This window comes from Glandiceps talaboti, chromosome 16 (genome assembly GCF_964340395.1).
Source record: "Glandiceps talaboti chromosome 16, keGlaTala1.1, whole genome shotgun sequence".
Lineage (NCBI taxonomy): Eukaryota > Metazoa > Hemichordata > Enteropneusta > Spengelidae > Glandiceps > Glandiceps talaboti.
The window spans coordinates 15664337-15778456 of NC_135564.1; the positions used below are offsets into that span (position 1 = coordinate 15664337).

At 34.3% G+C, this 114120-nt stretch overlaps 4 protein-coding genes and 1 long non-coding RNA gene across 6 annotated transcripts; 2 read left to right on the top strand and 3 right to left on the bottom strand.

The window, feature by feature from the left end:
- Window positions 1-26064: 26064 nt before the first annotated feature.
- Window positions 26065-31859, top strand: LOC144447328 (uncharacterized). Its single transcript, XR_013482016.1, has 2 exons — window positions 26065-26225; window positions 27135-31859. It is a non-coding gene; the product is annotated as an uncharacterized LOC144447328 (long non-coding RNA).
- Window positions 31860-33430: 1571 nt separating this feature from the next.
- On the bottom strand, window positions 33431-68713 carry LOC144447051 (carnitine O-palmitoyltransferase 1, muscle isoform-like). Of its 2 annotated transcripts, XM_078136929.1 has the most exons (18): window positions 68508-68713; window positions 57117-57271; window positions 54531-54653; window positions 53201-53412; window positions 51871-51956; window positions 51317-51421; window positions 50791-50922; window positions 49362-49416; window positions 48457-48586; window positions 47794-47939; window positions 46563-46762; window positions 45029-45055; window positions 41604-41754; window positions 41035-41106; window positions 40480-40640; window positions 39839-39995; window positions 39181-39297; window positions 33431-38426 (listed from the first exon to the last, which is right to left on the bottom strand). In XM_078136929.1, exons 1-18 carry the CDS (start codon window positions 68630-68632, stop codon window positions 38211-38213), a joined length of 2370 nt encoding a protein of 789 aa, XP_077993055.1. In that variant the 5' UTR covers window positions 68633-68713; the 3' UTR covers window positions 33431-38210. The 2 variants fall into 2 exon arrangements, with proteins under 2 accessions (XP_077993055.1, XP_077993056.1); XM_078136930.1 differs by lacking the exon at window positions 45029-45055.
- A 3525-nt stretch (window positions 68714-72238) lies between these two features.
- On the bottom strand, window positions 72239-79335 carry LOC144447522 (isochorismatase domain-containing protein 1-like). Its single transcript, XM_078137569.1, has 5 exons — window positions 79207-79335; window positions 78317-78364; window positions 76833-76988; window positions 74804-74920; window positions 72239-72874 (listed from the first exon to the last, which is right to left on the bottom strand). Exons 1-5 carry the CDS (start codon window positions 79333-79335, stop codon window positions 72728-72730), a joined length of 597 nt encoding a protein of 198 aa, XP_077993695.1. The 3' UTR covers window positions 72239-72727.
- Window positions 79336-85794: 6459 nt separating this feature from the next.
- LOC144447164 (galactosylceramide sulfotransferase-like) lies at window positions 85795-87539 on the bottom strand. The gene is made up of 3 exons (XM_078137069.1): window positions 87475-87539; window positions 86213-87189; window positions 85795-85805 (listed from the first exon to the last, which is right to left on the bottom strand). The coding sequence occupies exons 1-3, from the start codon at window positions 87537-87539 to the stop codon at window positions 85795-85797; spliced, it is 1053 nt and encodes a 350-aa protein (XP_077993195.1).
- An 11338-nt stretch (window positions 87540-98877) lies between these two features.
- Window positions 98878-107586, top strand: LOC144447475 (ATP-dependent RNA helicase DHX58-like). The gene is made up of 9 exons (XM_078137509.1): window positions 98878-99243; window positions 100376-100552; window positions 101641-101892; window positions 102664-102741; window positions 103107-103200; window positions 103465-104408; window positions 104785-104916; window positions 105462-105593; window positions 106226-107586. The coding sequence occupies exons 1-9, from the start codon at window positions 98928-98930 to the stop codon at window positions 107137-107139; spliced, it is 3039 nt and encodes a 1012-aa protein (XP_077993635.1). The 5' UTR covers window positions 98878-98927; the 3' UTR covers window positions 107140-107586.
- Window positions 107587-114120: the final 6534 nt, after the last annotated feature.

Below are 114120 nucleotides of genomic sequence, written 5' to 3' on the forward strand. Positions count from 1 at the left end.
CCCCAAACTTCACATCTGTAAGTCACAATAGCAACAATTAAATAATCAAAGAGATCTAAAGCCACATCAATAGAAATACTCTAGTTAGAAGAAATAGTTATACATGAACTTAAGAGAGCTCTCGTGGATTTAAACTTCAAGTTATTGAGGTTTTGTTTAAATTTACTGTTAGAAGAAATAATGATACCAAGAAAACAGTATTCTCTTAGGCTTACATTGTCGAGAGTAAAATTATAAAAAATAAAATTTGGATTTCCTGTATTTACATATGACCTTGATTTCTTAATGTTGATTATTATTTTCTACTTTGTACAAAATAATGTAATTTAAATAAACAACTTTGCAACTCAACTTTAATTTCTAGTGGTAGAGACTCATCAGCATATAAAAGACAATTCAGAGACACACTTGTAAGTTTCACAGGGCTATCATTCTTGACAAAACAAGCTCTTTCCAAACTGGTGGATTCTAAATCAACTCTTTCCTTGTTTTTGACCTTCCTTTACCAATCTTAGACTAAAGTACTAAAATTTATTACAAAAATGTTCGCAATTTTCGTTTTAAACATGTACAAATGTAACTACATTTTTGTATGAGGACAGACACCAGAGTTATACCTAGCCTTACAAACTATGCTCTATTCCAAATTCATTCATGCTACAACAACACTGTCACTGTTTCTCACCTACTTCTATCCATCTTAGTCTAAACTATTAAAATTTATTAGAAAAATGTCAGCCATTTTGATTTTTAGCATGTAACTAGGAGACCAGACACCAGAGTTACCTAACCTTACAAACTATACTCTTTTCCAAATTGATTCATGCTACAATAACACTGTCACTGTTTTTCACCTATTTCTATCCATCTTAGACTAAACTACTAAAATTTATTAGAAAAATGTCTGCCATTTTGATTTTTAGCATGTAACTAGGAGACCAGACACCAGAGTTACCTAGCCTTACAAACTATACTCCTTTCCAAATTAATTCATGCTACAATAACACTGTCACTGTTTTTCACCTATTTCTATCCATCTTAGACTAAACTACTAAAATTTGATAGAAAAATGTCCGCCATTTTGATTTTTAGCATGTAACTAGGAGACCAGACACCAGAGTGACCTAGCCTTACAAACTATACTCCTTTCCAAATTGAATCATGCTACAATAACACTGTCACTGTTTTTCACCTATTTCTACCCATCTTAGACTAAACTACTAAAATTTATTAGAAAAATGTCCGCCATTTTGATTTTTAGCATGTAACTAGGAGACCAGACACCAGAGTTACCTAGCCTTACATACTCCTTTCCAAATTGAATCATGCTACAATAACACTGTCACTGTTTTTCACCTATTTCTATCCATCTTAGACTAAACTACTAAAATTTGTTAGAAAAATGTCCGCCATTTTGATTTTTAGCATGTAACTAGGAGACCAGACACCAGAGTTACCTAACCTTACAAACTATACTCCTTTCCAAATTGAATCATGCTACAATAACACTGTCACTGTTTTTCACCTATTTCTATCCATCTTAGACTAAACTACTAAAATTTGTTAGAAAAATGTCAGCCATTTTGATTTTTAGCATGTAACTAGGAGACCAGACACCAGAGTTACCTAGCCTTACAAACTATACTCTTTTCCAAATTCATTCATGCTACAATAACACTGTCACTGTTTTTCACCTATTTCTATCCATCTTAGACTAAACTACTAAAATTTATTAGAAAAATGTCCGCCATTTTGATTTTTAGCATGTAACTAGGAGACCAGACACCAGAGTTACCTAACCTTACAAACTATACTCCTTTCCAAATTGAATCATGCTACAATAACACTGTCACTGTTTTTCACCTATTTCTATCCATCTTAGACTAAACTACTAAAATTTGTTAGAAAAATGTCCGCCATTTTGATTTTTAGCATGTAACTAGGAGACCAGACACCAGAGTTACCTAGCCTTACAAACTATACTCTTTTCCAAATTGAATCATGCTACAATAACACTGTCACTGTTTTTCACGTATTTCTATCCATCTTAGACTAAACTACTAAAATTTATTAGAAAAATGTCAGCCATTTTGATTTTTAGCATGTAACTAGGAGACCAGACACCAGAGTTACCTAGCCTTACAAACTATACTCTTTTCCAAATTCATTCATGCTACAATAACACTGTCACTGTTTTTCACCTATTTCTATCCATCTTAGACTAAACTACTAAAATTTGATAGAAAAATGTCCGCCATTTTGATTTTTAGCATGTAACTAGGAGACCAGACACCAGAGTTACCTAGCCTTACAAACTATACTCTTTTCCAAATTCATTCATGCTACAATAACACTGTCACTGTTTTTCACCTATTTCTATCCATCTTAGACTAAACTACTAAAATTTATTAGAAAAATGTCAGCCATTTTGATTTTTAGCATGTAACTAGGAGACCAGACACCAGAGTTACCTAGCCTTACAAACTATACTCTTTTCCAAATTCATTCATGCTACAATAACACTGTCACTGTTTTTCACCTATTTCTATCCATCTTAGACTAAACTACTAAAATTTATTAGAAAAATGTCCGCCATTTTGATTTTTAGCATGTAACTAGGAGACCAGACACCAGAGTTACCTAACCTTACAAACTATACTCCTTTCCAAATTGAATCATGCTACAATAACACTGTCACTGTTTTTCACCTATTTCTATCCATCTTAGACTAAACTACTAAAATTTGTTAGAAAAATGTCCGCCATTTTGATTTTTAGCATGTAACTAGGAGACCAGACACCAGAGTTACCTAGCCTAACAAACTATACTCCTTTCCAAATTGAATCATGCTACAATAACACTGTCACTGTTTTTCACCTATTTCTATCCATCTTAGACTAAACTACTAAAATTTATTAGAAAAATGTCAGCCATTTTGATTTTTAGCATGTAACTAGGAGACCAGACACCAGAGTTACCTAGCCTTACAAACTATACTCTTTTCCAAATTCATTCATGCTACAATAACACTGTCACTGTTTTTCACCTATTTCTATCCATCTTAGACTAAACTACTAAAATTTGTTAGAAAAATGTCAGCCATTTTGATTTTTAGCATGTAACTAGGAGACCAGACACCAGAGTTACCTAGCCTTACAAACTATACTCCTTTCCAAATTGAATCATGCTACAATAACACTGTCACTGTTTTTCACGTATTTCTATCCATCTTAGACTAAACTACTAAAATTTATTAGAAAAATGTCAGCCATTTTGATTTTTAGCATGTAACTAGGAGACCAGACACCAGAGTTACCTAGCCTTACAAACTATACTCTTTTCCAAATTGAATCATGCTACAATAACACTGTCACTGTTTTTCAACTATTTCTATCCATCTTAGACTAAACTACTAAAATTTATTAGAAAAATGTCCGCCATTTTGATTTTTAGCATGTAACTAGGAGACCAGACACCAGAGTTACCTAGCCTTACATACTCCTTTCCAAATTGAATCATGCTACAATAACACTGTCACTGTTTTTCACCTATTTCTATCCATCTTAGACTAAACTACTAAAATTTGTTAGAAAAATGTCCGCCATTTTGATTTTTAGCATGTAACTAGGAGACCAGACACCAGAGTTACCTAACCTTACAAACTATACTCCTTTCCAAATTGAATCATGCTACAATAACACTGTCACTGTTTTTCACCTATTTCTATCCATCTTAGACTAAACTACTAAAATTTGTTAGAAAAATGTCAGCCATTTTGATTTTTAGCATGTAACTAGGAGACCAGACACCAGAGTTACCTAGCCTTACAAACTATACTCTTTTCCAAATTCATTCATGCTACAATAACACTGTCACTGTTTTTCACCTATTTCTATCCATCTTAGACTAAACTACTAAAATTTATTAGAAAAATGTCCGCCATTTTGATTTTTAGCATGTAACTAGGAGACCAGACACCAGAGTTACCTAACCTTACAAACTATACTCCTTTCCAAATTGAATCATGCTACAATAACACTGTCACTGTTTTTCACCTATTTCTATCCATCTTAGACTAAACTACTAAAATTTGTTAGAAAAATGTCCGCCATTTTGATTTTTAGCATGTAACTAGGAGACCAGACACCAGAGTTACCTAGCCTTACAAACTATACTCTTTTCCAAATTGAATCATGCTACAATAACACTGTCACTGTTTTTCACGTATTTCTATCCATCTTAGACTAAACTACTAAAATTTATTAGAAAAATGTCAGCCATTTTGATTTTTAGCATGTAACTAGGAGACCAGACACCAGAGTTACCTAGCCTTACAAACTATACTCTTTTCCAAATTCATTCATGCTACAATAACACTGTCACTGTTTTTCACCTATTTCTATCCATCTTAGACTAAACTACTAAAATTTGATAGAAAAATGTCCGCCATTTTGATTTTTAGCATGTAACTAGGAGACCAGACACCAGAGTTACCTAGCCTTACAAACTATACTCTTTTCCAAATTCATTCATGCTACAATAACACTGTCACTGTTTTTCACCTATTTCTATCCATCTTAGACTAAACTACTAAAATTTATTAGAAAAATGTCAGCCATTTTGATTTTTAGCATGTAACTAGGAGACCAGACACCAGAGTTACCTAGCCTTACAAACTATACTCTTTTCCAAATTCATTCATGCTACAATAACACTGTCACTGTTTTTCACCTATTTCTATCCATCTTAGACTAAACTACTAAAATTTATTAGAAAAATGTCCGCCATTTTGATTTTTAGCATGTAACTAGGAGACCAGACACCAGAGTTACCTAACCTTACAAACTATACTCCTTTCCAAATTGAATCATGCTACAATAACACTGTCACTGTTTTTCACCTATTTCTATCCATCTTAGACTAAACTACTAAAATTTGTTAGAAAAATGTCCGCCATTTTGATTTTTAGCATGTAACTAGGAGACCAGACACCAGAGTTACCTAGCCTTACAAACTATACTCTTTTCCAAATTGAATCATGCTACAATAACACTGTCACTGTTTTTCACGTATTTCTATCCATCTTAGACTAAACTACTAAAATTTATTAGAAAAATGTCAGCCATTTTGATTTTTAGCATGTAACTAGGAGACCAGACACCAGAGTTACCTAGCCTTACAAACTATACTCTTTTCCAAATTCATTCATGCTACAATAACACTGTCACTGTTTTTCACCTATTTCTATCCATCTTAGACTAAACTACTAAAATTTGTTAGAAAAATGTCAGCCATTTTGATTTTTAGCATGTAACTAGGAGACCAGACACCAGAGTTACCTAGCCTTACAAACTATACTCCTTTCCAAATTGAATCATGCTACAATAACACTGTCACTGTTTTTCACGTATTTCTATCCATCTTAGACTAAACTACTAAAATTTATTAGAAAAATGTCAGCCATTTTGATTTTTAGCATGTAACTAGGAGACCAGACACCAGAGTTACCTAGCCTTACAAACTATACTCTTTTCCAAATTGAATCATGCTACAATAACACTGTCACTGTTTTTCAACTATTTCTATCCATCTTAGACTAAACTACTAAAATTTATTAGAAAAATGTCCGCCATTTTGATTTTTAGCATGTAACTAGGAGACCAGACACCAGAGTTACCTAGCCTTACAAACTATACTCCTTTCCAAATTGAATCATGCTACAATAACACTGTCACTGTTTTTCACCTATTTCTATCCATCTTAGACTAAACTACTAAAATTTGTTAGAAAAATGTCCGCCATTTTGATTTTTAGCATGTAACTAGGAGACCAGACACCAGAGTTACCTAACCTTACAAACTATACTCCTTTCCAAATTGAATCATGCTACAATAACACTGTCACTGTTTTTCAACTATTTCTATCCATCTTAGACTAAACTACTAAAATTTATTAGAAAAATGTCAGCCATTTTGATTTTTAGCATGTAACTAGGAGACCAGACACCAGAGTTACCTAACCTTACAAACTATACTCCTTTCCAAATTCATTCATGCTACAATAACACTGTCACTGTTTTTCACCTATTTCTATCCATCTTAGACTAAACTACTAAAATTTATTAGAAAAATGTCAGCCATTTTGATTTTTAGCATGTAACTAGGAGACCAGACACCAGAGTTACCTAGCCTTACAAACTATACTCTTTTCGAAATTGATTCATGCTACAACAACACTGTCACTGTTTTTCACCTACTTCTATCCATCTTAGACTAAACTACTAAAATTTGTTAGAAAAATGTCCGCCATTTTGATTTTTAGCATGTAACTAGGAGACCAGACACCAGAGTTACCTAGCCTTACAAACTATACTCTTTTCCAAATTGAATCATGCTACAATAACACTGTCACTGTTTTTCACGTATTTCTATCCATCTTAGACTAAACTACTAAAATTTATTAGAAAAATGTCAGCCATTTTGATTTTTAGCATGTAACTAGGAGACCAGACACCAGAGTTACCTAGCCTTACAAACTATACTCTTTTCCAAATTCATTCATGCTACAATAACACTGTCACTGTTTTTCACCTATTTCTATCCATCTTAGACTAAACTACTAAAATTTGTTAGAAAAATGTCAGCCATTTTGATTTTTAGCATGTAACTAGGAGACCAGACACCAGAGTTACCTAGCCTTACAAACTATACTCTTTTCGAAATTGATTCATGCTACAACAACACTGTCACTGTTTTTCACCTACTTCTATCCATCTTAGACTAAACTACTAAAATTTGTTAGAAAAATGTCCGCCATTTTGATTTTTAGCATGTAACTAGGAGACCAGACACCAGAGTTACCTAGCCTTACAAACTATACTCTTTTCCAAATTGAATCATGCTACAATAACACTGTCACTGTTTTTCACGTATTTCTATCCATCTTAGACTAAACTACTAAAATTTATTAGAAAAATGTCAGCCATTTTGATTTTTAGCATGTAACTAGGAGACCAGACACCAGAGTTACCTAGCCTTACAAACTATACTCTTTTCCAAATTCATTCATGCTACAATAACACTGTCACTGTTTTTCACCTATTTCTATCCATCTTAGACTAAACTACTAAAATTTGTTAGAAAAATGTCAGCCATTTTGATTTTTAGCATGTAACTAGGAGACCAGACACCAGAGTTACCTAGCCTTACAAACTATACTCCTTTCCAAATTGAATCATGCTACAATAACACTGTCACTGTTTTTCACGTATTTCTATCCATCTTAGACTAAACTACTAAAATTTATTAGAAAAATGTCAGCCATTTTGATTTTTAGCATGTAACTAGGAGACCAGACACCAGAGTTACCTAGCCTTACAAACTATACTCTTTTCCAAATTGAATCATGCTACAATAACACTGTCACTGTTTTTCAACTATTTCTATCCATCTTAGACTAAACTACTAAAATTTATTAGAAAAATGTCCGCCATTTTGATTTTTAGCATGTAACTAGGAGACCAGACACCAGAGTTACCTAGCCTTACAAACTATACTCCTTTCCAAATTGAATCATGCTACAATAACACTGTCACTGTTTTTCACCTATTTCTATCCATCTTAGACTAAACTACTAAAATTTATTAGAAAAATGTCCGCCATTTTGATTTTTAGCATGTAACTAGGAGACCAGACACCAGAGTTACCTAACCTTACAAACTATACTCCTTTCCAAATTGAATCATGCTACAATAACACTGTCACTGTTTTTCACCTATTTCTATCCATCTTAGACTAAACTACTAAAATTTGTTAGAAAAATGTCAGCCATTTTGATTTTTAGCATGTAACTAGGAGACCAGACACCAGAGTTACCTAACCTTACAAACTATACTCCTTTCCAAATTCATTCATGCTACAATAACACTGTCACTGTTTTTCAACTATTTCTATCCATCTTAGACTAAACTACTAAAATTTATTAGAAAAATGTCAGCCATTTTGATTTTTAGCATGTAACTAGGAGACCAGACACCAGAGTTACCTAACCTTACAAACTATACTCCTTTCCAAATTCATTCATGCTACAATAACACTGTCACTGTTTTTCACCTATTTCTATCCATCTTAGACTAAACTACTAAAATTTATTAGAAAAATGTCAGCCATTTTGATTTTTAGCATGTAACTAGGAGACCAGACACCAGAGTTACCTAGCCTTACAAACTATACTCTTTTCGAAATTGATTCATGCTACAACAACACTGTCACTGTTTTTCACCTACTTCTACCCATCTTAGATTAAACTACTAAAATTAATAAGAAAAATGTCAGCCATTTTGATTTTTAGCATGTACATGTAACTGAGACCGGACACCAGAGTTACATGTACCTAGCCTTGCAAACTTTGCTCTTTTCCAAATCTCATTTAACAGAAACATAACTAGCAAAAGAAATCATGATCAAATACTACACCAATACTTTGACCATAAATATTTGCAAGTTTTAGAGTTGAACAATAAATGTATTAATCCTTTGTTAACTTTCTTATCTCTTACAGGTTTGTTACACAGTACATAACAGATGTCCTATTCAAAGAAGCTGTTGTTTTGCTCGTCTCTAAGAGAGAAAAAATAACTTCAGACTCTATGTGTAGTAAAACAGAAATTTAGATCTTAAATCAATTAGTTGTGCACAAGGACATGAGCTCTATTTTGAACATTTTTAATACAATTGAAATGAAGAGTGTGTGTGTGTGTGTGTGTGTGTGTGTGTGTAAACAACTTAGTCGAAAACTGCAGTCCGATTTCTTTGATACTTGGTGGTCATGTTATATTGGATGTCTAGTAGTGAAATTGTTCAAATGAAAATGATCACATCAGATATATGGGTTTTGGGTCAAAAATGTGATTTTTGTCAAAGAATTTAAACTACCAAACTACTGGGCAGATTGGCCTGAAATTTGGTGGGAAGATTCTCAGGGGTGTGTAAATTAAGATTTGTTCATGACATGATGTTTCCATGTGTAATATGCAAAGTAGGGCTTTTTGGTTAAAAACCTACAATTCCAAAACTACTCAGTAGATTGGGCTGAACTTTTAACAGGGATGTATCTGCCGGTGTATAGATGAAGAAATATTAAGCATATAATGATCTCATCAGTAACATCCAAATTAGGTGTAAACATGTAAATTGGTCAAAAATTTATATCTCAAAAAGTACTTGGTCAGGGAAACTGAAATTTGGTGAGATGGTTCTAGAAGTGTTGTTCTGCAGATTTCCTTTAGAATAGTTTGATACAATTGGCCCCAGCAACCATGACCATGGCCTTAGCAACAACCAAATGGCAGTATATTTTGGTTAAATAAGAACACCATCTGGTAGGCAGTTAGTAAACATTCAAAAAATGTATGCAAATATCCCTAGCAACAGTGGCCCCGCCCATGGCAACAGCCCAATAATCACATATGTGACAAACATAACATGGTTGGATAGGCAACTGGATAGTCATTCAACAAATGAACACCTATTTTTAGAATGGACTAGCATATGGATAAATATTTTAAAAAACTACAGTTGTGCTACATCGCCATTGGCAGTATTTTGGAAAACAATAGTTGTGCTACAATGCCATTTTATATTTCTTTTTTTCTAAATATTTTTTTTCATATCTGAGGTAGTTATGTTTTTCATTGTTCTCCATATGCTCTCTGTTTTTGGTTTCTTCTCATCAGATGTACAGTCATTACATTTTGGAAGAAAAGTTTTATATTGTCTTTTTAAATTGATGTCAGTTTGTGCATCCACCAATTCTTGCGAGACTTCATAATTTTTGTGATGTTACAATTTTTTTCCTGAACTTGTTAATAAAAAGGTTAGGGTCGGCAGTGAAAAACTAGGCAGGGTCAGATAACCGGAATCAAACAATTATTTTTTTTTATTGCTTTAAGAATTATTCAGAACATGATGATTCCATTATTGATATGCAAATTATGACTAAAATGTGTCTTTTTGGTAAAATAATCTTTAATTCCAAAAGTAATGAGCTGGAAATTAATTTGAATGGCTCTTGGGGTATATAGATGAAGAAGTGTTAAGCATATGATGATCTCATCAGTGACATGAAAATTAGGTATAAAAATGTGAATTTTGTTTAATCTTGTCTCTTGGCTCTCTTCGTTGGTGTAAACACACATGTGTTTTTGTAATTTGTACTTCAAGCACTTGTTAAATGAGAATGTTAAAAGACACAATCTTTTGTCATTAGAAAAATTTTGGATATTGCAAAGAGATATAGTCATATAACTTAAATCATGGATAATATTAATAAGTAATAAAATGTAAAATGAACAGAAAACCAGTGTGGACCTATATATCTGACAATTTTACATGTTATACACAGAGTGAAGCTAGCATGTAAGTGGTGAATGATTTCATTTTATTTGATTCAGTTTTATTTTTTGTTGTTGAATGAGACTGATTTTAGGGAGCGATCAGATTTTACGCTGACTGTTTGTTCACCCCACCCCTGCTGACAAATAAAAAAACACTGCCCCCCCCCCCCACATCTGTTGACAAGAAATATTCTTGTTCTTTCTTGCAATATATAAAGCTCTTTAGGCAGGAACCCTATGAGAAGTATGATTGTCTGTTCATAGCTGTGCAAAATATTCATGGTTTTAGTAACCAAAAGTTCTAGGATATCTCTTACATTGAGTGAACTATTATCATTATAGATTAATTCAGCTAATTATAAAGTACATTTTTAGAAATGAAATTAACATAATTATAAACCTAGGGGTTTCAGTAAGTTTCAAAGTAGGGAGAGAACTTGAAAAAGTGTCGGGAGAAGTGCATGCTATGCCCATGCGTGCATGCTATACAAGTGGGAGGGGGTGTCCCCCTCCCATGGTAAGATCTTTTGAAAAATGAACACCTTTTGGAGGCCATTTAGAGCACCATTCATAAGTAAAACACAACTTAGTTATATCATAAAAGTATCACTAATTTTAGGGTTTCAAAAGTTTAAATCATTTCAAGTCATATTGACACAAATGATAATGAAAAAAAGATCAAGTACAAAGTATAGTATAGTTTGTTTTATTTTATTACTTGCCCTATGTGGGCTTACCAAGTGAACATTTTGTTCAATACAAATACATCCACTGGGCTTATAATAGTGTATGGTACTGTACTATAAACTATACAAGACTATATACTATATACTATGCTATGCTATATACTATATACTATATTATACTATACTATATACTGTACTATAAAATATACTGTACAATACTATACTATAATATTCTATACCTATACTATATTATATAGTATATAGTCTAGAATGGTAGTCTAGTATAGTATAGTATAGTAGAGTATAGTAATGTATACTATATGGTATATAGTCGTGTAGTATAGTAGAGTATAGTATATGGTATATAGTATAGTGTAGTATAGTAGAGTATAGTATATGGTGTATAGTAGAGTATAGTATAGTATATGGTATATAGCATAGTATAGTATAGTATCGTATATAGTCAAGTATAGTATATAGTATAATATAGTATATTATATAATATAGTATAGTATATGGTGTATAGCATGATAGCATAGTATAATATAATATAGTATAGTGTGGTATAATATAGTAGAGTATATGGAATATAGTATAGTGTAGTGTAGTGTAGTATAGTATAGTATATCATATAGTATGGTATATAGTAAATTATAGTGTATAGTATAGTATAGTATATGGTATATAGTATAGTGTAGTATAGTAGAGTATAGTATATGGTGTATAGTAGAGTATAGTATAGTATATGGTATATAGCATAGTATAGTATAGTATCGTATATAGTCAAGTATAGTATATAGTATAATATAGTATATTATATAATATAGTATAGTATATGGTGTATAGCATGATAGCATAGTATAATATAATATAGTATAGTGTGGTATAATATAGTAGAGTAGAGTATATGGAATATAGTATAGTGTAGTGTAGTGTAGTATAGTATAGTATTAAATCAAGTATAGTATAGTATATCATATAGTATGGTATATAGTAAATTATAGTGTATAGTATAGTATAGTATATGGTATATAGTATAGTATACTCTACTATATAGTATAGTATACTATATACCAGACTATACTATATACTGTACTATATAGTATACTATACTATATTATACTATACTATATAGTATACTATACTATACTGCATGTATATACTAAACTATACTATACTAAACTATACTATACTATACTGTACTATATACCAGACTATAATGCTATATTGCTATAATGCTATGTACTGTACTATATATTAAACTATACTATATACTATGTATTTTATTATGCTATATACTATATACTATACTTTACTATTCTGCACTATACTATACTGTACTATACTACACTATACTATACTATAATATACTACACTGTACTGTACAATGTACTATACTATATTATACTATACTATACTATACTATGCTATATACCATAAACTATACTATTTTATACTATACTATATACTAGACTATGCTATATACTGTACTATATACTATACTATATTATACTGTATACTATACTATACCATACTATACTATACTATACTATACTATTCTATACTACTAGTATACTATATACTATACTATATACCATACTACCTAGTATAGTATACTATATACTGTACAATACTATACTATATTATTTGATACCTATACTATAATATATAGTACATATTATATATAGTCTAGTATAGTACATTATATAGTATAATATATAGTATAGTTATACTGGTAGTATAGTATAGTACATAGTATAGTATAGTAGAGTATATGTTATTTTGTGTAGTATAGTATAGTACATAGTATAGTGTAGTATATATTATAATATAGTATATTATATAGTATAGAATAGTATAGTATAGTATAATATAGTAGAGTATATAGTATAGTGTAGTGTAGTATAGTATAGCATAGTATATCATATAGTATGGTATATAGTAAAGTATAGTATATGGTATATAGTATAGCATATCATAGTATAGTATTGTATATTATAGTATATAATAGTATAGTATATTATGGTATAATATACTAGAGTATAGTAGAGTATGTGGAATATAGTATAGTTTAGTGTATAGTATAGCATACTATACCATACCGTACTATACTATATACTGTACAATACAATACTATAATATTATTCTATACCTATACTATCATATATAGTCTAGCATAGTATAGTATAGTAGAGTATAGTAGAGCATATGGTATATAGTATAGCATAGCAAAGTATAGTATAGTCTAGTATAGTATAGTATAATATACTAGAGTATAGTAGAGTATACGGAATATAGTGTATAGTGTACATTATAGTGTAGTGTATAGTATAGCATACTATACCATACAGTACTATATAATATACTCTACTATATACAGTACAATAATATACTATAATATTATTCTATACCTACACTATTGTATACAGTATAGAGTCTAGTATAGCATAGTATAGTATAGTATAGTATAGTGTAGTAGATTATAGTATAGTAGAATATATGGAATATAGTGTATAGTGTATATTATAGTGTAGTGTATAGTATAGCATACTATACCATACAGTACTGTATAATATACTCTACTATATACTGTACTATATACTAGACTATACTATCTAATGTACTATATACTATGCTATACTATACTATATACTACACTGCACTATACTATATACTCTACTCTAATATACTTTGCTATTCTATACTATACTATATACTAGACTATGCTATATACTGTACTATATACTACACTATACTTTACTATACTATACCATGCTATACTCTACTTTATACTAAACTATGCTATATACTGTATACTGTACTATATATTATACTATACTATATACTATAAACTATATTATACTATACACTATACTATACAATGCTATATACTAGACTATGCTATATACTATATACTGTACTATATACTATACTATACTATACTCTACTGTACTATACTATATACTATACTATACTATATACTAGACTACACTATATACTATACTATGCTATATACTATATACTACACATTATACTATACTATACTATACTGTACTGTACTGTACTCTACTGTACTATACTATATTATACTATATTATACTGTACTATACTATACTATACTATATAGTATAGTATACAATACTGTACTATACTATATACTAGACTATACTATATTCTGTACTATATATTATACTATACTATGCTATACTATATTATGCTATACTATACTATACTAGACTATACTATACTATATACTATACTATACTATACTATACTATACTATACTGTATTATGCTATATTTTACTATATACTAGACTATGCTATATAATATATTCTTTACTATATACTATACTATACTATACTGTACTATACTATACTATACACTAGACTGTGCTATATACTATATATTGTACTATATACTATACTATACTATACTATACTATACTATAATATACTATACTATACTGCACTATATACTAGACTATGCTATATACTATACTATACACTACACTATACTATACTATTCTATACTATATTATACTATATACTAGACTATGCTATATACTGTACTATATACTGTACTGTATACTTGTCTTTACTATATACTATACTATATACTATATACTAGACCATTCTATACTGTACTGTACTATATACTATACTATACTATACTATACGATACTATACTAAATACTAGACTACACTATTTACTATACTATGCTCTATACTATGTACCATACTATACTATAGTATACTAAGCTATATACTGTACTATATAGTATACTATATCATACTATACTATACTATACTCTACTATACTATACTATTCTATACTATACTTTACTATATACTATACTATACTATATACTACTAGTATACTATACTAGACTATACTATATACTAGACTGTGCTATATACTATATATTGTACTATATACTATACTATACTATATTATACTGTACTATACTATACCATACTATATAGTATAGTATACAATACTATACTGTATTATACTATACTATACTAGACTATACTATATTCTGTACTATATATTATACTATACTATATTATACTATACTATGCTATATTATATTATGCTATGCTATACTATACTATATACTATATACTATACTATACTATACTAGACTACACTATATACTATATTATGCTATTATAATATACCTAGTGATAATACTGTGCCATGATTCGCTAGAATCAGTCACGTGATAGGAAAATAGAATGACTACTTCCCTTGGGGAAATAGTCCCATCAATTTTTACATAGTCACGTGATCACCGCGCGTTCACAGCGGGTCAAAATGGCAGCTTCTGACGATGTCGTCTGCCACCGCGAGTTCACAGCATGAGGTATATTATAAAACACATATTGCCTGGCCTATATTCGGGCTATAGCACCCGTTCATTACCCCCTCGTGACTGTGAGTTACCAGAATCACATGCTATTTCCCTCGGCCTTTGGCCTCGGGAAATAGCATGTGATTCTGGTAACTCACAGTCCCTCGGGTGTAATAAACGGGTGCTATAGCCCTCATGGCCAGGCAATATGTGTTCACTATACTATATTATACTATACTATGCTATACTATATTATGCTATACTATACTATACTGTATTATGCTATACTATACTATATACTAGACTATGCTATATAATATATTCTTTACTATATACTATACTATACTATACTGTACTATACTATACTATACTATACACTAGACTGTGCTATATACTATATATTGTACTATATACTATACTATACTATACTATACTATAATATACTATACTATACTGCACTATATACTAGACTATGCTATATACCATACTATATACTACACTATACTATACTATTCTATACTATATTATACTATATACTAGACTATGCTATATACTGTACTATATACTGTACTATATACTTGTCTTTACTATATACTATACTATATACTATATACTAGACCATTCTATACTGTACTGTACTATATACTATACTATACTATACTATACTATACTATACTATACTATACTATACTATACTATACTAAATACTAGACTACACTATATACTATACTATGCTCTATACTATATACCATACTATACTATACTATACTAAGCTATATACTGTACTATATAGTATACTATGCTATATCATACTATACTATACTATACTCTACTATACTATACTATTCTATACTATACTTTTCTATATACTATACTATACTATATACTATACTATACTAGACTATACTATATAATAGACTGTGCTATATACTATATATTGTAATATATACTATACTATAATATATCATACTGTACTATACTATACCATACTATATAGTATAGTATACAATACTATACTGTATTATACTATACTATACTAGACTATACTATATTCTGTACTATATATTATACTATACTATATTATACTATACTATGCTATATTATATTATGCTATGCTATACTATACTATATACTAGACTCAGTATATACTATACTATGCTCTATACTATGTACCATACTATACTATAGTATACTAAGCTATATACTAGACTATGCTATATACTGTACTATATACTACACTATACTATACTATACTATACCATACTATACTCTACTATATACTAGACTATGCTATATACTGTATACTGTACTATATATTATACTATTCTATATTATACTATACTATGCTATACTATATTATGCTATGATATACTATACTAGACTATACTATACTATATACTATACTATACTATACTGCACTATATACTAGACTATGATATATGATATATTCTGTACTTTATACTATACTATACTATGCTATAATATACTATACTATACTGCACTATATACTAGACTATGATATATACTGTACTATATACTACACTATACTATACTATTCTATACTATATTATACTATATACTAGACTATGTTGTATACTGTACTATATACTATACTATATACTGTACTATACACTTGTCTTTACTATATACTATATACTATGCTATATACTATATACTAGACTATTCTATACGATACTGTACTATATACTATACTATACTATACTATACTATACTATACTATACTATATACTAGACTACACTATATACTATACTATGCTCTATACTATGTACCATACTATACTATACTATACTAAGCTATATACTGTACTATATAGTATACTATGCTATATCATACTATACTATACTATACTCTACTATACTATACTATACTATACTTTACTATATACTATACTATACTATATACTATACTATACTAGACTATACTATATACTAGACTGTGCTATATACTATATATTGTACTATATACTATACTATACTATACTATATTATACTGTACTATACTATACCATACTATATAGTATAGTATACAATACTATACTGTATTATACTATACTATACTAGACTATACTATATTCTGTACTATATATTATATTATACTATATTATACTATACTATGCTATATTATATTATGCTATGCTATACTATACTATATACTATACTATACTATACTAGACTACACTATATAATGCTATATACTATATAGTATACATTGTACTATACTATACTATACTGTACTGTACTGTACTGTACTCTACTGTACTATACTATACTATACTATATTATACTGTACTATACTATACTATACTATATAGTATAGTATACAATACTGTACTATACTATATACTAGACTATACTATATTCTGTACTATATATTATACTATACTATATTATACTATACTATGCTATACTATATTATGCTATACTATACTAGACTATACTATACTATATACTATACTAAACTATACTGTACTATATACTAGACTATGCTATATAAAATATTATGTACTATATACTATACTATACTATACTATACTATACTATACTGTACTATGCTATACTATACTATATACTAGACTATGCTATATAATATGTTATGTACTATATACTATACTATTCTGTACTGTACTGTACTCTACTGTACTATACTATATTATACTGTACTATACTATACTATACTATATAGTATAGTATACAATACTGTATTATACTATATACTAGACTAGACTATATTCTGTACTATATATTATACTATTCTATATTATACTATACTATGCTATACTATATTATGCTATACTATACTATACTATATACTATATACTATACAATACTGTACTATACTATATACTAGACTATACTATATTCTGTACTATATATTATACTATACTATATTATACTATACTATGCTATAATATATTATGCTATACTATACTATACTATACTATACTATATACTATACTATACTATACTATACTGCACTATATACTAGACTATGCTATATAATATATTCTGTACTATATACTATACTATACTATACTGTACTATGCTATACTATACTATATACTAGACTATGCTATATAATATATTCTTTACTATATACTATACTATACTATACTGTACTATACTATACTATACTATACTATACTATACTATACTATACTATACTATATACTATACTATACTATACTATACTATACTATACTATACTATATTATACTATACTGCACTATATACTAGACTATGCTATATCCTGTACTATATACTATACTATACTATACTATTCTATACTATATTATACTATATACTAGACTATGCTACATACTGTACTATATACTGTACTATATACTTGTCTTTACTATATACTATACTATATACTATATTCTAGACTATTCTATACTATACTGTACTATATACTATACTATACTATACTATACTATACTATACTATACTATACTATACTATACTATACTATACTATACTATACTATATACTAGACTACACTATACACTATACTATGCTCTATACTATGTACCATACTATACTATACTATACTAAACTATATACTGTACTATATAGTATACTATACTATATCATACTATACTATACTATACTCTACTATACCATACTATACTATACTATACTTTACTATATACTATACTATACTATATACTATACTATACTATAATATACTATATACTAGACTGTGCTATATACTATATATTGTACTATATACTATACTATACTATATTATAATATTATCTCGTTTTATTTCCGCTAGATTTTTAAATTCGGAATGCTGCAATTGAGTGTTGACCTATTTGTCTTTTAAGTTTATGTTTCGCTTCTGTGCTATGATTGGTCTTTTTGGATATAATTGATTTCATATGTCATTGTCTGCTATTACGTCCCAGTGTTTAGTTATTGCATCTCGTAGATGAGATCCGTTAATATAGAGACTGTATGTTGTGTTGAAGACCAATGGGATCTCATTTGTGGGTGTCCAGCGAGATATGTCTCACACTTGCACAAAGTGTATCATCACATGGCATCAGAAGCTACTGTATGTAGTTCCTGAAAATTGGATACTAGTCACTTTACATGTGGTATGTACACACATACTTTGCAGTCTGGCGCAATGCAGTCAGTTGTCGAAGCACTTGACTCGCCAGTTACACAAACAATCGACTATAGCATTCCAAAACCACCACCTGTGCATCTCCTAAAACTATTATGTGATTCTCACGAAAAACACATTTAAATTTAAAGGAGAATTCTACACACAAACATGCATGTGCATTGGCTCTTGGGCATCACCCGAAATAGCCGACATTCCATGAACTGGAAAGTCGCATTATTGAAATCTACACGGATAAAATATCACTCTGGACACATTTCAGGGGTGGCGTTTTCATGATATTTTGTGGCACCCAAGTTGAACTAAATAATCTGAGTGAAAAAATAAACCAAATACATCCAACTTTCAAATTTTCGTTGGAAAGCTCAGATACGGAAGTAACATATCACAATCCACAAATGTCAACGGCACCAATAACACAAAGTATTGGATATCAAAACTCATTCCAATATTTACACAGGTAATACTGCCGCCCGAACTCAGTCTTCAAAGGGTCCATTAAGGGTCAAACGATCAGATACATACGAACATGTAGTAACGAAAAAGAATTTCAAAAGAAAATTAAATTCTTCACCTGAAAACTGGCGAAAAGAGGCTATAATGAAACAGAAATAAATACTAGTAACCTGAGTCCACTATCATAATACTGGCATCTCTATTTGATGAACAATACAAGTAAACTCTGGGCAAACAAATACGGAAATACAACACTCCTCAATACTATACTACACTACACTACAATACACTACACTACACTATAATGTAGTATAGTATATACTATAGTATAGTATAGTATAGTATAGTATAGTATAGTATGGTATAGTATAGTATAGTATAGTATAGTATAGTATAGTATAGTATAGTATAGTATAGTATAGTATAGTAAAGTATAGTATAGCAATGTATAGTATAGTATAGTATAGTATAGTATAGTATAGTATAGTATAGTATAGTATAGTATAGTATAGTATAGTATAGTATAGTATATAATAGTATAGTATAGTATAGTATAGTATAGTATAGTATAGTATAGTATAGTATAGTATAGTATAGTATAGTATAGTATACTAGTAGTATAGTATAGTATAGTATAGTATAGTAAAGTATAGTGTAGTATTGTATAGTATAGTATAGTATAGTATAGTATAGTATAGTATAGTATAGTATAGTATAGTATAGTATAGTATAGTATAGTATAGTAAAGTATAGTATAGTATAGTATAGTATAGTATAGTATAGTATAGTATAGTATAGTATAGTATAGTATAGTATAGTATAGTATAGGAGACCGATTTTTGAATTAGAAGACCGACACTTGAATTAGAAGACCAACACTTGAATTAAAAGACCGACACTTGAACTAGAAGACCAATTTTTGAATTAGAAAAATACGATCGGGTCGACAAAAACTCACTGACCTCCCCCCTTTGACCTCTGGCGCTGAGGGAGTCCTTGGGGGTTGTCGTCCTGACAGATCGGGAGGTTTTTTGTTTCTATTAAGGCAACTTTTAGGTTATTCATAACCTTTGAGGTAATATTTCCCAGCTTTGAAAAGCTAACGTAAATGTAAGTTTTAAATGAGTTTCCCATGTCACATAAAAATGGGCCCGTAAAATTGGTACAGGGACATTATTAATATTGCATGTATAGTATAGTCACCGGTATGTCAGAGAACTTTAGGTGGTCATACCTAGGGTATAACAGAAACTGGAATCTGATGAGATGTGGTGATTTGTAGTGTCAATAACATGACGAGTAGAACAATTTAGATTAATTTCATTTATAAACTATCTATGAAAATTGCCATTACGAAACCTTCAAGTTTGCCCCAAACTGCAATATAAGTAAAGCATTGATTGTGAAACAGCCAAGCATTTACATAACATGTTCTGTAACTAGTGTGGTAGCTAGGTAATACATGTATATGTATATGTATAGTTATGTTTGAAGTTATAAGTAATATTAAAGAATTCATGTAAGAAACAGGGACAAGAACAAATATTGACATGTACCACATTTCAGACAAGGCTATATGCCATTGTAGAAAGGATGTTTTTCTTCAATCACAATTTAAAACACAATGACCACACAAAAACACAATAAAACACAATATCCACCTAAAGTTCTCTAACATACCGGTGACTTTATTATACATATATTAATGCCCCTATACTAATGTTACATGTCTATTTTATGTGATATAGGAAACTCATTTAAAACGTACATTTACGTTAGCTTTTCGAAGCTTGGAAATATTACCTCAAAGGTTATGAATAACCTAAACATTGCCTTAGTATCTCAAGCAAAAAACTCCATATCTGCCAGGGGGAAAACCCCAAGGACTTCCTCACCCCCAGAGGTCACTCATGCATTCAACCAACAATCAGATGCACCAACAACCTTTTTACTGTCATAATGGTATTAAACTTTTCTTAAATATGTTCACCCTATTCTAATTTGAGATGATATTGTCTTTTCAAGATGTGAAATGTTTGCCAAGATAGTCTAAAATTGCCTTAATCTCCAAATCTCCCCTACCAATGATACTACCATTAGATGTGCTGACCTTTATTACATGTATATAATGATGCCATTTAACTTTTTAAGAACATATTTCAACCCTTAGTGTAAGTTATAGAGAATAGTTTCTGATACTTGCTGTCTTGTAAAGCATGGATTAAGTTATTGCTTGAAGGGTCTAAATAGTGTAAATATTGGCTATAAGAGTAAAATTCCTCCAGGGCTTCTAGAGGGAGACCCCCTCAGACCCCCCCCCCCGCATGAGGTGGACATATCCCAGTCTCAAGCTCTTCCGCTCTTACTGTCAAGATGCTATTAAAGTATATTTCAAAAGTATTTCAACCCTATGTAGTTGTTTTTTACATGTTGGTGTTGTCTTGTAAGGCTTGGAAATTATTGTCTGAAAGGGTCTGAATAGTCTCAAAATTGAGGGAAAAAACCTCCAGGGGTTCTAGGGGGAGACCCCCTTGGAACCTTCCTCCCCCCCCATGAGGTGTACACATCCCAGTCTCAAGATCTCCCCCTACCTCTTACTGTCAAGATCCTATCAAACTACTAGTATATTTCAAAAATATTTCAACCTTATGTAGTTGCTTTTTACATGTTGGTGCTGTCTTGTAAAGCTTGGAAATGATTTTCTAAAAATGTCTGAATAGTCTCAATATTGACTTTTCAGAGTTAAAAACCTCCTGGGCTTCTAGGGGGAGACCCCCTAGGACCCCCCATGACAGCTGTACATATTCCCTTCTCAAAGCTTTCCCCCTACCTTTCACTGTCAAGATGCTATTAAACTCCTTTTCAAATATATTTACCCTGGGTAGTCAATAATTATAATTATGATAGTGCTATATAAAAACCCGGGATCTTATAAAGTAGATGCAAGACAGTCAAGCAGTCCACACTGAGTCACGATCAAAAAATACCTGTCACTCATGCGAATATCATATATGGGGGGGGGGGGGTCATCATGTTTTAGAATTAAGTGATAGGGGGGTCAGCCTGTTTTGGGTTTTACAGATAGGGGGGGGGGGGTCAGTGACTTTTTGTCGGCCCGATTTAAGAATCCACCGCCCCCCCCCCCCCCAGGCTGGAGAAACTGACCGGTCCCTATGAAAAGCTGAGAAGGGCTTGTTTCTAGGAATCCAATGAAAAGATGATTGAAAGGAGGAAAAGGAGAGGCAAAGAAACATGAATTCAAAGATGATTTTTTATTTATATACTTTTTTAAATCGACCGACCGACCAAAATTTTCCATGGAAAAAAACAAAAACATTTTTAAACATTAGGATCACCCCTACACACCAACCTTGGTGACACCAGGTCGAATAAATAATAGTGGGTGTCTTTGCGATTTCTTAGCTTTATAATGTTATTCATGTTTTTATCAGATAACATCTCTAGTTGATAAAGTTTTAAATCAAAACTATCGTCTTCTCTGTCTCTTTGTAGCTTACCAACTTTGAATTAATTAGTGCACAGCTAATATCCTTGATCAAACTGGTAGGCTATTTGGCAAATTACTAGTAACATATTTCCATAACCAGTGTAAATATCTACTAACTGACAAATGGTAATACACCAACCGTTAGTCGGATTGGTAGATGTCAGTTAGTGAACTATAAGACTTTTTAAGTTAACGTGAATGTTGGTGGCGCTATACTACTGAGAACGCATGAACGTACGTATAAAACATCTTGGTAATATAATTTTGTGTACAATGTATCTGGATGCGTAATTACCAAGTTGCGGCAAACATTAAACGCAAGACGCACATAAAGACCACCATGCAAATAAACAATAAACAGAGGATACATTGCATTTATTAATCAAACGTTAATACATGTCAACACAATATACTAGGAAATTCCCTTTCCCTGTCTATCTTTCTGTGTAAAGACTTTTTAAGTTTTACTGTTCGTCACCGTGGTCTCTGCATGGACGTACGAGTGGGGTGGGGTGCACGGGTGGGGTGGCACAAACAATAATTACGTAATCAAACGCTATATACATAATATATAACTGTCAGTCAGTCGACGTAGGAAGATTACGCAGTGGGGTTTGACCTTTACTTGCACACGACAGCGCATGACAGAACTGGTAACGCTCATGACTGTACCAGACACAGGAGTTGCTAATGATACTCGCAACGCATAGATCTGGTACTCGAGTAGTACATGTCTGGAAAGGAAGGCAAAACATTCATATTATGGAAATACAATCTCGCATCTGACGAGATCTCGCTAAATTGCAGTGCCACTCTTCTTTGTAGAGGTCGCCGCTGGTGGCGTTATTTATTATGATACGACAAATGTCAAATAGAAAATACATTGAAATTATAGTATTCTGAATATTTGATTGAAATATAAGCTAAAACATAACTTGAATGTATATACATAAGTAATGTTGGTTTATTTCATATTTGAACTATAACGAGGTCAGGTAGAGCGGTCAGCCATCTTTGAAGCCCTTTAAGTTAGTGGATAATTGTTTACATCATGGAAGACGGGTGTGAATGTGTTTGTTTACAAATGGACAATAGCTCAGGAATATTAAAGGCCATATCCCCGGCCCCCATCGGCTTCATTATCACAAGTTTGTCTTCTTTGGCCGGGTTGTGTCAAGGATAGAGATATAAATAACTGAATGTTCTTTTTTATAATTTCCCCTGGCTGGTATCGAAAGACTTTACATTTACCACAGACCTGATGTATGCAATTTCTTTACTTTTCTGTGCATTTACTATTAAAGAATGTAAAATCACGGTTTTCTCCATAGTTTGATGTCATTGAAAAATCTGTGATTTTAAAGGAATTTAACATTGGGTGTGAAAAACAGTTGTTTGACAAAGCTATAGATATTAAAAGTTGGCTCAGAACAAAAGAATAATCTTGTGTATTAATCCGCATGCTCCACCGCTATTATCACACTAAATGCGAGAACCTGGGATTGAAATCCGACCACAACAATTCCATGTTTTCTTCATTGTCTGTCTGTCTGTCTGTCTGTCTGTCTGTCTGTCTGTCTGTCTGTCTGTCTGTCTGTCTGTCTGTCTGTATGTCTGTCTGTCTGTATGTAGTTTGTTTTAATAATTTGATATTATTACAAATATCTCGTCTTGATTTGTGCATGCAGTTCTATCAAATTTGTTAGCCAATAGTGGCCAACTCAACTTAAAGACTCCGAATCAAATTCATTTTTTAAATCACGGTTTATTTCTGAGAAGAAACGATTTTATACCGTAGAAACATAGTAATACATGCATCACGAGTTTATATGGTGTTTTGTGTAGTTACATGTAAAGGCATCAGTTATTGGATGTAACTGAACATCAACTTCTTTTTTAAATTATGGCTCCTATTTTATTTACACCATGACATTTAGCAATATGAAAGATTTTTAACCCATAATTAGCGGTTAGAGACCCCAGTCATTACAACAAACTAAATTAAATACACCCAGTGAAATAGTATGATAGAAAAACAAGACTTCAACATATAAACACCCTAAACTTTTTTTTATATATATTCGAGAAAAAATGGAAAAATCGCGAAAATTGTGAAGTCTCGCGAGAAATAGTAGATGCAGAAACGGACATCAATTTAAAAAGACAAAATAAAACTTCTTCTAATCTGTAATGGCTGTACATCTGAACTTGAAGAAACCAATACCACAGAGCACAACGGAAAACATAACTACCTGAACAAGACACACTCACACATAAAAAAAAAATAATAAAAAATCTACCTCCCCACCTATTCTAAAATTGAACGTAATCGAAAATTTAAGCCTAAATCAGTAATTACTTAGTATTTCCATTTTCATATCAATAATGACCGTATTTATCTTCGCTTCAATACCAACTGAGAACGAATGCGTAATCAACAGTAACACCATGATCCGGGATCCTCTAGAATTCCAATAACCTAGGGGGTACAGTTAGAGCCTTCGATTCTCACGGCGAAGGAAAGGCTACGTGTACGTTCTGAAGATTCGGTGAAATCTTGACGAAAAGTTGGAGAAAATATGGTTGAATGGAAGGACAAAGAATCTTTTTTTGAACAGGGGTTCGACAATAGGGTGTTTATAATTCCAGCACTCATAATCATCGTCATAATAGGTGAGAAATGGTTCTAGTTCCGCATTAACACATAACCAGCTGGCGATTTCACCGTGTGTCTGATCGCCGGCACATTGTACGTACACTGTCGTACCATATGGACTTTGTACGATAACGGTGTTGTATTGATCAATTTATTGTTGCATTTTTACATCAAAGATGGGGTTGGCAAGGCTAGCTAATGTACTTCAATAGAGGTTTCATGAAACGCTTCGGTGATTTTATTATAAATAGTAAAGCAGTGTGGAATGCAAAAATGTACAGGTACTGAAAAATTAACCCACATCACCTTTCCAGGTCAAACTATTAAACAGATTATCAGATAGAAATAAATTATAATGAAGTTCATTGCCCTCTTTTGATTCCAAACAATCAGTAACAGTGGAGATTGTAAGATGTATTCAGACCAGAAACCAAATCTTGGTCATATGTATATTTTATAATATAATAGTCACATGTTGAATTTTCCATATGTTTGATAAATGTTGTTTCACTTCGGTATATTTCCGGGGATAATTTTTCAGTTGTAATAACTGTGACAGTACAAACTTATTGAAATATATTGTAATGACAAATTGAAGCATTCAAGCAACTCAGGAATATCTCTTGAGGAATTAAAATATTTATATGATAATGTGTATATTTAAATTAATTATGATTTGATATCAAAATGTCAGTGTCTGTCCATGTAACTACAAGTATGCATGTATATTTCTCTGTAAACAGGAAGTAAAAATGCATACATACATACATACATACATACATACATACATACATACATACATACATACATACATACATACATACATACATACATACACACATACATACACATGCACAAGAACAAACAAACAAATATCAGATATATGTTCTTTTCATTCATTTGTGCTTCATTTGGATTTCCAACAGGCTTTGCTGCACACAGACTTTACTCCAGTGTAAGTGGGCGGGAAAAAGCAAGGAAGGAAAAACAACAGAAGAAAAAAGAATTGAAAGAGAAAAAGAAAAAGAAATAGATGTTTATACCAAGTATATATATAAATATATCTATATATGAAGATTACCAGTTGCTACCACCATGTGCAGATCATCAAGAGAAATATTCACAGTTGACAATCAGTGTTAGAAGTATCGGTCAAGAATGAACAAGAAGAAAGAAGCCCTGTGATTTAAAACTATGACGTAAGGAGAGGTTGAAAGCTTTCAATTTCAAGTTATATGCTGCTGTATTCTGAAAAGGAAGAATGGACTTTTTGGCGTATGGATTCATCAGCCACACTGAAGTCTTACGGAGTGACTAGAAGGTGAACAAGACACACGTACGCAGTTTGTAAAATTTGGTATACTTGGGACGGTATATTGGTTGTACAGTTAATGAGTTCACTTAATGATGACAGTGTGTTTGTAAAACTGTACTGCCACAAGTGTTATGCCATGAATGAAGTCAACTGATGAATCTGATGAAGCAGGGTAGTTCCGTAAAACTATTTCGATTATCCGCATGCTTGTAAATTCCTGCATTCACATTTAACTGTAAAGTAATTCAGAAGTGTCTTTTCTTACACATTGCATTCATGTCCCTCTATCATTATCTGTACCAAGCACTAAGTTGTTGGAATGTGCACTCATAACAAAGTATATTATGGCCTTCTGATCTCCATTATTTAAATACTGGTAATCCCAACCCTGTGACTTGCAGGTTATGCATGAATCCTATATAATCATATTTATTCCTGGGTTCTGTCCAGGCCAATTCAAAGTAATTGTCAACCCCCCATCCATATGTTTGATCGTACGTATTTCCTCACTCAAACCAGTATAGCATTCTGAGGAACTTGTCTGTGCATTTTAGCAGCCTTTGCAGTCATTGCAGTTGGAAATTTAGACCCAGCTTACTTAAAAATGCATGTGTCAAGATTGAAAATGTCAATGTGTTATGATAAGTGTCCTAAGCATTATAAGTTCCTGTAGATCACCACAATGGTGTCATGACCTGCTACCATTATAACATGTATAATATTCCTGTACTAAATATGTAAAGAAAGAGTGGAGAGAATTTGTGTTCATTAAAGTTACCATATGGAGGTCAGATAGATGAACCAGGGTAAAAATGCTTACTAGTATGATATATCTATCTACAGTGATTACATAACGGATAAGTGACCATGTGTTACATATGAGTTATACAGTACCAATGCTGTCCTACTATATAGAGCTAAGTAGAGCCTAGAGTCAAGTCGTGTGGGGACTTTAGGTATTGTCTGTTCCCATGACTACTGGAATGAGGTTCTGGCCAAAATCCTCCACTACTGGGAAAAGGCTATAGGCAAAATTCACACTAATGGGAAGAGGCGATAGCCAAAATCCCCAACACTGGAAAGAGGTGATAGCCAAATCCCCAGTACAGGGAAGAGGCAATGGCAAAATCCCCACTACTGGGAAGAGGCAATAGCCAAAATCCCCACTACTGGGATGAGGCAATGGGAAAAATCTCCACTAGTAGTGGGAAAAGACAAAAGCCAAAATCTCCACACATCTTGACTCTAGAGAAAGTTATTCATAAGTAAACCTGCAGTATGATGTGTAATTTATCAAAGTTTAGCAATTACTGAGTACTTTCTGTAAAATGTGATCTTCACCGCTAACTTAACTACTCTGGTTCTATGAGAGAAAGATCATATATAGTGACTGGCAGAGAAGATCTACAATAGTCATGTAACACTTTGTCAAAGACAACTGTTTTGAAAGGAGGTTGAAAGATAGTGTTGATATAGATATTGATAGATTACTTGTTAATTTCTGTGAATTATATTTATTGTTTCAAATGATGTTTTGTTAAACGTATTTGATATGCCTATGTCAGCATTTACAGCAGTTTGAAGACTAGGAGAAACTCTTCTTTTTTTTCTTACAATTACATCTCTTCTCAGTGGATTTAATACCTATACATATCACAGTTTGCTGAGGCACTCTGTTTAAGTCAACTTAGAACAAGTAGAGCATATCTGTCAATCAATCAATTGATCCATCAATCTATCAATCAATCAACCAAATGAATGTTTCAAGCACAAGCCTGCAAAACATTGTTCTTGATATGAAAATGAAGTCATTTTAGAATCCACTATGGCCAACAATGAACCCCCAAATTTCGGTTTTATTATTTCATTGAACCAGGAACAAGTCTCATATACCAAAGTTTAGCAACCACGACCTCTTTTACAGCACTGTCCAAAATGTGTCATCAACAGTTATACGTAATCTCACAGTGTCACGGAAGAAATAACAGCTCTGGTTTGCGAGAATGAAGTTTAGCTACATTTTTGAGAACTTTTCAGGGAAAATTGATCCCCAAGGCGCATTCTACCTCCAGAAAAGAGAAGTCCCATCAATGACAGTACTTGATAGATTGACAATACTAAATCAATCCATCAATATCTATGTCAACAAATAGTTCAAAATTCTGTCAAAAATTGTGTTATTTGAAAACATAGCTAACTCAGAGGTTGATGATATGACAAAAACGTTCTCGGGAGAGTGTAAACGATCACTGGTACATGTAATTTGATGACATGGGGTTTTGATATAATTCAATACATGGGCTTATTGTCACACAATGATGACACAGGTGGTACAAGCTTAGCATCTTAGCTTTGTTGCCATGGTTACTGGACATTGCTGTTATCAGACACTACAACTAGCCATGTGTTGTTTGTATAAATTGTTCTAATTCACATTACCCTAATTGTTACAAATCAGGTTTATGCTAGGTAGTCTAAACCTATTCCTATCACTAACGTGAACTCCCTAGCTTGACTGCAAATGTTACATTTTTCAGCCAGTCCATTGTTCTACATCTTTATTTTTTTTGTGACACTCCTACAGAATTTGTTGTATTGGCTCACCATTTATACTACAGTCCTTGCATGGAAGCCATGATATCCTGCGTGGCGGAAATAACATGTTTTGCAGTGAGCATTTTTACGACTCTGGCCATCGAGGTTCGGTTTACTAAGACAGATCCAAACTAAAATTATTGTTCGATGTGGTAGATTACACAAGTGGGTGATAGCGGTTCCTCTGTTGTGCTAATGTACTCACCCTGTGATCAAGATAGTGTAAACATTGGAAGTCCCAAAACAGTACACTGCAAGTTTATGGAACTAGCTTTCAGAGTCACCCAACTGAGACTATAATTAAGCCCAATATCTCACCACTGTTGTATCAACATGTTACAACAATAGTTTTAATTTGTGTCTATCGATGTAAACCGAAACCTCTATTATCAAAGTAATATGACAACAGAAGTGCCTAGTGCTAAGTACCAATGCATAGATGAAAGGCTAGGTGTGATTCACTGGTTAATCTTTAAAAAAAGAATACCTTGTAATTACAAAGAAGTTTTAAAGTGAGAATATTAGAAATTTTGATGATATGCGATGTTACAATTTAATTTATGTGCATGGTGTACATATCACAATTTGTCTAGCATCGTTAATTTTAGTCAACTCTGCCATGGATTATTACATTAATAATTAATGTCATGTTATAAAAAACTTACTGAAATATTGTCATAACATTGAAGCTTACAATGCAATATTTTTTTGTACACAAAATTTTTTTTTTTTTGAAAAAAGAAATGCACTGTAGAATAGCACACTTAGCTCAATCCAAAATTATAATCTGATGTATTTTTAGAACTTATTTGTTTGATGTATGTACGTTCACATCTGATTTCCCACAATGCCAGTCATGCAGCATATATACCATAATATCTCAAATGCATTATGGGAAATCACTCTTGAAACATGCAACTCCCAAACCTCAGTCTTGATTTCCCGCAATGCATTTCATGCAGTATATATATCTTGGGATGTCAAATGCATTATGGGAAGTCAGTTTGGTTAAACACAACATCAATGTAGCAGTTGTCTGATTTCTCATAATGCATTTCACACTGTATATATACCATCATTGGATCTCGGATGTACTGTGGGAAGTCACTTTGTTAAAACAGCGCCCAAATGTCAGTCCTCTTAAGATCTCAATTCTCAGTACCTGGAATAGCATTTTACATCATGCTAGAGGGTCAAAATAGAATAAGAAGGTTGACTTATACTCACACGCACCAGTAGTAATGCACGTGAAGCACTTGGAGCGGAAGTTATGGTGTCGACCAGGAAATCTGATATTCATTATTTTTATAATGTTCCTAGGCAGTAATATTCTATTTCAGGTACCGAGAGTTGCACTGGGAGAACCTCAGACCACTGATTTCCCACAATGCAGTTTATGTAGTATATCTATAAATGATATCTATTACATTGTTTGAAGTCAGCATGTTGGACCATAGACTATGTTGCTAAGGCCTGTGGGTATCATGCCTAGATCCTTCTCTAACGAAGGGATGAGAAGTGCGCCCTCAACGGGCGATCTGTCAGTCTAGTTGAACCACACAACACCCAATCACATGGGAACAAAGTTTTTCAGCACAGCAGTCCTGTCACATTGTATTTCTGTTGATTGGTGCAAACCAAATTTACTTTTCCAAACCAAATTTTAGATGTAAACTTGTGGATATTTGACAGCCGTTAGTTAAAAATCGTAGTGTGAATTAATATTTGATCTCATTTGTAACACACAACTTGTCAGTCATTGTACACAGTATTGGATGAAATAAATTTTTATCAACATTTTGAAAAATTTAGAGAAGAGGCATTTTGTTAATTTTTCTTGTAAGACCATGGTGAGATTGCTTAAAGGTGCACTAGCTGTAACTGGGACATTATTGAAACTGTTGTGTTAGTAGATATACTGACTTACTCATAATATTGTATGTCCTGAATAGTATTGAATCACCTGTGCAGCTGTACGTTCAAATGTACACATACTATGGTACAATAAAGCTAATCAAATTGATTTTTGGGTCCACACCCAAAAATCAGCACCCACTGCATTCACGCTTTCAACCTTGTACTATTTCCAGATACAGTCAACCCCTAATTTACATGTACAGTGTCTAATTATTACTTTCAGTGAATATATTGATTGTCTGATCGAAAAAATAATTCTTCAGTTACAGCTAGTGCAGATTATAATACTATTGAGTAAAAGATTGTATATGCTGCTTGACTACCAAATCATAACTGTGCCATTATTTGCCCCGAAAATATTGATGGGGGGGGGGGGGGGGTACAAGAATAAGAACTACATTTTGTGACCCACCATTTCTGTAGTATTGAACTACTACAAATATGGTTTAAAAGTCGATCATCTAAAAAAAACTGTAATGATCTAAGATGGAGGTCAAATTATGTCTGAAATAGGATCTGGGGTTGGCAGTACTGGCCACACACACACACCTCTACCAGAGTTAGCCATTGGTACATGATACAGCCCCCTGCCTCAAGGCTTTGTGCCTTGTGCCATCTTTCAATTCTGACCTTTTGATGCACATTATGCAGTAGGGTTATTCAAAGCCCAATCACGCAGCAAAAATATAACACCAGATGTTAAATTTAAATATTCATAGAGTACATAAAGGTAAAAGTAGGGCAATTGAAGCCATGTCATTCCTCACACAGTAGAGGGCAGGTAGTGTGGTTGAGTTAAGTGGCATTATAGAAGTGTGTAGCATTCAGTTAGCCAATCCATCAAGGATGCCAAACATAAGAGACATCTCCTTAGTTTCCCTACCCACCAATCCTTCTAGTTTAGTAAGATAGTGAATACTTCGCTCAACAATGCTTGCATCCCAACCTTCTAACAATAGGCAATATATTCTTGAGCAGAGTGATAAGGCTTTAAATACTATATTAGTTGAAGTACTAAACAGAAGCTTAGATGACATAGACTGTCCACAGTCATTCATGCCTTTTTGCTACATTTCATCTAAAACAAAGTCATCACCTCACTCCATGGCACTGAATACTAACGCATATTCATGCCTTCGGCACTTGCTGTTGCTATCAGTACAGTTATAGTATTGCTCCAGATCAGAGCAAAGTGATGACTTTAGTTTTAGATAAAACGTAGCAAAACAGGCACAAACGACTGCTGTCTACAGTCTAAGATGACGATGAGAACATATAATTGCAACCTAAATGTTTTGACTAATGATCTATGCAATATGACTTTGAAAAATAATCAAAAGTAAAGAAAAAGAAAACTCAACTATGTAATAATATCATTATCTTTAATACCTCAACAACAACAAAATCTTCCTTTGCATTTATGTGTTGCATAATATACACTCTTTAAAATAATACAATTAATACTGAACACTGAAAATCAAAAACAAAATAAGTAAAATTAAACTAAATTAAACCAATAAATATACTTCAATCATATTTGTCAACAAAAATGTATAGATTGTTAAATGCAATCCTACACCAGCAAGTGACTGAATCTCTGCAACAAGTTTATCAGATCTGCCATCTGTGTGTGTCAAGTTTGTTACATCTACCATCTTTGTGCCGAGTGTATTACATCAGATATCTTTGTGCCAAGTTTATTATACCTGTCATCTTTATGCCAAGTTCATTATATGTGGTATATTTCTGTCAAGTTTATTACATGTGATATCTCTGTGCCAAGTATATATTACATCTGCCATCTTTGTGCAAAGTTTCTTACATGACATCTTTATGCCAAGTTTATTACATCTGCCATCATTGTACAAAGTTTGTCACATCTGCTATCATTGTGCCAAGTTTATTACATCTGCCATCTTTGAGCCAAGTTTATTGCATCTGTCATCTTTATGTGCCATGTTTATGCCAAGTTTAGTACATCTGCTATCATTGTAACAAGTTTGTTACATCTGCTATCATTGTGCCCAGTTAATATAGCATCTACCTTAGTGCCAAGTTAATATTGCATCTACGTGCCAAGTGTATCACATTTCATATCCTTGTACTAAATTAATTACATCTCTCTATCATGTATAGAATTAAATACAGTTCTTATGGAGAAGAGAAATATATTGCAATGTTTGTTGTCAACACTGTCTGTCCCTATATAGTCTATATGATAATGATTTTCCTAGGCAGACCAATATAATATCAATTATTCAAATACTTCATATTGTATAAATTGTGTGTGTATTCTTTTTACTCTGTCATTTAACAGTGCACTGGTAGTTGATACCCTTACAACCCTAACCCTGAACCATGGATGGAATTGTGATATAACTTACTCTACAACATGCACCATATTTGGTAAATACTGGTCACCTGACAATGTTTACCATATATGGTATTGTCATCTATCCTACACCATTGTCCATATTTGGTCATGACAAAAAATTAATATCAGTTGCCATGTATGGCTGTGGCAATTATTTAACAGAGAACAATTACCATATATGGCACGGAGCACCATATTTGGTGCTTACAACATATTACCATATGGTATTTTATTCCATAATATGTGAGACTCGCCTATTTTATAATCAACTATAAAATAGCTTATATGGTAAATCATACTGTTGAAAGTGGTACATTTACAAATTTGATCATGAAAAACTAAAACTCTGACTACAGGAATCGGTAAAGTCACCAATGGAATAAATCGAAGTCAGAAATTGGCAAGTAGAAATAAATGAAACTGCACTACTCTGTGAAAATCACACTTGGCGTTTATTAGTGTTACACAATATTCATGGCTATTGATACTATTCATGAACTGTATCATATCCTACAAAAGGGCAAAAATGTACAGTTTGCAGCAAAAATGCTGTGAGGTAAGTGACACCTGGTTAAATCTTTCACAGTTCTTGATAATAGCGTATTAAACAAACAACAAAATATGCAGTTAAACATTGAATAAATACATAACTTTTTTTTTTTTAAATTAAGTTAAAAGTCAAGAGTTAATTCATTAACACACAAGAGATAACTTGTTTTGTCAGAAAACAATTGTCATATTTTATACAATTCATTATAGACAGAAAGCCAGTGTTGTTTCAACAACTACATGCCTTGCAAAACCACGAGTTGTAGGTAAAAGACAAAGCTTACATGATGCAAATGGTATACAAACATATCAACATGATGAAAACATGCTATAGTATTCTTTTTTATCCACTTTCATCCTCCTTGCTCTCTCCATATCCTTTTATCTAAGTCAGAGTTATAAGTTGCCACCACTAAGAGAGTTGTTTATTTGACTATATGCAAATGAATATATAAAATATGCAATGATGTAATTGATGCTTATTTGACTATATGCAAATGAATATATCAATATGCAATGATGTAATTGTTGCTTATTTGACTATATGCAAATGAACCTCTCAATGTGCAATGACGTAATTGGTGCTTATTTGACTATATGCAAATGAACATCTCAATATGCAATGATGTAATTGTTGCTGTTTTGATTTTATGCAAATGGACATACTAAAAGTAATGGTTACACTATTTGCCTATATGCAAATGCACCTATCAATGTTCATAATTTGATATTCTTGTATATGCAAATGAAGACATCACTAAGCAGTGATGTACAATATGTACAATTTTGCTTAACTGTTCCAATGAACCTGTTAATATTCACTGTCATAGTTGCTTATTCAACTATATGCAAATGAGCCTATTAACATTCATTGAGATGTGCCCAGTTATATGCATATCACCATTTTACTATTACAGTATGGGTCTGAATGACTCTGTATGCCAATGTTAATCTGTGTTCTTGTTTGTTAATGCATGTTTGCATATATGCAAATAACCACTTCATTGCAAGTCATTGCAGACTTCCCTATACTAGTACTGTACACACATAGAAGACAGAATGGGGACATCGTATGATTACTTAATAATGAACAGACAAATGCAATGCAAGAATTCAACATATGTACACTAACTGCAGATTTCAGTGGAACAGGAACAGGTTTCTTCTAGCTTCTATCAGAACAAACATGCTAAAAGCCATCCAAAAAATGCTACATTACTATTAAATTTACATTAGCTACTTGAAATTTCTGTCTACCGAATATATCTCCTCAGTAAATCTTTCAAAAGATGAGAAGGCCGACAAGAAATCGGTAATACGGTTACATGCAAACAGGTGTGGGATTTAATCTGGCCCAATTTTTATCTGTAAAACATTTTTTTTAAAAGATCTCTTTTAGTATCTTCTAAGTTGCATAAAAGCAAGATTATAATACTAAGCTCTAATAATCAATGCTGAAAACACTTCAATAAAACTCTGAAAACATTTCCAGAAAATCTTTAAACCACAAGTTCTGGCAAAACACTCTATATTTGATCCACAATACCACATTTTAATGTAAAAAAGACTGTACATCTTTGAAAATGCAAGTAGCGTCTTGCTAAATTCGATGTTAGCGTTGATCCCTTGTTTTTCCATTATGGCTGAAAGCATTGAGTAATATAAATAAGGATGGACAAACACAACCAAGGTTAATAATTGACATGAACAAGTTTCAATAGTATTATGAACGATTTGGGTTGCGTTTTTATGCCTTTTAAATAGAAGCTAGTAAATATACACTCCATGTGGATTACTTGTATGTATTTGTGACTGACATAAAAGTTCTGCAAGACTGAAGTCTCATTAAAACGGCTATCTTTCCTGACAAAAGTGATAAACAGGTATTCAAAAATTATCATATATTTATAAGGATTTCCCTTTATATTGTGCTTAATATCTAAGAATAGCAAACTAGATATTAATGTGTCATGTTTCAAGTTGGAGTGGTATACTAGTAGGCTTTGTAGGAAATATTCCATAAGGTGGGGAAAATCCTCAAGACATTATCTTTGGCAAGCAACATGTCTCAGTTCATTGGTTGCAGTTCAAAAGAACTGTAAAGATTTTAAAATTTTGTTCACAATTCTGCTGATGATAACTGTTTTGTTTCCCTGAATGTCTTTGTAATATACTAGATAATGCTGGGGATTACAAAGGAAAGCTGTCAACAGAAGGAAAAAGCTGCCGAAAATAGTTACATTTATAATTGAAAGCACTGGTCTGTTCCAAATACAAGTGCACTTGGTACAATATTATCACACACTTACTAATTCTATCGCTAAAAAACACAGCACCAAAGGTTTGTTCCCATTCTAAAAATGACTTGAATGTTCAAAAAAAAAGGTAAACTTGTTGTAACATATTTATATTGTAAAATTAAATGCATAAAAGCCAAAGTTATTGTGTCACAAGATGCACATATTAAGTGAATCAGTAATATTTTGTTCTGAGGTAGCTAAAGCTCTATTTGCTTTGACGAATTGTTGTCACCAAAATTTCACAAATTGACCAACATTTTACATGTCTACAAGCAATATTTGGTGCAATTTAAAAAAGGTATAACATTTCACTTAATATAGACATTTTCTTTGGGGCATATGGCCCAATGCAAACACTTGACAGGCAATGGTTAATACTAGAACTTTGAAAACTATAGGTCAATAACATTTGGCTAATTTGCAACATTTGGGTAGATAATACTTGGCCTATTGCCAACACTAAGCCACAAAGGTAATAACACTTGGCTTACTGCCAAAACTTATTTATTCAGAAGGGAGATAACACTGGCTTGATGCCAACACTGGTGGGGACAATATTGGCCTACTGCCAACAATTCGACAGGTGGTGGCAATAACAGTAACACTCAGCTTATTGCCAAACATACTTTAATAACAGCAATGAGTGACTTTAGTGCTTTTGTGTGTACAAAAATTTGAAAGTTAACTCAATCTAAAAGTTACATTTAAAATAGCAAACATCATACAGAATGAAACCCTTTATCAGCAATTCAAAAAATTCATCAAATTCATTTAATTTACACTCAGCCTCAACTAGTACTTAAATCGACCTTTAAAAGCTTGAAAAATCTCTACCACTGAAATGCATTGTATTGTGCAAACAAACTTTTAACTCTGAACTTTGAACTTCACGACAGATGAGAAATAGGCAAGAGAAAGACAATAGATTCTCTGCCAAAATTCCTCAGACTATCTATTTACTGTTGACTCCATCTGCAGGTTTGCTCTGAAAGAGTGCTTTCATGTCAGCAAGTGCCTTGAAGATGTTCTCTACAAATCGCTGTGAGTCAGTATCAGGACAAGATTTCTTGGACGATACATGGAAGAAGAATCGACTGTCTTCAGGAATCATGTAAGACACACCATAACCAAAATCAGATACCGGTCCAAAGCCACCTCCTGGGGATGCCTAGTGAACAAAGAAAATTCAAAATTTCAAAAAAGTGGGCAATTTATTTCAGTTATTTATGAATACATTTTGTACTTTCTTAATTCAGCTCATGAATGATCATTAATGTAATGCCCCACTACAATTTATCCAAATAGGGTCATTAGGTATACCAGTCAACATGTCCAAATAAGGTCATTAGGTATACCAATCAGCTTGTCCAAATAAGGTCATTAGGTATATCATTGTACCAATCAACTCGTCCAAAAAGGGTCATTAACTATACCAATCAACTTGTCCAAATAAGGTCAATGGGTAAACCAATCAACTCGTCCAAAAAGGGTCATTAACTATACCAATCAGCTTGTCCAAATAAGGTCAATGGGTAAACCAATCAGCTTGTCCAAAAAAGTTCATTAGCTATACCAATCAGCCCGTCCAAAAAGGGTCATTAGCTATACCAATCAGCTTGTCCAAATAAGGTCATTAGCTATACCAATCAGCTTGTCCAAAAAAGGTCATTAGCTAATAATAAGGTCATTAGGTAAACCAATCAGCTTGTCCAAATACCAACAATTTGTAAAATTTGTAAATTATTTCAAAAGTTACTGTCATATATGATATGACCTTTGCACCCTAGATATTGGGTTTTCCAAACCTCAACGTTATGGCTTACTGCAAAGTTCACACTCTTCAGCCATACAACCTCGACTGAGACCCACATCATGGCCGAACAGCTTATTATCATACAAAGTCCGTGTGAAACGCTACTCACCATATCTCTATAACATGGATGTCCTACGGATGGATTACTTGCTATCTGTTGTTGTGGAGTTTGACTGGTGGACAGAGTCCATGGTAAGGTGAGAGCTGTATGGAGAAACTCACTTTCCTACAAATAAATTAGTACATTACATGAGACTTTATTAAAATTGATTGCAGCAATATAGAAATTATCATAGCCAAAATTACAATTATGAATAAAGGTGAAGTTTAGAATATTTTGAAGTGTCAAAAATTTTCAAAATTGGCACAAAGAAAAATATGTAATGTGTTAACCCTACGATGACATTGATTGGAAGGCAGAATGACCCCGGTACGACCTGTTATTTTATAAACACATACATGTATTCAACAATAACAGAATTTGACATTCCGTAAAACTATCAGCTGCTGTTGTATTATTTCGTTATTTTCATGCAACTGTATACTTTGATCAGCCAGTAAATTTTCTTTATCACATCTTTCATGGTATAACTGAAGTCTGACATGTTACATGTAGTTAGTGACATTCAATTGTACAGAGTGACCACCGACTCTAACTCTACTGCTTACATGGACATACCGACATGGTGAACATGCTCTAAGTAGTATGTATGACTGTATACCATCAAGGCAATATAGGAGTGAACTACAGATGCATTAATACTTACATGTCCCAATCCCTTGCATAGTACAAATAGAGCAAAGAGATGTCTATCACAACCTTTGCCACTCATACAATCACGATACAATGTCTGATGAGTATCGGCAGCTCTTCTCATTAATCCAATCGTCTGTTCTTGGCTAATTGTCTCATCCTCCATGGCTCTATAGCAGGAAAGACCAAATATATTTATGATATTTCTCATAAAAATATGAATGACAGACAAACAAAGACAATAGCCATATTTACACTGGGACTGATTACACAGCCGGATTGACTGGAGCACAATTGTGGATTAGCTATTCAGAAACAAAAGACAGCAGAAAATTGGAACAGGCAACTTAAAGTTTGCAAACTGGCTAATGTAAGCAATCAGTTTTCACATGTCAAATTTTCACGAAGTTAGCAGGAACAAGGTAAGTATTTTACAAGGATTTTATATGGAGTGACCACAAGTAATGTGAAATTGCAAGACTTCCGATGGGACATACGCCAAAATATGACTATATTGTTTAGTTACTAACCTTGGAGACATCGAATTTCATATATCAAAGTTACCCAAATATAACTACATGTATATTGTTCAGTTAAGAACCTTGGGGGACATCAAATTTCATACATCAATTATTAAAACAGTACTTTACTTACCTGACGAATGCCGCGGCTTCATTAGTAAGGGACCTAACAGTTTCAGTTCTTCCATGTAGAAACAATCTAGTCATGGACGACTCATACGTCAGCGCAAAGTGACCAGAATCACGATAATATGCTAATTGTAACGCTAGTTGAATGTACGCATCTGGGCTAACCTGTAATTGGAAATACATGGCATCATACATCAAGGTTTTTACTTTGGATTACAATATCTAATATAATGAAACCACACATTACATATTGACAGCCACAAATACTTTAACCCCCCCCCCTCCCCCCACACACACACACACACATTGGGGAAAGGTATTTCAAAATAGACCAGAGTATCACTGCAAACAATAATCTGGCTTAAAAACTACAAGAGTATCAAGCGCCCTTAACTTCCTGTGATTTGTGAGCACCTTCTTCATAGAAAGATAATCATACTCCAAACCATGCCATCCAAACAATTTCATTTTTATGCATGAATGATATAATTAACAAAAGAATAACCATCATAACCAATACTTCAGTCTCGGGATAAATACCACTTGTACTGTGACTTACCTTGCATTTCTTGACAAAACCTTTACCATAATCATCATGGTTTATAATACACAGATCCAAATCATCATTATTCTGAAGAAAAAAAAATACAAATAAAGATATTTAATATTTACAGTCCAGATTATGCCACCATTACAGTTTATACCCAGGCAGGAAGAACACTAATTGGGGTGCATACTGAAGTTTGACATCTTAATTAACACTTTTTAATCTTCATTTGTATACTAAGGTTCGATCATTTTTACTGGTTTGGAAAATTTTATGTCAGAACACTACCTGTAACTTGTACGATTTAACTATCTCAAATTTCGAAGTTGAGTGGGTTTTTTTTTCTTTTTTTTTACTGAGTATCACTTTTTGACAATATTTGCACTGTATCTCTCATGATAAAATCTCTCTGTTTGTGTGTCTGTCTGTCTGTCAGCCCCACCTCAAACACATAAACAGAAACCATGCCTTGCTGCATTAAAAAAAAGAAGACATTAGGCAAATCAAGACTTCCTTTCATAGTAAGCAAATTTAACACACTCGATCAAAGTAATATTTGATTTAGTGACTTTTGAACTCACCTTCTGTGTAAATGCATAAGCCCTATCGATGTGTTCAGCCAATGGTTCACTAACTTCCCACTGCAGTAGCATGGGTGATCTGACGGCAGCCTGGGCATAGTCAGCAAATGGTATGCAATACCCATTGGGATCATACTTGCCAGCTAATACACTGTACATGGACAATATTGTTCAAATATGTTAATATTCATCATGTTAATAAAGTCAAACGTATTTGCATATAGACCTTAGATATTAAATCACTATCTGGGTTGATACATACATTAAAGGGACACATTAATGTTGTCTGTTTCTTGGTCCAAAACACTGTAATTTTAAATGTCAAACATAGCCATTTTGTAATACTCCACAACATTTGTGAGGTAAGCAGAATGTGTGTGGAACATCACTAAATGATTCTACTAGACAGTTTAGTATTTTAATAACTCTTACAGCGATGATCTCAGACTTGTGCACAAGTTAGGAAAGTTAAAATTTGTTTATTTGATCAGAAACCATAGTAACTATATTATCAGTTACAGAATTGTATTATAACCACACTTTAATTGTTGCAGCATAGAGACATTCACGGATGAGAATAAAATCCATTTGCTAGGAAAAAAGAATCCGATCGAGCACAATTTCTACAACTCAGAAGAGTGGACAGTGAAGAACACTGGAACTTTACTCTAGCCTGTTTACTGCACTGTCATTGTTACATTGTTAGGTGGTTGTACCTACTAGCCCTCATATTCTCCGCTTGTAATCATTACATTGTTAAAACTGATCATAAAGAATTGCAAATTTTTGGCCAATAGCCTGGTCGATGACAGCATAGTCAACCATGACTACTCAGACTGTCATTATTGAAATGAATCAGTAAGCAAATATACACACATTATGCTATGTGATGTGGTAATTTACATGTTATTTACATATGTTTTATTTAAATTTAACCCTATGGGTGTTGGATAACCATGATAGCAACTTTTAGGGGTGTGGCTAAGTCAATTGTTTGAAGATTTCTCAAAACAAGTGGAAAGTATGAGGGCAAGGAGGTACAACCAGTACAATGTGTCTCGACAGCACAGTAAACAGGCTAAACATACGTGAATGACACAACTGATAAGAGTGTCTATTCATCTGTTCATAGTACTAAATACTGACCAAATCTTCACAATATAAAACATTTTAACACAAGAAAAACACTCTCCCGTCACCTTTCACAAAACCATCCACCTATGATTCACAACAACCACTCTCCCTCGCCTTCTAACTAATTGTTTTAATATGCAAAGATATATAACTCATCAAACGTATGTGATAACTATTATGGGATGTAACCGAGAAAGGGATTGTTTTCTTTGACGGAGTTGGTAGGTGGGAATTCAGTCTTGTAGTCTATGGAAGGCATGAATATTAAGGATACTATATTGGGGGAGGGGGTGAAAGAGCTTGGATGTACAGCGTGCTGAATTGGTTGACAAAAAGGGCTTACAAAGCTTTTGATATTTGAGCAATGATAAATTTTTCAAGAGAATCGCTTATATTATCTTTAGGCATTGAATTTTGATCAGCTATTTAAGAATGAATTAGAGCATTTGGATAGATGGGAACGGTACTTTTAGAACTGTTTTGATACGAAAAACTTGAAGAGAAAAAAATCACTGACGACTTTGAAATATGGTCAGAAAACATTAAATATAATATTACACTCTAAACGTTGTGTACCAAATACTATTTTGTTTACCTAGTACTTAGGTAGAATGTGCCTAGCTTTCAAAATTCAAGTTAAGTTAAACACTGATGTTCTCAAACTAATTGACTGATTAATAAATGCATGACAACAGATTTTATAAGCCTGGCATTGAAGATTTTGCACTCCTGTCATTTGTATGGTATGATGTCTTCTCCAAACAACGCCCTCTACCAGAGGTTTATTTATTCCCCCCCCCCCCACTTCATAAATAGCGCCCTCTAGTGGCTGTTACAGTGACATGATCTGTTGATAGGCTAATAATGCTATACTGATAAACAAAAAACATGCAATGTAATTTTCTTTTATAGGTAGCACGAGGTTTGACAAATATGTCCATTTTATGGAATGCAAATGGTTTCATTATCAGAACGCAAATTCTATGAACTTCTTAGGTTTTGATTCCTTCATTAACATCTGCATTAAATACCATATCTGCTTATCAATTTAGTAATATATAATATAATATCTGTCATACAACAAGATGAGATCCATCACTTCTCAACTTTTCATGCCACTGCAAGTTTCCAACACTAGAGGGGGCTATTCAATTAGAAGTTCTACTGAACAAACATTAGAGAGGTTTAGATGTGCATATTTACGTGTGTTCTATACGTGTAACTCCATAGTCATGTGATTCGAAGCAACCCGGGTGTTCTGTATCAGACGATGCTACATCAAAACGGTGGTCTACACGTAATTGTAAATACGTGTTAAGTTTTTTCTCATTTTTCTTCTTAAATGTCGTATTTTTTATATCAAAGTTCAGACACAACTGTAATTTGTGTAAACTAATTGTGCGGTTTTTTGTTTGGTTAGTTGTGGGAAAAATTACAAAAATACCAATAAATGCCGACATATCTACAAAATAAAGTTATGTGGCCTTCTGGACAGAAGATGCCAACGCATGCGCACACATTCTACTGGCGTTCAAGTTTGTGTTCTGAACTAACTAACACAACTTTGTACGCGTAACTAAACACAAATTTGTAAGCGTCATTACGAGTATGCCTGCACGATAATTCTGCCGTACACGTACGTGTTCTAACGTGTATCTAAACCTCTCTATTAGAGATGTTTAGATATACGTTTGAACACCTATGTGTCCGGGAGCATTATCGCACAGACGTACACGTAATGATGCGTATAAAAGTTGTGTTTAGTTCTGCGTTCAGAACACAAATGTGAAAGACAGCGGAATGTGCATGTGCATGACACTAGTCATATAGAACACACTTACCAGGTAAATACATGTATCTAAATCTCTCTCTTGTCTGCCTACACCTACCTATACATTTACGTTGTGTAACATGACCAAGCAAACACACAAACATCAGAAACAAGCAAAAAAATACGAACTGAACTAAGCAAGTAAACGATATATGTTGAGCAGGAAAACCAAGAAAAGTAGGAAAGGAGACCTATCCATGAAATTAAATCAAGTGCTTCTGATTTTAGGCAAATTTGTGGATGATTATTTTTTCTTTGAATTTCTGAAAATTCACCAAACGACTGTGCGTTTCTTTCACCAGAAATTGGAAATATTTATGAATTATTTCCGAGAAGCATTGCTACCATGGCAACATGATTGGCACTTGATCATTAATTAGCATTTGGTTGGATAATGGAGTACCTATTCCCCTATCTGTTCTACCTGCTGCAAAGTCAAAAGGTCACCCCGCCTACTCACCCTATAGATGAAGGTACGCCTGGAATTCTGTGAAAAAGTTGAATGTGTGGAAACAAGAAAAAAAAAAGAGAGACAAAAACATATCGATGAAGTTACAGACAAGAAGCATTATGAAAGCATCGTTGTTGCTATGGCGATAGTGGCAGCATCATTATTATTGCATTATTCAAATTGGCATCATGTTTGGCATCGAAATTGGCATTATTTTTTTGGCTGAAAAAAATCATTTATTGTAAAATGTCGCAGTGATGCAATGTGATGGATTCATAGCAATTGCAATACAAACCCTCCACAATTGTTTATAACTGCTGAATACTTAATCAAAGTTGTCAACAACAAAAAAAACAGTGTGGTTAGCCGAACATTTGAAGGGATGGGTTCTTAATTCACCAACACTACATACACTTCAACTGACAGAGTCACGGTTTTTGCTAAGGTCTGGGAGTGTTGAAAGTGTATACTGCAAATAGAGACAGTTAGGCAGTACACAGAGTATTTATATTATAAACACAACATTGGATCAAAGAAATACACATTACTAACATGACAATTTTGTGCCCTCTGATAAAAGACAGCATTTTTCTGTTTTGGATCAAAATGATAGAAACTGTGTTTTGTTTTGCAGTTTGTTTTTGATGGTTTTTTATGTGTGTGTCTGTGTGTGTGTGTGTGTGTGTGTGTGTGTGTGTCTGTGTGTGTGTGTGTCTGTGTGTGTCTGTGTGTGTGTGTGTGTGTCTGTGTGTGTGTCATCCCCAAGGGATAGGAGACAAAAGTTTGGTAAATAGTTTGTATCAGAGATGCATCAAATAGGCTCAGAGGGCACACTTAACGTGACACATCACATCACTGTTCACAGCCTTGGAACAATCTTTCCTACCCAACTAGCTTTATGTCATTTTTCATTCATTTTTACCCAACTGAAAAATACACTAACTTTAACTGAACACACTTCAGTCTTCCTAATTACCAGAATTACCTTTCTACTTGTAATTGACAGTATCATTGTGTTTCCTGACTTGATTTCTGCATTCCTTAATATCTATTTTAATACAAATTCTCACGGGAATTCCAACATCAAATGTTCAAAACCTTCTACCTGGCAATTAAACATTCTTTTAAATCAAATGAAATTCTTCAACAATCTAAACATTTGGTTGTTTGTAGCACATCAAAATAATTTGGGTGAATTCTTTCTATTTTTTCAACTATACCTGAGATGTCTGATTATTCGAACAAAAAATCACATCAGCATGTTGAACTGACTAAAAACTCAACTCGGCAAGAGCCTACTTGATCTACAAATGTATATAGTACATAATGTAAGGCAAACAAATATCTGACACTCATTATCATAAAATTTGAATACCAGACACATACTCATTAACATATATGAATACTAAATAGTCTTGCATTTTGCACTAGGTGACTTGACCAAACCAGTCACTAAAACACATTAAACATTGGGATTCAGAATACAGTTCAAAGGTTAAAGGTCAATGTGGCAAGGTTAACGGTCAATATGTTTTGTACTCACTCTTCAGACATAGCATGTTCCAGGATATGCCCTACTACAGGCGCATCACCCCATGAATGTTCAGCATTGGCACCACATTTGCCATTACTGAAGTATACCAAAGTAAAGGACTTATCAAACCAAATACTTGCACCGTCACCGTGAAGGCAGGCCTTACCACGCTCTGGAAATGTCTCATAGGCATGTGTCTCTAAAGTGACCTAAAAGAAATAACAGAAATTACTAACAGGAAACCTTCATATCAGTATAACAGACCACTGAGTCTACATTTTTCAATGACACTTGTTTCTCATCTCAATTTTAGTACAATTTCTCTAAATTTGGTATCCTTACTTGGGTGCAATACAGTATATCTTTAAGGAAAATGGAGGAAAATGTTTGCATGTACTCAAACTTTGATTATTATTTTTTTTAACTGTCTCAGAAATTCCTTGATTCGGTCTCAAATTAATCTTTCACAAAATTTTCAACAGAAAAAAACACTCTAAACAATTACTATAAAAATTCAAACTGTGATGAGTCATCTTTGTCAAAACTATTTTTATTTGTTACTATTCATATTTTTGAAATTTTCTGACTTAGTTTATTTTCATCCCACCTTTGATACCAAATTTGATTTTTTTTAATATGTTCCCCTCTTTACTTAGTGAGAAAACTGTGAATAATAACATAAAAATAACAAGGAGAGAAGCCAGGATTAGATTCTCCACTAACAAAAATACAGGTAACAATTATAACAAGTGTGCCCTCTAGAGATAGCCAAATTTTGTTGCGAGTCAAAATGTTAAAAACTGGCATTTCTTGTGAGTCAGCAGATAGAAAGAGATAGGGGAACACCATAGTTTGGTGAGTCACTAGAAATTGTACGTGTCAGTGGCACATCAAATTGGCTTAGCGGGCACACTGGTCACCACATAGTAAGAGAAAAGGGAACACCAAATTTGGTGAGTCACTAGAAATTGTGCGTGTCAGTGGCACACCAAATTGGCTTAGCGGGCACACTGGTCACTACATAGTACAGTAAGAGATAGGGGAACACCAAATTTTGGTGCGTCAGTACAAATTGATTGCGTCAGTGGTACATCAAATTGGACTTAGATGGCACTGATTATAACCCATCTAAATGCAAAGTGTCATCTCACTCCCTCTCACAATTTCTAAGAAGTCTGAGAGGATAAAGAATGAAGTAACGTCTGAAAAGGATTGTAAAGAATGAAACCAACAGACTCACCATGAAAGCAGCTTTGTCAATCAATGCAATGGACTCTTTGTTAAGACCCTGAGTAAAATATTGCTTACGAACACGCGCCCATTCATCTCTTTTCATTCCTGTCAATGCAGCTATATTGGTACTACTAGGTGTGTATGAATTCGATTCTGTTGTAATAATAAAATAGAAATAACAAATTTATCAGTATTTCACAGTTATTTTGATTCTAAAGTAAGCTGTTCAGATAATCGCTATGGTTACCGTACACCTGCAGTACTCAATTAAAGAGATTCACTGTGTGCCGCATCAATCTTTATTATAAGGCAAAAAACAAAAAAATGATTGTGTGTTTCTAATAACATGGCCTCAGAACGTCGGGTAGGCAGGTCAGGGTTTTATTTTATTTTATTTCATCTTTTTAATTGTTTTTAATTTTGAAAAATATTGCTTCGACCCAAAAAACAAACAAAATGTCAGTCAGAATACCCCTTCTGTGATATTTTGATGAAATATTTATAGACATTGCTGGGGAAAGAAAACAGATGTGCATGAAGGTCAAGAAGACAAACAATTTCTTACTGTTTTGTTCTAAATATCCAAAAACATGTTTAGGGTCGGAGGCTTAAACTAAGGTCGACCAGTTCAAAGTGTCAACAACTACATTGTAAAAAACGTTTACATTACCTAGCTGCCTGTCTGCATCTTGTATTATCCATTCAAATTGTTTAGCTGCCGTCAGCGGTGCTAGCAGCTGACCTTTGACATCATACATATCAAGTTTGTAGTAAAAACCCTTCCTTAATACTACAATGTGCTGAAATTAAAACATATAAAAATTGTGTTATGTATAATACCCATATATGGTCATCGCTATGCCCCCTAATGTCTAAGTTCACACAAAGTGCCACATCCACACAAAAGTTGCTTGTGGCGCACCAAAATTTGGTGTTCCCATATCCCTTAGGCTTAGTACCTGTATGTATGTGATAACGCACAAGAATATTTTAACTCTCATAGAGAATTTGTGTATGTATGTTCTAATGGGTAAACACTCAGGGGAGGCGGGGAACAGCTGTTCATTTCTTGTCCATAATGTTCAAGACATACAAAGTCAAATTAGAACGTAGATGAAGTAATCAGATGTCATCACTCAATAACAACTTTTGTCCATTTTTTTCCTTTGCGATTTTTTGTGTTGGAATTGCATCCAGTAAATTTGATATCGGCAAATAGACAGACAGACAGACAGACACACACACACACACACACACACACACACACACACATTTACAAATTTCTCTTGAGGGTTGGAATGATGGGACAAGATTATACAGTATGGTACATTCTCACTATCATGCTGCTGTGGAACTCAAGACTTTTCCCAGTCCTTCAACAGTCGATCCCTTAAGTTGTTGTATCAACACGTTGTAACAACAGTATTTGTTTGTGTCTGTCTTTATAGTTAAAACTGAAACCTCAGTGACCAGATTAGTAAATATCTTAGTATTTGTAGTCACCACTTTCAATTTGAGCCTGATTATCATTAACCACTATTTAAAAATTCAAAGTGCACTATTTATGTATCTTACCTTAGAATCAAAAGAGTCGTAGTGAACTAATTCATCCATTTCTTCACCTGGTATTCTGTATAAAAAAGACAAAAATTATCATGATTGTATTTCAAACATAAAGATAGAAATATATACAACACATACAGTTCTCTTGCAATTACAGATATTATTCCCCGATATTTTTCTTCATTCAGCCAAGGAAAGTATGAGTGACCTAAGGGGCCTCTGTCACTATGAGTCAATAGACTCGTCATAGTGACAAACCTTACTTAGGTCATGAGTATTTTTCGGCCGAATGAAGACAAATATTGGGGGAAAATATAATTAAACGATGGCCAGTAATATAAAAACAAAGTAATGGCAAATTTTGAGTGTTTTGACTCATATTTCGAACACAGCAGAACCAATGATGTAGACATGCATTGTCATGACATAGATGACAGTCAGAGTCAGGTATATCATTATACCATGCACAAGCCAGGTTCAACAACAACATATGGAATATAAACTCTGGTTGTTCTTCGTCACGACAACGCACATCTATGTCATGACAACGCATGTCTACATCATTGGTTCTGACAGTTGAGAATACTCATTCATAATCATATGTCCCCTGCTTTAAGTTCAATATAACATACTTACTACTGGACGACAAGATAATTAGTAACAACAGTCTTAATTTGACTTAATAAGTAAATGTTTCAAGCAAATGAATCTTTTGTTTATGTTTATATGGTGATGTCTGCATTTGAAATGGGTATAGCCAAAATACAAATCATGCTCACATGCATGTTAATAATATCAGTTCATTCATTGTTTAAACAATAATGTATGCCCTCCCAGCCCATAATGGACGAAAGCAAACTTTGAATGACATAATGGGCGAGGCGACAGCCGAGCCCATTATGGAGTGCAAAGTTTGCTTGAGTCCATTATGGACTGGGAGGGCGTACATTATTGTTATTATTTTATAGTTTTGCCAATTCCAGTGAATTTGTAGACCGAGAAACGCAAAACAACGTATAATATACACAGTGCTGAACATCGTCTGCCACGTTCGGCCCGGAAGCTGAATACTAATCATAGCGACATACGTACGTACACACACATATGCACTTCAATGAACTGCTGTGAACACAAATTTCTTTCATTTTAATTTCAATCTTTTAAAAAAAATTCTTATGGTGTTTACCCCATAATTTCCCTGTTCTTAAATACCCACACCTTTATTGGCTTACGGACATAAGCTTGTATTGTTATGCTCATTCCGGGGCCGCGATGCCCAATAACGGAGTACATTATCAGTAATAATGTACAGCGATGACGTCACAAAATTCACTGGAATTGGTAATGCTATAATATAATATGCAATATAACACACCCCGCAGTTGTGAACATACCTCAAAGTTGAGAACAGTGTATACCCTTTTAATATAACATAACGTACCTTACAGTTGAAAACGCCCGTTCATATTGGTTCATACATAGCGGGATAGTACCACGAATAACAAGTGGACTGAGCTGTTCTCTCTCTATCTTCTGTTTAACACTCATAAGTGTACACACCTGAGTGGCAGCCCTAGGTGAGTGGAAATTATCATATATGAGAAGTTATTCAATTGTATCATTATGACAATTTTACATAAAACAAGCTCTTATTCGACATTATAACACTACCTAAGGGGTCACACATTACCAATAATGTTTGAATGCTTCTAAATAGGTTTTAGAGTGCATTCTGTATGTGTATTTTGTATACTGACTTGAGGGGCCTTAGGTAGAGTGTACCACTGTGACATTGTGAAGAAACATCACTGCTCATTTTTGACAAATATGTCCTGTGATATTTCAACTTTTTCATACATTCAAATAATATTACATGCAAAGCTTTCTCGGTATTCACAACAAGAAACATATGCAAATATCAATAAACAGTGACATCTGTGCATATTTCAGAAATGCAAAACACTTACCTTGCTACTTGGCTTGTTGTTGGCTGCCAGAATGCATGGTCCAAGCAGTAGTAGTTACTATTAATAGCTATTGGAGATCTATTTATCAAGTAGATATACTTCTCCCTGTCACACAAACAAACAAACAAACAAACAGATTTATCAATGGAATTGCAAGATGACTAGGATATTTACAGATGGTAAGCTTGACGGAACATATTGCTCTACGTTATGGACTCTGTATTTCATTCAAATGAATATTGGTGTGACACTAAATGCAGTCTTGTTTGGGAAACTATGGGAATAGTGAGTGAGAAATATGGTACAATTTAACAGGATTTTCATATCTCCTACCATAAGTTTGGTTTGGAATCCAGACAGATGTGGTATATGTGAACAACACCAGCCAACCAGATTTTACTACTACTTAATACCCTAACAAAGACACTCTGAGAGTGGAGTACATTGATGATATTGGGCTAAAATTAGGAAACTTAAATTCTAAAATCTCTGGAGACAAATTCTGAAGAGATCCTAAAAATGTTTGGGGCCATTGAACATGACATTGTACTTACCACCAGTCTGTGACGTAGTTATTGGCCCACCATGACTTCAGATACAATATCCTCTGTAGTTTGGGTGCTAGGACACTTTGAAACACCTACAAAAAACACAGGTAAAGACAGGCATTAGTATAAAGGCAACTAGAGTATATAGCTAAAATGATATAGGCTTGGTGTTTCACTCATGTGACGTTACAGCTAAAATGATGTAGGCTTGGTGTTTCACTCATGGGACATTACAGCTAAAATGATGTAGGCTTGGTGCTTCACTCATGGGACATTACAGCTAAAATGATATAGGGTTGGTGTTTCACTCATGGGACATTACAGCTAAAATGATGTACATGTAGGCTTGGTGTTTCACTCATGGGACATTACAGTTAAAATGATGTAGGCTTGGTGCTTCACTCATGGGACATTACAGCTAAAATGATGTAGGCTTGGTGTTTCACTCATGGGACGTTACAGCTAAACTGATATACGGTTGGTGTTTCACTCATGGGACGTTACAGCTAAAATGATATAGGGTTGGTGTTTCAGTCATGGGACATTACAGCTAAAATGATGTAGGCTTGATGTTTCAGTCATGGGACATTACAGCTAAAATGATGTAGGCTTGGTATTTCAGTCATCCGACATTATGTTGTTCACACAGAGCAAGACATATTTCAATTCTAGACTAACAATAACAGAGACACAATAAACACAGCAGGATCCTTTTCCCAGTCACATTTGACAGTGATAAGCATTGCTATTCTTTCACGGTGCAGTAAAAACAGGCTTCTAATGAAAACAGTACACATGGACTTGATGATTTTAATGGCTTTATTTTCCAACTAATAATCAACATTTCAACTTGACTACTTCTACATCCCCACTGTGCACGACAACTTTGTAATTGTTTCTTTTGCATTAGAAGCTGTCTGAGGGTGTGTAATAAATATCATGTTGCACGAGTAAAACACCAAGGCAACATCTTTTAGCCGTAATTTAGTAAATATATACTTAAAATGTGAAGGAAACCTGATTAACGCTATCACCTGTAAATACGTTAACAATACCGGAAGACAAATTTTAATTTTACACCAGAATAGTTTTAAAGGTTTTGTGTATAAAGTATTTTCACTCGGGCAAAAAAAAAATTATAAATTTTGTGACATGATTGTAAACAGCGCCATCTATCTGTATCATAGAGTTAACAAGACTCACAGTTTGCAGTCAAAGGCTCTCAGCTTATCACATTTATGTTATGTGTATTGGTTAAACTTTGTAGTGCTCATTAAAAATTAATCTTGTGCCACTTGCACAGTACACATAGTACTGCAGCTAATAAATGTCCTACCTTAGCTTGCTCTCTCATAGATTCCACCTTTTCTGCAGGAAGAACAGGTTCTACAGATTCTAATAATTGATTGACAGTATCAGACACCGCTGGTACAGACTGTCGCGGTAAACTAAATTGATAACTGTATGTAAGTGGCGAACCACCACTCACTAGACGAACCAGTAAACCCCATATGATGGACCACCAAGACTGCTTCTTAGGTTGTTCATCTGGAGAGAAAAAAATGTAAGTACTTTTTTTTCAGTATAAATTTATTTTGTAAGTGTTATTTCCAAGTAAATAATGGCAATGGCTACCAACTTACAACAAGACAGTGTTAAATATTCCAACTGCAATGAGAAAAGTGTTTGGCACAAAAGTTTTGAAAGCTCCCTTTTGGTAACCCTATAGTTTTCCCTGTAGGCAAAATTGAAACGGACTGTGATTCCGCCATTTTAAAAATTTGCATACAATTCAACAGTGTACTAAAAGACACTAATCCGTATTGCCTTAGACTGGGATTTGGTCCCCAAGGATTAAGGTAAAATTTCATAAGTAAATGTACCAGTACTGTAGGCTGTACTAGATTAATTTACACAGATTGAAATGGTGGCTTTACCCATGGAATTTAAATAACACACATATGAATTCAATTTCCACAGTTCAATTTTCCTGCAACACAATTCTATAGAAATTCCACACTTGGAATTATTAGAACGTAATATACAGATATCTGGTCACAAGTAAATCTAAATAATTTACTTTCCTGATTTCTACAAATTCTACAAAATCTTCTTCTCTCTTTTTTGATACATTGACACAATTTTTTTACTCATACACTTTTATTAAAACTTTGATGACATTCAATACTACTACTACATTTTATCAATTCAATTTTTCTCCACACAAATGATTGTGATCGATTCTGTTACACTTCACGTAGACTACTAAGTAACTTATTGCACAGATTTTCCCTTTCTTCTCTTCATATCTTATGAAAGTACATTTTTGTATAGTACAAATGTACATGATCAAGATATAGTTTGTTTGTTTCTGTAATTTTCATACATTAAAGCCCCCTATAGTTGAAACTGGAATATTTTTAATAACTCTTGTTTTTATGTTTGACTTATTCATATTGTTGTACTTGGGGAAGCCTGTTCAAAACATTAGCTATGTACAAGAGATTCCTTGCCTTGGGGTGCATGCTTACTAACTAGTATTTGCACTCCAATGCAATACTGCATACATGTATGCAAATTATATGCAAATGTGAGTACAATCATTCCTTGTACACACAAGTGCTGTTATCACACAGAATGATAATTTCACAACATTCATTACTTACATAGCCATCCTTTATAAGACAGTAAAGCCCTCAGTAAATATCTTCTAATGTGAAGTAAAACAAAAAAGAAGAAAAATCCTACAGAACTTGAAATCAGGAATATCCTAAAGTAGTATGGTGTACCTGATGAAAAAAGAACAAAACAACATATTATTTTTTTATGCTATCAAAAAAACATACATGTAGGGATTTGTTTCAATATATTTTCTCTACAAATCTGCATGTATACAATGTACATGTAGCGTACACATCAATCTGTTTAAAATCTGATGTGTAGATAAGCTATGACTCTTTGATTTACCTTTAGTTCATCGTAATTGTGTCTTTTACATGCGTCTTTTGTCTTCTGGGTGTTACCGCCTTGCGAGATACATTGTAGGTGGTAATACCCGGAAGACAAAAGATGCATGTAAAAGACACAATTACGATGAACTAAAGGTAAATAAAAGAGTTGTAGCCTACACATGTATCTACACATCGGATTTTAATCAGATTGTGTACACATTTATATGTGAACACATACTCGACAATTGTTTTTGTTAAGGGTGGTAAGCAGTTAAAATCTACCTGAGTTTCCCAGTCATTTTACCGGGGGTTCTCCAGCAAATTTATGGTAAAATGTATTGAAAACTATGCCAATGTTACAGTATTTCTCCTTTCTGTTACCGTGGTTCCCCAACCTTTGCAAAAACACTGTCCAATGAATAATATAGACATGTTCAAGATAAAAATTCATTGTAAACATTTTATCAATCAATTGGAAACTTTTTGCTATACAGTAATTCTAAACACCCCTATAAACTCTACTGTTTAGTAAAGTCTTATTGTCTTCTGAGAAGGAAGAGTCCATTTTGTAGATTTTTTAGGAAAAACATTCCTTATCGATGCATAAATCACAACCATGTACAACATCAAGGAAATAAATAGTGGAACTTGATCCTTGAGATGAGATTAAACTGCCTATTTATAAAATTTTAGATTCCAAGAATGAATATACTTCCAGAAGACAAACTCAAATCTAGGTGTTAAAAACAATTGTCTAGCAGAGCTTAGGGAAAAGTTGGTCCAAAGCAAAAGAATAATCCTATGTATTCCTTATGGCTCCACTCAGTCCACTGATAAAAATGGCACTCATGCGACAACCTGGGATTGAACCACTAGAGGGCGCTATATTCTCCATTTCCGGTTTGCATTGTACAATGGGCAATTGTACTAACACGGACTCAGAGCAATAAAATTCCCTTTATCAATCATTTTGTAGAATTATCTTCATTCCTCAGTGTAACCTGGCAGTGATTTTTCAATGACCTTTGACCTTAACAGCTGAATGTGACACTGGATTCATGGCAGTCCAATGGAACAAATTGTGATTTTGATGTCTGTGGATCTCAACAATCATGATACAGATTCTACTTTTGAAACACAACGACCATGGAATATATATTTTAATTATTCAGGACTGTTTTAACAGATGGTTAAAGAATTGATGGGTACAGGTACATGTATATTTGAATAACACATTTACATACAAATACAAATGTACAACCATATTTGTACAGATGCATGGTATGCATGACTATTTCTATACAAATACATCTACAAGTACAATGTGGGAAATCAAAATGTACACTGACTTCAATTCCACAGTACATGTATACTATCATTTGGCAAATTTTACAACTTGTTAGCATTAAACCCCAATGTTTGAATCCCATAGCTTTGAATTACTACCACCTAGCTTATCAGTGAAACTACATGTATATATATGCATTGAAATAGGATCATTCTTATCTTTCTGACTTTTTCTATAATCTGCTGGATGGATTTTTTTTAAATCAAACCTAAATTTTAAAGTGGCCATATGGATGGTCTTCATTTTTTATTTTTTATTTCGAAAATAATTTTATCATGGCTTCCTACTTGAAAAATAAATATGAAACAACATTGACTAAGTCTATGTGTGTTTGTAACTCTATACACCGCAGGAAAAACCTAAAAAATCATGTGTAAAAATGTTTGTTATTATACGTACAATAACAAACATTTTAGACATTTACTAATCTCTTGCCATTTATTGAGTTACAAAGAAGGACTTGATATACCCCGTTATGTTGTTTCACATTGATTTTTCATTTCGAAATCAAAATTTCCAAATAAATCCCAAATCCTCATCTATATGTCCACTTTAATCAAAATCTGAAAGTCCTTTTTTTTTCTCTGCACCATGAATACCTCTTCCTTGTTAGATAGCATAAAATCTGTGTACATGTACATTTCAATGCTTTATAATTTATACATTTTAGAAATAGACATACATGTATACCTCCAGGCTTTTTCTCCACAATTGAAATAAATAATCTCTTCTCTCTCAGTGAAGGTGAATAGTGCACATGTTATATGTATAATAAGGCTGACAGCTACTTAAGCCATTCTTCACACGTCATCACATACAGGTACATGTATATGTATATACGTATACATTACCCTGTCTCGGTGAAACTAATAGCCTGAGGTGATTACCGACTATTCTTTAGTACAGTCTGTACAAACACTTCTTTCTATAAGTAAATTCTGTGTCAGTCTCACCTGAAGGTAGGTACATATAATGCTGAAGTCCCCACAATCTACGATTGACAGACCGAAAGATGTCTATATCCGTTGCCATGACAGCAGACGTTGCTCCGACTGTGACACCTAGGTTCCATAAAGAGGTTGGGTAGAGACCATTTTGGATCAGATTTCTGTGGATAATAATAATAAAGAACAGTCGATTGAATTAATTTTCTACCTAGATTTTTCTTTTTTATAATTTGAAAGGATTTACAAATGTACATGTTTACATGAAATGTGATAGAAATTAATATTAAAGTGGCCATATGGATGAGGATTGGGGTATTTATTTTGGATTTTTAATTCATAAAACAATTTGCTCAAGGCTTCCATATCAATGTAAAACAACATATGTAAGTCCTTGTTTGAAACACAATTAATTACAAAACATTAATAAATGTGTAAAATGTTTGTTATTGTATGTACAACAACAAACTTTTTACACATTTTTTCAGCTTTTTGTAATTTCTTGGGTTACAAACAAGGATTTGGTCTATGTTGTTTCACATTGATTTTTCAAATAGAAAGCCATGACAAAATTGTTTTATAAATCAAAACAAATACACAATCCTCATCCATATGGCCCCTTTAATTAAAACAAACTCTACGTGTAAAGGACCTCTGCCGTGACATTTTATACAATTTATAAGAATTGATTAAAAATTTATGCACATTTCTACAAATAACTTTTGTCATTTTCCTTCTTTTTGTGACCTCAAATGACCCTGATGTTCAGTACTTACTTGATGATCAATGTTATTGATTAAAAGATTCAGAATTCATATTTATCAGTGAATACATATTTATGAAGGGATAACGGTTTTGTGTATCAGCTGTACATTTTGTATCTCCAAGATGAATTCCATTCATCATAATTGGAATTCGGGGGAGGGTGGAGATAAAGTCCATTGAGAGGGGGAAGATGTTGTTTTCGGATTCAAGATTTTTTACCAAAAAGACACATTTTTAGACCTAATTTGCATATCGCTGATGGGATCATCATGTCATGAACAATTCTTAATCTGTCCTAAGAATGTTCCAAACAACTTTCAGGCTGATCTGCCTAGTAGTTTTTGAGTTTTAAGTTTTTTGACCAAAAATCACATTTTTTGACCCAAATCACATATCAGTGGTGAGATCATTTTGATTTGAACAATCTCCCAACTAGACACCCAATGTCATATACCCACCAAATATCATGGCATCGGTTCAGTGGTTTTTGACTTTAAGTTGTTTACACACAAACAGACAGACAGACAGACAGACAGCCTCAGACACTTTGCCATGCCTATTACTACCGCACTAGTAAACCTTATCAGTTCAGCTATGCTTGTTTGACATGAATTAATTAAAAGGTACATTCAACCTGAAATTTGATCTATGTATCATTTTACTACTGTCTACACTCCATCCATACATACATACATGTACATGTAGTTTAGTGAAATTCACAATAACTTTGAAATTGACATGTACATGTACATATATACACATGTACCATTAATGTAAGTGTTTAACTACATTTGTACATCTTTCAATTTATAATTTGACCATACAAGAACTGGGTCAAAGATTACAGTTGTCTTTTACAAAAATTATTTGCTTCAGGAATTACATTATCAAAGCTGTTCCAACTTTTGTCACAATTTGCATAATTACCAGGGGGATCTGATAATATTAGTAATTACAATGTACATGTTTTGTACATTGCATGAATGGTTATATCTATAGTATAGTAACCTTTATAATACATCCTGATGCAAAATAACTACGTAACTACTTGTAACCCAATCATGTATTTGTTGACCTTTGACCTTCCAGTGATAACCTATTTTAAAGGCCAGCAGTTCATTCTATTCAACTACAACATCCAGATTCCTGAACAGATGTACAATTTCCCAATTCATTTGATATCACCAATATGGTACATTTCGATATTATCATATCTATTTCTATGTCATCATGTATATTTCTGTCATCACATACAATTCCTACATACATACATATATTTGTCATCACATACATTTGTATACATGTACATGTATTTTTATGTCATCATGTATAAATGTATTTCTGTTATCACATATTTCTACGTCATAAAGTACATTTGTATTTCTATATCATGTATATTTCTATGTTCTAGTTCTATTTGTCATCACATATAGTTTCTATGTCATCAAGTACATGTATATTTCTGTCATCACATATATTTCTACATGTATGTCATGTATATTTCTGTCTGTCATCAAGTATATTTCTACGTCATCATGTATATTCTGTCATCACATCACATATATCTAAATGGCATCACATATATTTGTCATCATGTATATTTCTATGCCATCATGTATATTTCTATGTCATCATGTATATTTCTATGCCATCATGTTGTATATTTCTATGCCATCATGTATATTTCTGTGCCATCATGCATATTTCTGTGCCATCATGTATATTTCTATGCCATCATGTTGTATATTTCTATGTCATCATGTATATTTCTATGCCATCATGCATATTTCTATGCCATCATGTATATTTCTATGCCATCATGTATATTTCTGTGCCATCATGTATATTTCTGTCATCATGTATATTTCTATGTCATCACATATATTTCTGTGCCATCATGTATATTTCTATGTCATCATGTATATTTCTATGCCATCATGCATATTTGTATGCCATCATGTATATTTGTATGTCATCATGTGATATTTCTATGCCATCATGTATATTTCTATGTCATCATGTACATTCCTATGTCATCATGTGATATTTCTATGCCATCATGCATATTTCTATGCCATCATGTATATTTCTATGTCATCATGTATATTTCTACGCCATCATGTATATTTATATGCCATCATGTATACATTTGTATTTATATGCCATCATGTATATTTCTACGTCATCACGCATACTTCGATAGTGTCACATACATTGTACACAATGTATTTCTTTATGTCATCATGTATATTTCTACGTCATCAAGTATATTTCTACCTCATCATGTACATTTCTACCCACACAGCAAGTATATTTGTACATATATATCACTACCATGCAATGTACACATGATGAGTCATACATCATATGACTAAATATAGACACACATATAGGTCATATTATGAAATATTTATATCGGGCTTCCACAGTCCTTTCTCCTTGAAAATATTTTATAATTTGAATAAAACAAATAATTTTATGTAAATTAATAAGCATCTTTTGTTTTTCTATTCAGGACAGAAAATGTGAGAGTAGAATATGTTACACCTTAAATTAAATTTGTACATTCAGCTTTTTTTATCTATCTTTTCCTTTCTATCTTTTAGGGCTATGGGATATTTTTAGCAACTTGTGTTTTTGTCCCACAAAAATAAATTTTAACAGAAAAAATAATCATAATGTAGAAAACTATACAATTACATGTACATCTAAAAATATAATTATATACTTAAATATTTCGTAGGAATAAATGTATGTCTGAGTCTGAGTGTTTTTTTCGATGTTGTTGAATCATCAACATCAGCAAACACACTTCTATCTTTTATCAGTAAAAATTTAAAAATATGAAAATATAAATATATGTATCTTTAGATTTTTAATGTTCATTTAACATCAAAATAAATAATGACAGAGAAGTGTATGTACATGTAACCAGCTGTTGTGAAAAATGAGTTATCAGAAGCCTGGGCTATATTAAAATGCAGTATCAACATTCTAATTAGAGTGTAAAATTGTATTAATTACATCTACATGTACATTTCATTTCTAATGGGTTCACTACATTCACAGTGCACTACTTCTACTACATGTACATTTTTGTATGTAGAGAGAGTACATGATGTCTGTTTCATAGCACATGTCTATTTCATATCATTTCCACTTTTGTACATATTTCAGTATCTTGATTTCAAACAATAAAGTGATATCGACATCTGACAAGTCTTTAATGACGCCCTTGAAAATATATACATTGAATTCATACATTGTATATACAAACTACATTCTTACATGTACATGTTAGTCTATCAGCTAGCCCTCGGATGTTCTTCCGATAAAATACGACACACAGCCGAGCAACGCTATCGAGGATGGAACATTCGAGGTCTAGCGAATGTCATCAGGATATAAATAACAGCCAATCAGAGAACCGTATTAGCGACAAGCACAAACAGAGGACAATAGCTAAATTTTCCTGCATATTCATCTTAAGGAGGGGCTTGTATAAATAACCACCAATGCGTTAACTGAAATGTGTGAATGACAACGTCTACACACTCATCAAACTCACAATTACCATAAACCGATAAGCCATAGTAATGACGTAAATGTGTTTGTCAACACTTGCATGCAGAGATTCCCCGAGGTCATAGGTTATTGAATATATATATATGCATAGATGGCCCAACCCACCACTCAATGTAATCTCAATGGAATGTCCGGTCTGAAAATGACATTCGCTAGACTGTTCGGGCAGGCCCTCACATGCGAACTTCGTTCGCTAATAGTTATAGCATCGAAAGAAAGCCCGAACGTCTAGCAGCAAGACTATGTACATGTAAGCTATGCATGTTGTTAGCAGTGATCAGTGTTCATTCCTGGGTTATTAAAGATGTGATAGTCATTGTGCATTATATTCTAACTGAATCTAAGGCCAAAAAAGTGTTTCTGGTCAGCGCAAGCATCACTTAACCACCCCCCCCCCCCCCCCCCATGTCTTTTATTAATGTGTTTTTCCAGTCCATGCAGTCTGCAGATCTGTGGGAAAACACAAAAATAACCCTCCCTACTTCAGTGAGACAACTGCAGAGTCCCACATACATGTACACACTTGCTCTAAAGTACAATGTAGATTGAGTGACAGGTTTGTTGAGAATTTAAAAAAATATTTTTTTTTTCATTTCAAAAATTAAAAAAATTGTGACGTCACACCATTTTAGAAAACTGTCCTGACGAGAAACAATTTTTTTCTTTTTTATTGGTCTAACTGGATTATATTATAAATACATATTCTTGTACACATATAATTGTACAAACATACATGTATGATGTACTGCAGAGAGGGATTGACAAGAGGATGTTACTAAGATAATCAGACTCAATACCTAGATTATTGTTAGCAATTGATTTCTTTGCACTTTCATTTTGCTTAAGAAATTGCTTTCAGAGAGAACACTGCATACAGTCATTCAAGTCCAACCAAACAGACATGGCATTCTGTTACATGACGTATATCATTTTCTAAATTATGGCACAAAATAATAATTAATAATAAAATCCCAAACAAGACTAAGAGCAGAGTCGGATATGATGAGATGGAAACATACAAACATGAACTTGTAGTGAGAACTGCAGTCAATCCAACAACATGACAAACCAATGGGGAGATACATGTATGGACTTAAAGATTGGTGAATGGGGTTTGATAAAAGTCCTTCAGTTGTCTGACGTTTCCACCCTATGGAATAAACCAAGTATTGTACTTAGCCTAAATTGCTTAGTTTATTTCACCCACTCTGTTTTATTTATATTATTGTTTTTAGATACTGAAGAAGTCTTCCAATGTGAGATTGAAAGGTTACTAAATAAAGTTTGAAGCATAGACTCAAGGACTTGTTGACCTATCAAATTTGATTATAGAAACATTATTCTTACATGAATTACCTCCCATGGGGGTCAATACTTTGGCAAATAAAGGTGGGTTTTTTCCCCTAGGACTTGTTGACCTGTAAAACTCCATTAATACTAGCATCCTCCTTACATACTTCCTATGAGAGAGAGAGAGAGAGAGAGAGACAGAGAGAGACAGAGAGAGACAGAGACAGACAGACAGAGACACAGACAGAGAGACACAGACAGAAAGAGAGACACAGACAAACAGATCATACAGAGAGACAGAGACAGACAGACACAGAGAGAGACAGAGCAACAACAAGAACTTCTTAAGAGGTATCGTAAACCTAAATCAGAATTTTATGTGGACACTTATGAGGACAACAGACAAATGGTTTACTCCAGAGTCCTCCTATATTTCATTTAATTGGATCAGTACACAGATATAAATTTCAAGGCTCCTTCTAACATTACCTATAAATCAAGACCTACCTAAACAATATTATTTATGATTTTCCCATCTCAGACTAAGGCTAAATCTTATGAGTTCTCCCTACACCAAATGAATGCAACATTTCGATCCATTTATTAAGAACCTGATCACACAATATTTATTCAATCAATGTGAAGGGGGGGGGGGGGGGGGGGGGGGGAGGGGGGGGGGGTATCACTACAAGTTCCTAGACCTTTGGTACATGTACATGTAGATCAGAAGTATTTTTATGTCTGAATAAAGATAAATTGAGGAATATACAATGTACACTGTGCACCTCCTCAACTAGACAAGCATATTTTGGGGGGAAAGTTGGAAAAAATAATGACAATTTGGAATGTTTTGGATCATTCATAGTTCGAGCACCACAGAACCAGTTTGTTATGAACATGCAAGTAAACACAGACAGATGCAGAACAACCAGGGTACATTTGTATATGATCCACATTTTCTGTTCATAGACAAAAAATAACTTGGCTTGTGTAACAATGATTATAATAAATTATTGCATCTGTATAGAGTCCCCATAGTAGTACATTTCTATTAGTTACTAGCAGTATATGTTTAAATGATTTAAATTTTTATGTTAAAATATGAACATTACAATGTATACTGAGGTTGTTATATACAAAAGTAGATTTTAACACCTGGGAGAAAACACTATCTGCTACATACATATTAAGTTATAACTCTTCCTCTACTAAATGTCTACATTAGGAACAGTATCTGAAGGTAATAGGTTTACATGTACAAAAAAAAACATGTACCGGTATGTATAACGCAGTTTCAGAAGAGAAAATAACCCTCCCTACTTCAGTGAAGACAACTGCACAGTCAATCATGAACAAGCAAATGACATCTGCCTGACATACACACTTGCTCTAAAGTAGTACCGGTAAATAAAAAGAACAGTAACTGCCATACAAATGTAAATAGTAGACTGAGTGACAGGTTTTTTGAGAATTTAAAAAAAAAAAAAAAATTGCATCATCACACCATTTTAGACAAACTGTCCTGACCAGAAACAATTTTTTTCTTTTTTTTTGCCTAACATTTCAATCACATGCTACTTGTCTTTTATGCAACCAAAATCAATACAGCGCTTGATGTAACACAGATGTCATTTCATGACGTCATGTATAGCAACACTTTGTAGCTTTCAAGAAAGCCTTCAATTCATCTGATGTAAATTATGAAATAAATTGATAATCTTACAAAAAAAATCCTGGTACCTTCTTTTCTTGTTCTTTTTCCTATTACCATCAGTTCTAATTTTAGCTTCAAGGGATAAAATTTATTGACTTCGCACAGGGTGATTTACAAAATGTATATTAGTAGTACATTGAACTCTACAATTTTATTTAAGTTGTCGATAACAATCCTTGATATTTCAATCATTTGTAATACATCCAGATTTTTACATATTTTACAAAAAAAGTGCATCTACCGAAAAGATAATAAAATTATTGTATTAATATTAGGTAATTTGTTATCATTACAAATGCTTATTATATCACCAATATGATAAATGTATCTTTTACAATTACTTCAGATTTTAAAGAATAAAAAATATCAGTTTTTCAGGGTTTGTGTGTGTGTGTATGTATGTACATTTTGTACAAATGTCATAATGTATGTATGTATATTTTGTATGTATATATGTACGTACGTACGTACGTACGTACGTACGTACGTACGTACGTACGTACATGTATGTGTGTATGTATGTATGTATGTATGTATATTTTGTATGTATATTATTATATGTATGTAAATTGTATGTATGTATTATGTATGTATGTATGTAAATTATATGTATGTATGTATGTATGTACATGTATGTATGAACATGTGTGTATGTATGTACGTGAGTGTGTGTGTGTGTGTGTGTGTGTGTGTGTGTGATATGTGGGTGTCAGTCTGTCTGTATGTCTGTTTTCAGCATAGTCCTATCCTTAATCCTGCCACAGCCATCATTTTTTACATTAACTTGACCTGAAGTGGGATACTAGTAATTTGCCTGTGGTTCAATTATTGAGCTGTGCTAAGTTTTTTTTTACTCCTAATACCAGTAATTGACAATTGCAACTGTTTTTTCTACTGTGATATCATACATGATGTAATAGCAACTTATTTATCAGAAGTGTTTTGAAAAATTGAAGAAATACATAACCATGCCAGTACATTGTAAATATACAAAATCTGTTTAAGTAATAAAAGAAAATGTATGGTCAAACAGAGAGATTCATGTTTTGTTTTGACAGTCAATGTCATCTTTGACAGAGAAAAATGTATAAACAAACATCCATCATTACGACCTACTTTAAAGAAAGGTCAAACGACACAAAGGTTGCACACATTGCCTACTTTACAACCCACAGGCACTTGAATCAATGTGTATGATTTTTAAAAAAAATATGTATGTAAATAAGTCTTATTTACATACAATACATATTTTTTTCTACACATTGATTTGAGTGCCTGTGTTACAACCAATACAGTAAAAGTCCAGTCAGACTTATTTCTACCTTTAGTGATTAGAATAGCCTGAATCCATGCTGCCCTGTCATACTAGTACTACTTGACAAGAATGTAAACTATTGTGTAGCAAAGTATATTTACCATGGAGACTTCAACAACTCAAAAAAAAAAAAGATGAATAACTGTGTATCATCATAACCTTAGTCATTTGAGATGAACAACTTAAGAACACAAAAAATATTTGTTAAAAAATAATTATTGAATCACAAATCATTTTTTTTTAAATCATGTATTAAGATTGGGGACCTGTAGGACAAAGCTACACTATGTGAAGAATTTGATAACAGCTACTATAAGTGGTCAGTTCCAGAGATAGTCTATATGATATGACATTCACGCCACAGTACCAGCTACCACTCCAAGTCTGAAAGGGTTGAACATATGCAATGTACCTTACAGTCTATGCCTGAGGCTGCAATGGACTGTACACTCCTTTTAGAGTTTAGTTTTGAAATCTAACCTTTTATTTATTTATACACCAAAAGTACTGTAAGCTCAAACTGTAAGCAGTCCCAACATCCTCATTGTTGCTACCATATTTCTGGGGACTTACAGAGAGTGACCAAGTATAATTAAACATTAATTAACAACAAGGTGCCAATATTTCACTCCTGGGTCAATGATTGCATTACTAGCTTAAATCGTTGAGGTACATAGGTCTCCCCTTTATATACCTCCATGCCTAATGGGACAATATAGAGTTATTAGTGCATGTACAATAATATGCATATCAAATAAGCTACACTGTAGTTGTGATTAGATTAATTTCATTTGTTAAATCTGTACTATGTGTTTTTATATGCCAACAACAACATGGTCATTATCTATTCAATATATACCAGCTGTTCCATTCCTGATCCTGTAACATCTTGAAGTACTATCATCACAATGAAACTACCCACAACCTATTCTTTGGCCACATACAATGCATAAACATATCCCTCTTCCTAACATGCAGTCATGAGGGCCAATAAAAATTATTCCTACATGAGTATTATTTTTTTTTTTTTAAGTAGGAAATCTTACTCAAAACAATCCTGGGTGACTCTATGCATGGATGTTGGGTATATTATGGAAGCATATGCAGTATAACCCACATGGGTAGATGTACTGGGTCCCATTAGCTTTGACAAAACAAAATAACTGAATTTGCATAACAATGGAGTGTTGTTATTCTTCTCCAAGGTTACTTGTTGTCTAACTTTAAGTTAGGAAAAAATCTGACTTGAAGTCTTTCAAAAATATCCTTGATTGGTAATAAAATTGGGAAATTTTTAGAGTTCATGAAATGTGCATCTACCTTGAAGTTTTTCATAATTTGTCCCCATGTTTTAACAAACTACTTCGTGAGAAGTTATCTCTCCCATTTCTCCTAGTAGATTTTAATAGAATATAAATAGTTTCATTTTTAATCTAAATAAAAAAAACTTCAACATCAAAAGCCCCTTTAATTTTAATCCCATTTATTTTTTGAACAAATTTTTAAGACAGGGTCATTGTGTTATTTCTCTAAATACAGATCGTTAAAAAAATACTACAAATACATCTACATCATCTACATCATTACATGTAAGATTTTTTTTCCCTTCTAGTTTTACACACATTCACCGTTATCATTTAGACACTGGAAACTGTAAGTTAATGTGTCGATCTTTACAACAAAAGAGAATCCATATCCGTCTAGTATCCGTCTTCTACTGGGTCTAGCTGATTCGAAGGCGGATATTTGGTAAAATAAATCAATGCGTGTAGTCTGAACACAGGAAGTTTATATTTCATAATGAACGACTACCTTTCCCCGTTTGACACGTGTAAATTTGGAAAGCAAGACTTCTCACGCTAGTACAACCTTCAAAATAATTTTCTGGCACACTTATTACATCGATTGAGGTCACGTTCCTAAAAAGAGGCAATTTAAACTTGTAAATCGATAGCTACCCCGTTACATTGTAAGGGTGGCTGCTACTATATTGATATTATTCAGCTGGGCCTGCGGTTGAACAAAAGGAACAATGCTACGAACTGCCACGAATACAAGCGTCTGGCTTTCCTGATACATTTTATTTGTACCTGGATGTCAATACTTCAAATAATTTTGATACACAACATAACAGTATAATCTATCGATATATATTATTGTAGTATACTCGTCTCTCTGGTCGTCTGTTCTATACGTCGTCATTTTGCCAGTGTGTGACGTCGTTTTGTTTCTGTAAACATACCCAATGTACGATTTAAATAGATGCGGTACGGGTTATATAACAGGAAGTTGTACTGCGAACGTAAACAAAGTCTCCGAACTCAAGCCATTTCGTACAAAGGGCAATATATTAAAGTACATGGTCTGATGGTGGTAAAGCCATGGTCAGAGAGCTAAAGAGACCAAGGTTATCAAACATACCGTCATATCCGGTTTCCCCGATTATAAATTATATTGGTATGGATGTAACGTTATCTAAGTTGACTGCCATGATAATATAAACTGTACCGTACTTTAAATGGTATATTTGCCATTTAATTATGTACCTTCTTCCCTTGAATGAAACTAATCTTGATACTGGTCTAAATAGTTTGTCTTTGAAACACATTTTACACAATCAGACCTGAATAAAGCTGAGTCGGCATGTGATCGTGACACGTACCGCCTCCGCTGCGCCGCCATCTGCCGGCAAAATGCCGGTATCATGATTACGGCAATTTTACCTACGTACCTTGTTCGGTAAAATCTTCGCACGATTGCTTTCCTGCTCTCTCCAACAAAGTCATTCCACGAGTCCTTGCCTTCTTCGAGTTCGTAGATCCTTGGTTCTGTGACGGCAAAACGGGCTTCTGCCATAATTCCGTTTTATTTTGATGGCGTGAGCGACTGCTATGCTATCAGTCTGCCAGAGCCACTTTCATCTCTTTCACTACTGTCTGTATGTTCCGGAAGGCACTATTAGTACATGCGGGGGTGGTCGCTTGTGATTTAGGGTCACATTTCACACTGGGATACGGGAATTACCGAATCATCATATCCGACCGTTTGTCTGTAATTAGGGACTGAACTTTGAAGCGAATGAAAAAGAACTTTGATGTGTACCAACCACGGTCGCACTTTTATCTACACGAAAGTCATAGACATACCAACTGATTATTACGATATCAACTTTGGCACAGCTGAAAACACCTGGCTGGTCATATAAAACGCTACAGACAGGTAGACAAAATTACAATTTAGAAACAAAACACAAGAAATACTCTTCCGATTTAAATGACACATTTATCACGAATATCATTTAAAATTAAAATGCACGTGGAATACAAAAATGAAATAATTAATTGTAAATAAAAATGACAATAACTTATAAACATCGTCTCTCCACTAACGGTGTATTACAAATTGAATGTTTATCTAGCGTTTGCGAACTCGGACGAAGCTTACGGTTGTTGTATACGTAAAAATATCTCTTATTATTTAGTTTCTCAAGGCGCAATAGTGGAAACCCAAAAGCGCTACCCCAAGCATAGTGATCTGAAGTGATAACGAATTCGAAATACAAGTAGTTTATTTTAGTCTCAAAATAATTAGCATATTTTGGTTGTACAGTAATCGTCAGCAGAAACAATGAGTAGAAATGTGCCGATTTATACGTACTTGTAAACTGCTTTTTATAATTCAAGTTGAATTTATTTATATTTTATATTTTCGGAAGTAGTGCCGCTGACATCTTTATTATCTTTTACTATTTTTTTTTCAAAATTTTTTATTTGTCACTGCGAATTACGTGCTATTTCGGGATATTTGTTTGACGAAACAAGTTTAGGGTCGGCAAGGACAAACTATTTAGGGTCGGGTCAGCGGAAAGACACTATTTGTTTTACCCTAAATGAGCATTTGCAAAAGTCTGGGTGCAGTTGTACCTTTGGACTTCAAACCACCGAAACCAACAATTTCTTTAGATTTTGAAACTAATTTTCCATTATTTTTAGAGTAGTCTCTAGTTTTGTTTTGTTCTTTGGGTTTTTTTTTTAAACATTTTAATAAAAGTGTGTTCTTCTGTGTGAAACAATGACATGTAGACTACTGGGAAAAAGTCGGTGAACACGTACAGCCATTGGCAGACTACTTGTAACTGGAGAAATTCTTTTTTTAAAGAAGAAAAAAGACTTGGACATTTTCCTTTAAAAGACTAAAAGTGAATATGAGGAACTGTAGCTCCATGGATTAAGAAGTGTCGGAGTCCTGGGAACGCAAAATTATTTCCAGAGCTTGAAGATAAATCATTATATGAAGACATTTCAGAGTCCTCCAGCGCATATTTCAAGAGCTAGAGGGACTGGTGTCAGTCAAGCATACCAAAGACTAGACTGTAGGCAGTTACTTGTGCCTTTTTAAATCACAATATCGTTATTTAACTTAGTAAAATGCTACTTTAAATCGATATAAAAAGCCATACACTTTCATGGTATTATGATGATTGAATGTGCTACATGTAATTCAGTGGCACAGCACATACGTGAAAGATTTGCAGCAAGGTATTATTTTGTAAATATTCCAATATTTGGTTTGAATAATTTACAAAATAAGTGGTAAATTGTACACACAGCTATTCTTCTATTCCTCGTGTAAACCTTGTGGTTGAAAATGGTTTTAGTTCAAAGACATTGAAGTATTTTACTGAGTTGAATGTGAAATAATGAAGAGAGAGAGAGAGAGACAGAGAGACAGAGAGACAGAGAGACAGAGACAGAGAGAGAGAGAGAGAGAGAGAGAGAGAGAGAGAGAGAGAGAGAGAGAGAGAGAGAGAGACAGTGGCACAGAAACACACACATGCACAGAGACAGACAGAACACACTGATTTGCTGTTTGTTGAAACAATGAACGGAGAAAGATGGTAATTGGTTGTATCTATACAGATCTAGGCCTACATGTACTGCAATCTCTAAAACAGAGCTCTCTCCTTGGACCATTAGAAAGATACCACGTGAAGAGGACAGTTGTGTTTGCCATTATTCATTCATAATATACATCTATTTTGATAATGGGAAAATGACACACACAAAATATATTGAACAGAAATAGATGCTAGAAGTGAGGAAATTTTACTCCCTTTGTTATGATTGAAAGCATGCATGTATAAACTTGGTGGAATCGATGGTGCAAGGGTTAAAGAACTTTTGCTTCACAATAACCGTACACAGCAAGAGGACAATTTTTCTAGTGTATGATACTTAGTAAGGGAAATATTCTGCTAGTGTAACATACCACACATTTAATGTCATGTTCTAAATTAGAGATGCATGTGTGGTTATCATCAGGGTCAATGGTCATCAACCTTTTGTGTCTCAAAGTCCAATACTAACAGCCAAACCTGTCCATAGTTTGGAACAAATTCAGATATTTCTATGGTGATGATATCTGGGTAGATTTCATAAAATGTACCTATGCTTCCAACACAACAAAAGCAGATAAAATTGTGACAAATAATTATGTGAATGCAGGAACTGTCAGAATATAATCAAAATTTTTATATAGATGAACTGTTTACGAAATATACCACTGGAATTTTTTCCTTGGGTATACCAACAAAAAATATACTAGTAATTTTCAGTCTCAGGTTCTCACGTCAGTGCAGTGTTATCTGTTCAGTAGAGCCACGGATAATTCTTTCATTCAGGTCCAACCTTTTTTTCTAACTCTGCCAAGCAACTGTTTTCCACAGCTGTATGTAAAGGGGAAAGCCACTCCAGGAAATAAAGGCAGTTTCTGCATAAACTTTGGGTTCTGGAGAGTCATTGTAAGATTTCACATCACACAAATTTCACACAATTGCCCAGACACACCGAATTGAAACTATATTTCACCTCTATTGTTGTTTCACAAATTTCACACAATTGCCCAGACACACCAAATTGAAACTATATTTCACCTCCATTGTTGTTTCATGGGACTTAGCAAACTTGCATATGTATTAGCTGAATAATGAATATGCATGACTCCAAAGTGCTTATTACCATGAATTCGATATTTGAAAATACAATGTATGTTACAGTTCAGGTTGGAAAGCGCTTTACAAAAATAGTATGTATTGGTGACAGGAGGGTAAACCACTACTCTGTAACACATTGGTCAACCACTCCCATGAGACGAGGCCAGCCAGTGAGGGCAGAATGACATGATGTATCTTACAGTCTAGTGAACTACTAAATCACAAAAAAAGAGAAAACCACCGATTGGACTGTTATCAAAATTAGTCACGTATTTTGAAAGTGTGTGCACATAATTTGAAATAAAAAGAAGTCAAAATCGTGTCATTAAAATTTTTTATTATTATGACTAAGTATGACTGCTTAGCAAGAAATCTACAAATCTGAGTTTAGGAGTACATTGTACATCATGCAACAAACTTGAAGTTACACTAGCTGCAACAAGATGTTTTTGTATTATATATAATCACTTAATCAGAATATCATACATCCTGCACAGTACTGAATCACATGTTTGTAGATATTTTAGTTTCTTGGTCGACATTACAACTTCTACATACTACACATGCATTACTACAGATACGTGTGAGTATAAGTCAACCTTCTTGTTCAATTTTGAGTCTAGCATAAGGTAAAATGTTATTGCAGGTACTGAGAATTGAAAAAAAGAAAAGAAACGCCAGTTCATCATATAACATGATCATCACCTTTGAAAACTTCTTATAATGATATCACTCATTAAATAGTCTGTGCATAATGTCTCCCATTTTGTCCTGTGCATTCCATGCTAATTGTAATATGCAAGCATGCAACCAATGTCAAAATATCCATATGAATATGCAAATGAGATCATGAATATGCAAATGATTTTTTATTCAAAATGTCCTACTTCCATATTTGGTAGTCTGAGACCTTTTAGCACATTGTTGAGAAGTGTGTTGGATGAGAGGTTAATCTTTGTTTACAATTCTGAGACAAGTCCTGACAAGGGTGCACTGACTTTGATGAGACCCTGTATTTGTTTAAATTTGTCATGGTTTTTATCACCTACAAGTTGTAAAAGTGTAGCTTCACTTGTGGTAACCACAGCGCCAGCTTGACGTAACCTCTGTGAAGATAAACAAATAAAATATACGATGTATGTTTTGAGACTCCTCAAAAGCTTTACCGAACAAACTAGTTCAGCTGGGGAAGAAAACTTTGTCTTCATGCACAGATAGATATTCAGGATTTTCAAAATCTTTCTCCATGTGAACTCTGAGGTCAAGAAAATAGGTCAAATTCAACATGGTGGTTGAAACATCAAAGTGGTATGACATATTATTACTGTAAGTTAGCTGTATATAGGTATAGAAACTGGGGAGGGATTCATCATTCAACTTTTATACTGTTGATAATCCTCATAACACCTCACAGTATTTGTATATGTTCATGAACAAGAACAGATCGAAAGTTCAACGTCCTTCAGTGTTTTTGCTAAGGTGTGGGAACCATAGACTGTTGACAGTCGTTCGTGCCTTTTCTGCTATGTTTTATCTAAAACTGAAATCATCACCTCGCTCCGATCCGGAGCAATACTATAACCCGGTACAGACATACTGATTATTTAGCAACATCACAGCGAGTGCTACGACACTCACAGTTTCCTATCAGTGCGCGTTAGTATTCAGTGCTACAGAGTGAGACGACGACTTTGTTTTAGATGAAACGTAGCAAAAAAGACGCAAACGACTGTCAACAGTCCATGGGAACCCGTGTGGGAACCCTTTAACAGATAGGGGTATATTTAGTAAAATTGGCATAGTTCCTATACATTGTAATATAATTTTGGCGGGGAACAGTGTGCCCTCTAACTTCTAAACCAGTTTCATGCAATACTGACGCACACAATTTCTAGCAACACACCAAAAGTTGGTGTTCCCCTATCTCTTACTATGTTGTGACTCACAAGAAATGCCAGTTTTTATCCTACTGATCCACAACAACTAAATTTGGCTATAATTAGAGGGCACACTGATGGGGAACCCTGGTAAAATGGCTGGGGAACTCAGGTAAGATTTACCTACTTACTGCTCTTTAAAAAAAAAACATCGTTCTTTACTAAGTAGAACTGATTGTGGGTTTGCAACCTTTGTAAACCATGGGAATACTTAATTTCTGATTGAGTATGCAGTAGTGGAAACAACAATTAGTACTGACAGGTCTCTCTATTACTCGGACTAAGGTGAATTTGTAAAATCATGACATAATTTATCCCTATTGTCTTAAATCTGCTTTACATTTCACTATTGTACAAGCTTCCATAGCCAATGAAGTTAATTAGCATCTCATTTAAATATCATGTGATAGTCATGATACAGTACCTGAAATCAAATAGTATTATGCAATGAATATGCAAATGCACATTCATGAATATGCAAATATTGATTTAATTAACTATTGTTATTGTTTAGTGCCTTTATACAGACAAGAAGTCTCGTGACAATTTCACCAATATTGAATAAAAATTGCATTTGAATCAGGTTTGAATTTAAAATGTGACAGGCTTTTCTAATTAAATACATAAAGTTTAATATCACTGAGAGAGGGTTGAAAACTAAAACTTTTAAAAGTCGAATTTGTAGCTGAAAATTCATGACGGTTATGAAATAATTGTCATCGACATTTCTAAATTTGGCAGGTAACAAGGGTTGTTATCAACACTATTTGACCGACATTGATAGTGCACAAAGTGTGGGTTAATGTATTCATTTTGTTGTAATGTAGGTTATCACTAAATCTATCTAGCCCTCTTGTCTGACTCAACAGAGAACCATACTATCTAATTCAGCTAATACAGATGGACTGTTGAGGGCGCTGTTCATACTAGGCTTCTAAACAGTACAGTGATTTGCTTGTTCTCAGCGAGAAGGTAATCTACATGAGTTCCCAACGCTATTGTGGGGGGGGGGGGGGGGGTGCTCCCTTGAAAATGTGAACAGCTTATTCATTTGCATATTCATGACCTCACCTATGATTAAAATACCATGTGACCTACCTCATATGCAAATAGTCTATCCATCTGGCTCCTAGAAGAACACGCATCAGCTACAACATGTACATCAATACCTTTGGCTAACAAGTCTAGTGTCGTCTGCTGAACGCATACATGGGCCTGTCAACAAAAGTAGTCATGATAATCCCAACTCCTTGTGTGTCAAATACTACCAGTGTTTAGACTACAAATTTACAACACAGCAGCCATTTTGTTCATATTGTACATCACATTCACGTGACATTCCTAAGGAGGCGGTGCCAATTAAGTATCCAGATCCAAACAATCTACGACAGGTTTGAAATAGATGACTTTATTGCTTGGTACCGTGTTTATTTTGGAGGCATCAAACCCTAAGATTTGAATCCCATGATTTTGGATTACTTCAATCTCATTAAAATCTTACATAGTGAACTTGCCACAATTTTTTTTTATTTACCTCTCTTTCCATCCGACACAATACTATAGGAGTTCAATTTCAAATCCTGAGCACTGAGTGGATTTATTCAAACAATGAGAACACGTAATGTGCCAAAACATATGGGTACAGTACCTCAGAACACTCTGTTCAAGAAGAGCTTCAGTGCAGAGCACAGACAACGATGTTGTTGTTATTGTTTGGTGGATCTCTTTGTTTCAACTTCTATCGTTGAGTGTTATATCGAAAGACGGATTCTGGTTGGCTACAATTTAGTACAAGATTTGTATGTGAACACCTATAGTATTGTGTCAGATGTACGTACAAGGCACTCACAGAACAAAAACAACAAAAGACAATAAGAGGACTTACTACTATAATAACAGTGTAGCCATAAAGACTAGGTAAGATCAGTTTCTTAATGAGGACCAACACTCTCTATAGCTCCACCATAAAAGTGTTTTTTGGTTTGTTTGTTTTTTATTCTCAATTTTTAATTATAGTACCAGGTTATCTTTTATAGGCCAGGACTTTAATCCCCGGTTCACAGATTGGTGTTATCATATCAATATATATGATCTTTTCTCGTGCTGGACCCAATTTTCCAATAGCTGTGCCAGACAACCGTTTTTCCACATCGAAATTTTAACCTTTATCCGACACTGACTTTTGCAGACATTGATGGATGAGACATTCTTGTGATCACATGGCTTTTGAATGAAAATGTGTGTACTGATTTCTTTCAAAATAGTATTGATTGGTTATACCTGTGTTTTCAATCAATCAATCAATCAATTTACATTTAAATAACCAATCAATCAATCCATCAATTTACATTTAAATAACCAAATTATCTCACTGGAATTTACACATACACACAAAGAGTTCTTGTTGTGGCCACTCCTTATCATTCTGTGATACAAGTCTGGTAATCAAGGCTTTGGTTTACTAAGATAGACCATAGACCCTATGGGTCTGTGGATGGACATAAGCTAAATTCAATGCTGTTCAATGTGGTAGAATACACAAGCAGCTGCTAATGGTTCATCTGATTTGTAAATCTAATCACCCTGTGATCAACATAGTGTAAACATGGGGGGGGGGGGGGGGGTGTCATCGGAAGTCCCAACACAGTACACCACAAGTTTATGGAACTAGCTTACAAGTTACAAAGAGTCATCCTACTGAGACTATCATTAGTCCATTCAATAGCTTATCACTGTTGTATTATGATAGTAGTTTTAATGTGTGTCTACCTTAGTAAACCAAAGCCTCCAATTACATGAGTAATAAGACGAACCAAGGACAACAAAACTTTCATTCTAACTAGGAATCTACATCATTTTAACACAATAAAACCCACAGAAAGTTTACATCCATTTCCACATGTAGTTTTCTATGTAGACAGTCATATCATATCGTATCATCTATATCTCTGCAAAAAAAAATTCTAAGCATGCAAAAGTCATTATTTTATTGGGTCAAGTAAACAATTACCTAACCAACTGACTTAAATCACTGAATATAACCTGAAAACTCATGTTGAAAACTAGGATTTATTCAAGCATTTTGGTTTAGTCTAAAGTTCTAATTTATTTGTACCAAACAACTTACCTCAATTCCACATAGTAGGACAGCTTTCAGATTTGGGATTTCTTTCATAGCTTCTTCAACTTCTGGAATAAGCATGGAGAATTTTGTTTTCGGAAATGGACCTTTGGCATTTGTGATGTCCAGCTCTTCAACTGTGCTACCCAGACCTTTCGGATACTACAATGCAAAGTTAAACCAACATGTAAGACATTAAAAGAAAGGCTTATTTCGATCTTTAGTAAACTTGTATTGATTACTGCTATCAACTTACAGTAAAAGTCCAGTCAGACTTATTTCTGCCTTTAGTACACTTGTATTGATTACTGCTATCAACTTACAGTAAAAGTCCAGTCAGACTTATTTCTGCCTTTAGTACACTTGTATTGAGTACTGCTATCAACTTAAAGGGAAAGTCAAGTCAGACTTATTTCTACCTTTAGTACACTTGTATTGATTACTGCTATCAACTTAAATGAGGTGTCCAGTCAGACTTATTTCTACCTTTAGTACACTTGTATTGATTACTGCTATCAACTTACAGTAAAAGTCCAGTCAGACTTATTTCTGCCTTTAGTACACTTGTATTGATTACTGCTATCAACTTAAAGGAAAAGTCAAGTCAGACTTATTTCTACCTTTAGTACACTTGTATTGATTACTGCTATCAACTTAAAGGAAAAGTCAGTCAGACTTATTTCTGCCTTTAGTACACTTGTATTGAATACTGCTATCAATTTAAAATGTGATTTTGGTGAGAAATATTACCTTGGTAACTTATTCAACTTTAAAAGCAGAACCCTTACTGTACTTGACATGTGTTTGGCCATTTCCTGGAATTTCTTGCATGGATCTATGGGAAAATCCCTGGTGATGACATCATGAATACTCTAATCTCCTTGACACCTTTTCCTTTATCAACACTAGATATTATAGAATACTTCTTTTTCAAATTTCGCACTTTCAATATTTATTTATTTATTTATTTATCTACTTACTTATCATATATTCATTTAGTTAGGCCTAAAAAAAACTAATTGTTTGGTTCTGGGTTACCCAATCCCGCCTAGTTTTTCACACCGACTCTAAACTGTTTTTTACATATTCAAGAAAAAAATAATAAAATCGCAAAAAATTGTGTGAAGTCTTGTGAGAAAAACAATGGAAGCGGAAACTGACATCAACTTAAAAAGTCAATATAAAACTGTTCTTCCAATCTGTAATGACTGTACATATGATGAGAAGAAACCAATAACACAGAGACCATATAGAAAACAACGGAAAACATAACTACCTGAACTAGACATTCCCATATGAAATCTACCTACCCCACCTGACCTATTCTAAATTTAGTGTAATGGGAACCACACAATTTTTTTTTGTTAGGCCTTAGTTAGTTATCTATACAAGTAGTTGTTAGATCACTTTGTATCAATTCAGTGATGCTACAAAAACTGATCCATTCTATCAAGTTCTTCCTTGCCATAAATACTGTAAGTCTTACGTACCTGTTCTGTGACAATGACTGGGATATTCAGTATATTTGCTGCTTGAACCTGTGAATGCAGAAACAATATTGTAAAATAATGTAGTACAAATGCAGTAAAAGTGGCTTTGCTATACTCTACTTTTGATTTCTATTAATGTTAGTCTAGAAACTGTGACGAGGTGGGCTCTCTCTCTCTCTCTCTCTCTCTCTCTCTCTCTCTCTCTCTCTCTCTCTCTCTCTCTCTCTCTCTCTCTCTCTCTCTCTGTCTCTCTCTCTCTCTCTCTCTCTCTCTCTCTCTCTCTCTCTCTCTCTCTCTCTCTCTCTCTCTCTCTCTCTCTCTCTCTCTCTCTCTCTCTCTCTCTCTCTCTCTCTCTCTCTCTCTCTCTCTCTCTCTCTCTCTCTCTCTCTCTCTCTCTCTCTCTCTCTCTCTCTCTCTCTCTCTCTCTCTCTCTCTCTCTCTCTCTCTCTCTCTCTCTCTCTCTCTCCACATATAGTCAATGGACATAATCTACCAAAAAGCTAGCTACTTCTGCTGGGGAGAGGGTCAACAACGCACATTTATTTATGTTCAAATTGCACCTTACTGCCAAATAACGGATATTTCTCAACTCTTCTTTAAGTTATATGATTCAAGTTTACCCCGTTCTTATCTTAATCTTCGCACTCATGATACGGGGTCAATGAACTCTGGTGATGTGTGCAGCTTTGAGCATTTGACTATTTATCATGCAAGTCGGATGAAATGATCCCAGAAATTATTCCGAGAATTTGCATAGTGGTACATGTGCAATCATGCCAATGTAGTGAGGGGGGAGGTGCAGAGGGGTGCGGGGGGGGGGGGGGGCATGCGATAATGTGCTGCCCCGCCCACACTTTAGCCATGCACAAACAAATAATGCGATTACTTACCAGCCTTTGAGAGACAGACAAAATATCGGCAAAATGTTTAATATGTGGTCGGAATTTTTCTTGAATGTCACACACGAATAGCGCTGTTGTTTCGATGGAAAGATTTCCGAGTGTCCTGGTGGCCGCCATTTTGTTAGAAAAGACTCGTAAGTTAATGATTAATTTCTATTGATGAACCCCTAACCTACCAAAAACTGATTATTGTGAATGTTGCCTCTCCAGAGGGCGCCACAGGGCAAAAAAAAACTTGAAATGCAATACAGAAACCGTACAGTTGATACTTATGTGAACTGCAAATGCGCTCCCGAAGGTTAGGTTTTGAAGAGCGAGGGCTGAATTTAGATTTTTTTTAAATGTGAAATGTTAAAATATGCAAAACTATTGCCAATCTATTATTGAAATTATTGTTGTTGTTGTTGTTGTTGTTGTTGTTGTTGTTGTTGTTGTTGTTTTTGTTTTTGTTTTTAAAGACGAGTCTGGTATTATCTTAACTGTGTTTATGCTTTATATGTCATCCCAATAAGTTATTTTCTTGTATTGGGCTTGTATTGTGCCTCTCTGAAATAGAGTGATAAAAGTGATAAAAAGAGTGGGCAAATCTGATTTAGAAGAGCCATGCTGTAGACCACAGGGTTAGGGAGCCCATGCATAGTGTCAGTTCCAAAGAAAAAGACTATCAAGGTCATGAATGATCTCCGCCCAGTATAGCATTAACATCAGCTGTCATGAAAATATTTGAAAGAGTTCTACTCCCTCACCTCTAGGTTTTAGTATCTGCGTTCATGGACCCTTTACAGTTTGCATACAGAAGCAAACGTAGTGTTGAAGACGCTATTATATTCGTCTTACAACATTTATTCACATTTAGACAATCCAGGAACCTTTATACGCCTTATATTTTTCGACTTTTCAAGCGCTTTCAATACGATACAGCCACATTTACTAGCAGAAAAACTTTTAGATATCAATCTCAATATTCCAATAGTTCTATGGACACTGGATTATCTTACAAACCGACCGCAGTACGTGAAAGTTTATAAAGATGTGCTCTCCAACACTCTATACACAAATACCGGGGCACCACAGGGGACAGTACTGTCTCCCTTTCTATTTTCGCGATTGTAGAAATTCGCACGAGTCGTGCCAAACTGCTAAGACTGACTGGACTGATAACTGACGACGACGAAGACACATCGTATAGACAAGAAATAAGTACATTTGTAAGCTGGTGTGACCGGAACTATCTAGAACTTAATGTACTAGGTAAAACCAAGGAAATTATTATCGATTTTAGGAGAAAGTCGTCTGTGTACGAAGATATTTTAATCAAGGGTGAAGTTGTCGATAGAGTTGAAACATATACATATTTAGGGATGACTCTCGATGCTTTCATGGAAACAGAACACACATGCCATTGTCAAAAAACTTCACAGTCGATTGTACTGCCTGAGGAAACTGAGATCTTTTAATGTTAGCGTAGATCTACTACAAATGTTTTAAACTTCAACTTTGAGCACTGTTTTCACTTTTGGATTAGTATGTTGGGCTGGAAATATTACTAAACAAGACAAAGACAGACTTGACAAAATCATCAGAAAAGCAGCTGGGGAGGTTGATAAAAAACAGACTAACATTGACAACATATACCACAGACAAATTACAGACAGACTGGGAACAATATTAGCTGACGACATAAATCCACTTAGGCCAGAACTTGACAGACGACGTATAGAAAGAAGCGGCAGACTCAGACTACCACGCACCAGAACAACACGCTATAAGCAATCATTCATTCCAGCAGCAATTAAATTACACAACTATCAGACAGACCTCGATTCTAGTCCTACATGCTCACAAGTCTAGCTGTGGCCACTCTTTTTTAACGCCTACTCTTTTCGAGTTATCGTCGTTCTTTTATCCGGGTTATGTACGTGTTTTGATTGTGAAAGTCTTGTTTTTATGTACTCGTTTTATTGTTTTTATCTACTCGTTTAAATTGTTTTTGTTTGTATGGCAGACACTATAATTTCCTGACAAGGATCAATAAAGTTTTATTGTATTGTATTGTATTGTATTGTATTGTATTGTATTCTATTGTATTGTATTGTATTGTATCGTATCGTATCGTATCGTATCGTATCGTATCGTATCGTATCGTATTGTATTGTGTTGTATTGTTATATTGTACTTTCCTGCTTTACTTCGAACCGCGGGTGATTTAGACTTGACTTGTGCAAATATTTTCCTTGCTTTCCTTGCGAATATTCTGCATGCCTTTCAAGAAAGCCTGTCGACAATGTATAAAATGTCTATCTCCTACAAAAAAAGAGATGATATTTGAACCAAAGAAAATGGATATTCACGAACTCATCAGTGACAAAAGTCAGATTCTAAAACTATTTCTTTTCTTTTTACAAAACCCTGTACACTTTTTTTGATTCTGACTTTATCTAAAAAAAAACAAACACTGATATGTGCTGACTGCAGCAAGTTGACGGTATACTTTTTACCAATTGTGAACCTTTTATATTTCATTTCTAGGTGTGTTTCTCTGCAGTGTGTGTAGCGCAACAAAGATTGATTGATTGATTGATTGATTGATTGATCGATTGATTGATTGATTGATTGATCGATTGATTGATTGATTGATCGATCGATTGATTGATCGATTGATTGATCGATCGATTGATTGATCGATTGATTGATCGATTGATCGATTGATTGATCGATCGATCGATTGATTGATTGATCGATTGATTGATTGATTGATCGATTGATCGATCGATCGATCGATCGATTGATCGATCGATCGATCGATTGATTAATTATACGTTAGTACAAGACAGGGGGAATTCTGGGCAAACTACAATTTCAATAATCTGACGTCATGAAAGGTGAATGGACTATCACAGGATATCCGACACATATAAGAAATGTTATAATTCGATGTCCAAACGGCTGGGCGTTGTGGCGTGCGCCTGTAATCTAGTTACTTGGAGGCCTGGATGTTGGACGGCTTGAGATTGGGAGTTCTGCTTGTCGTTGTTCTATGGAGATCGGGCGTCCGTGCTAAGCTCGGCATCGATATGGTCGCTTTGGCGGAGGCCGTGACGACCAGGTCGCATAATGAGAGACGTACTGGCCCAGGGCGGAAACGCAGCAGGCAAAAGTCTCCGTGTGGAGCAGTAGTGGGATCGCGCCCGTGAATAGGCAGCGGCTGGTAGCCCAATCAACATAGTTAAACTTCATCCTTTTTGGGTCCATATTTGGGTCCATATTTGAAAATAAGATCTAAAACCTCCATTTTGACAGATGTTCTAAGTTATGAATTCATTTAGAAAAAAAAAGACTTCCTACAGTGATGTATACGTACTAGTTATCTCTGGAACCGTTAACCATACGCTATTTAACTTCATATTAAACATTGGAATTCTTATTTTGCCCATGAAAGAACGTTTGAAATTATTTTCTTTTATCCCAAATGACATAATAAGCAAAGTATCTTTAAATGTATAATTGCAACATTTGGTGTACAAGGTGTGTCTAGTTTTAAAGTTCGACTGATCTATTATAATTTGAGTGACTCATATCGCCAAATCTCACCGAATACAATTTACAGAGCATTGAGGGCGCTCTTCTAAAATGCTCGCCGCTCAGAGTCAGAAGACAGAACTCAAACCTGGGGCCATCCTTTATTTCAAGGCACCGTAGGAGAGTTTGGCCACTCAGCTACGAGTAAACGAACTTTTTAAAAATCGATGACAAAAAAGAAGTAAATTAGAGCAAATGGTTGCAGTAGTCTAGTCCGAAATATATCCGAGTAAGAATACAATGGAATAAGAAAAATAATTCGCACATGAAGGGCAATATATATATTACACGAATGAGGTGTTATTAAGCTGGTACCTATATACAAACCACAGGGTCGTCAATCCATCCACCCGACGTCCGCCCAACCATCTATATATCCTTTCAATTCACACCACTTCAATTCACATCACCGTATAAGTTCACAAAAATGCATTGTGGTCCAGTTACCAAAATACTGTATGTAATGTCCAGCAAATGGTTTATTCGTCTAAGCAAGCCGTGTGTATGGAATTTTCTCCTGGAATTTCTTCAAATCGCCTCGGGCGACCTCGCTTAGTGCACTTCGGAACACATCAATGTTCAAATCCCTGCATTTGCATCGCCGTAAGGCACAGCCTCCTTTACTACACCGTCCAAGACACAGAAGAAATACATGTAACAGCTAGCTCTGGTTTACGAGAATGTGTATTTTGGGGAAGACAAAAGTGTTTTAAGTTTTATTTTTTAACAGCTCTGGTTTACGAGAATGTGTATTTTGGGGAAGACAAAAGTGTTTTAAGTTTTATTAAAGATGAATCTGGGAAAATAATTCTTTTATAACGAATAAAACAACAATATATATATATAAATAAATAAATGTAAGATGTTTGTTGAATCTCGAAGAACCTGGGTATTTACGGGTTGTACACTTTATAAAGTTCATTGCATGGAATGGTGAGAAGTTGCAGTGCCTGAACGCAACTTTAAGATAGAGAACAATGTTTAGTTTCACTAACCTGGCAGTGTATAACGTTGTTATGCCATCGCCAAGTTATGTTCACCAATGAAGCGATGAAGCGATACCCATTGTTGGCAAAATATTACTTTGGGCGTGTGCAAGAGAAATTTACAAAATAACTTCGTTATACGAAGTTTAGTTCAATGTTCTCGTGTCAAAGATCAGTGTGTAAACAGTTACGGCGGTTGCTAGACGACTAGCGTTCTATTTATACAAAGGCGCAATAGCGAATATCACGTGATATAAACTTTTACGCATGTGAAATCAACAGAACAATATGCAAGTATTTAATTATCACGTCATAGAATCGAAACTTCTGCCGAATGAAATAGTACACAAAACAAATATGCAGATATGATTATTTGATTATCACGTGATAGAAAATTTTACCGAATGAAATCGCGCACAGAACAAATATGCAAATGTAGTTATTTGATTGTCACGTGATAGAAACGTTTACCGAATGGAATCGCGCACAGAACAAAATGTACATGTAAGCATTTGACCGCAGAATCAGAAAAATCGCGACCTTTGGCTTTCGCTTCTGACTCGACTCAGGTTGTATCAATGAAATATATAATGAATCGTATACGAAACAAGAATTATATTGTAACGGTAGTGTGAGAAATTGTCAAGATGTCGTGAAATAATTTAATTTTAATCTTATTTATTTTCTGAAGCACCTTTTCTATTCATTAATATTCAAAAGCGCTGTACACACAATAGATTTAAAAGCATGGTAAACAATCAAACAGCTAGTAGAGCTAAAAACAACAAAACAAAATAAAATTGTATTTCTCAAAGAATGGTATGTAATCTATTTAAACAAAAATAAAATTGTATTTCTCAAAGAATTTGTATGTAATCTATTTAGTAGTAGTAAAAGTCAAACAAGTAAGATGTGTATAATTTTACGCACATTACCTCAGACTGGTATTGTCCTAGGGAAATAATTAGCGTGACCTAAAAGTTACCATTTTATAGAATAAGTTACTAAAGTCCTAGTGATGTTGACCTTGGTTTATAACACGGTTCTTTGGCTCGCTCCCTGTGATTATATCAAACTATAACCATTGGGTTATCTTTAAACGTTTTTTTTTGTTCACCTAGAACATTTTACAATAAATTTTGCAAAAGTACAAGGTGTACGACCACTCTTGGGGTATAATTTGGTTTAAAAAGCCATCCGCGCAGTGCAAAATATGTCAAGCCTCCTCTCCATTTTTTTACTTGCGGACCAGCAATTTTCTCTCCAATCCCCCCCCCCCCCCACGTATACCTTTAGACCTATTTTGTAACATTAATAATATGAGATGCTACAGTGTTTCAGTATCGAAAACTTCCAAGCGATGGTGGCCATAACAATAATGTTGCCTATCTACTGAAATCTGAAAACTGTAAGTTTAACCTACCAAGTTGCTGCCTCTTTGTTTCAGACCTAGTATAGTGATAAATTACCTCTTTCATTTCAAAAGGTAGAGAACGCCGTTTGGTTTTGACGAATGACGATGTCGCGAATACTTCAAACATCCGTAAGAAAACCTTGAAGCATAGACAGCTAAAAGACAGGAAGAGAAACTGAGGCCGGAGAAGTGTCGTGTAGTGTAGTATTGCCTTATAGTCGATGTCAGTATTGCAACATACAGTACAGTGATTACTGCCTACTGAAACTTCACAACACACCCTAATAAAATAGCACACACAAATATCACAATTCCACTCATGATATGAACCATTGCTGAATATTGTCATTTTGAAGTTTGAAAAATTATATTCAAATTAGGATAATTAATATGCATGAAGTTTTCTCAAAAGTTAATTGTTCCTAGACATAAATAGAGTATTTATATATGATTTCATTTCATTTGATACAATAGTTTTTGAAATAGTAGTGGGAGAAAATACTCTAATAGGAAATTATTGTGGACCGATTTGGCTAAAATCATTGGAACATATTGCTTCATTGTAGAATATATTTATCAAGTATTAATTAATCTAGTCTAATCTGTCTCTTCAAATAAGGAAAACAACAAAATCACAAAAATAGTATGCAAATTAATATAATCAATATGCATGGAATTTATTCAAAAACTAACCACATACAGATATAACCACATGTAACAAGGGCACCAAATATATATTCATTTGAACCAACAAATTTGAAATAATGTCTAGTGAGAAAATGGTTTAATTGTATGTCTAATTATGCAAAGTGGGTTTTAAAAATTTGCTAAAAATGTTATCAGAGATTATGCCATCCATATAGTGTAAATTTGTAAAGAATTAACCAAGTACTGTACAGTCAAACAAAACTGTATGGTATGCAAATTAGGGTGATTAGCATGTACAATTTTCCTCAAAAAGTAATCGTTGAATTATACAATTTTTTTATTAGCGTGTTCATATTGGTATAATTACTTTTGATAAATGAATGAAAATCAACCACTCTGAGTGAAGCAAGCTGACATTCAGTTGATGCATTCGTTCTCAACAGTGGTAAATTTGAACCGTGATGAAGTTCCATTGTCTTGCCATGTTGAATACATTCATCGTCGAATTTGCTTTGTAATTTTCTAAATTCCTCTAAATCCGCATGAAATGTGGGTCCATAGTCATTAACTTTCTTCCAGAATGTCTCATTAAAATGTTCATAGAGTAGAACATCTGCTTGGTTCCATTTCTCTATCTTTGTAGCAAGGGATGGAGATATTTTATAACGTCTGTTCTCGGTCCGGTTCCCCTTCGAAATATAAAGGATATCTTCGAATTCCCAGCACAGTCGGGATTTTAACAAAATCAGAGATTCATCGTAATAGTCAGTCAACAGAACTAAATCTAGTTCCTTGTCCAGTTTTGCAATTGTTTGGTTGATGACGTCAACATCCTCATCATAGCGATGATTAAAACCTAAATTATACATCATGCCGTTTCGTAATTGTTTTTTCATTTTAAACTCATGCTTCTTCATATACTTATCAGGGTCCTTCATAAACTGTTCCAAAGGATTAACATGCTGATTAAGCTTCATCTTTTCAGCAATACCATAGTATCCAAAAGTGGATTCGAATTTCTTCACTGGATGACGTAATATCGAGACGTACGTAGCATTTGGTATAACTCTATCAAGTTCTTCTTTGTTAAAAACCAAGTGATTTGCCATGATGTTGAATTTGTTTCCGAAATTTGGTTTCGTACGATTAACCATTTTATGCGTGAAAGGACGACTTTCGTCAAAAATTTGATTTCCTTCTGGTATTGCAAATGCCAAGCCATGCTTGTATCCATAACGCTCAATAATGGTACCGGTAGTAGTACTGGCGGTCTTGTGAGTTTTTACGAAGATGATGTCGGTTATGGGTTTACAGTTGGTATTTTTCTTATCTGGGTTACCAAACCTGAATATTAAATACCAATTGACAACAACATGATTACCCGACAATAAATAAATAAATAATATTAAAGGGGCACAAGCTGAAATTATGCGTGTCTAGGCGTAGTTTTTACTGCATATTCAAAATGTACTCGCATTTATTGCACCTACTCAATGACATTCAAAAGTACCCTATACAACAATCACTTGCAATTGACTGGACTCAAACCTGGATTTCTGATATAACTCATAAACGATCATAGGATGTAATAATATGATACATATCAAAAAAAAATCAGGAAACTCCTACTGTGGAGACAGTTTTTCTAACAATGCCAGAAGACAATCTAGAAGGCATACATCGACAACAGGCATGTGGTTTCTTTCACTTGTGTAAAAAGTTCATATAACTCATCTTGACCCACTTTAATATAACTTTCTTTGTCGAGGATATCGTCAATCTATTAATTGTCCCCTAGATTATAGACCCTACACTAGATTAAACATTGTTTGAAGGCCATTTTGAACTATCACATTTGATAAATTTGCATATAGTTTGTCCTCTCATTAAACATTTCTCTTCTTGATTTTGAATGGGTTGGAATTGTCTTGAACTTGTAACAGCAAATATTTCTGTAGATGTTCAATAGGAAATCTCGCCACTAAATTTGGTAAAGTGGATATTAAACTTACCGTTTATGTAACTTACTTACAAGTTGACTTAGGTGGTTTCGATGTGATACCAATACTGGTGAATGTGGTGTTTCATATAGCAGGAGTGTTATTACACTAAACAGTATGACACCAGTCATACATTTGGAGTAGGTACATTTCATGAATTGTTTTCAGCTGTTAAAAAAAGAGACAATTTCTGATTTTCAAACGACTGATTTGAATCGATTTGAAGGAGACCCGTCGACACGTCATAGCAATATTCAAGCAGTCTTCTCCATGAACAAGTTAACGCTACCGGGGTCGCCGCACCCTCTTGTTAAATTTAGAAGTAAAATACTTCCAAAGAACTATTTTCTGGTAAAGTGAAGAAAAAGACCCATGCAAACTACCGTCACATCAATGGTCTGAGGTCATTGTAGTTGCTTTACACGTAACTGCGTAAAAATGAACGATGAACTACAAAAAATTCTTTGTGAAAAGAACAATAAAGACGACCAGGATTTTGCCCTGAACAAGGAAATACTTCCAAAGATCTATTTTGAAGTAAACGTGAAGAAAAAGACTCGTGAAAACCACCGTCACATCGATCAGCGACGATCTTTCATCATCAAAAAAGAAGAAAGAACGCACTGTACATAATCAGAATGAGGGTGGGGTGGGGGTAATTCATGCAGATCTCCAAACTGAAAGTGATCCAGGGTATGCACATACTCACTCTGTAGTACAATGCAATGTACTTCGGACGATAGCAATATACAGTGTTGCTGTTGCTTGTATTCATTGAATCTTTCAAACGTTAAAGGTAAATTCGTGGGGGTTTTATACGTGTACATAAAATAGTCACCGTGGTGTTTTTTACTGATTATAGTTCAAATAAAGCGTTCATTATGCAGTACGTTGAGCATTCAGTTTCTATTTTAGGGATTTTAAATCAATGTTTTACAATTTATGGAAAACCAGATTTAAACTGAATGCCTCCCGTAAGGGAGTCACTAATTATATATATATATATATATATATATATATATATATATATATATATATATATATATATATATATATATATATATATATATATATATATATATATATAACTATGGTAACAGGCTTTTTTGGGACAAGCGTGTTTTCTTAGGTTAATGGTTATGCAAATTTATACAGAATTTGAAGTGCGCATGATACTGCTTAATTACTGAATATCGTTCATTATTCAAAATACTCATTAAAGGTAAAAGTTGTAGCAACAAACTTCATAGGACAGGTGCGTATTATTATGGTTGATATATGTACCATATTATACGAAATTTGAAGCTCGTATTTTAAAGATACAGCCTAGTTACCTAAAATCATTAATTATGCAAAGTTTTCATTAAAACTCTAAGCTGTATCAACAACTTTTATAGGACATATCCGTTTTGTTATGGTTAACGTATGTACTAAATGATATGAAATTCAAATATGCATTTTTAAGATATATCCTGATTACCGAAAATCATTAATCATGCAAATTATTCATTAACACTGTAAGGTACATAAACAGACTTTATAGGGTGTACGGACTTTGTTATGCTTAACATATGTAGTAAATCATATTGAAATTGAAGTATGCAGTCTTATGATATAGCCTACTACCGAAAATCGTTAATTATGGAAATTATTCATTAACACTGTACAATACATCAATAAATTTTATAGGACAAATGCACTTTGTTATGTTCAACCATAGACAGTGGAGGGGAGACCCTGTGGTTCAACGAATACACTAACTTTAATAATACATGAAGTATGCAGTCTTACTTGATTTCATTGATATGCAAATTTCCCAAATTAACATGACCAGATCTCGCTCAAAAACTACTCAGGTCTAGCCATTCTCCAAAACATTATATGTACCAAATTAAGTATAAATCAGCCAGCCGTTTTTAAGAAAACGATGACACAGGCACGGCCGGACGAACGGACACGCGGACAGACATCACCATTTTATTACCGCCTGCCTTACGGGATCAAGATCAAATACACATGATGATACAAAGAATGATTACGGCCTGGCTGGGTGCCTACTAAAGGCGTCATTATGTATATGACAAGAATCCCCCTGCCTGTTAGACTAAACATGATAACTATAACTTGACATTATGTTAAGCGACCCGATTCGTTCACTTCAAAGTCCACAGACGGGAAAGTGAAAAAAATAAAATGGCCCGATTAGTGTAAAATGGCCCGATTACGAAAATACCCTTAAGTTGCATGTCCACCGCCACCCTCACCAATCGCGTCGTTTTAGTCAGCGTATCTAGTGATATTTTCGCAAAAAATATCAATCAAACATTGGTCAAATCAGGAAGATATTTTCATATACTTACCATGGACAAGAAATGTAATTAGAAACACATCAAACAAGATCCACGCCCAATCGAAGACCAAGTGTGTCAACTACGCAAACGGGACGCCACAGCAAAAGTCCACTACTCATGTCACACTGTGTATTTAAAACACAGACAAAAATCCGTTACGTAACTATCCGCGCGGTGCCATGTTGAGTGGCAGGAACGAACACTTTTAAAAGTCAGTGTTCAAAAGGGGTGACGATATTACAGATTTGCCTGTAGTTGATGTTTCTTTCGATGTCATGAATATCAGTACTGATATTGTACTAAAAGAGACTTGAGTTATAAGTTCAATTGATACGAACAAATCAATAGGACCTGACAATGGTTTCTGGTATTTTCCTAAAGGAATGTGCAAATGATTCGTTTCTCCCATTGTCATTCATTTTTAGCATGGCAATATAACCTTCGTTTTTAGTAGGTCTTTGAAGGGGGGTATTGTTCATGTTCCCCTAGCTTTTAAAAAGCTCATATTGTGCCTATATTCAAATCAGGGGATAAGAGTGATGTAACAAATTGTAGACCAGTGCATTTGTGTATTGTCAATAGTCAGCAAAGTTTTTGAGAAACGTGTCCATGCTCAGATCTATGGGCATGTAGAGCAATGTATTAGTGACGACCAACATGGTTTTGTTAAATACCGTAGTACCCAAAAAAATTTAGTCACATAATTTATGTTGATTTTCTTCCTGATTGTTTCGACAGAAAGCTACAAGTAGATTCAGTATACACAGATTTCAGTGAAGCTTTTGGTTCAGTTACTTAGTCACAAGCTACTAATTCACAAATTAAACGGGTTTTAGTGGCCGGTTATTACAAAACTATCTCTCAATGAGACATCAAGAGCTATACACTGGAACAACTTACCTCTTGATGTTAGGTCCAAATCATCAAGGAATGTTTTTCGTAACTTACTAAAAGATTTTCTTCACCAGATGTGAATATACTGCAACTCATGTTAATTTACAATATATAAATTTCATAGATCATTTAGATTTGTTTCCTTGCTTTGGCTACTGAACGCGTTCCAGGAGTTCCACAGGGATCACTAGTGCTATTGGGTCCTTTCATGTTTGTTCTATATGTAAATAATCTCCCAGATGTTCGTACATACATACATACATACATACATACATACATACATACATACATACATACATACATACATATAATACATACATACATATAATACATACATACATACATACATACATACATACATACATACATACATACATACATACGTACCGGTGACTTTACTATAGATGCAATATTAATACCCCTATACCAATGTTACGGAACCATTTTTAAGTGACATGGGAAACTCATTTAAAACTTACATTTACGTTAGCTTTTCGAAGCTTGGCAATATTACCTCAAAGGCTATGAATAACCTAAACATTGCCTTAATAGAAGCAAAAAACTCCAGATCTGCCAGAGGGAAAAACCCCTAGGACTTCCTCACCCCAGAGGTCACTTACTCAACCAACAATCAGATGCACCAACAATCAGATGCACCTTTTCACTGTCATAATGGTATTAAACTTTTCTTAAATATTTTCACCCTATTCTAATTTGACACGATATTGTCTTTTAAAGCTGTGTAATGTTTGCCAAGATAGTCTAAAATTGCATTAAACTCCAATCTCCCCTACCAATGATACTACCATTAGATGTGCTGACCTTTACTACATGTATATAATGATGCCATTTATCTTTTTAAGAACATATTTGACCCCTATGTAAGTTATAACGAATAGTTTCTGATACTTGATGGTGCTGCCTTGTAAAGCATGGATTAAGTTATTGCTTGAAAGGGTCTGAATAGCCTAAATATTGGCTTTAAGAGTAAAAATCCTCCTGGGCTTCTAGAGGGAGACCGCCTCGGACCCCCCACATGAGCTGGACCTATCCCAGTCTCAAGCTCTTCCCCTCTTACTGTCAAGATGCTCTCAAAGTATATTTCAAATGTATTTCAACCCTATGTAGTTGCTTTTTACATGTTGGTGCTGTCTTGTAAAGCTTGGAAATTATTGTCTGAAAGGGTCTGAATAATCTTAAAGTTGACTTTTCAGAGTAAAAAAATCCCCAGGGCTTCTCTAGGACTACCCATAAGAGATGTACATATCCCCTTCTCAAACCCCCCCCCCCCCCTACCTTTCACTGTCAAGATGCTATTCAGGTCCTTTTGGATTATATTTACCCTGTGTAGTCAATAATCATAATTATGATAGTGCTAACCAGGGATCTTATAAAGTAGATGCAAGACAGTCAAGCAGTCCACACTGAGTTACAATAAAAAATACCTGTCATGTGAATATTATGTACGGGGGGGGGGGGGGGGGTGTCATCATGTTTTAGAATTAAGTGATGGGGGGTTAGCCTGTTTTGGGTTTTACAGATGGGGGGGGGGGTTCAGTGACTCTTTTGTCGGCCCTATTCAAGAACCCCCCTCCCCCGGGATGGAGAAACTGACCGGTTCCTTAGGACTAAACACCATGCTATCAAATGTGAGTGGCCGGTCAAGTGTTATGAATATTACCAGAAGTTCTGAATGAGTGACGAAAGGAACAGCTGAAAGATGGCCATAAAGACCAAATTTCAAACCTCAACTACTTCTATTCCAATGCCCATTTTCTCTTGGGATTTTGTTCACAAACAGGGAAGGTATTGCAAGAACCTCAGAGCACTCTTGAACCTGTCTTTGGAAAACTAGGAAGAGAGGCACACTGCCTGTATTATGGAAATTTTCAGAGTCAGTGGTACATCGCCTTTTACAAACTGCCTGTGAGGCATTTGCCCCCCCCCCCCCCATAAAGATCAGTAGTCTGGATGCAGAGCAGATTGGTTGGCCTTCATACATAGTCACATGTGCAACAGTTCTAGAGGCAGCCTGTATCTACCACAACCGACAGGATATCACTAACTTCCTTGTCGAAGGCTATCGCCAACGAAACAAGTCTTCTTAGAAGATAGCCTCCCACTCACAAATACTTTACTTTTATGTGACTGAATGCAAGGAGACATGATTTAAAAGGAATTTGTAGCAAAAGATAAATACTACAAAGTGTCTGTGTCAAGATAACCGAGTGGGTTTTGTGGCGCAATTGCAGTCCAGAGGGTGGGGAACCAACCGTTTCTGAGGAAAAGAATGCACGCATACACACAGGGTTACAGGTTTCACTTAAAGGACTTTGTTATGATAACGCAAGTCAAAAAAATAATGTACAACACTCAGTACGACTAAAGAATTAAATAATTTCTAGTACATTGCATGTACCATGAGTTTAAGGTTAAGGTAAATGTTGGTGGTGGCAACTTAATTAAAGACTAAAGTCATAACTAAGAGTTCGGGTTGTCTTCCTTCCGGTGCACGTACGCATTGTTCGCGTGAATTACTTACAAGTTCAGTACTATCGAATTACTTTCGTCGAGTGAGTCCGAAGCAGCCACACACTTTTGTTTGGGTTGCAGTTAGTATAGCGTTTCAGCATGCCAGCCCGTAGCAGGATTTCACGAAGTTCTACGGTGCACAGTTAGTGTACAATTTCAGAGTCCATACAGCAACAACAACCAGCAAGGCTCCAACCAAGATGATTATTATTACGTTATTACGTAATCCCTCACGGGGAAATTTGTCTTGCAACAGCACAGAAAAGCATACATATAATCTTTCACGTTAAAGTAGTACTAAGAACAACAAAAGTGTGACGACATTAAAAACTGTGTAAAAGACTACATAAAAAACACTCACATTCCTTTACTTCTTACATTCTCTGGTTAAGTATTCTGATGGCAGAAGGTACGTGACTGAGCCGAGCACGACGTGTTCTCAAGGATAAAATTCGATACCTGCGACCCGAGGGAAGCATCTCAAAATACTGAACTAAGGCATGGGAAGGGTCATTGGTAATTTTTGTGGCTTTAACAAGTGCTTGTTTTCCATATAATGATTTCATGTTTTTACATTCAGTTCCACACATTTTAGTACAGGTATTGACAACTGTCTGTAATTTGTTAACATTTGAAACAGTCAATCCTCCAAACCAGCTTAGAAACGAAAAGGTAACTACACTCTCAATGTGGCTAGTGTAGAATGCTTTCAGTATATCTGGTCTAATATTCAGTGATCTTAGTTTACGCAGAAAGTACATTCGCTGTTGGCATTTCTTATATACAGCATCGGTGTTCTGTTGGAATGTAAGTTTGTCATCAATGAGTGTTCCTAGGTAGTAGTATATTGAAACACGTTTTACAACCTCAGAGTTAATTTCAAGTGCTGTTCGGTCGTCAGCCGGCGTGACCCGTGACCCGTTCCACGAGGACGGGTTCTCAGACCTTTGTATAGTTCACTACCAACCACCTGTACTCTAATATGCTAATAGCCACCAACCATCCTATTAAATTTGCATAAATGGGATATCGACCCACTAAGGGTCAGTCTAGTATAATTTACAAAATTCATCTTTTGACAGTCTGATAATACAGGAAATTGCTAAATTTAACTCAACCTGAAGATCAGAGTCAAGAGCAAAGATTAAAGTCTCAAAAGAAAGTTTAAACCAGGCAATTAGGGGTAGACACTTGAATGTAGTCTCTACCCTTTAAGGAAGCCCATCCATGGTAAGACGTATCATTTGATCAGTATTGTCAGGATGCTACCAACATGATGTCCCAAGAAATGAAACCTATCTTTGGAGACGAGTATGAGGTTCAAAGAGATTATATTTCACTCTGTATTGAATGACTCAAGCGACACAGTGAATGAGCTGACACCAGAGTTCCTGGAAATCCTATCTGATAGTGGTAGATAAGGCGAACCGACAACTGGTAACGTAATTTCTCATCGTGGGCCGTATCGATCAGTGGAAGATATACATGCAAAACAAGTTATTGATATAAGTACACAAGAACAATTCACTAATGTTCTGAACACAGCTGAAACACAATAAAGTGATCCTTTATGTCCAGGTAGATAAGAAATTATTCAATGCCTCTGTAAATGGCCAACAGCATACCACAATCTAATAAACAACTTACAGAAAGTAATACCAAGACTAATAGTAAATAGACCATCTATGGAACAATCAGAACCGCCAAAGAAATTGAACCTTAATTATGCAAGGAAAGAAAGCATTGGGATTGTTAAAAGAAAACTTCTTGAAGAAAATTCGTCAACCATAACAGAACAGAGACACGTACACAGTAAAGTATAAAGAACAACACACAGCAAAGCTAAAGACAAGAAAAGACAAAGTCATATACATCAACAAAAAAGATTGAGAAGCAAGAGCAGCAGACAGAAAATATCCAAGCTGATCTTATAACACATGTGAATCAACAACTCATAAATCTAGGGTTGATAAATCATTGGTGGCTGTAGCATATGAAAATACAAATGTACCTGGTACCCTGGCAGTGTACTGGAGGTGACGTGGATGGTGATATAGCCTCTGTAATTCTTCAGATGTCCACAAAAGGAGGATTTTGTCCCTGTGCATGTTCTTCCCCATCCAATCTTTGTTCTTCCCATCCAATTCTCTTTACAACCAATATCTGGTGGTAGGGCATGGTCAGAGTATAACCAGATTAAAGAAGCTTTAATATAGCTTGTCAAAAATACACTTTAAAGTATTTTGTGTTGTAAGAGACTTCAAATAGTCTCGTTGGATCTGATGGGATATTCGAAAGGTTCGGTAAACGCTGTGTTGTGACATACAACATCTTTACCAGTCTCTGAATATACAATAATTTATACAATATTGTGGAAATATTGGTATGTGGTTGATTTTACGAAAATGGCGTTTTGATAACAGCTGCTGGCAGTGGACGATTTAGCACCAGACTGAATTGAAGAGATATGCCAACAGCTAGGCCCAGAGAGGAAATACACTGACAGTTACAGACACCATGAACTCATTTTTTTATTACTAGCCTGGTATAATTCGCATATGAAATGTGATGTGAATTTCGAAATAATGAAAAAATAAAGAAGAAAATTTCTTGAATATATATTCTGGAGTCTTTAGAAAGATACACCCGTTGTGAAGCCTCACCAGAAGGGACAGCTGTATTTTTGCAGTTGCAATGTAACCCACATGACAGATTGCAGATCATTGTACCAGAGATGGTCATCACTTCTTGTCCCAAGTTGGTTTTAGTCATAAAGACAGTGTCATGTGAAATCTGGAGTCATGAAAGGTGCACGCTGTGCCTGTAAAGCCGCTGTCGGCCTTTGGGAGATGCAGTCATGTTGCAGCACTACTAGTACGCAATATTGGATTATGTTTGATAACTTTGGTAAGTACTACACCTGCATGAACTAGCCAGTCGTATGTAAGGAATATCGGAAGCATGAAAAGAACACTGCCATAATCGTCATTTGATCTATGTCCACATACACGACCTAAACGATTCTATAAGACACTTAAGAAGCTTTCATACTAAAGCTACGCACACACTGTGTGTGGGGAAACAATTCTGAAATGATCTACGCACTGTCAATTTATCTATATAACAGAAAAGATTTAGTTAAAACTATAATTTATACAATAGTTTAGAGGTTACACCTTTTGACTACTAACCACTGCAGATCGAACACTCCCTATTTTGTTTCTTTTACGCGTATACACCTTCACTTGGCAATCACGTCTCTGACGCGGTCACGGCTCAGTAAATTAAATTTAGCATAGTCAAAGAGTACGGTCATATTTACTACACTGCAAACCGGAATACAAATGGCAAACTTAGTGTATCATGTACATGATGTTCAGTACTATAACATATGGTATTATCAAAGCCATAGTTACATAATTTCAAAATTTCATAGAGTCGTAAACATTCATATGCCTGGCGTACTAAAATACGCGGCCGCCGAGTGAAAGACGGAAAACTTAACATTTTTCCTGAATGGTATTGAAATTCGAAAAAGTAAAACGATAGAGTTTTAGGGCGACATAGTGAGACATGTCATCTCAAATATTGGTTGAAGTAACAGAAAAATAAAAAAGTTAAACCGAGGGGTTTTATGAGGTGACGAGTATCCACGGCGATACCATGATTTTTCGTAATTTCCCATAGACCACAATGGCGTTTACTGAATTCAACAGGGTGCGAACTTCTCGTCGGTTCAATTTTTTCAAATTTCGACTTATGATTTTCAAATTTTTCATCCATTTTCGGAGTATAATAGGCTAAATTCGTATCGTTTTAGAATTTTGAATTAATACTCTATATTATTGTAATCTGTATTTGAGTATGATTTTATCGTCAAGTATTCTTAGCCGTTGACAAAACTAACGATATTTAAGCCAACACGCATCTTTAAAGTAGGCTTGAAATTACGAAAATAGGTCAGTAAATGTTATAAAAAGTACGAATTACAAGGGCACTTCATCCTAAAATCAAAACTACCAAATGTTGGCTGATATATGTAAGATATAAGGTCCTAACACGACAAAATATCAAGGAGTGAAATAATATACAAACGAACTTTCCACTGTAACTCAACAGTGGACGTATCGATCGATATTCTTTTCACTGGAAATTGATACAATGTTACGACATGTTGGCTGGTCGTCTCTAAAAATGACGGCGCCAAAAATCCAAAATGCAGCGCTGATATAAATAAAGGACTACTGCGAGAAAATTATCCAGTTTAGGCATCTCCTTGATTCATAAACATTAATACACTGGCACAATAATATAGGGCCTGTCGACATGCATGTATATCTCATGCGGCAAGTACGAACACAATCGTTGTAAACCGGACGGTAATATACTGCCTTATGAATATTCATTAGATGCTTGTCAAATTTGACCCCGCTGTTGACCTTTCAGGCACAGTCGGCGCTTCGCGGAATATGAAACAAATGGGTACCGGTTCGTCCCGCAGTGTAACATTTGAAGCGTAATTTTTTCCTCTCAGTCTTCTTACCTTCCTTTGGTTTATTTCTTTTGTGTGTTTTTTTTTGGTTCTGTATGTGACTTACTAGTAATATCTTCTCTAATTTTTATAGTAGTTTATTTTTAATTTTCTGTTAGTGCTGCTTAGTGAGCCCCTGATACAAAGGGTTGCAATAAATAAATAAATAGATATAATTTGGCAAATACAAATTATTCTTTCCTATGTCAGGTTGTTGCAGAACAAGATACTGCACAACGGCAATTTGAAAGGTTTTATCATTTAACGGCATCACCCTGCAAAGAAATATGTACTGTACACAATTAAATCCAAGTTGTACGTTTGCATTTTTTTAAAAGAAGACTTCTGTGTTTATGCATTTATACTTACAATGGACAGAAACAAGAACTGGAGGAGGGGGGCGGGAGTTGACAGTAACATATAGACTCCAGAAATATTCCGACTGTGCTGTACAAGAATGGATTGCCTCGATGCACATCACAGCTCAGTTAACGGCCGGTAAGAATACGTCGGAACTGCTGCGTAATGGTTGCAAAGTAAAAGCTACCTATACCTGTGAAATTCGTAGAACGCTGATGAGTGAGTAATGGGAATTCCCCCGAACTACTGATGAAACGAAAGGAAAGTAAGCTTAGAGGGCGTAGTGGGTTTTTACCACAATTGTGGTAAAGTCGCTGCAGTTACCATATTCAATCGCTCTGAGCATGGAAGAATATCAGTAATTTCCCATGATATCACCTAAAATTTCAACAGTTAAGATAAACTGTGTTCACTATGACGCACTCATTGGGTGATCGAATCCCGGAACTCGACGACTACACTGAAACGCCAGAAATAACAGTACTGCGCAATCTACGCTGTAAATTGATGCACGACATTGTGCCGAAAAACCTGATACCGTATTTAAAGTGTCTCTCCCGACGAGATGAAAGTCGTATCAAGGCTGAAGAAAAGAATGTGGGTGACATTGACGGTGCAATGATGTTGCTGGACCTGATCGTTAAGAAGGAAAATTGGTATGAAGACCTGTTGACAGCGCTGAAAAACGATGAGGTCAAACAAGGTCATCTCGCTTCTATGCTAAACAAAGGTTGGTATTATCTCAGACCTGAGGTATTATCTACACTGCAATCACCCACCCTGTGAACACGATGAATTTCTACTTTTCTGAAGCTCCCGCCAAACGTTGTTCCCCTGCTTTGATGTATAACCGAAAGGACACATTTTAGTAATATGATAATAGTAAGATATACGAAAACATTTTAGACATACTACAAACGTTTTTTCCTGCAATAGCATTTGTTGTTTTTTGAGCTTTGACTTTTGCATCGTTACAACTTCCTGGGTTTATACTCAAAATTAACGCTTCTTTTACGTTTAAACCCTGGAACGAAAAAAGCTCAAACCCCTTTTTTTTTAAAAACAACAACTCATATTCAAAACCAGCGTACCTAATATTGCAGCTAGTGCCTCGGCCAGTCATGATAGCCCAATAAGCGTCTTCGATAAGTGATTTTAGAAATCCATGGTTCGAATAGATAACAACCCCCTGTTTTTACTTTAAAATTATCACCTGACATCTTATTTGAATAATATATTATTCAAATAAGAACGTAAGTAATAACTTTAAAGTAATATATAAACAAAGGACACGCATACATCTAACGGGTCAATTGATGTTATAATATTCGACTTGTAGTTGTACTGCCATGGTCATTTCACACGTAAAAACACTTATCACGAACACTGCACCAAACAAGTTCCGCTGTAGAGATAAATGGAGAAAAAATATATATCCAATCCAAGCACATCGGAATAGCAAATTTTACTGTATTGAATTGATGATTTATTTCTGCTGAGTCGAGTGGCCTCTGGTGCAAAGGATTTATTTGTTCTGGGGGCAGTATTAATGATTAACTTCTGCCAAGTGCCCTGGGTGACAAGGAGTCATTTGACTTTGTTTCAGTGTCTAACAAATCCATGGTGCATGAGAGTGCTTGACAGAAGTAAATAATTAATATTGATAATTTCTTTGTATTCAAGTCAGGAGAGAAAAAAAGGACACACATTCATCGACTGCTTTTTCGACTGTGTTTTGATTAGATTTTTTTTTTTTTTTTTTTTTTTTTGGGGGGGGGGGGGAGAATATATCTATAGACCACTACTGAGAGAGGGGGAGAAATTAATAATACTTTTGAACATAAAGTCAATTTCCTTCTCAGAACTTCAAAAGTACAAGCACGAGAAAGGTCTCGAGGATGAAACAACGATGACATTTGGTGATAGTTATAGTGAGGGAGGTTCAAGTGCATTAGGAGACCTCAAGACACCACCAAGTACAGAAACACAATCTGGTTTAATTACCCAGCCTGTCAACACTGTAGATAATGTTACTAGGGGTAAGTATGTACATAATTCACTGTGAACTCATATTTAAGATTGCATCAATAACCCTACATGTGTCAAGTGATAGTCTATAATACACTGTATTTGGTATACAAGTTTGGAAGTCTTGAACGAGTGTAAGGGGAAATTGCACCACTCCAGGATATAAAAGTATTTTTGGAAGCTTTGGGTTCTAGAGGGTTATTTCCTTATTTGTCATCAAAGAAATTTTAATCCATTTTTTCCAAGAAACACCAAATTGAAACTCTTTTTTACTTCAGTTGTTCTTACACTGTTGTATAATGTGCATTGAATATTCTGACTCCTAAGTGCTGTTTTCCTTCAGATAAATTCATGAATATTCATTGTTAGTTATACATATTCATGTCTGCTAAGACCCATGAGGCAAAAGTGCACCACTGAAATAACAACTGTGGTGAAAAAGAGTTTCAATTTGGTGTTTCTTGGCAACCAAGTCAAATAGATGTGGTGTTCAATTATAAAATGACTCTCTAGGACACAAAGTTTATGGTGTAGCATTAGCATTTCATTTGGAATCAAACAACGTTACCCAACCCTATTTTGGTTTAAAAATGTGAAATAATGTTTATGTGATAATCTCATGCATCTATGTGAAAGCGGTCTTATTACATATGTATCATAAGCACCGCAGTTGTGATAGTGGCTTTTCTGTACAGAATGTAATCAAAGGAGGGGGGGGGGGGAAGGAAATATACTGAAATCCTTTTAGACTTAACAGGTTAAAGTTCATTAAATGGGTTGGTCCTGTCGTAGATGACATTGATTTCCACCAGGAAGCAGCCAGGCTGTTTGCTATAGGAGCAACAAGTAAATGTCACAACCACTATAAATTTGGTGATTATGTAAATGAATCAAGAGCCCCCCCCCCCCCTCAAAATATGAAGAAAAAAAATTAGGTCCTTGGTCCTAAGGACCCCATCATTAAAAATTCATGAAAAACCCTGCTTAGTTATATCATCATTACTTATGAGAACATGTATGACCATGATTTCAGTACAGTAAAAACATCAAACCATAGAATGCTAAGTTTATTATAATTATATTGTTTCTTACATTGTAGGACTACAAAGACTCAATGTACAAGGAGAACCATCATCAGCAAATCAACATCCATCTACTCCACCACCTCCTTATTCACCTCCAGGTGTACCCCCTTCAACTGGTCATGGTGAAGACAGACAAACGGGGATTAACCAGCAATCGATTATAGTAAATGTCTATGGTGGTGGTACATTTCAACTTGGTGATCACAATGCTTTGACAACTGGGAGACAAGCATCTCAAACAAATGAAGGGCAACCGAGACAAATTGGTAGGAGCTATGACGTTGTTGCCTTTCATACTCATAGTTAAATAGCATGTGACACTTGGGTTGTGCAAAATTGGACAAAATGTTATCAATATATTGCATTTTGTTTCCAGTCTTCATTTTCTTTCCTCATTTATTTACAAACCTTGAAACCCAATCATTAACATTTTTATATAGCTTGGAAGCTGTCCAAAAAGTAGTCTCGCTGCCAGACTTTATGACATTTGTTTCTCTTTAAGGCCCACAAAGTGTAGCCACAAGCAGCAAAGCCACAAGAAGTGAACAACTTGTCATGATTCCTTGTGGCTTTGCTACTCATGGCGTACATTGTTTGCCTTGCAGAAAGACAAATGTCATGTTCTGGCAGTGAGACTATCCAAAAAGCTCCTTGTCTGGGGTTGGGTCACTTGGGTGGGATGTGGTGGGGGTTGACATCAGTTTTCAAATGTCTTTAAGCAAATCTTTACATTAGATAACTTGGGAAATGCAAAATATTTTTATTTTATTTTATTATGAAGAAATGCTCAATCCAATTATGTTTTAGGATTAGACTGTAGTGACATGAACATTGTGATATGAAAATTATGAAAAATGTTTGGCTTGTACTAAGTTTTCATCTAAGAAAGTAATTCCAAAAGGATTGACATACACTATTGTCACTTTCAGTATAAAATTATTGGCCATCATAATCATCAAGTAAAGAATTCAACAATTTACTAGCTACAATACAAATTATGACATTTGATAACAAACCATTTCCTTCTTTCCTAACAGAAGATGATGGAGATGAACAAAGAGATGGAGCTACTTCTGGTAAATCACATGATGAAAAGCAGTTAACAGACCACTCTGGTAAGAATTGTTAAGTTTGATGTATTTAACAAAAATATGGGTCTAGTTATGCATGAATTCCTAATCATTATTGCATGCATCTATACTAAGGATTCTTATTCATGATAGCACAAAAAGTACAAATATTATGTTAGACTGAGGGAATCATTACGCAAGTACTTTGGTAAAAAACATGCAGATTAGGAGTCACACCTATCAGACTAAATATAAAATCAGGAGGAATTTTTCAAATGATCTCAAGTATGCATTTGTTGTCATGAATGCATGGTCATGTCTGTTCTGGTCAGGTTGAATTTAAAACAGACAACACAACACACTCTTTCTTTTTTCATTTTATTAATCTCATCTTTCTGCTTACCTAACAGCTGCAGTTATTCATTCAGAAACACACATCATTGAGGAAGATCCTGAAGAACTATGTGATGATATGACATACGGAAATTACAACAGTGGCAAAAGGTATGTTATGACATTATGTACACATATTGTAACTGGACATCTTTTACTGAGTTTATATGAAGTATTTCATTATCCTCAAGTGTACAAAGAAGTCTTTCCAGAATTATAGTCTCAGCATATTATTTTCAGATTGGGGCAAAATTGGGCAAAAAAATAAGTTAATTATTTATGATATAATGTACAATATATACAGCCAAACCCACCATTCAATGGTCTGGACCCAGGAGTCACAATATATTAAAATCATTCAGTCATTTCTTTCAGATTAACATATAAAGAGCTGACACCTAGGGGATACCAAGAAGAGTTAGCAGAACCAGCACAGAGAGGACAGAACTGCATTATTTGTGCCCCTACTGGTACTGGTAAAACATATGTAGCAATCATGATTGCTAAACACCACATGGAGTCTTCATTGACAGAGCAAGCCAAATCCATGAGTAAACAAACAAGAGCAGACCCCTCATGCAAGCTGAGAAAAACCCTGTTTGTTGTTAATCAAATCCATCAACTTAACCAGACCTATAAAAGATTGAAGACATTCCTACCACTCTTCAATATCGCTAAACGTAGTGGTGTATCAACAGCCAAAATAAAGTTTGAAGATCTAATACAAACTAACGACATCATCATAACAACTGGGGGTATCTTGAAAAACAGTCTAGAGGAAAAGAAGACAAGTCTCTCTATGTTTTCCTTGATTGTGGTTGATGAATGTCACCATGCTATGAAGGACCATCCATACAATATGATCATGGTTAACTACTTGCGAATGAAGAACGATCATGCAGCTTCAGCTTCATCTATTCGTCGTCCCCAAATAATTGGATTGACAGCCAGCCCTGGAACTGGTGGCAAGAGTGAACTTGAAGCAGCTAAACGTCATATTCTGACCTTGTGTGCAAACTTAGATGCTCAGCGTCTCGTAACAGTACAAGATCCAAAGAATAAAGAAGAACTTCAGAAGGTGTCTAATAATCCAGGGAAGATCACCAAAATGATGTCACCAAGAAATCCAGATCCTTTCAAAGCAACAGTTGAAGGGATAATGAGTGACATTGAAACCAAGTCCAATCTTTATGGAAGATGCCAAGATCGTGGAACGCAGCCCTATGAGAACATTGTAATGGATGAACGATCCAGAGCAATAAATGGTAAAATGCAAGATGTTGCTCTCTGCTGTGACCATCTCATTGTTTATAACACAGGTAAGCTTATACTTGACTCACGAAGGCCCATTTTGAAATCCGTTCTACGTATCATTTTATGGCTACAATGTTGTACTTAGTATTTGTGCAAAATAGGATTAATTTTGAACTTAATCAATGATAGAAAGACCTGCAGAATTTACTGACCACTGTATGATATGGCATCACTTCTAACATTTATGCACTTTAAAAAGAATATTTGCTGTGCAAATTATGAGGGTTAATTTTTTGTAGATTATTTGCTTTGAAAGTTCTCCATTTCTGATGTAACAAACCATAATGCACAAATGATATTTTTGGTGAAAACAGTGGATTCAATATATCAATTTTGATTCTGGTAATAATTAATCAATTATACTTCTGACATTTTTTACAGCTCTGCGCATGAGTAATGACTGTAGGATGAAAGATGGCCTCAAGATCATTGATGACTTTTACAATGAAAGAGTAAGACGACGCCAACATGAAAACACGGAAATTGAATTATGGTTATACGGAGTTTACAGACGTGAGTATATTATTATTATCATTAAAACTGTATTAAGGACTTGAATTCCAGAGAACAACAAAAACACGTTACGCAAAACCACTTAAAATACAAACAATAAAACAGCAAGGTGGGTAGATTAAAAAAAATCAATTTAAAATCGTTAGCCAGTGTGTCTGAAACCCCAACCAACAAAAAATATTATGTGTAACAATATGACTAATCAACCTTCAGTGGTCAAAAAGGCATAAAATATATGTATGTATGTATGTATGGATGGATGGATATATATTTATGTATGTATGTATGTGTATATATGTGTGTATACATGCATGCATGTATGTATGTATGTTGTAATACCTTTAATTCAATTGAAAATCAATGCTATATTTGTCAAGTTCTTTTTGCCAATGTCACTTCTTGTGTACATGGTTAAATAAATATACGTATACGTGTACATATGTACGAAAGTATGTTTTGTTCCATCTACATGTAATTGTATCTACCGATATTTGTGCATATAATTGTTAACTATAAACAACTAAAGAGGAAGTTGTTTCTTTCAGGGAAAGCAAGCAAACTGTTTGAATTAAGTGAAGAGGAGGAAAAGTATCCAAACCCGAAGCTGGTTATGTTAAAAGATACACTTCAAGCTAGTGAAATGGATGACAACAGTGATGAGTTCAAAAACTTCAGAGGTGAGTACATAGTGTATATCAAAGAATACATATACATATAATACATATGCAGACTTACGTGTGTTTATACAGAATAGTACACACATGCATACACACGCACTCACACACACACACAAATACATACGTACATATTTATGTATGTATGTACGTGCATGTACATACATACATACATACATACATATACACATACATACTTACATACACATGTATACATGTATGCATGCATGCACACACACACACATACATATATACATACATACACATACATACATACATACATACATACATACATACATACATGGGCACATCCATCCATACAGAGGTGAGTACATAGTGTATATCAAAGAATACATATACATACATACATACATACATACATACATACATATATACATACATACATACATACATACATATATATATACATACATACATACACATACATACATACATACATACATACATCCATACATGCACATACATACATACACATACATACATACACATACATGCATACATGCATACATACATACATACATACATACATACATACATACATACGTAACATACATACATGCGCACATACATGTATATTTATTCATTGAATATTTATCAATTTGATTAAATTTCAGGCATGATATTTGTCAAAATGAGAAACCTGGCAAAAGCTATCTGTGAATATATAGGAAAAGATAGTACTCTGAAGGTTTTGAAAGCTGCTGTATTGACTGGTGTACAAGGAAAGTGTGAAGGAGGCCAAATGACACAGGCAGAGCAAGATGCCACCATCCAAAGATTTGCAAATGGTGACTGTAAACTGCTAGTGGCTACTAGTGTTGCTGAAGAAGGGTTAGATATTGAAGAATGTCACATGGTAATCAATTATAACCATGCAACAAATGAGATATCACTGCGGCAGTCGAGCGGGCGTGCACGTAAAATGGAAAGCACTCGTCATTTCATTGGAGATGTCGACGTGGGTTTGCGAGATAAAGTTAATGTCTTTTTAGACGAGCAAATGGAAAAGGCGATTGAAGAAATTCAGAATGATATGTCTATGGATGACTTCCTGAATGAGGTTGGACTTATCCAGAATGCTGTTTTGCATAAACGAAGTGAGAAGGAAGAGGCGCAGAAACAGAAGAAGAGTTTGAATGAAGCGAGTTCTGTAAATTTGTATTGCAAAGGTTGTGTTACTGACAACTTGCTGTGTCAAGGTAGTGAAGTTTATAAGTTCAAAACAAATCATATCCTCATTGATGCACAAATTATTAAGAGTAAAATAGAATTTAGAGAGCATCATGACATAAAGAAACGAGAAATGGGGATGAAAAAAATCTACTGTAAAAGTTGTAAGCAAGATTGGGGAAACACACTTCCACATCCTAAGTGTTTCCCTGTTATCAAGATTGAAAGCTTCATTGTAGAGTACAGTAATGGTTCCAGGAAAACAATTAAAAAATGGATTAAGACGGATTTTCCAGTCCAATCCATAACTATATTACCAAAACTTGCATTCACTGTCACATGTGTGGAAAACCAGTGAATTTCAGTTTTGCTGAACATTGGTTGAATTCACTGTGACTATGATAAAGGAAGAAAACTTGATGTTCACTGACTAGTCACAGATGTATCCTACAGCAAAGCATTGTAAATCTGATTTTAAACCTATTTCTGTTATAGCATTATTCCTCGTAATTAATTACCTACACCTTTGAGGGTTTTTAAATCCATTCATCTTAAGCGACGATAAATTAACTGGTAATCAATTTAGTCAATATATCTTTTAGATGTATACTTAGAGTAGTTTATTGTATTGAAATACATATTATTTTATTTCAGCATATTAGGCAATGAATGAATGAATTAACGTTATCTTTTAGTTAATGATTTGTAGAATTAATAAGATTAAGGCCTATATTATCTCATCTACTTGAATGATAACGCATTTACAATGTTCTAGGCTTGAACATGTAAAATTGTTATAGGCAAGTGTGGAAATGTATAATTTTACTGTTTACACAAGTATTTTGAGTTAGTAATTGTTAATGTATTATGATAAATAAATAAAATAATTCAAATCAATTCAATTGAAATGTCAGTTATGCTTGTATGTGGAGATGTATACAGATAATAGATGTTCATAGTTACATGATTGTTTGTATTTGTTTATTTGTACACTTTAGTACAAATGAACTATTAGGTTCAGTAGTACTATTAGGTTCAGTAGTACTGTAGGTATGATGTAGTATGTCTGTGTGTGTGTGTGTGGATGAATTACAAAATGTAAAGGCATTTGTTGTTTCCCACTATTACCACCACAGTGAGTTTGTGTTTGTAATAAATCAATGCTTGTGTTTGGATGTAATTGGCTGAGCTGAAGGCCAGAAGTCCCAATGTGTGTCAGAAACTTGTCCATGCCCTACTATCATCAGAACTTGACTTCTACATGTGTATTCTGTATGTCCCTCTTCAACATGCCCAAAATACAGCAGCTAGGATATTGTGTCACGCACATAGAAAACAGATCACATATCACACTGGTTCCTTCTGGTCCAGTACAGGATTCAATACAAAAATACTGATTACCTACAAGGCACTACTCCTGTTTACATTATACTGACTTGATTAACAGTAAACCCACAACTCATTCACTTCGCTCAACTAACAAAAGTCTACTTCATGTATCTCACTGTAATACAAAGTCATATGGTGGGTGTGTGTTCTCGCAAGCAACACCCCTCTTATGAAACAGTATACTGTTTGAACTTTATTCATCACTCACTGTCAATAAAATTAAGAAGGATGTCAAGATGCAACTGTACTTCCTGTTCAGCACCATAGAACATTACCTCATATTGGATTTCGACGCTATACTAATTGATTGATTGATTGATTGATTGATTGATTGATTGATCGATCAACATTGCTGCTCCACCACATTATCCTCTGTAACTTGCCATGTCTTTTACTACTGTGAAACCTGGACCCTCAACTAACAGTTAAATTTGTTTGTAATGTGTCAAAGTACAATATGACCCTCCCCTAATTTTCACTTTCTAAAATATGACCTCCCCATAGGACTGATTTGTAAAAAGTGACCCCCCCCCCCAATCATTCCCCAGCCCTCCCCCCTTGTAATTAGTGAAGGCTCCCTTACTAAACTGAACTGGGTTTCTTGAAGTTTTTACTCGTTCTGATTATTTCATTATATCATGCTTTGTTAAAGCCTACACAACAAAATCTGCCATGAGGTGTGTTCGTATTCCATCAGGATCCTCAATTCATCTGACGAGAGGGCCATAGTAAATTGTGACGTGGATAAGATTGTGGAGGAAATATATGATATTATGTTTTAAGAATGGTGTTTTAGAAACTACATGATTGGTGAACCGAATAAAAAATTGCGAAATTGCTAAAGTACGTACCCAGTATTACAATATTGATCATTCAATTGTCAGTTATTCTAGTATTTTTGGGTGCACCAACACGAATATTGAAAATTCTACGAGAAAAAATAACATCGAGAGATGACTTTGTCGTTCAAAGCATGATGGCGACTCCAAAATAATTTTTTGAAATTGGATATGGGAAAACTTGCCTGCAGGATACTGGGTACGTCTGCTCTGAAATGATATCATATTTGACCGCTCTTGGTAAAAATTACGCGATTTTAACGGATTTGATTTGCTTGGATTTGGATCGTCGGCAACACTTCAGCAAAGGAGTTCGAAAGTTCACGTAAACAGATAAAGTGAACGCGCATGCTACTTAGCGCATAACATTGGTGTCCTAGCAACTGGTCGCAGCTTCCATGTGACTGTAATCGTGTTCTAATTCTGTCATGGGCATCATGGAACAATAAAGCTAAGATTATGGATATTTATAATCTAATAACAATAGTATGTAATACAAATACGCGTAAACATGTGCGTGAAACTGACAGGTATGAAGCTTGAAGTGAGCGGACGATTGTGACTATTATTGCAATAAAGCTTACTGATGTGTATTTTCAGTGTTAACCTCCTTCCTTTGATGTAATAATCTTCAGATTCAACGAGAATATCAATACAAACACTTGAAACCCCAGAAAACCTAGTCTTTCTCACTGTAGAATTAGAACAACACCATGTCCCCGTACCACCGCCGTAACGTTACACGGTAGCTTCCTGGTTTACCTTACATCGACGTTGGTGGCGCACTTTAAAAATGAAGCGCGAGCGCGAGCAGACGGTCGATCCATATTTTGTTGCGTTGCTAGGAAGGCCGAGGAAGCGCTCTCATATTCATATGAAGACAGGGTATGAAATCGATCTCAAAAAGTCTGGGGACGTGCGTTACCAAAAGGTAGGGACAGGGGGGGACACTTTTTACACAGCATCACAAAGAATTCACAGGGTAACCTAAATTATTATTTTTCATTATATTTCGTATTGGGAGTACTCAAACCTTCATGTGATTCAAAAACTTGAAAAAAAGGCGAAAATGACCCGAGAAGTGAAGCGAGACTAGACGAGACATAGCTTGGACAGCGATCTTGATGGGTGTACAAGGAGGTGCTGAGCTCTAAACAACTTCTTCAGCAACACCACTCGGTTGAAATCTATTGAAACAATCAATCTTTATTACACTCACAATAACACCATCTAATCTGAGTACGGTACAATGAAAGTCAAGGGGGAAAAAGCCTTGTTTATTGTACAATACAGTAAAAGTATATGCTGACTAGACAGATTATCATTTCACCTTGGCTTGTTTACTTTGCAGTAATATCTCAAAGAATTATCAATGAATTTACATGAAACTTAGTAGAAAGATTAATAATGTAAGGACCCAAGTATGTGTTTATTCACGTGTCTGATGGGATTTTGGTTACATTGTATGGTATGGTGCCAACAAGTCTTGAAAACTATAAACAGTGTAGCAGTTAGAGAGACGTCTTTCGAGAAACAATTTGGACCAGCTGTCCTTGATACATCTTGCTTTAGTCTATCAAGAAAACATACATCATTCATCACTGGTCAATAATAAATTGCATGATTTTTTAGGTTAGGTCATCGAATCAACTGCAAATTTTTCCATGATTTTATTTTAAAACAGTTCTGTGAAAAAAAACAAAAAACACTAGTGCTACTGGAGGAAATATAGTAGATGTGCAAGTGGAAGTAAAAGAAATATATTGACATGGGACATGCACAAGAGGAAATATTTAGCAAGATTTTATATAAATGTTGAAATAAAAAAAATAATATTGATATTTATATAATGGTTAGAACAAAAATTCTTCATATTGACATGTCACAATATAATGTGATTCTACTTATAATAACTGATCATGAGCCAAAAAAATCATGTTATGCTATATTATTTTTATATATGAATATAATAATTTTAATTTTAATTAGGCCATGACAATTAATATTGTCCAGTATATTATGTACAGAACTGTTTTGTACCTGCAGAAACTTGCTGAGTAATATTTGTTGACAATGGCAATAAGCAAATGAAAATATAAATCGATTGCAAAGGTGCATATTTAGACCACAAAGATTTTCAACTATGTGGACTCACTGGACAAGTGATAAGTTTTCATAATCTTCAATTCTTTTTTTCACCCCTTCAACCTGTCCTACTAATGTTCAGCTTGGTATAGGAAATGAATAGAGAAACACATGTAGGTTCTAAAAAAACAAGCGTGCAATACTCCATGGATCTGCTACATGCAGGCTGCAAGAGAAACAAAAAAACATAATTGACAATAAACAAGAAATGGTCAGGCACTACTCAAAATGAATAAAGTGAAATAAAGTGAAAAAAATACAATCAACACACACAATCAATACTGACATAGCCTTTTTTTTTTTTGCTAGAGCTGTTAATTTACAAAGATTTCACAATGTAGTGTTCTGATGCAGCCAGTGATGACACTAAATTAAATATTTTTACCACTGAAGAATATCATCGACAATTCAAATAAAATTACATCACAAATTACAAATAATGTCAAAAGTGATCAACACATTTTTCTCAACAAGAGACATTTGACTGGTTTTGGTATGTAAATAAAAAGTCTCAAATGTTGGGTGTGAAATCATCAAGGTTTTGAATAAAATTGGCCATTGCATGTTTGATATATGGCTTTACACAGACAGACATTGGACACATTGAAATAGCACCCACCCCTTTTTTTCAGGCACAGAACAAAAAAAAAAAATCTTTTTCAAATGTCAATTTATTTCAATGAATGACCTGCAATTGTACATGCTCAGTCATTTATGATTTACCAATTGAACCTTGCCCTTGTATTTTAGCAAGATATATGGTAAATGTGTGAGAAAAATGGTAACATTTACATACTTCATAACCTACATGTAGAGGCTTTGGCACAGGTAAAAGGAAGGAGACAGAGCTGTGGGAGTGTTGTTTCAGTGTTTTTTGTTAAGGGCGGTAAGTAGGCAAAATCTACCTGAGTTCCCCTTTCATTTTACCAGGATTCCCCATCCCACCACAATCCTTGTAAATAGTATATGGGGAAACTGCCAGTTTTACCAGATTTACTACTTCTTGAATTGTTACCAGGGTTCCAAACCCTTAGCAAACACACTTTCCATTAGAAGAGTACAGGACAAATTTAGTTTCCTCAAGAATCCTGAAATTGGGATTTAATGGATGATGCAGCAAGGCATTGTCTCAGAAGTTGGTTATTTTGGAGCAATCTATTTCGATGAAATAAAATACAGCAAATCAAACTGTCAATTTATGATTAAATTAGGATTATGTTGCTTAATTGACACACACTAGTACTTCAGACTTTCTAGGTGCAAGAAAACCTAGATTTATTCTTAGATATTTTTACACCAAATGTGATTTGTTTTTATTTATTATTATTATTATTATTTTTTTTTTTTTTTTGGGGGGGTTCATAAACATTTGTGTAAAATTAACACTTCAAGATTGACTGAAAATAGCATTTTGTAAAAAAATAAAAAAAAATAAAATAAACAGTACTAACTAGTCTACAGCTGTTTATTGTATGACAAAGAAAAGAAGCACTGAAAATAAAACCTCATGTATGAAATGTACTGTTGCACACCAAAAATGCAACAATTAATACTTTTGACACATACTAACAAGTATTTACAAAGTGTTTTACGTGACTGGAAACTTGCAAAAGGCGCGAAAATGAGAATGGCCTAAGTGTCTGTGTGAAGTTAAACCGGTAAATTTATATCAGCCGATACATTTTCTGAACAGGCTCTAGTCTAGAGTGCAAAGTTACTTGCTTCACGCACGGCCCCAGAACCTGTAATAAATTCACGACGAACTTTTACTTGCATATAATAAAGTCACTGTTCTGGCACTACGTTCCGCCGATTTTTCATAAACAAATGTTACAACCGTATTATTCGGGAAAACTTGACCATAATGCATAAACAAATATGCTGGATTACAAAATAACTAAGCAATTAATGACTAGACTGAAAGCAACATTTTCAAAACTAATTTACTGCAACTACTACAGCATGTTAGGCGTCGGCAAGACGTAATCAAACTCTGGAAACAAGACAGGTAAAAAAAATCATTGTAAACATTACCTTGTAACTTGTAAGTAAACTGCTCATATGTAATCACGCACGGTAACCATTGTATATTGCCAATGAAGCAATGAAGGCATGATGTCAAAACAAACACATAGGTGTTATCGTGGGTTATACTTCCATGGCCTTACCCACAAAATGAAGATAAACAAAGCCGATCGCAACAAGGTCAAGGACGTACACCATCGATGCGTGAAACACACATGTGAACACAGCTATCGTACATTACGGCAATGCCTGCTTTGCGACGAAACAGCAACACGCGGGCTCTCTGGGAGTACCATGTTACGTTAATCGGTAACGCAGGTATCCAGAAAATCGGCGTAGTTTTTCCTTTATATTTTCATGGGTTATCGTTAAAATATGGACATTCTGGTTATAGAATATTTACTTGTAAGACATTGTTGATGAATTGTGAAATTGTTGTAGGTCATGTTTGGTCGTGAATGTGTAAACGTTGAAATGTGTAAATTTGTATTGCATACCCTGTCTATATTATAGTGTGCAGAGAAGGTTACATGAGTGAGCGCGTCCGCGCCCTTAGCAACCAATTGCAACAATGTATCTTCGACACTCTCACTAGAGAAGTGAGCCACCAACGTTCATTTTGACACGATATATTTCTCGGACACATCACATGCATTACACATAAATCTACATCTACAATAGGAAAAGACTGGAATTTTTTTGTTTCGTTTTCAAATTCTATTTTCATTTTGTTATTTTATATATTCACAATCTTAGCTTTATTGTGCCATGATGCCCATGATTCTGTATGTAGAGATCTTCTTTGGCGGTGTTCAGTTTGGAAATTTTGTAAGCATTGTTCAAGCGACATGTAGACGTAAGTTCATCATTTATATACCGAACAAGATATTCACTGGCCTTATACGTTTGACTATTGTACTTCTCGCTGAGGAGAGATGGTT

Excerpts from the sequence above, each read along its gene's own strand:
- LOC144447051 (XM_078136929.1), bottom strand. The coding sequence starts at position 68,632 with ATGGCAGAAGCCCGTTTTGCCGTCACAGAACCAAGGATCTACGAACTC. Across the intron at positions 39,996-40,479 it reads GAAGCCGCGGCATTCGTCAG|AGCCATGGAGGATGAGACAA; the intron begins GTAAGTAAAGTA and ends TTCCTGCTATAG. Across the intron at positions 39,298-39,838 it reads TATGCAAGGGATTGGGACAT|GAAAGTGAGTTTCTCCATAC; the intron begins GTAAGTATTAAT and ends ATTTATTTGTAG.
- LOC144447475 (XM_078137509.1), top strand. The coding sequence starts at position 98,928 with ATGACGCACTCATTGGGTGATCGAATCCCGGAACTCGACGACTACACT. Across the intron at positions 103,201-103,464 it reads AATTACAACAGTGGCAAAAG|ATTAACATATAAAGAGCTGA; the intron begins GTATGTTATGAC and ends CATTTCTTTCAG. Across the intron at positions 105,594-106,225 it reads TGAGTTCAAAAACTTCAGAG|GCATGATATTTGTCAAAATG; the intron begins GTGAGTACATAG and ends ATTAAATTTCAG.
- LOC144447522 (XM_078137569.1), bottom strand. The coding sequence starts at position 79,335 with ATGGCGGCCACCAGGACACTCGGAAATCTTTCCATCGAAACAACAGCG. Across the intron at positions 78,365-79,206 it reads TGTCTGTCTCTCAAAGGCTG|GTTCAAGCAGCAAATATACT; the intron begins GTAAGTAATCGC and ends CTGCATTCACAG. Across the intron at positions 76,989-78,316 it reads CAGTCATTGTCACAGAACAG|TATCCGAAAGGTCTGGGTAG; the intron begins GTACGTAAGACT and ends TTTGCATTGTAG.
- LOC144447164 (XM_078137069.1), bottom strand. The coding sequence starts at position 87,539 with ATGCCTGTTGTCGATGTATGCCTTCTAGATTGTCTTCTGGCATTGTTA. Across the intron at positions 87,190-87,474 it reads TTAGAAAAACTGTCTCCACA|GTTTGGTAACCCAGATAAGA; the intron begins GTAGGAGTTTCC and ends TTTAATATTCAG.